The sequence below is a fragment of the Myxocyprinus asiaticus genome, chromosome 7 (genome assembly GCF_019703515.2).
Source record: "Myxocyprinus asiaticus isolate MX2 ecotype Aquarium Trade chromosome 7, UBuf_Myxa_2, whole genome shotgun sequence".
Taxonomy (NCBI): domain Eukaryota; kingdom Metazoa; phylum Chordata; class Actinopteri; order Cypriniformes; family Catostomidae; genus Myxocyprinus; species Myxocyprinus asiaticus.
This window is the reverse complement of record NC_059350.1, coordinates 3311728-3444012: the sequence shown is the minus strand read 5'-3', so window position 1 is coordinate 3444012 and position 132285 is coordinate 3311728. Positions and strand designations below refer to the sequence as shown.

At 39.5% G+C, this 132285-nt stretch overlaps 8 protein-coding genes across 22 annotated transcripts; 5 read left to right on the top strand and 3 right to left on the bottom strand.

Moving 5' to 3' along the window:
* Positions 1 to 1141: 1141 nt before the first annotated feature.
* LOC127444025 (rho-related GTP-binding protein RhoU-like) lies at positions 1142 to 4659 on the bottom strand. Of its 2 annotated transcripts, XM_051703154.1 has the most exons (4): positions 4283 to 4659; positions 3735 to 3793; positions 2388 to 2417; positions 1142 to 2029 (listed from the first exon to the last, which is right to left on the bottom strand). In XM_051703154.1, the coding sequence occupies exons 1-4, from the start codon at positions 4512 to 4514 to the stop codon at positions 1559 to 1561; spliced, it is 792 nt and encodes a 263-aa protein (XP_051559114.1). In that variant the 5' UTR covers positions 4515 to 4659; the 3' UTR covers positions 1142 to 1558. The 2 variants fall into 2 exon arrangements, with proteins under 2 accessions (XP_051559114.1, XP_051559115.1); XM_051703155.1 differs by lacking the exon at positions 2388 to 2417.
* A 19671-nt stretch (positions 4660 to 24330) lies between these two features.
* LOC127444020 (delta-like protein A) lies at positions 24331 to 31350 on the top strand. Its single transcript, XM_051703150.1, has 11 exons — positions 24331 to 24712; positions 24803 to 25105; positions 25212 to 25272; positions 25390 to 25647; positions 27692 to 27752; positions 27921 to 28051; positions 28307 to 28476; positions 28880 to 29096; positions 29190 to 30018; positions 30141 to 30318; positions 30447 to 31350. Exons 1-11 carry the CDS (start codon positions 24659 to 24661, stop codon positions 30450 to 30452), a joined length of 2268 nt encoding a protein of 755 aa, XP_051559110.1. The 5' UTR covers positions 24331 to 24658; the 3' UTR covers positions 30453 to 31350.
* Positions 31351 to 33985: 2635 nt separating this feature from the next.
* LOC127443602 (filaggrin-like) lies at positions 33986 to 85063 on the top strand. Of its 4 annotated transcripts, none has more exons than XM_051702276.1 (14): positions 33986 to 34169; positions 35066 to 35257; positions 37793 to 39185; positions 41034 to 41199; positions 44734 to 44790; positions 45007 to 45075; positions 46792 to 46881; positions 46967 to 47085; positions 47352 to 47805; positions 49556 to 49784; positions 51272 to 51353; positions 53104 to 53248; positions 54621 to 54707; positions 54789 to 55067. In XM_051702276.1, exons 2-14 carry the CDS (start codon positions 35167 to 35169, stop codon positions 54945 to 54947), a joined length of 3141 nt encoding a protein of 1046 aa, XP_051558236.1. In that variant the 5' UTR covers positions 33986 to 34169; positions 35066 to 35166; the 3' UTR covers positions 54948 to 55067. The 4 variants fall into 4 exon arrangements, 3 of the variants coding, with proteins under 3 accessions (XP_051558236.1, XP_051558235.1, XP_051558237.1); XM_051702275.1 differs by having other exon boundaries at positions 47322 to 47805; XM_051702277.1 differs by lacking the exon at positions 45007 to 45075 and having other exon boundaries at positions 47322 to 47805.
* Positions 55222 to 58361, bottom strand: LOC127443607 (essential MCU regulator, mitochondrial-like). 2 transcript variants are annotated; one of them, XM_051702292.1, is made up of 3 exons: positions 58157 to 58361; positions 57582 to 57723; positions 55222 to 55455 (listed from the first exon to the last, which is right to left on the bottom strand). In XM_051702292.1, exons 1-2 carry the CDS (start codon positions 58316 to 58318, stop codon positions 57586 to 57588), a joined length of 300 nt encoding a protein of 99 aa, XP_051558252.1. In that variant the 5' UTR covers positions 58319 to 58361; the 3' UTR covers positions 55222 to 55455; positions 57582 to 57585. The 2 variants fall into 2 exon arrangements, with proteins under 2 accessions (XP_051558252.1, XP_051558251.1); XM_051702291.1 differs by having other exon boundaries at positions 55222 to 55458; positions 58157 to 58360.
* On the top strand, positions 59666 to 71834 carry LOC127443605 (DDB1- and CUL4-associated factor 15-like). Its single transcript, XM_051702283.1, has 13 exons — positions 59666 to 59795; positions 60437 to 60534; positions 61725 to 61863; positions 62094 to 62200; positions 62283 to 62428; positions 62947 to 63105; positions 66591 to 67178; positions 68161 to 68252; positions 68346 to 68468; positions 68630 to 68712; positions 68960 to 69064; positions 69172 to 69287; positions 71686 to 71834. The coding sequence occupies exons 1-13, from the start codon at positions 59700 to 59702 to the stop codon at positions 71739 to 71741; spliced, it is 1908 nt and encodes a 635-aa protein (XP_051558243.1). The 5' UTR covers positions 59666 to 59699; the 3' UTR covers positions 71742 to 71834.
* Positions 71870 to 98687, bottom strand: LOC127443604 (MHC class II regulatory factor RFX1-like). 4 transcript variants are annotated; one of them, XM_051702279.1, is made up of 18 exons: positions 97716 to 98687; positions 94706 to 95067; positions 90559 to 90662; positions 90255 to 90332; positions 87988 to 88055; positions 87531 to 87882; positions 86452 to 86633; positions 84519 to 84638; positions 83988 to 84091; positions 83713 to 83831; positions 83516 to 83625; positions 83219 to 83370; positions 80743 to 80840; positions 80501 to 80650; positions 80162 to 80370; positions 79928 to 80081; positions 77838 to 77883; positions 71870 to 77718 (listed from the first exon to the last, which is right to left on the bottom strand). In XM_051702279.1, the coding sequence occupies exons 2-18, from the start codon at positions 95043 to 95045 to the stop codon at positions 77573 to 77575; spliced, it is 2532 nt and encodes an 843-aa protein (XP_051558239.1). In that variant the 5' UTR covers positions 95046 to 95067; positions 97716 to 98687; the 3' UTR covers positions 71870 to 77572. The 4 variants fall into 4 exon arrangements, with proteins under 4 accessions (XP_051558239.1, XP_051558240.1, XP_051558241.1 ...); XM_051702280.1 differs by having other exon boundaries at positions 90255 to 90329; XM_051702281.1 differs by lacking the exons at positions 94706 to 95067; positions 97716 to 98687 and adding an exon at positions 92232 to 92317.
* LOC127443606 (relaxin-3-like) lies at positions 92254 to 104111 on the top strand. 7 transcript variants are annotated; one of them, XM_051702289.1, is made up of 4 exons: positions 92254 to 92396; positions 92517 to 92588; positions 101851 to 102030; positions 103482 to 104111. In XM_051702289.1, exons 3-4 carry the CDS (start codon positions 101859 to 101861, stop codon positions 103775 to 103777), a joined length of 468 nt encoding a protein of 155 aa, XP_051558249.1. In that variant the 5' UTR covers positions 92254 to 92396; positions 92517 to 92588; positions 101851 to 101858; the 3' UTR covers positions 103778 to 104111. The 7 variants fall into 7 exon arrangements, with proteins under 7 accessions (XP_051558249.1, XP_051558244.1, XP_051558250.1 ...); XM_051702287.1 differs by lacking the exons at positions 92254 to 92396; positions 92517 to 92588 and adding exons at positions 98757 to 99109; positions 99148 to 99235 and having other exon boundaries at positions 99328 to 102030; XM_051702284.1 differs by lacking the exon at positions 92517 to 92588 and having other exon boundaries at positions 92307 to 92396.
* Positions 104112 to 105639: 1528 nt separating this feature from the next.
* LOC127443603 (transportin-2) lies at positions 105640 to 126637 on the top strand. Its single transcript, XM_051702278.1, has 25 exons — positions 105640 to 105823; positions 109997 to 110098; positions 113328 to 113403; positions 113498 to 113647; positions 113929 to 114035; positions 114325 to 114458; positions 115103 to 115184; positions 115379 to 115501; positions 115613 to 115731; positions 115845 to 115905; positions 117956 to 118127; positions 118274 to 118426; positions 118547 to 118772; positions 120607 to 120778; positions 120972 to 121058; positions 121140 to 121247; positions 121325 to 121483; positions 123194 to 123281; positions 123383 to 123481; positions 125424 to 125519; positions 125679 to 125754; positions 125894 to 125993; positions 126085 to 126159; positions 126246 to 126392; positions 126507 to 126637. The coding sequence occupies exons 2-24, from the start codon at positions 110000 to 110002 to the stop codon at positions 126351 to 126353; spliced, it is 2670 nt and encodes an 889-aa protein (XP_051558238.1). The 5' UTR covers positions 105640 to 105823; positions 109997 to 109999; the 3' UTR covers positions 126354 to 126392; positions 126507 to 126637.
* Positions 126638 to 132285: the final 5648 nt, after the last annotated feature.

Here is a 132285-nt window from a genome sequence, read left to right as displayed (position 1 = left end):
AGTAAATGATGAGAGAATTTTAATTTTTGGGTGAACTATTCCTTTAAAACAGTGACATTGAAAATAAGTAATGCAGTAGAGAATGAGATGTTTCGTCAATATCATCAGAACTTGGGTTTGCATTTAGAACAGATTACATGTTCAGGAAAAGAGCTTCCGGCATTGATTTCTACTGTTGTCGGAGATGAGGTGCTTTTGGGTTTACCTGTCTTTCAAGATGTAACATGTCTCAACAGTGACCTCTTGAGCTCTGCAACTACTCTTGCTTTGCAGCATCCAGCACTATATGAAATGGAAACGTTGACACAAGGACACATGAGCCTTAGAATATACCATATTGGGAATGGAAGTATGTTAAAAAAAATGAGTTAATTTGACCACTTTTACTTCATTAAAGGTATTTGTAAAAAATATACAAACTATTGACTTCAATGTGCCATACTGACAATATTGCCCTCATGCAATGTTATTGTACTGATGTTATTCCTGTATGATTTCTACAGCAGGTGAAGACTGAGGTCAAGAGATCCTGCGAAGGGAACACCAGTCACCATCTGCCTGCCTAATTCCCACAGGTGGCTTCTGTCTCATCCCATTAGAAGATCTGTTCAGATGCTCTAAAGTCACAGCCAGTTTAGTCAAATTACTGGTACCACATCAGTAGTTAATGCCTGGATTTGCTCTTTCAATAGTACAGGTGATCTTTCAACAAGCAAAAACATCTAATTTAAGAGTGTTTCTACCTGTGAGAGTCAGACATTTGTGAGTGTAATTGCTGGCATTAAAAATTGCTATTTCATTTGGCTGTTCCACTCAAAACCTGAAGTGGTTGTGCCATTGTGGAGGTAATTGTTATTCTGTAATGGTAGTAATTATGTCCGCTGCGAAGACCACTCATCAACCAGCTTGCCAAGGGGAAAACGCTGATTTAAATTAATCAAATCTGATTAAAGACTTCAGGGACCTGTGATAGGGCAGTCTGTGTGACGTTCATTTTTTGCATGTTCTGTGTCACACACAATGCTATTTGATAAACTTTCATTTTATGAATGTGTCAGAGAGCAGACTTCTTATTATAAAATGCGTTTATGAGTACAAAAACCGTTTTCAAGTAAAGATGTAAACAAAGCATTAGGCTGTACAGAACTATGAGCAGGTGTGACGCAGACGACAGATCCCCATTCTTTAGTCTTGATCTTCAATCTGTTCACAGGATCAGCTAATCCACGACTGTGAATGCAGGGTACTGTGCCAAACTGACACAAACACTCCTGCGTCATCCAATATTACTATAACACATAACAGGTGAGGCAAAACAAGGTCACCTTGAGATCTGATCTACAGTCCCAAACTGAGTGACAAATAAATAGATATACTATAATAATAATAACATACTGTATAATTTTATATACGGCTCAGGGCCGGATCTAGGGGGGGTACTGGGGTGGGCTTTGCCCCCCAAATTATCCCTATGCCCCTCAAGCGCAAGTAAAGCAACTTAACTTGTATTGAACCTGGAATATTCCTTTAAACCTTGTAGAGTCACTCTCAGTGAAGTTCAAAACTCTGACACTACACAGCTCAGTTTTCTCCACCACGTTTCAGAGAGCTGTTTGATTTTATCCGGAGTTTTTTCTCTCAGCGTCAGTCTCCTCAGCCACGCCCCCTCCTCTACATGCTGCATGCTCGCCAGGATGGCGGCATCAAACACTTCCTTCAGGTTCTTCTGCGTCAGAGCCGAGCATTCAGCACACGTCACGACACCGATGCTCCTCGCGTACAGACGGGCTTCCTCTCTGCTCACCGGTTTCTCCTGGCTGTCTGCGAGTCGGATCAGGACCTGGACGTCCTCAAGCAGGTCACACTGGGTGCCCACGAGGATGATGGGAACGCCTGGACAGAGACGGTGGACCTCCGGAGCCCAGCGTTCCATCAAGCTCCTGAGAGAAGATGGTACGACCACGCTATAGCAGAGCAGGAAGACGTCAGCGTCACGGTAACAGAGTGGACGAAGGCAGTCAAATTCGTCCTGTGAACAGGAAACCAGAAGGCATTACAAACATCATACTGGCAGGTTTAAAAAACAAGATTAATAGCAGATTAGTCACTTTTGCTGATGATGTCAATTCAGTTGCTTAAGCATCATTTTCCTCAACACCCAAAGTTGCCGGTGGTTTGCTATACAAGATATGTCACTAAATATGCAACAAAGCAGTAATATTTCATCAGTGAGATGTGTAAATCAGATTACATTCAGTGTGCTGAACACATCACAGATTCAGTCTAGTTGACACTTACACAGAACTCTACAGTACTGAGTCCTAAGAGAATACAAGGAACTGATTCTAACACAAGGTGGCACTCATCCGTCATATCATGTTGCTTACATTGAGAGAATGGTCCACTGCCCCCCATCTCTGCCATTCAAAGCACAGTGAAAGAGTTCATCCATCCATTATGAGATCAATGTGAACCCATTTATGTATACATTTATTTTAAAATCTGGTTTGATCATCTAAGTTACAATAATGAGCAAACACAAACTGTTTTAACTAATATCACACAAATTATTGTGTTATACTTGTACATACTGAATACATCATTCAAACACTCACAGTGTAGGTTGGGAAAATTATGTGAACCCCTAGGCTAATGACATCCACAAAAGCTATCTATAATTAGAGTCAGGAGTTGGCAAACCTGGCATCCAATTAATGAAACGAGATTGGAGGTGTGGGTTAGAGCTACTTTGACTTATAAAAAGCACTCAAATATTTTGAGTTTGCTATTCACAAGAAGCATCTGCTGACGTGAATCATGCCTCACAAAAAAAAAAGAGATCTCAGAAGACCTACGATCAAGAATTGTTGCTTTGCATAAAGCTGGAAAGAGTTACAAAGTTATCTCGAAGAGGTTAGATATTCATCTGTCCACAGTTAGACAGACTGTCTATAAATGGAGATGATTTAGTACTATGAGTACTCTCACTAGAAGTGGCCGTCCAGCCAAGATGACTCAAAGGGCACACCGCAGAATGCTCAATGAGGTAAAAAAAGAACCCTAGAGTGACAGATAAAGACTTGAAGGAATCATACCTCTGTTCATGAGTCTACTATACGGACAACATTAAACTGGCATGGTGTCAATGGTAGGTTACCACGAAAAATGTATTACCAAGTTTATCAAGATATCCTGCAGGATATTGTCAGGGTGGCTGTGCAGCAGCTGAAGCTCAGTAGAAGTTACATCAAAGTAAATCCACCTTTTGGAGTGTCCCAGTCAGACCCCAGACATTAACCCAATAGAGATGCTGTGGAAAGACCTCAAGAGAGACACCAGACATCCTAAGAATATGGCTGAACTGAAACAGTTCTGTAAGGAAGAACGGTCCAAAATTCCTTCTGAACGTTGTGCAGGTCTAATCCGCAGCTACAGGAAATGCTCACTTGAGGTTTTTGCTGCCAAAGGAGGATCGAACAGTTATATCCAAGGGTTCACTTACTTTTTCCACAGCACTGTGAATGTTTAATGGGATGTGATCAATAAAGACAAGAAAGATTATACTTGTTTGTGTGTTGGTAGCTTAAGCACATTGTGTTTGTCTAAACTTGTGACTGATGAAGGTGAGATCAGATTTTATGACAAATTAATGCAGAAAACCAGCTAATTCCAAAGGGTTCACATACTTTTTCTTACCATTGTATAGACAGACAGACAGACAGATTCTCACCCACCTGTCCTGCCATGTCACACAACTGAAGTTGAACTGGTTTCCCATCCACCACAACCCTGGCTGTGAGAGAAATGTTAATTGATCAATTAATTCATCATTATTATTCATAAACACCACATGAGGCCCATACTACTAAACTCTGGCCAGGTTTAGTCTAAAGTCTGTCTATGATCCTGAGCACTTCAACTTTGTATAATAAAATTAATATTTTAATAAAAAGTCAATATTAATCGTAATATTTATTTAAAATGGATTTTATTTAATAAAATTGTAGTGTTTTTTATGATTATAAAATATTCTTATTTTTTTTATTTATTTATAATTATTCATTTTAAAATGTAATTAATTTTAATATATTTTTATTTTAATAAATTTACCATTTTAATATTAAATGTTTGTATTCATTATTTAATAAATGTGAATGAGCACTGTTTTTTTATCATTGGCAGGTGACATCACTAAAAGTCTCTATATGGATCTAGAAGTTCAGTGAATAAAATCATAAAACCGATCAGGTCACTATGGCAATGGCTAGTTTTATGAGTGTACCTGTGAAGTTGTCAAAGGCGGTAGGGATGTGTTCTGCCGGGTATCCGTTAGTGGTGTAGCTGACGATCAAACTTGTCTTGCCCACCGCTCTATCACCGACCAGCACGCATTTGACTTTGCGCTCAGGTGCGGCGGCGCGTGCCGGTGAGTCCCGGTGAAGAGTCGCGCGCGGTGGCACCGGAGGCGCACCTTCGTTTTCATTTACTGGATCAACCTCATCCTGCGACGGCATTGCGTTTTCCCGTAAGTAGATGCACTTTAGCGGTGCAAAACAGTCCGTCGCCACAGTCAAGACATTATCTGATAGGATTTGTTAAATAAATGACTTTATTTGCCATCCCTGCATCATTGATCGCTCGGAATCCCTCGCGCACCTGCTGCGCTCTTGCGCTCTCAAGTCAAGTTGGCGCGCGCTCGCGTCCTGTTGATTGACACAGGCGCATCTGCTGCTGTAAGCTGATTAAAACACGACACATGCGTTCAGAGTTGCGTTTCAAACGACCCGGTGAAATCTAGAGGAAAGCTGAGAAAAGCTGGAGAGAAGTGTAGAGAAAGTTGTTATTTCTCTCTGTTAGATGTCCATTTGTTTTGGGTTTGATTAGCAATAAAAAGGGTTTTAATATTAAAATGATGTATCATGGTAGTACAGTGGTAAGTACCTTGAAGTAACCTGTTAATACTATGGAACATGAATAATATGATAATCATTCAGTACCTTAGTAGCCTATTTATTAATGTACCATGGTATACTTTTCTTCAGCCAAAATAACATTTAAATCATATATATTTCAAAATGAAAGGTATTTAAAGGCATATTCCAGGTTCAATACAAGTTAAGCTGAATCGACAGCATTTGTGGCATAATGTTGATTACCACAAAAATTGTCGCTCCTTTTCTTTAACCCTCCTATGCTATCCAGTCATTTTTGACCGAAATAAATTTTCCTCATTTAATAAAAATGGTTTCCTTCATACAGTACAATATTTGATGACTTTTCCTCCATTTGCCATCTGAACATACAAAAAATAAAATAAATAAATAAATAATTTGGCTTGATAAGTCTAAGTGGTCGTAAAAAACAAAACAAAAAAAAAAACACCTTTTTATTCACGGTCAAAATTGACCGACCACTGAAAATGAATGGGAAAGACCAAAAAACAGCAATTTTCTTTCATCTGTCAAATACAAGCAATAAATCAGCCACAATGCAGAAACAAAAACAAACAGAAATTACAGGGTGAGACTCTAAAACATCCTCGGTGCAAAACATACACAACATTTACTTAACATTATTATGCATTCACTTACATTTTTATGTTTGAAATAAATTATTGGTAGAACAATGCCTATTCTGTGTCTTCCCTTTGTAACACCATGGTCAGGTTTGATTGCAAGCTTAATGACATTAACAGCAAAAACTGACACTTCAAATCAATTTAAAAATGCTAAACTTTGACAAATAATAGTTTGATAATGTCTAAATATATATTCCAAATGCATATATTGTGATATAATATAAAATTTGGTAATAACAAGCTATCATTCTATACAGTAGGTGGCTACAGCTATCCACTGACTGTTACTGGCATGACATGGTTTTCAAGTCGTTATTTATATTTGTTCACCAGATGGCAGCAATCTGCCTAACCCCTGTCACATTCTCATTTTGGTGCCTTTTTTCAGTACCATACGGGGGTTTAAAAAAAAGCAAAAATCAAGGTTACATTGAGGCACTTACAATCAAGGGTGTAGATTTGGCTTGAACCTTTGGATGGTGCAGCATGAAGCATTTACATGTTTCCATTGATCATGGTATAAATATTGGACTTGTACTTGTACTTGTACTTGCTTGTTTTGATTATGGGGGGTGGGGGGTTGGGGGGGGAATCTATGCCCCTGCTTACAATGGAAGTGAATGGGGCCAATTTTTCAAGGATTTAAATGCAGAAATATGAAGCTTATAATTTTATAAAAGCACTTAAATTAATTTTGTGTATTATTTGAGCTGTAAAGTTGTTTAAAAACACTTTTTTAAGAAAAAGGCTTTGAGGTATGTAGATAAAGTCACCAAACTGGCAAACCTGACAGTGAGTGATCGCTGCATGCTCAGATGTGCCGTATTGAGACCGATGATAAAGTGCAAAAATATCTCTTGAATAAAATAAGAGATTAAATGCTAAATGATGAGAATGCTCAAGGATGTCGTGAGGGAATGATGATGTGTGATAGGCCGTTGCTATGGGTGACCGTGGCCTGACACTGGTGCTGAAGGAACTTATGGTGCTGTTGTTGTTCTAGAAACTGTACTTTTCCAAGGAAACCTGTTGGGCTGATGTTTTATAATGTGTCTGAATGCTACTTTTGAGGATGTTAATACAATGTAAATACCATGGCATACAATGTGATAATTAAGTATATATAAAAGAAGCATAGTTTTATCGTCTGATACCATCAATATACCACCGTTATAGCTCTTCTTTGTACTGTCAGCCAAAACCAAATTTGACATTGTTAAACTTTTATGTTTTGACTTCACATGTATAGCAACCTCATCTTCTCTCTCTCTAAATGAATCTGTAGCTATGAGCTGGCGCCATCTGTCCACCCGTGCGCTCATGCAGCCACCAGAAGGCTTCAACATGTGCTGATGTAAATGGAGAGCTCAACTTTCCCAGGACAGAACTGACCCTGACACACATACACACACACACACACACACACATGCTCACACACGCGTATATCACTCCATCAAAGGCACCTCACACCCCTGAAGCGGCGCGCGCGCGCGCACACACACACACACACACACACACACACACACACACAAGTAACAAGTCCATCAAACACCCGTCAGATCATGTCCAGATAAACATTGCTACTGAACACTCACACACACATTTCTGAGGCTTTTATCTCTCGCGCCTTGTCCGCCGCGTTGCCTTTGTGAGTATACTCTTTTGACCGCGAGCGAATATTAAAGTGTTTGACGCATGCCCACTACAACTTCTTTGTGATACTCTTTTAGTAGTCAACAGCAGGCGCATGCGTCAGTGACGCACACAGCCGAGGAGCGCGAGCAGTCAAGCCACGCGGCTGTGCTTATGATGCAATTTGCGTCACACATACAGTGCGCGGAGCGATCCGCAACGCAGACACCCGAAGTATACTTTAGCCTTTACAATGGAAGTCAATGGGGCCAATCCGTAAACTTTAAACAATCACTGTATCAGAAGTACATTATAGCAACAAGACGTAAACAATGAGTGTGTTAACATGATTTTAGTGTGATAAAAACGCTTACTAACCTTATTTGTGTAAAGTTATTGCCAGTTTTACAACTTCGTTGCCATGACGATGTAATGTCAGCATGCCCTAAAACCCTAAAAAGACTGATTTCAACACATTTACAGCTCAAATAATACACGAGTTTTAACAATATCATTAATGTAAGTGCTTTTATAAAATTATCCCCTACTCTATAAATAAACCCTCCCAAAATTGGCCTCCATTCACTTCCATTGTAAATGTCTCACTGAAAACTCAATTTGTACTTTTTTTTTTTTTTTGAGGTGCTGTTGAATGAACTGAACTTGAACCTGGAATATTGCTGTAATTGTCATGAAAATAATGTCACAATGCAAAAATATCTTAATAGCCATAAAAATATGCTTTAAAACAAACGTTTTTTTCTTTTGATTTTCCTGTTAAACCTGGACATGTTTTCTTGAGATTCACCCATTACGACTTTTGCATTGTGACTTTATTTTCATGACAGTTTAACAAATTCTCACCCGAAATTTGTATTACTGTTATGCAAAAAAAAGAAATATCACTGTATATATTACTGTATTACTCATTACTGTAATGTGAAGTTATATATGATCATTTTTAATATATGAACAATGATATATTATTTAAATTTTTAAGTATTTATACATCATGGTAGTTTTTGTTGTACTGCCTTTAATTTAAACTGATTTAATAATAAAAATCATTTGAATTTCAATATTTTTTTGTACTGTAATACATTTTGCATTACGGTAATGAGAATAAAAAAAATTCTCGCATTACAGTAATGAGAACTTGGGAAATTGTGCTTAATTGCCATGCAAATAATGCCGTAATGTGAATAAAATATGAATTTTCTTATATTACGCGATTATTAATATTCTTATTCCTAATATTGTTATATATATTGATTTTTGGGGAAATTTCTTGACTGTAATACAGTAAGATTAAGAGATTTAATTTGTATTGTATTTATTTCTGCAGTACAGTAATATATTTATATATATATATATATATTAAATAATAATAATTATTGTTTGTATTATTATTATTTTGGGGTGAAATTTGGAAGTCAAGTAATTTTTATTTGTAGAGCGCTTTTCACAGCACATTGTCTCAACGCAGCTTTAACAGAAAATGTTGCTGTAATGTCTTAAAGTCCTCATTGTGCGGTTTAAATGAATAACGCAATTAAAGATCATGCTTTAAATATTATTATCTTAACACCCACAGTGAGCAAGTCAAAGGCGACTGTGGGAACACAAAACTCCATAAAATGTGTTTTCATGAGATTCACCCATGTGTCTGAATGTGAGGTGTGTGTACAAGCTCGACCACAAGTGTTGACGCAGATGTGTCTCTAAACACACAATGCTTTCAGTGGTCTCCCTCAGGACCTGGAGCGTGTGTGTGTGTGTGTGTGTAGTGGGGGAGGACTCTATCTTAATAGTCTCAGTGTGAAATAGGGGCCGGATCATCTGATGGGTAAAAATGATTTGAAGGGGAAGGGTCTCCATGGCAAACAGGACTCTAACTGGGGAGGGACGGTCTGAGAAAGCGAGTCCCAAAAGAAAGAAAGAGGGTCGTTGGGGGTGGGGGGGTTGTATAGTGGATGCAGAGGGGCGCCAGGGCATGACGATGTCACACACTTTTTTTGTGCCCCAGTCAATAGGCGTGTGCCATGATGTGTGTGTGTGTGTGTGTGTGTGTGTGTGTGTCTGAAAGCACAGCCCTGCTGTCCAGCTTTAGTTCAGAGCATGGGAACCAACTGAACACACTTTTAATGAGTGCTGCTTTTTATTATTTTATTCACACATGTACACACACACACACACACACACACACACACACATTCATAATGACCTCTATGCTGCCTTGATAACACACCAACAGGCATCATTAGATTCGTCCACACAATGGCATTATCACACAGATCTGCTTCACATGTGTGTGTGTATGCACATAAGTGTGTGTGTGTGTGGATAGAGAACGGGATGCTGAGGTGGTCAGATTAATACACATGCAACATGTTCTTTTTTCGTTATTGAAGCTATTTTTATTTAAAGGACTATTTTGGGTTCAATACAAGTTAAGCTCAATCGTCAGCATTTGTGGCAGAATGTTCAGTGAGGTTACAGTGAGACACTTACAATGGAAGTCAATGGGGCCCATTTTTGGAGGGTTTAAAGGCAGAAATGTGAAGCTTATCATTTTATAAAAAACACTTGCATTGATTTTATCACACTAAAATCATGTTAACAAGCATATTGTTTGTCTTGTGGCTATACTTTTGTTATAGTGATTGTTTAACGTTTACAGATTGGCCCGTTCACTTCCATTGTAAGTGCCTCACTGGAACCCATATTTTTGCTATTTTCGAAGAAAATGAGGGACACGTCGAAAACAAATTTTTGTGGTAATCAATGTTATGCCACAAATTATGTCATTTATACTTCGGTTGTGCTGGACACGACACATATGCATCGTATACTTCGGTTTTCCTTGTAATGCTACTTCTTGCACACAAATGTCATCATTAGCACAGTACATGCAGCCTCGTTTGTTTTACTCATGCACACAGTCCACGTCTTTAAGCATCGTTGGCGCATGCACATGCCGTTGACTGTACCATTCATAGTGTGCAAGCGTCGAACGTGTATGTATGGGCTCGCAGTCAGATCTAGAGCACTCGACCGTGTGCGAGACGTAATGGCACGCAGAAAAGGTATAAACTAGCCCTAAGTATTCAGCTTTGGGTCGTTACTCATCCCATGCTATTTTTGCACCGGACATGATAGATACCACATGATTTTTGCTAGTATGCAATCACCTACAACAAGGGTTCTCAACAGGTGCGTTCAAAGGATGCCAGGGGGCACTGAGAGCAAATTTGTAGAGAGGGGGGCATTATGTTACAAATGGGGGTGTTTATCAGTCATCATAGTCAAATCTATCATCATGTTCCTCTTTGCATTAAAATGTTTATCTAGACTTGGAGTATATCAGTTGGTTCTCAATTATACGGGTTGGTGCGCATTAGTACCACGGTTCATCGGATTTTGAAGTCTAGTGACGCATCTGAAGTATCTTGTTTAGCAGTGTCAAATACACAGGGCTTAAAATGCACCTGTATGACTCTGTAAGTGGATATGGCTCAATGGACAGAGCAGCGCGAGCGCAAAGCAGGTGCGTTTTTACTCACAGACCGGTCTCGAGCTCTTAAACGCGCACCTCTGATCAATGCAGCGCTGCAAGAACAAGTGAGAAGTGAATCGCCAAAAACAAAAGAAGAAGAATGTGAAAGTGAAAGTGCAGATTTATAGTAAAAAAGGACTTAAATATTTATTTGTTTCTCACCAATGAATAGTCCTGGCAGAACAACTCCTCACCAAACAGTTCAAAGAAAGACAAAGGGCTCTGTTTTCCTGTGAAACCAGAGTCAAGGTTTGGTCTCACATTCATAACGTGTAAGCCTGCTGAATTTATTAACAAAACTTTAAAATTATGCAATGCATCAAAGTTGCATTGAGCAAATTCAGCAAAATAACACAAATATTGAGTTTTGTGTTTTATGTCTCCCCTGGGGTAAGGGAATGAAGTAGGGGGGCGTTCATCAAAAAAAAGGTTGAGGACCACTGACCTACAACAACCTAGCAATGCCCTCACAACCACCAAGAACTCCCTGGAAATGGCATAGCAACGCCGCAGGAAGCACTTATAACACCCTAGAACTGTGGCGGCGACATTTGCACCGGCAAACACCAATCACATCTTCTTCGGAAAATGTACAAAACATAGTTTTATTGTTTATCAAGCTTTTAAAATGATACTATTCTGGCGTGTTTCCATGCACAATCTTACACCGGTAATACTTGAGCCGTCAACGTGTTAGATCATGTAAACGCCTTCAAAGTTTTTCCTTTATCGGATATGGTCATAAAAACCGTTCGGCATATGTAGATTTTTGCACATTACCCCGATTTCACATCGCATTTAACACTTTTACATGTACATGTAAAACATTTTACTGATTCGTACGAGATGGCGAAAGAGCACAACTTTTAGAACAACCAATCATACACACTTACCTCATCTCCTCCTCCTCATCTCGTCCTATTCTTCTTTTTTTTTTCTCCCCTTTTCTCCCCAATTTGGAATGCCCAATTCCCAATGCGCTCTAAGTCCTCGTGGTGGCGTAGTGACTCGCCTCAATCCGGGTGGCGGAGGACGAATCTCAGTTGCCTCCGCATCTGAGACCCTCAACCCGCACATCTTATCATGTGGCTTGTTGAGCGTGTTACCGTGGAGACGTAGCATGTGTGGAGGCTTCACGCTATTCTCTGCGACATCCATGCACAGCTCACCACACGCCCCACCGAGAGCGAGAACCACATTTTAGCGACCACGAGGAGGTTACCCCGTGTGACTCAACCCTTCCTAGCAACTGGGCCAATTTGGTTGCTTAGGAGACCCGGCTGGAGTCATTCAGCACGCCCTGGATTTGAACTCGTGACTCCAGGTGTGATAGACAGTGTCAATACTCGCTGATCTACCCAGGCCCCCCATCTCGTCCTATTCTTAAGAATTTAAGAATGCTTATCCATTGTGTGCAAGTAGTGTGCACATGAATGTTTATGTTTTGACATTAAAAGCAGAGAATAACTTTATGATTTCAAATCTCATGTAAATGTGGTTTTCTTGTGTTTTTAATAAGCTCATTTCTGGGGGCGCCTGGGTAACTCAACGAGTTCGAATCCAGGGTGTGCTGAGTGAATCCAGGTAGAGGGTAGAGTCACATGGGGTAACCTCCTCGTTGTCGTGATTATTGGTTCTCTCTCTCAATGGGGCGTGTGGTAAGTTGTGCGTGGATCGTGGAGAGTAGCATGAGTCTCCACATGCTGTGAGTCTCCGCGGTGTCATGCACAACGAGTCACGTGATAAGATGCACGGATTGATGGTCTCAGAAGCGGAGGACAAGTCTCAGTTGCCTCCGCTTCTCCACCCGGATTGAGGTGAGTAACCGCGCCACCACGAGGACCTACTAAGTAGTGAGAATTGGGCATTCCAAACTGGGGAGAAAAGGGGATTAAAAAATTTATTAAAAAAATAAGCTCACTTTTGGAATTTATCAGCGTATTTTTGTGCATGTAAATGCACTAATTTTTGTATCATATTTTGTTTATATCAGTGACTGCACAGATTGTCTAAGCCAATCTACCCGTGTCAAAACTAAGTTCTTAAATCAGTTATCTTTTTCCAAAACAATTAAACTTTAAAAATGCTTTACAACAATAACATTTTTCAACTTGTTTAAAATAATAATAATAATAATAATAATTTTAACAAAAAAGTGTTTAATTTGCTATATCATTTTACAGCAAAATCAAAATTTGTTTCAACAATAATTTTAAACAAATTGATTAAAAAAGGCTCAATGAAAACTGCTTAAAGCACCTTACACCATCCTTGCTATTATTTGTGCATCACAAAAGCATAAAAGTCCCTAAACGCCTCCCTCACGCATTAAGAAAGTCTTTATTCTCTATAAAATTAAATGACACATTCGCTATGGCGTTTCTCTTATTATCTCATAAATTCTACTGGAGTGTAAAGTGTGTGCGGATAGGTCACTTAAGAGCCACGGCCTCTAATGCGTACTGGACTTTGTCTTCATTAAAGTTTCGAGAAACCAACCAGTTCTGCTGCTGTGCTGAATAGGCTGACAGTAAAATAGTGTGTGTATGTGTGTGTGTGTGGAGATGACCACTCCACGGCAGCTGTCTGTCCAGCTTGCAGGGGCATCGGCACACAAAAGCCCCTCTCCCTTGGGGCAAGGCACACGGGGCAGGGGTCTAAGACCTCTACAGAGAGAGCACAAGAGCGACAGAATGCAGGAAAGCCAGAGAAAAACTGTGCAATAGTGGAGGAAGAGAGGGCTGATGGCTGAGAATGAAAGAAAGCTCCCCCCCACCTTCACGACCCCTGTTTGTCCCAGCGAGACCGCAGTGTAAGAGAGAGAATTCCAGAAGAACAGACAACAGGTGCACAGTGGAGGAAAAATGGGGAAAAAAGGGAAGAACAAGAGAGAAACAAAGAGAGAGAATGAAGGTTACAGCACAACAGGAAGAACAAATTACTTTGTGTAAATAACATAACATAATGTAAACCAAATAATGCTAGAACTTTTCTCAGAACTATTTTTTTCATCAACTGGTGTCGCAGTGAATTTTAGTGGATGTATGAAGTCAGTTTCCCCTTAAGTTCACACAGGTGTCCTAGCAGAGTAACCACAGGTGGAGTTCAGCACATTAAAGGAATGTTCCAGTCGTTCATGTGCAACTTCCGTGTAGGAAACTCATATTTACGATAATTCCGATAGCACGGTAAGGCAGCATTATAGCCAAAATATTCTTTGCTAAAAGGTGAAGTGTCAGCTTTATTTGGGTTCTCTAATTAATTAAAGGGATAGTTCACCCCAGAAATGAAATTTCTCATATCATTTACTCACCCTCATGCCATCCCAGATGTGTATGACTTTCTTTCTTCAGCTGAACGCAAATTAAGATTTTTAGAAGAATATTTCAGTTCTGTAGGTCCATACAATACAAGTGAATGGTGACCAGAACTTTGAAGCTCCAAAAAGCACATAAAGGCAGCATAAAAGTAATTCGTACAACTAAAGTGGTTTAATCCATGTCTTCAGAGGTGATATGATAGGTGTGGTTGAGAAACAGATCAATATTTAAGCCCTTTTTTACTATAAATTCTCCACCCTGCCCAGCAGGTGACGATATGCACGAAGAATGCGAATCAGCAAAAACAAAAGAAGAAGAATGTGAAAGTGAAAGTGGAGATTTATAGTAAAAAAGGACTTAAATATTTATTTGTTTCTCACCAATGAATCGTCCTGGCCGAACAACTCCTCACCAAACAATTCAAAGAAAGACAGAGGGCTGTGTTTTCCTGTGAAACCAGAGTCAACAGGTATTGAGTTGTTCACTTAGAAAGTGAATATAAACATGAGCATCATGTGCGTGTCTATGGCCCTGATCTAGAATCGAATCTGATGGTGAGCTGTGATGGATGACATGTCAGAGGAGGGTAATAGAACACTGACTCTGGATCAGCGCTTGAATGGAAAAACAACTCTTTTGTGACAAAGCTCTTCCCACGAGCATCGTCTTACCCCGGACACACTTAACACCTGCCGTCAGCTTTTGTCTTAATAGCTGTTCTTAGTTGTTCTGTTTTTCCTGCCTTTGTTTAGGGGAGGTCACTTTTAGAGGGTGTGACTCCGACATTCGACACTTGATTTTGTTTCAGAAGTGTGTTTAGCGGCGTGTTGGAGAGTGTGATTACTGTACCAGAGACTTGCATAACCTACGATCACTCCCTGTTTGGTGTATTTAGGCCCTGTCACACCCCATCCCATGTGTTCCTTCTAATGTGGCATTTGAGCTTTGGCTTTCCCAAACACTAACAGTCAAAAGTTTGGACACACTTGACTGAATTGGATCCACTTTTGTATTAGGTCTCTTTAACTACTATGTACTTAAGCATTTGATACAATGTACTTATTACGTACATACTGTACATGTTGCTGCATTGTACTTACATTTAAAGTACCTGCATTTAATAACATCTGTATTTACATTGTTAACCTAACTCTAACCCCTAAACCCCAAAACAACCCATACCTCAACCTCAGTAGCAGCAAATATAAATCTTGTGAGAATTTTGCAGAACAGAAAGTAGTTGTATAGTAAGTACATTGTATTGTATGTATTTAAACATAAGTACATAGTAGTGAAAGACACCTAGTATGGGGCCTGGGTATCTCAGCGAGTACTGATGATGACTACCACTCCTGGAGTTCACTAGTTTGAATCCAGGGTGTGCTGAGTGACTCAAGCCAGGTCTCCTAAGCAACCAAATTGGCCCAGTTGCTAGGGAGGGTAGAGTCACATGGGGTAACCTCTTTAGTGGTTTTCGCTCTCAATGGGGCGCGTGGTAAGTTGTATATGGATCGCGGAGAGTAGCATGAGCCTCCACATGCTGTGAGTCTCCGCGGTGTCATGCACAACAAGTCACGTGATAAGATGCACGGATTGATGGTCTCAGAAGCGGAGGCAACTTGGACTTGTCCTCCACCACTCGGATTGAGGTGAGTAACCGCGCCACCACGAGGACCTACTAAGTAGTGGGAATTGGGCAATTTGGGAGAAAAAAATTAAAAATAAAAACATTATATATATATACATATACAAAAAAAGACACCTAATATAAAGTGGGACCACGGAATATTGAAATCAATAATTGATCTAAAGGCTTGAAATTGGTTTTGTAGAGAAATATAAAGTGTGGCTACATTTGAATTTCTATACAAAACCAACATTTTATTTATTTCTTTATTTACTCAAATGGATTAGTCTGTGTTGGGTAGTCTCCAGCATCAGTGTTGTCTAAGATACTAATTAATACTCTTAAATTGTAATCAGATTACTGACTTTACAGATTAAATCGTTGAAAAGTAATCACATTACTGATTACTTTTAAGTTACTTTCTAAAACACTTTTCACAGAAAAGATTATGTTTTTCTGCTCAACATATTCAAAAAAATGTATTGACTTGTTAGGGGGCACACGGCCTTCAGCTGTCACAAAATACAAACAGACTACATATGTAATTCATGTTTTACATTTATTCTACACACACACATATATGGAGCGAGAGCCTTTAAATCATTGTAGAAATATGTAAAACCCGAGTGGATTAATTTAATTGAGCATCACCTACTGTAAACTAATTACAAGAATTTAAAATGTTATATGCTACACTAGTTGTTGTGCTAAAAATAATTAGATTACAGTAATGAATTACTTCATACTTAGATTACACCCAACACTGTCCAGCATACATGAGAACTTTATTTCAGTATCTCAGGATGCACCTCATGTAATCCAAACAGTTTTGTTCTCTATGTAATTCCCAGACTAAACACAATTTCTACCTGTGTTGACAGCGTAGTTTGGAAATGAGCAATCATATTACGACAGATTGTTTGGGCCTGTCTGTAAGATAATGTTCATGACAAAGACTGCTAGAGAGCGTGTGTGCTCAGGGAGTGTGTGAGAGGGGGTGATGGAAGTATGGAGCAGGGGATATAGTTACTGCAAATCCCCCCCCCCCCATTTTGCCCCCTTTGTGGGCCCTTCTGAGGAGGATTGAGGAGGTTAAAAGGGAAGAGAGAGAGAGAAGAAAAGGAAGATGGGGGGATGTGTGGGCCCTAAACACAGGTGCCTACATCTGTTCATCCTCAGGGCAGATGCTGCCACAGAGAAAGAGAGAGAACAAACTTTTACGGGATTCATTTTCAAAACAAAAGCCTAAAACATTTCAACAAGTACACTAGCAGTGAAAAACTTTGGACACACCTACCTATTGTTCATTATTACTCTTTCCACATTGTAGAATAACAGTAAAGTCATTGAAACTATGAAAAACAAATGGAAATATAGAGTGAAATATGTAGTGAACAAATTGTTAAATATTAAAAAATATATACTGTATATATTTTAGCTACTTCAAAGCAGCCACCCTTTGGTTCCAGCTCTTCTGTCAAGCAAGTTCATGAGGTGCGTCCCATATCTGCTGGACACTCTTTCGCTGCTTTTCCTTCACTTCACTTAAAAAAGTAATTAAAATTAAAATTTCGTGAAGCAATTTTATTTACATTTGTATAGTTACTAAACTAATTTAAAGCATTGGAAGCAACCCAGTCTTATATAATATAAACGTTACTATAACAACATTTTTGCAAATTGACTTTTTACGTCCCCGTTCTATGTTTCGTCACAGATTCCTGGTGAAATGAACACTAGAGGCGCTACAACAACTGTGCGTTTTATTCACTTTCACACAAATCACGAGTACAATGGCTGATTATGTCTTTATTAACACTTTTTTTTCGCACTTTTACTCACACACTGCTATGTTACGATTTTGAAACACTTTTATTATAATGCATCATTTGAAAAAAGCTAATGACGTCGGAATAAGTGTGTAAATGTAGGTGGGTTTGTAATACAAGGGTAAAAGTGTATTAAATGATGCGTTAATGTGAAAGTGTTTCGATATCATAACATAGCAGTGTGTGAGTAACAGTGCGAAAAATAATTGTTTATAAACAAGTCAGTGTAGAGATATTTTTTAGTCGTGCAAACCAATAATTTTCATAATAAGTTTTAGGTTAGGGAGGTATGCTTTACTCATTAAAACCTCCATCTAACAATCACCTTAAAAGGCTCGTCAGATCAGACACCATTTCACTTGATTTTGGCGCCCCCCACTGGACATTTCACTAGGAAACTGCAGCGAAACGTTTAATAACTCACGTAATTTCGTTTAGTGAACAGTTTGCCACGGTCACATAATGTTCGTGAGATCAGGCTAGTTTAAAGGCATATTCTGCATTCAAGTTAAGCTCAACCGACAGCATTTTTAATGCTAATCAATATTGATTACCAAAAATCGTAGAAAACACGCACCTCCAAAAAAAATTATCGGGTGCACGACTAAAAAATATATCTATGAAAATACACAAAACAAAGTCAAAGTCGGCACATTTTTTCTCCCAAACCAATTTAATGAGCTCACCAAGAGACAAAGATGTGACTTTTTAAGCTACTCTTCATCGGAGCAACCTATCCCTCCTTTATTTAAAAAAAAAAAAAAAAAGCAAAAATCGAGGTTACGAGGCACCTACAATTGAAGTGAATGGGGCCAATTTTTGGAGGGTTTAAAGGCAAAAATGTGAAGCGTATATGCATGATTTCTTCTGTTAAAACCCGTGTATTATCTGACCTGTAAAGTTGTTTAAATCAACGTTTTTGCAGGATTACAGGGTTTTCGGTGTTACGTCATCAACGAAGTTGTAAACTTGAATGAAACTTTAGACAGAAAAGGTTAGTAAGTGATTTTATCAGACTAAAATCACATTAACATGCATTTTGTTTACATTTTGGTACTAAACCTTTTCAAGTGCATATTTTGCCATTTACCGATTAGACCCCATTGACTTCCATTGTAAGTGCCTCACTGGAACCCAGATTTTTGCTTCTTTTATTTTTTTAAGAAAAGATGAGTCGAAATGATATGTATGTATGTATTTTTTTTTTTTTTTTTTTTGTGCTTATCAACATTATAAATGCTGTCAGTTGAGATTTACTTGTATTGAACCCGGAATATTCCTTGAAGAATAAGCCATAAAAATGTTTAAAAGACAACATTACAAAACAACACTTGGTGACTGGACGGGTTAAGGAGAAATTATTTAGAAATCAAAAGTGCATGTATGATGCAATCTTCACTGTGGTGTCCAGAAATGTCTATGACTTGTCAAATCAATATGTCGAGACAGATGCAGAAAGATCGATGTGTTGTGTTGGCTGGACGCGCGCATCAGTCCCTCGAGCCCGCGCAAGCAGATGCGTTTTGATACGCGCAGGCACGCGACAAGCGTCAGCTCCCAATCACGAGAGAAACAAACGTCCACGCCTGTGTGCTGACGCTCGCACACACCCACAAACAGACGCACGCCACGCACACACGGGCGCAAATAATGATTGTATCCCCTCGGGAGCCCCCCGAGAGAAGCTCAATGAAGCCACAAACACCATGTCCATGGCAACGGTGCATGAAAATGAGCTCGTGGTCAGAGGCGCCGGGTCGCGCGCGTGGACAGCTGGTCAGAGTAATATCAGATCTGAAACAATGCGCGAACCACAGGTGACTTTAACAACACACGCGTACGAGAGAGGCACTTACAGTGTTTCATCACAACCACAACACAAATAAAGCTTATATCATTGACAGATACGGTTGTACGAGGTGAAGCATTTTCTGCAAAAAAAAAATAATAATATATAAATAAAATGACTCAATGACTTTAAAAATGCCATGTGGTGTATCCAACAAGTTAAAGGTATTAAAATACTTTTGTTGCACCTCGAATACATTTAGGTATGCTTCAAAATAAAAAATTTTTTTTTTTACAAATATCATTAATTTTCGATCAATTTTCTCAGGGTTACAACCACATGAACTGAAATAAATGTGCCTTTTCGTAAAAGCGCGAAATATTTAATGATACGACAAAATGATTTTTTGTTTTGTTTCACTGCTTTTTATTTATTTATTTATTTTATTTATTTTTTTGCTTCTTTTTTTTTTTTTTTAGAAATAATAATAAAAGATTATTCTGCACATGGAAACATTTCTTTTTTTTTTTTTTTTTTTTTTTAAGAATTCCAGCTTTTAATAAGATGCTGCTTTTTTAAAAATTATTTAATTTATTTTATTTTTCACTATCTCCGGACGTTTATGCCACATGAAAAACTTTAAGCCCCAGAAAAAAAAATATTAAAATGACTTTGAACTCAGTAACTGAATGCATGTTCATCATGGAAGAATTATATTCAAGCAATTGTTTTGTGTGTATAGCATTTGTAATATATTTTTAATAGCTGAATTGATCAGTTGAATTGGACAAAACCCCTTGACCACTATAAAGTTGGCTTATTCGTATGATATCGTGCGACTTCAACTACAGCCAATGACGTTGCTAGACATCGTTTTCATCTAGTACTTGACAATTACTTGCTTCTGTAACACACAACAGCTTCCTATCATGTTTACACACTCTACTGATCGGTTAGGTTTAGATAAGGGGTTTGGGTAAGTTTATTACTATTAATAAGCATGTCCTTGGCACCTCGCACGTGTAACTCACGCTTACTTCCACATTAAGGGGCGGTCACACTACACGTCGCGCTCCATTCACTCCCATTCTAACGCATCTGAACAAAGGAGACTGGAAACGCAAGCTCACGCGAAGAAATTTTGCACAAGGCTGCAAACCAAAGTCCAAGCTTGGTGAACTCTGAACCTTGAATTCGTACGACTAGAGGACGCGTGACCAATAGGAGGGTGAAACGTCACATGCTGGCCTCTTGGCTCAATACAAAGAAGCTGCGTGTTTTATTATATCAGGAACGCGAGTAGAAAATATGTTTTAACAGTTTTAATGTAAGATTATTTGTTTTTTGTGATGTATTATTTACCAACACCAGAAGTCCTCCCGCGTGACATCATATCCTGGTCCGTTGCATTGTACGAAAAAAAATGTGCGTGCTCAAAGCCTAGTGTGACCGGCCCTTTACACATCCAGGCATTTGCATGTGATGAAATCGTACGCATTCATATGAACGAGTAGGAATTTTCATGAGATCGGGTTGAAATATGCGACTACAATTTTCATTCAAAGTTGAGATGAGCTTCTCCAATCTAATGGCAAAATTTAGCAAGACATGCTGTTTTTCCAAATAAAGTAAAATCTATAAATGCATTGAAATACTGTAGACGGCAACATCATTTCACGTTTTATAATGTTGTTCTTGCGTTATTCTACCAAAAACATTTTGTCGGAAATAGCTAAAATAGTTGATAATTATCAATGTTTTTCCATCAAATTCTGCAAAAATATTGTATGTTTCTCTTCATTTTCCTCATCGAAATGACCAGGTAACTATAGCAACCGGAGGTGTTTTCCCCCTGCGTGAAACCACGCCCCCAATATATGACGTCTGTTTGACTGTATCCGGCCACAGTGAAGGATTCTGCAACCTCTCGCCAATCGATAGGTCGCAAACAACATTATAGCCCCTAATTGTGATCCCCACACCACTTCATATGATCGATCCCGTGTGATGCGAGTTAGGCTTAGGTTCCCACGGCCGCCCATGTGCTGTCTAACTCCGCTGGGACTGCAACACTTCTGGCTTCGCCTGCGCCATCTGGCCCCGGCTGGCCCATACCGTTACAGGTTCTTTAACATGCTTCTAGTTCAATTTAGACGCAGGGCAGTGAGCACACACACGGGTAGGGGAGGGTGGAAAGAGAGGCGTTTAGTCAGTGGCAGATGGCGTTTAAGGGTCTGGTCGCGTCTGAAGGCGTACCGTACCCCCTTCAGTGACTGTCCCCCGAGGGGCTTCACAATCAATGAAAATGAAAGCGCAAAGAAAAGGAAGAACAAGAGGAGAGTGAGTCCTACTGACGTGATACCAGTGGAGTTTGAGTTACTACAGGCTTCAATTAAGCCAGCACTAACACTTTAACTGTTACTCCCTTTACTGTCATCTGATTCCGAAGAGGAGTATCTCTAACAAGCAAATAACTTGTTCAAGAAGAGATTTTTGCCTTTCCCTAGGCTAAAACAAAACAAGGATCTCAGTCAGTTAATAGCAATGAAATGAAAGCAAACTGTGCATGTAATGTAAAAATGGGAGCTCATTCAGAGAGTAGGAATTCCAACTTCAGTCTTCCAATTTGTGGTGTTTTCAGGCCATGCCCATTGATGCCCCCCAGCCCCCCTCCCCCGGTCGGCTTCACTCCCACGCTTAGAAAAGTTTTGAATACAGTTTTTTCACTCCATGATGTCACAAAATTTGGCTCATTTAAAAGTTTCTGGTGGATTAGATTGGGAATACAGAAAGAGCTCAAAGCATATCTTAACACAGTGATGTAATTTGTCTCTCTTGTGTTTGGTTACTATGGACCTCAGGCGAAAGCTTTTGTGCTAAAGAAAATCACACTTAAATGAATGACCAAATTAAGACCCCCCTCCCATTAGACACATCCAATCAGTTTTAACCCTTGTGCGTCAATTTAAAAAAGTTACTCAGAGGTCCTTAGAGGACAAAAATGTCCATGTCAAAAAACTGCCATAAAAATATTATATATTAATATTATTTTCAACTTTCAATGAGTTAATTGTTTTAACCAACATCAGTCCTGATCATAACTACCAAATATTCATTTATTTTCAGGATTTTAACCCTTTAAATGCCAGTTTGTTTACATAATGCCATTGTTGTTTTTTTATGGAAAAAAAAAAACAACAAAAAATGAATTACTTTCCATATACAAAATGCTAAGGGGAAATTATTATTATTATTATTATTATTATTTTTATTATTATCACAGTCTGGCATATGTCAGTGATTAGCAACAACCTTGCTTTTGATACATTATTATTTTTTGTGCAGTGTCAGATTTAAAAAAAAATAAATACTCACACTCAGGACCTTAGAGGGCAAAAATGTCCGCGTCAAAAAACTGCCATAAAAATATTATATATTAATATTATTTTCCACTTTCACTGACTTAGATTTTTTAACCAACATCAGTCCTGATCATAACTACCAAATATTCATTTATTTTCAGGATTTTAACCCTTTAAATGCCAGTTTGTTTATATAATGCCACTGTTGGTTTTTTTTTACACACACACACAAATTTTTCAATACACACATACAAAACACACTCTGACATCCATACCAACACACTCACACAATTTTAGCTGCATCATTTATTCAATTGTCCTGCAGTGCTCTATAATACAGCAAACAGAAAATAGGGGAAAAGCTTATATTTGCTCCATAGGCTAAACATGAGAAAAATGGCGCCATCTGGTGGAAAATATTAAAAATGTAAATTTTAAAGCCAGAGCTCCGGAATGAAAGCACAATATCATATAATTCATGATTTTATGCTTTAATGGCACTGGGATCAAATATTGCCGTTTTAATGGGTTTCAATGGGGACATTTTTGTCCTGAAGGTCCTGTGTGTAACTATTTTGTGTACACAGTGTATTATAGATGTATTATAGAAACTGAGGTTGAAATATCAAAATTCCCCCAAAAATACACATCATACAAACTTGTCACACACCCTTTTTTCATACTCGACTTTAATGTAAGACAGTCGGGCATCATTGTGGTTCAAAAGACGAGGTAAAACAAACACATATTTGTTTGAATGGAGTCCTGAGAATAGGACGATAAGGAGGCGATTTGCTTGTTTTTGTGGGGCTCCTCGGATCGGACGATTATATGAGAGCGGTAGCGCGCGCGCGCGGCCGGTGGGTGCTCGTGCACCTCGCCACATTGTGGAGACAGCAGGTGCTGCCTGAATTACCATACAGCTGAGCGCGCGGAGAGCAAACTTATTCCGCCAGCACACAATAGCGGAGCAACACGCGCACGCGCACTCCTTCACAGCAGAACTGCACGCGTTTAATACACACACGGCGGAAAAGGGAAAAGCAAGTGGAGAATTTGGCCTCCATGCAAACTGTATTCTTCCACAGTGTTGGCACGAGGAATGTTTTTAGATACAATCCAGGAGACTCCCTGAAGCAGGAAACGCAAATGGAAGCAGAAAGAAAACATTTGTTGAAAACTGAGATTTCATTCCTTAATCATTTTGTAGTTTCTACATTTCTACATGAAGCCAACTTTGGAGACGAAAACACAAAAACACATCAAACAGAGCAGAGAGAGACAATAAAACAACACTATTTTAAACTGTACGTCAACAACAAGTACATTTGGGTATTTTTGCCGATTTCATTGATCAAATGTAATGCAAATTATAATCCCAAATTCCAGCCATTCAAAAACTTGCCCAAAAGTTGTAAATTATAGTCGCGTTTTTACGCACACGCGCAGCAGTTCTGATGTGTTTTGGAGAGGCGGGTTGGTTGCACTGTAAAGCGTGGGACAGATTGGGGGTAGTAGTTCATTAGCATATTATTACCCCGGCATGTGGCACCCCATATAAAACTGGCGGCAGGCGGCCTCGCTCCAGATACAAACGCACAGTGCCCGTGGGAGAAGGACGTGAGGAGGGATGTTGGAACAAATCCTGGTTTAGGAACAGACCAACAGGGAACTATAAAAGCACACAAGCATCTTCCTACCACGCTTTGCTGAGACGTCCTGTGAACTTCCAAGCGACCTTTGAGGATTATTACACTGAAACGGAATTCAACAAAGTTTTGGGAGTTTTGGGAACACATTTGGGAATTCTCGTGTACTTACTGGACATGAAAGGGAACAACGTTCAGTCTCAATGAATCAGTCGGCTAAAAGAAGGGGCTTCTAAAAGAAGGGATCCTTTGTGAGGAGCAGCCAAGTTGCTCAAAGACTTTCAGAAACCTATTTATTTATTATTATTTATTCGTCATGGGACGCCACTTGCTGTTGCTCTTCTCCATCCTGTACATGTTACTCTGCCAGGTAAGGATTTCCACATGCATCCTCATTGAAACCTGTTGAAGTATGCTATAAAATATTCCTTATTTAATATTCCTACCTTGGTTCCTCTAGGCGTCCTGCTCAGGCGTCTTTGAGCTCAAGTTGCAGGAGTTTTTGAACAAGAAGGGTGTTCAAGGCAACAAGAACTGCTGTAAAGGAGGACTGACCCCCTCCCCGTATCAGCAGTGCGAGTGCAAGACTTTTTTCCGCATCTGCTTAAAACATTATCAGCCCAACGCATCTCCGGAGCCACCTTGCACCTACGGAGGTACCGTTACCCCCGTGTTGGGATCCAACTCTTTCCAAGTGCCAGATACATTACCGGACGGCTCTTTCAACAATCCCATCAGGATGAACTTCGGTTTCACGTGGCCGGTGAGTATCTTTAGTGTTGATGCAAACAGATATGGAGTCAGTTCAGAAGTGTTGGATTCATAGTATAGTCATTGTCTGATGGATGGAACTGTTTTTGGTTTTGTAGGGGACTTTTTCTCTTATCATTGAAGCGGTGCATGCTGATTCCAAAGAGGATTTGACAACAGGTGGGTGGTCCAATAATTAAAAGAAGATCGCAAGGCTATACTATGGGCTACTTTATTAACATAAACTAATATTGTTGAATTGCATTGCTGAAACTTTGGGATCTTTATTCTATTCAGAAAACCCAGAGCGCATCATCAGCACCATGACCACTCAGCGTCATTTGACGGTGGGCGAGGACTGGTCTCAGGACCTGCACAGTGTGGGCCGGACAGAGCTCAAGTACTCGTACCGCTTTGTGTGCGACGAGCACTACTATGGCGAGGGATGCTCCGTGTTTTGCCGCCCGAGAGATGACGCGTTCGGTCATTTCACATGTGGAGAACGCGGAGAAATTATTTGCGACGCCGGATGGAAGGGCCAGTACTGCACGGAAGGTAAGTAAAATATAGTATATTCATAAATAAATCTCGTAAACATCGTCGAAAACATTTAATCACGTTATTTTATTTTATTTTATCTTATCGTAATTTTATTTTGTTTATTTGTTTAAAAAATGCTGCCGATATTTTTTTGTGCAGTTTATTTAGTGTATAGAAAAAAGCGTACGCAAAGTTAGAAATATTAATAAATAAATGTAGTGAACACTGTCTATAAAATTCCATCACGTTATTTTATCTTATCGTAATTTTATTTTGTTTATTTGTTTAAAAATACAGCCGATATTTGTGCAGATTATTTAGAGTGTATAGAAATAAGCGAAAGCTATATTAATAAACAAATATCGTAAACACTGTCTATAAAATTCCATCACATTATTTTATCTTATCGTAATTTTATGTTTATTTGTTTTTAAAAAATGCTGCCGATATTTTGCACATTTTATTTAGTGTATAGAAAAAAGTGAAAGCAATATTAATAAACAAACATCGTGGAGGGCCTGGGTAGCTCAGCGAGTATTGATGCTAACTACCACCCCTGGAGTTGCGAGTTCGAATCCAGGGTGTGCTGAGTGACTCCAGCCAGGTCTCCTAAGCAACCAAATTGACTCGGTTGCTAGGGAGGGTAGAGTCACATGGGGTAACCTCCTCGTGGTCACGATTAGTGGTTCTTGCTCTCAATGGGGTGTGTGGTAAGTTGTGTGTGGATTGCGGAGAGTAGCATGAGCCTCCACATGCTGTGAGTCTCCGCGGTGTCATGCACAACGAGTCACGTGATAAGATGTGCGGATTGAGGGTCTCAGAAGCGGCGGCAACTGAGACTTGGCCTCCCCCACCCAGATTGAGGTGAGTAACCGCGCCACCACGAGGACCTACTAAGTAGTGGGAATTGGGCATTCCAAATTGGGGAGAAAAGGGGATAAAATAAAATAATAATAAAAAAAAAAATATCGTAAACATCGTCTATAAAATTCCATCACATTATTTTATCTTATCGTAACTTTGTTATTTATTTGTTTATAAAATATTTTTGCAGTTTATATAGTGTATAGAAAAAAGCAAAAGAAATATTAATAAACAAATATCGTAAACATCACCTATACAATTCCATCACATTATTTTATCTTATCGTCATTTTGTTTATTTCTTTTTTTTAAATAGCCGATATTTTGTGCAGTTTATTTAAAGTGTATAGAAAAAGGCGGAAGCAAGAAATATTGATACATAAATATCGTAAACATCGTCTATAAAATTCCATCACATTATTATTTTATCTTATCGTAATTTTAAAGTAGGGATATTTATTTGTTTAAAAAAAAAAATACAGACGATATTTTGTGCAGTTATTTAGAGTGTATAGAAAAAGGCAGAAGAAAAAGTAAGAAAAAACAAAGTTAACGGTTACGAGCAACTTGTAACTAATACCCCCGCCCTCCCACACTTGCACTGCCCCATTCAGCCCACTCTCACAACACACCACTTGATTTATTCCAGTCGGGAGGAGGAAAGTTTTTAGGAATAATCTCACGCGTGCCATAAATTTACATGCTCGTGTCCGATTGGTTACTCCTGGAGTGGGGCGGGTGCCGATTGGCTGGCAGAGGGGAGGTATTGTTTGAAGTGGGCAGCTACCAGGAGTACACAGACAATGGAGCAGCTGTCGCCCGCTGGCCGCGCATACACCAGCTGTCCACTCTTATCTTCCCTACCCGGAGACATTGAGAGCAGAGGGGAGGGAAAAAAGTTTTACCCACAGTGAAGAAAGGGAGGAAAGAAGGGTCCCCTTGTTTGTGAGCACCCTATTGTCGTCATGTGTTAAGCAGAAATTCTTCAGTGGTGATGAGGAGATTTTAGTATTTTTTTCTAGTTTAACCGAAAGCTAATAGGTTTAAGTGACCCCCCCCTCATTTGAAACAAAATAAGTTAGTTAGGATTTAGGGAATAGGTTTCCACTAGATGTAAAAATTAGACAAAGAGCATATGGTTAAGGGGTGAACTATAGCGCCACGGTCCTAATGTACATGTTTTGTCCCTCTTTCAGCAATATGCCTCCCAGGATGTGATGAGGAGCACGGCTTCTGCGAGAAACCTGGAGAGTGCAAGTATGTGCCAGAACCACTTTTTGGGATTGCTTACATACAGTTGGCTCTACATTTAACATCGAAAATATTACACACATCACTTTAAAGTGCATTAAACATGAGCTGAGCAGTTCAACCCACATTCAAAACAGTTTTCTAATGAGATTATTTGTTTGGATGCTCTATCAGGTGCAGAGTCGGGTTTAAAGGCCGCTACTGTGATGAGTGCATACGTTACCCAGGATGCCTTCATGGAACCTGCCAGCAACCATGGCAATGCAACTGCCAGGAAGGCTGGGGTGGCCTCTTCTGCAACCAAGGTAAGAAAAAGAGAGATAGAGTAAACAAAAGATCAAAGAAAACCATTTATGTTGCCTTGAGAGACGGACAGAAGGATGTTTGGTGCAAAAGAGAGATAGAAGAAACAGATATGGAAAGACTATAAAAGAAGACAAAGATACAAATAGAGCACAGATAGAGCGCAACAGCTGTCCAGCTGCGGTCCAGCCATGTGTTGCTGCTTTCGTTTGGATTAATCCACATGTGCTGAACATATGGAGCCTCTTTCTTCCCAGATCTAAATTACTGTACCCATCATAAGCCCTGCCTGAATGGAGCCACTTGTAGTAACACTGGTCAGGGCAGCTACACCTGTTCCTGTCGTCCGGGCTTTACGGGAGCCAGCTGTGAGATTGAAGTCAACGAATGCACAGGGAACCCCTGCCGCAACGGAGGAAGCTGCACTGTAAGTTTTTCTATGAAGTGTAAATACTTACCAACAGGTCCTATATAGAAAGTAAAATCAGTGTTACACCATGTCTACACCGGACGCAAGTGAATGTTTTAATAAGATGACGTGCATGGAGAATCAGCTGTGAGCTGTAGCGCCAATGTGGTGTCTGTAAACTCGCATCCAGTGTAGACGGCATCATTGATTACAATGGGAGCACTTTGCTTTTGATGCATCGCATTTTGCCGCTCTCGTCCGGTGTAGACAGGTTGCTACACATACAGGTATTACAAGTATTTACAGTAGTTCTAATGATCTAAAACGAACTGTTTTTACAACACATTAGTCAGGGTAAAAACGATTCCACTATTCCTCACTGCATCTGTTTTTAAACTTCCTGTTCCTTTGATTTTCACAGGACATGGAGAACACTTATAGTTGTGCCTGTCCACCTGGTTTCTATGGCAATAACTGTGAGCTCAGTGCCATGACTTGTGCAGATGGGCCTTGCTTTAATGGTGGACGCTGCGCCGACAACCCAGACGGCGGTTACTTCTGCCAGTGTCCCACAGGATATGCAGGGTTCAATTGCGAGAAGAAGATCGACCACTGCACCTCCGGTCCATGCTCAAACGGTATGTTCCACTTTCCGCTTCAAGTACCAGAGAACTCTTTGCAATCCAATACGTTTCCAAATCCTCATTATCATTTTATCTTCAATCCAATAGGTGCACGCTGCGTAGACCTGGTGAACTCCTACCTATGCCAGTGTCCAGAAGGGTTCACGGGTATGAACTGCGACCGGGCTGGGGACGAGTGTTCGCTTTACCCCTGCCAAAATGGCGGAACTTGTCAGGAAGGGGCCAATGGTTACATCTGTAATTGCCCACCTGGGTATGCCGGACAGAACTGCAGTTCAACTGTAAGCCGCTGCCAGCACAACCCCTGCCACAATGGCGCCACCTGCCACGAGCGGAACAACCGCTATGTATGTGCTTGCGTTCCGGGATATGGAGGACGCAACTGCCAGTTCTTGCTTCCAGACAGAGTTTCCCAGATAGCCGGTGATGTTCCTTGGACTGCGGTGGGATCAGGAGTTTTGCTGGTGCTTTTGTTGGTAGTCGCATGTGCCGTGATGGTGGTTTGCGTTCGCTCAAAGGTTCAGCAGCGTCGACGGGATAGGGAGGAGGAAGTCGCTAATGGGGAAAATGAAACCATCAACAACCTCACAAACAACTGTCACCGTGACAAAGATCTGACTGTGAGTGTTGTAAGCTCTGCACCAGTCAAGAACATCAACAAGAAGATTGACTTTCATTGCGACCACGATGACCTGAGTCTGACAACCGAAAAGAGGAGCTATAAGACACGACATGGACCTGCAGACCATAACCTGGTACAGGAAGTGAAGTACGAAGTGAAACATGAGGTGAAACTAGAGTATCCTGGGAAGGAGATGGCAGCGAAGGAGTTGTCTGATAGCTGCGAGGATGTAAAGTGCCAATCTCTGCAAGACCCTTGCGAGTTTGAAGACAAGCGCAGGAAACGTCTGAAAAGGTAAAAGTCTTGTCACAGTATTCTTGTTTATTTTAACTATTTACTCTATCCTGTCAAATTTATCCAGAATACCATCAAACAAGAATGACAATTACTTACTACAGTCTCTCCTCCCTTTACAGTGATGCATCAGAAAAGTCCAAGTATTCAGAGTCGAAGTATTCCGAATCAAAGTATTCCGATTCACTGTATTCCGAGTCAGCATGTGCATCAGCATCCACGTCGGCTTGTGTCGACACCAAATACAAATCCGTCATGGTGATGTCGGAGGAAAAAGATGAATGTGTAATTGCAACTGAGGTGAGTTAACTGTCTATAATTTTTGAATTCATGCATCATTAAGACATACGTTAAAACCTTGAGATCGACAGCCTTTTTAGGCCTTTTTGTACAACTTATTTGAAGTCTTTTCCTCTTCCACTACTCAGGTGTAATGGGCCTGCAGGAAGCCGATGCTCATTGTGTCCTACGGGAGGCATTTTGAACTCCCTAAGAAAATGCTGCTGCTCGAACCTTAGGTGGAAACGTCCCACCTCGTGACTACTGCTGCTGAGAAACTAAGACTGATTAACTGATATTCAGGATGAGCTGGTTCTCTGTACTGAAAAAGGCGCAGGCAGTGGTGGCCTGTAGGCTTGAAAACTTGTGGAAATGATGGCTGGAGTGTCATTAAAATTTAAAACGTAGATGTAAAATTTACCCGTTAAGCCATGTTAAAGGTGTTGGACAACGTGTGTCCATTTTTAATGTTTTTTTTAATGTGGGTTCGTCACATGGAAATGGCATTAGGAAAATATAACAGAAATAGGAGGGAATTCAAGAAAAGTATCGCCGTGTTTTGCCATGTGATGTCCAGTACTGTGTCAGCATAGTGGCAACGTTTTAGCAATATTTTGGCAACATTTGCTGTTTTTTCGCCAATAATTCCGGGGCCCCACAGGCTTTTACTGTGCCCAGAGACTGCACCAAACATTAAGGATGTTGAAGTCGTTTAAAAGAAATGTATCGCAACATTTTTGCCATCGACTGTCTCAGCGATGCCGTGGCAAAGTTGTGACAACATTTTAGCAATATTTTGGCAACATTTGCTGGCCCCACAAGTCAGTGTACAAGGGACTACGGTGGATGTTCAGCCATACTGGCCTGACTTACACTGGGTTAAATGTCACATGATGTCATATCCTGTCACATGACCAGTGGAAACTGTATGTATAAGTGCTCAAAAAAATCTCAAAGTCTTCCGAGCCTCCGTTTTTTTTTTTTTTTTTTGCGCATTATGGTTTAGAATATGTATGTAATTTGTTTTTGGACGTTAAAAAAAAATACGTTTGTGTTGATGATGAATAATATCCTTGTTTGTATGTTTTTGTTCCTTTTTTTGTAACAAGAGTTGTATGATTTAAGTTAACTTATTTTTATTTAAGTTGTATGTTGTATTTCTAAATATTTGAAATGTTTTTAAGACTATTTAAGTGTGAGTTTTTCCTAAGTTCTTCCTGTTACTTGCAAAGGCACTTCGGGTTGCTGGGATGTTTTGAGAAAATGTTATTTAAAGAAGGAATTTTAAAAAATGTTATTAATGCTGTTGTTTTCATTAACAGGTTTTTGTTTGATTTTCTCTTCTGAATGAAGTTTTAGCTTAAATTATTTTTCCAAATAAACACTATGAACTATTGAAAATGTCATTGATTCATTCATACCACTGCAACGTCTTCGTACACATTCATATTTTAACACTGAAATAATCTCATAATTTCAGCCTTTTATTGCTAAAGGGAGAAAACATACAAAAAACAGGTTGTAAAAACAAGTGCAAAACTTAACTTAACTGCTAAATACACTGTAAGCCTCTTTTAACACTCTTTTGTGGTGATCCCCAGTTCTAGCGAGGTCTGTTCTAGGTGCTGGATTTATGACTTTTATGTGTGGCGCTCTGGACTGGAGATGGTTCTTTAGAAATCGGGGAGTAGATTGGGATGTGGGTTCTTTATAGGGATGAGAACGAAGCTAATCATTAACATCTGCTCTGGCCTCTTGGTCACCCCATACTGGGCTATTCATCGCTTTAGCCCACATTCAGCCAGCCGCGGGCACATCACTCAAGAGAAGGCCTTTGAGAAACGCTGTCAGATAGCTGCAGGATGTTTACAAGTTTTCCAACAGGACTAGGGAGAGAAATTTAAAGAGTTGGGAAGAGCTCAAACACACTCCGACAAGTTGGCTGACTTCCTAGCTGGATAAAAAAACAAACAAATGTGATTTGCCGGGAAAACCTTTCTTGATTTTGCACATTACCAACAGATTTAAATCTCGCATGAAAAACAAAACGGAACATAAATTTCAAAATGTTGCTCCCTTTTTTGAAAAAAGAGAGAACAGAATGTCTTTTGTTGAGTTTTTATGGCTAAACATTAAGCTAGAGAAGAAGTTCAGAGCAGTTCTGGCCGAGGTCTCTTACTACACTCATCAATGGGGCTCTGGGGAACAGGCAGAGTCACACAATGTAGCAGTGGACAATAGCCCATACAAAAGGGCACCATTTGGGAGAGGCAGTGTGTGCCTATGAATGGAGGAAAGGGAGGGGGCAAAGAACGACAGATGTTGTCTGTCCTCCTGAGTCAAAGCGTCCTGCAGGCAGAAAACACCAGCTAGACCCCACATGGGCCATGAAGGAGAGACACAATGGGCACTCTTCATCTTACGGCTCTTGGACTTCTCTGATATTTCACATTTAAAAGTAACTTTAAACTACTTCACATAACCCTGCAAACAGCACTTCACTTAAAGGAATATTCCGGGTTCAATATAAGTTAAGCTTAATAGACAGCATTTGTGGACTAATATTGATTACGACAAATATGTATTTTGTCTCGTCCCTCCTTTTCTTTAAAAAAAAGCAAAACTCAAGATTACAGCGAGACACTTACAATGGAAGTCAATGGGGCCAATCTGTAATCGTAAGAATACTCACGGTTTCAAAAGTATAGACACAAGATGTAAACAATATGTGTGTTAACATGATTTTTAGTGTGATAAAAACGCTTACTAACCGTTTCTGTGTAAAGTTATTGCCAGTTTTACAACTTCGTTGCCATGACGATGTAATGTCAACAACCCTAAAACCTTAAAATGACAATTTAAACAACTTTGCGCTCAAATAATGCATGAGTTTTAACAGAAGAATTAATGTAAATGCTTTTATAAAATGATAAGCTTCACATTTCTGCCTTTAAACCCTCCAAAAATTGGCCCCATTGACTTCCATTGTAAGTGTCTCACTGTAACCTCCATTTTTGATCTTTTAAAGAAAAGGAGGGGCGAGTCGAAATATTTTTTGTGGTAATCTGGGATGGCATGAGGGTGAGTAAATGATGAGAGAATTTCCATTTTTGGGTGAACTATCCCTTTAAAAAGTTTAAAAATCTACTTACATTTAAATTATTTGGAGTATATGTGGGTGAATCCCTTTACATTGAAAACACATAATGTAAGTACTTTATATATATATATATATGCATGACTGCTTTAGTAACAAGTTCTCTGCCAAGAACAGCCACCCAAGATCAAACTGGGTAAGTGTTCTGTACTTCAATTAGCACTAGTGCTCGAGTTGGCGTTGATGTGACTTCATGGAAAACAAAGAAGGGAATAAGAGGTTTGCTCTGTGATCCCGTTGCATTTTAATGAGCTGATCATGTAGAGTCCTCAGGGAACAGACTGTAACACTATATTCCGGTACAACATGGACACTAAAATACAAAACAGGAGAGTAGTCATATTGACAAGTCCTCAATCACTTCCAACCGAGCTGTGAGAGCTTGGATCACTTCCACTGATGGTCTTTTCATGCTGCGCAACTGGCAGGCAGAGTAGGAATGATGGAAAACTGAGCATATGGAAACAGTTGCCCAAGAACAAGAGGCCGGTACAGGTAGAACTGGAAATGAACGAAGAACACAGATAAGAGTAAGAGAACAAGCGAACTTGGAACAGGAGAACAAGGAAGAGAAGTTGGGTGCAATGGGGACAGTCCAGGTGTGATGAAATAGTCATGAGGAGAGGCAGAGTCTAGCTTGAGTTACACCCCGCCGGTCGTAAAGTAATGAACGGGAGATCTAGAGGAGGAACAGCACAGAGATGGACAGAGGAAGGTAAGATACAAGACGCTGGCAAGAGAAATAGCAGAGTCTTGGGAAAGCTAAGAAGGTTTGTGGCATGCATTATTTTTTGGTGTGCATAAAAAAGGATTTTAATTTCATGTGGCTCATGCTTTATCATGCGTCACATTCTGACTTGCTGGTTACTTATTTTGTACACTAAAGAAAGCATGCCTTAATAACCTACTTTTAAGGTAAGTCTATACATGGCTCATACTGTACAATCTCTAAAGATGTTCGTAGTTCTTTTGTGTTAACTTTGTGTAAATTGTGTTGCTTCAAAGTGTACGATCACTTGATAAGTTGTGCTTGAGTTCTGGGATAGGATCTAACCTTAAAGCCTTGAAGAACTTGTTTCACCTACGAGCTACATTAAAATATCCTGTTTCTAGGATAGATCCTGCTAAGATTGCACTTATCGCTGTATTTAGGAGTTCCACGTCTGTACCTTCACCTCAGGGGTGTAAATTATTCAAGGACGCTTGGATTCAGTCACATTCTGCCAATCAGGGAAATTAAGGTGATGTGTCCTGAACAAGCAGTCATTGTGATGTCAGTTTGTTCCTAATTACATCGTCCCTTAACATGGTCATGTGCTTTAAACTGATGAATGAATGGTCAAATAATTGTTTGAAGGTCTGTCAGAGTGACCAGACAGTTTGTCCTGCAATCTTAGTAAGTCTTCCCTTGCTTTCTGTTTAGGTTGACATGGTTTTTTTAGACATTTGATTGACATTTGCTCACCATCCAAATCCAAACCCGTATGACTTTCTTTCTTCAGTGGCACACAAAAGAAGATATTAGGCAATATGTTCGTCTTAATCATCATTCACTTTCATTGGAAAGTGAACAGGAGACTTGTTCTAAGATCTCGTGCTCTTTTTTTACAGCAACAGCTCTTATAAAAAGTGTGACCACTGAAAGTGGAACTAATCTAAAGGAACAGTCTCATTATTGAAGTAAAAACAGTTGTCCGGACCAAATCTTAAGAATGACTCGACTAGAATCTGCTCTCCAGCGGTCAGAAAGCCGCTCTGTGACAGAAATACAGAGCAGAAGAGGAAGTGTCAGCCAACACACAGGTGAGACTTAAAACTACAGTAATGTGCAAATGCGTGGGTTTCACTTTTTGGAGTCTTTGCAGTCAATCATTGATCAATTTTCACCTTCCCAAATTTATGAGACATAATTGTTTTAAAATGGTATTTTATGAATAAATCTATGTGTAATCATTTAGATTTGATTACATCAGATGACAATCAGGCCTGGCTCCAGCTCTAAGATGTAAGGTGGGCCATAGGACCCGCTGGGTGGGTCAAACAGTTGGAGGGGTGGGTGTAGGTGTAGTTCTCAAGGTGGGCCAAGTTCATGATTGGGTGGCCCAGGCCCACCTGTGGAGCCGGGCCTGATGACAATTATCTATATCCGTATTGTTTTGCCCGTGTTGGCCTTTTCAATAAATAAAATGTAATCATTTAAAATTCTGATTATGAATTTTTGTGCATTCACTTAAAACAATATTTCAGTCTGTTTTTAAGATTTAAGCATTTCAACTGTATGACAAATTTCCATCAAATTAAATTGAGTAATTTTCAGATAGTCTACATTATTATAAATTGAGCAGAAGCGTTTAAATAAATATTCCGTGTTCAAAAAAGGCTGAGCTGAATTGACAGCGTAAGTAGCATAAAGTTGATTACCACAGAAAATATTTTCGACTTGTCCCTTGTTTATTTAACCCTTTAAGCTCGACCGGTGGGCATGTGAGAAAAAATATATAAAAATATTAAAAACTATAGTCTTGACCAACACAAAATTGGTATTTTCAATATAGGCATTATGACCACAACTGAACAAGTGCTTTGAAATTTGCAGACAAATCAGAAGTGTTCCGTTTTGATCATTTATTAAAAAATTTTGCACTGTGCATTTTATTGTAATTGGTAAAAACATCAGACTCATCAGATAGCCATGTGTCATATGTTGTTGGAAAGCTCTCAAAGAGTAGAATACGACCAGCCTATTTGTTACAAAAATATAGCGAGCAATCAGGGTTGGGAGTGTTACTTTTGAAATGTATTCCACTACAGATTACAGAACACATGCTGTAAAATGTAATTTGTAACTTATTCCGTTAGATTACTCAAGGTCAGTAACGTATTCTAAATACTTTGGATTACTTCTTCAGCACTGGTAGATTTTTTCACTTGTTTTGACTATAAAAACTCTGTCAGTACAGTAAGACAAAATACACGTTAAAAATACATTCTCTGAAAAAACTAAATATCTTATGCAGTGTTGTTTCTAAAACAAGATAAATCAAATTGATCTTGTTTTAAGGATTTTTAGATATTTTTACAGGAAAACAATACAAAAATTATTATCAACAATATGATTTTTGCCCTAATATCAAATGTCTTACTAGAAAAAATAAATTATGATCTAACGTGAATTTTCTTGATAAAAAAATATGATTGTGCCTGGTAAAATGTGAATGTAAAATTACTATAAATAGCATTTTAGCTTAGAGTAAAGCTGACAATTTACACAAGGTTTATTTCTATTTCTTCTGCTCCAAACTTACTTCAAACTTACTTCTCTGTCTGCTCGTATGAATGTAACACATCATAAGAAAGTGTTTCACCGCTGTTCAAATGCACTTTGGATCGCATCATTTATGTATTTATATGTATAAATGTTTTCCATCTGAAAGGACTAAATATTAAATGAAACAAATGACAATAAAATGCAAAGTAATCTCTTCAGTAATCAAAATACTTTTTGAATGTAACTGTATTCTAATTACCAATGATTTAAATTGTAACTGTAGTGGAATACAGTTACTTATATTTTGTATTTTAAAAACATAATCCCATTACATGTATTTCGTTACTCCCCAGCCCTGCAAGTAATAGCTAAGTATATGTCTTCAGCATACATAGATAGTCCTCCATATTTGGGCAGAGAGTCATGGGATCAATCACTGTAATTACATATGACCACCAGGAGATGGCACCAAGAACATGACACATCTCAATGATTACTCAAATGGCACAGAATGAAACTCATTCTGTGAAATCTCATTACTAAAATAATGTCTCTATGCTATGCAAACCTTTAGTCATTGTTGTATTTGCATGTGTAATTAGTTCTTATGTACAATTATTATGTTTTATTTGTTTGGAGAGGCTTTTGGTCACTTGGAGACATTTTTGTAAAATAGGATAAATTATTTTTGTAATGCTATAACTTTTTATTGCTTTGTCATATCAACACAAAATTTTACTCAGTCACAGGTGACATGATTAGGAGTTTTTTGGAGCCAATTTATTTATACCCTGAGGTATGTAATGTCAAATCAGTAAAATAAGAAAAAAAGTAAATTTTTGGATCAAGTTTTATTTTTATTTTTATTTTATTTTTTGGTTTTTCAGGTTTTTGGTTTAGTTAAAGATTACTCAATACAGTCTGATAAAAATTGGTCATACAATTGAATAGCGAATATCTTAAAAATAGACGCAGTCTGTGAATTAAAATATTTTTCTCAGCCCTCCATTATTTGAATTGAGTGGTGTGTTAAAAAATGCTTTTAAATTATCTGTGTCTTCCACAAACAGAAACTAAAAGAGAAGTGGAACAAAATGGCGGTCGTGCTATTTTTAAGAGAGCCAGTCGCTTCCTCTCAAGAGACAGGGAAGTGGAAGGCGGCAGTCCAGCCTCTCCTGTGCGGCACTACGAAAGAGGCCACCCCCTTCCAGCCAACCACAGTCCAGAACGCAAAGCCACCATCCCCTTCCGAAACCGTGACCTGGGCCTACCGTCCATCAGGAGGCGCTCTGACAATCTTAGCGATGAGGCGATAAGTGGTCTCTCTCCCCAACGATACATGCCCTATTCAAATTTCAGACGTGGCGACAGCCAATCTCGTGCAAGCCCTCGCTCTGGGAGTCCAAGATCTATGAACGTCTCACCACATAGGCGAGCAGAATCTCGAAGTTCATCCCATCACCAAGGTTCTACCACGCATGGTCACCGAACATCTCACACTTCCTCCAAACATGCCTCTGGGAAATGTACACCATCGCGAAGACGAGATTCTGTCGTCTCGCGCACCGCCTCTCCCTTGAGAAGCTCTGGGACGAACAAATATGCTGATTTGTTTAGCCCCTCCCACAAAAGAAGCCCCTCCCAGAGTTCTTACGGGCATAGTTTAGATTCCGAAAAGCTGTATAGGAATCTCAAATCGATTGCCAGTTCGGCTGAGTCAGATGCTTCAGACGACAGGCATTGCTGGTCGAAACAGTTGAATTCTGACATGGAAATAGATGGCAATTATAATGAACGAAATCATAGTAGTCATAACAGTGGACGAAACAGTAGAAAAAGTGGCCACAATACTGGCTGCAAAAGTCGTGATTACTCCCCGACTGGAGGCTACTATGACGACAACCATGTCTCGCATAAAACAAGTCACGTCAGTCGGAATAGTGGTCGAAACAGTCGCAACAGTAGAAATGCTGGTTGTAGCACTGGCTATAACAGCACTGGTGTCTCGACCCCTTATCGAGATTATAATAACCATGGTCACAGCACTCCTAGAAACCATTTGAATCATAAATCTGACCGAGATGGTGCATTATCAGACGCCTCACCCAAACAGTCCAGATCTGATTCCCATCAATCTCAAAGCTCCACCCACTACCCTCTAAGCCCCATCTCTCAAAAACAATTAGATCCCAGCGATTTCGCCAAATCCCAAGCTTTAGATGCTGAGATGAACAAGCCAGTCACTGATAGGAGCGGAAGCAGCATCAGGCGGGGCTTGGAGGCAATAATTCTGTCAGAGAACCCCAGATCCGAGAGCCAACCAGCAGTGCCAGAGATGACCATAGAGGACTATGTGATAATAGCGGATATTCCCCGCTCTAAACTGTATCCTGAAGAAGAAGAAACAATTGTAGTGAGAAGGAGACCGCAGAGCCAAAGCCCACGCCGAGACAATCAGCACAGGTCAGAAGAAAGCACCCAAAATTATTTTATTTAAAAATATTATGTGAGTCAAATGAGTTTTATTCATTGCATGTTTAAATAACTTCAAACTGTTTCATCAAAGCCAGCTAGTGATAGCATAAAGACACTGAATTACATAACTCTGGATGTTAAAATATAGTGATACCCTTTAATGACTCAATCAGACTGATTCATAAATCTTTGGTAGATCACCCAACTGTAAGGGATGGGTTAAAGAGCCCATGTTATGCTTACTTACAGGTTCATCATTTTATTTTGGGTGTGTACTAGAATAAGTTTACATGCTTTAATGTTCAAAAAACACATAATTTTTGTCATATTGTACATTGCTGCAGCACCTCTTTTCACCCTCTCTCTGAAATGCTCTGTCGTAGCTCCTGTCTCTTTAAAGCCCCCCTTTCCGAAAAGCCCAGTCTGCTCTGATTGGTCAGCTGGCCCAGTCTGTTGTGATTGGTCAGCTGGCCCAGTCTGTTGTGATTGGTCAACTGCTTAGAGCATGTGTCGGAAATGTAACGCCTCTTACCATAACCGAAGTAGCCTTTAGATGGGCATTATGCAAATGTGTTATAGTGACGTAGCTAAGTCATGGAAGTAATAGCTGGACTGCCCAATTCCCACTACTTAGTAGGTCCTTGTGGTGGCGTGGTTACTCACCTCAATCCGGGTGGCAGAGGACAAAGTTGCCTCCGCTTTTGAGACTGTCAATCCCCACATCTTATCACGTGGCTCACTTTGCATGACACCGCGGAGACTCACGGCATGTGGAGGCTCATGCTACTCTCCACGATCCACGCACAACTTACCACGTGCCCCATTGAGAGCGAGAGCCACTAATCGTGACCACGAGGAGGTTACCCCATGTGACTCTACCCACCCTTGCAACCGGGCCAATTTGGTTGCTTAGGAAACCTGGCTGGAGTCACTCAGCACACCCTGGATTCTAACTTGCGACTCCAGGGGTGATAGTCAGCGTCAATACTCACTGATCTACCCAGGCACCTTAATAATAGGGCCTCTTTAAGGCTCGGGTATATTTCGTTTTCCTGCGTGCAGTTCCATCTTGCACAAGGTCGAGCACTCAAAAGTATACAATTTTGACTGCGAGCACATACAGACAGTACAGTCAACGGCAGGCGCCGTTTGCTAAGGACTGTCCACGTGTCTAGAAAAACTGGGCTGCACATGACACAGTCCGCCATATTGTCCTGATGATGAAATTTGCATCATGCATACTGTGTGCGAGACGTTTTGGCACATTGAATCCGAAGTACTTTGGCCATAAGGGATGACTTTGTTCAGGAGTAAAACTGATATGGGAACATTGTTGGCAAAATGGGAATAATTAGCCTCGTCAATGTTGTTGCACCCTTCTGACAAAAAAGGGGCCGTTCAGACTTAACGCATTATTGGGCTAAAAAAGCTAGACGGACCCTAAAAAACTCTTCGCCATTTGTTCTGAAATGGTTTGGCTTCAGGACACAAATTTCACGTTGGATATCAAGTGGCAACCCAACATAGAAGCAAAACTGTCCTTAAAAAGTAAAATTCTGACATTTTTAAGAACAGATCTAAAACCCATTTTTGGGTTATGACCCACCAGTTGTGAACTGATGCTCTACGGTCATTACTGGCACCTTACTTTATTTTTTATCACTATTATTATTTATTTTTCTTTCTTGTTCTTGCCACTGCTTTCATTGTGTTTATTAATGCATTGGCAATATTGTATCTAAAACAATCATGCCACTTAAGAACTTTGAAATTGAGAGCGAAAGAGAGTCTGACAGTACCATGTCAGTACAATGCATTTCCTTTTTGTGGTTAAAGCTACAGGGATGTGAAATATGGTTGTGAGCTTGAGGTTTCAGAGGAGCGAGGCAGAGGAAGAGAAAGAGAGCGAGGAAGAGACCGCCGAGAGAAAGAACGCAGACGTCCAGACAAAGAGATGGGAGGACAATCAAAAACCAACAGCACTGCATCGGGACAATCACAGGTGCCCAAGTTTACAAAGTTTGTCACGCTTCTTCCTCTTCACGTTGTCACCAATGTTTAGTTATTTCCTAGCAAGTAGTTACTGTATTACTACTCTAAAATTGTAATCAGATTACTAAGTTTACTGATTACTTCATTGAAAAAAGTAATCATATTACTAATTACTTTTAAGTTACTTTCTAAAATACTTTTCACAGAAAAGTTTTTGTTTTTCCACTCAATAAATTGAAAATAAGTTCTATTTTCCTCCTTTTTCATTGATTTGTTAGGGGGTGCATGCCCATCAGCTGTCCCAGAGATGCAAACAGAGTTACATATTAACGTAATTCTTTTTTAAAAATCTATTCTACATATATAGTATATTATTTTAGAGGTATGTGTATGGGTAGTCTGATTACAATAATTTGAAATGTAATGCATTACAATGCCTTTTTGTACTATTAGGGTCGTGTCTAGAAGGTAACCTCCCGGTTACCTAAAGTCTCGCAAGAGCCGCATCCGACGTCTACACACTGTTTATTTGGAGTCCTACAAAAACCCTACACTTAAATCTAACTCTAACCATAATGGGATAGTTCACCCAAAAATGAAAATTCTCTCATCATTTACTCACCCTCATGCCATCCCAGATGTGTATGACTTTCTTTCTCCTACTGAATACAAATGAAGATTTCTAGAAGAATATTTCAGCTCTGTTGGTCCATACAATGCAAGTGAATGGTGACCAAAATTTTGAAGCTCCAAAAAGCACATAAAGGCAGCATAAAAATAATCTATAAAACTCCAGTGGTTTAATCCATGTCTTCAGAAGTGATATGATAGCTGTGGGTGAGAAACAGATCAATATTTAAGCCCTTTTTTACTATAAATCTCCACTTTTACTTTCACATTCTTCTTCTTTTGTTTTTGCCGATTCACATACTTTGTGCATATCACCACCTACTGGGCAGGGAGGAGAGTTTATAGTAAAAAAGGACTTAAATAGAGCTGTTCAGCCATGACGTCAATTTGTAGGCGAACCCGGAAGTCTAATTCTCAATGGGTTCCCTCTGGATTTTCCTATGGGATTTTATAATGGGGTTTTTGGACATACACTATATTGCCAAAAGTATTCGCTCACCTGCCTTTAGACGCATATGAACTTAAGTGACATCACATTCTTAATCCATAGGGTTTAATATGACGTTGGCCCACCCTTTGCAGCTATAACAGCTTCAACTATTCTGGGAAGGCTTTCCACAAGGTTTAGGAGTGTGTTTATGGGAATTTTTGACCATTCTTCCAGAAGCACATTTGTGAGGTCAGACACTGATGTTGGACGAGAAGGCCTGGCTCACAGTCTTTGCTCAAATTCATCCCAAAGGTGCTCTATCGGGTTGAGGTCAGGACTCTGTGCAGGCCAGTCAAGTTCTTCCACACCAAACTCGCTCATCCATGTCTTTATGGACCTTGCTTTGTGCACTAGTGCGCAGTCATGTTGGAACAGGAAGGGGCCATCCCCAAACTGTTCCCACAAAGTTGGGAGCATGGAATTGTCCAAAATCTCTTGGTATGCTGAAGCATTCAGAGTTCCTTTCACTGGAACTAAGGGGCCAATCCCAGCTCCTGAAAAACAACCCCACACCATAATACCCCCTCCACCAAACTTCACAGTTGGCACAATGCAGTCAGACAAGTACCGTTCTCCTGGCAACCGCCAAACCCAGACTCGTCCATCAGATTGCCAGATGGAGAAGCATGATTCGTCACTCCAGAGAACACGTCACCACTGCTCTAGAGTCCAGTGGCGGCGTGCTTTACACCACTGCATCCGACGCTTTGCATTGCACTTGGTGATGTATGGCTTGGATGCAGCTGCTCGGCCATGGAAACCCATTCCATGAAGCTCTCTACGCACTGTTCTTGAGCTAATCTGAAGGCCACATGAACTTTGGAGGTCTGTAGCGATTGACTCTGCAGAAAGTTGGCGACCTCTGCGCACTATGCGCCTCAGCATCCGCTGACCCCGCTCTGTCATTTTACGTGGCCTACCACTTCATGGCTGAGTTGCTGTCATTCCCAATCACTTCCACTTTGTTATAATACCACTGACAGTTGACTGTGGAATATTTAGTAGTGAGGAAATTTCACGACTGGACTTGTTGCACAGGTGGCATCCTATCACAGTACCACGCTGGAATTCACTGAGCTCCTGAGAGCGGCCCATTCTTTCACAAATGTTTGTAGAAGCAGTCTGCATGCCTAGGTGCTTCATTTTATACACCTGTGGCCATGGAAGTGATTGGAACACCTGAATTCAATTATTTGGATGGGTGAGCGAATACTTTTGGCAATATAGTGTATGAGTAAAATAAGGTCTGTGGTAAACATTACTTGACGATACATGGACGTTTTGTTCTACAACATAAATAACACACAGTCATACCTCAAACATGAATTTTGAAGCCGCTGTGCATTTAAAAAAAAAGTACATCATTCAATACGGCTTCAAAATTCCCATTTGAGGTATGACTGTGTGTAATTTATGTTGTAGAACAAAAGGTCCATGTATCGTCAAAGAATGTAACTATAGATGTAACAAGGAACTATACATTCTCCTCCCTACCCAGTAGGCGGTGATATGCACAAAGAATGTGAATCGCCAAAAACAAAAGAAGAAGAATGTGAAAGTAAAAGTGGAGATTTATAGAAAAAAGGGCTTAAATATTGTTCTGTTTCTCACCCACACCTATCATATCACTTTAGAAGACATGGATTAATCCACTGGAGTTGTATGGATTACTTTTATGCTGCCTTTATGTGCTTTTTTGACCTTCAGAGTTCTGGCACCCATTCACTTGCATTGTGAGGACCTACAGAGCTGAAATATTCTTCTAAAAATCTTAATTTGTGTTCTGCAGAAGAAAGAAAGTCATACACATCTGGGATGGCATGAGGATGAGTAAATGATGAGAGAATTTTAATTTTTGGGTGAACTATTCCTTTAACCCGACCACTTAGTTACAGTGAATGAGACTCTCACAAGACTTAGGCAGCAGGGGTGTTGCATAAATACACAGACCACTCATATACTTTAGCAACCTCATAGAAAACCACCCTAGCATTGTGGCAGTGACTTTTGCATGGGCAATCAAATCTATTGCATTTATTACCATTGTATAGAGATTATGTTAATGAGAATTTGCTGAACTAGCATCTCTCCCCACATTTTCTCAGAGGTCCAGTAACCTCCATGAAAAGAGTAGGACTATAGATGGAGGACTCAAAGGTCCAGCACAGCCTACTAAACTTACCATTACTCATTAAACACTTACCACAGGTTTACCACCGCTGAGGTATCTGGTTTCTTGTTCAGGGGCAGGTGTCTACATCTTCTGAACAGACGAAAACGCACTTTTGAGCTTGTAGATAGAAAGTACATTCTGTATAGCGCTAGATATGTATGTTTTAGTGTATTTATGAGAGGATTTTATTCTGCTTCGTGTTGCTTGCTCATTTACTGAATTTTAATGCAACTGATTCGGTTTCATTACAGCTTGACTCTCTGAACTATAAAAAGGGATGGATGGATATGCTGGATGAAGATGAAGAGGTAAGGAGTTTCAATTAGTATTATTATTATACATGCATATATTATGCTCAACTTTAAATGGAGCGCTAGAATAAAGTATCTTTCTTGTAATTGTGATATAGACAAAAAGTTCATATAAAGCAGGTTAATAAAAAGTTTTTATTTGCTTGTATCTATTGCATTTTTTGTTAAAGTGTAATAGATAACTATAATATGCTTTATGTTCCTCAATACTAGTGGAGGAAGTATTGGTTTGTGATCACTGACTCAGGATTGAGATACTATAGAGACTCAGAGGCTGAAGAGGTGAGCTTAAAGGGATAGGTGAAGTCCCGATGAGGCATGACTTTCTTATGCGGAACCAGATTTATAGTGAATAAGGGCCTAAATTGTGGTTTGTTTCTCACCCCAAATGGTCCTATTGCTTCCGAAGACATGGATTAAACCACTTGAGTGTTTATGTCCTTTTTGGAGCCCATTGACTTGCATTGTAAGGACAAAAACACATCACACATCCTTCAGAATATCTCCGTTTGTGTTCCGCATAAGAAAGAAAGTCATACGAGTTTTAGATGGCATGAAGGGTGAGTAAATGATGAGAAAATTATCATTTTTGAGTGAACTAACCCTTTAACATGACAATAATCAACATACACACATGATTAAATTATTAGGATATTTCATATGTCATTACTTTGCTACTTCTTTATAAATTTCATATAATACATTGAAAAAATTATTTTGTGGTGAAGTAAATTTAATAATTAATTAAGTCACTGTTTGCAAATTTATTTACATTATTTTTATTGTTAATATTGTTGTTACATATACTAACTTCTTGTTTTGTGAAGTCTGAAGTTCATTTTCTACTCAATATTAACTGTTAATGATAAAAAATACAAATAAAAGATCTGTTGATTGTTCCGTCATCGTAAAAATTTATTAATCCTTGTGCGACCTTCGGGACATTTTTGTCTTTCTCATTTTTGTTTTTTCGATTATTTTGGCTGTGTTAATGCCAACGGCATACATTTTGGCAAAGGTGTGTATTTTGGGGGGAATTTTGATATTTCAACCTCATTTCCTATAATACATCTGTGTACACAAAATAGTTACACTCAGGACCTTCAGGACAAAAATGTCCCCATTGAAACCCATTAAAACTGCAATATTTGATCCCAGTGCCATTAAAGCATAAAATCATGAATTATATGATATTATGCTTTCATTCCAGAGCCCTGATTCAAAATTTACATTTTTAATATTTTCCACCAGATGGCACCATTTTTCTCATGTTTAGTCTATGGAGCAAATACAAGCTTTTCCCCTATTTTCTGTTTGCTGTATTATAGAGCACTGCAGGCCAATTGAATAAATGATGCAGATAAAATTGTGTGAGTTTGTTGCTATGGATGTCAGAGTGTGATTTGCATGTGTGTATTGAGAAATGTGTGTGTGTGTGTGTGTGTGTGTGTGTGTGTGTGTGTGTGTGTGTGTGTGTGTGTGTGTGTGTGTGTGTAAATAACAACAGTTGCATTATATAAACAAACTGGCATTTAAAGGGGTAAAATCCTGAAAATTAATGAATATTTGGTAGTTATGATCAGGACTGATGTTGGTCAAAAAAATCTAAGTCATTGAAAGTGGAAAATAATATTAATATATAACATTATTATGGCGGTTTTTTGACGAGGACATTTTTGTCCTTTTTGACGCACAAGGATTAAAATAATATGCACATCAGATTTGTAAGTAAAAGTTACTGTTTAACTGAAATGTTTAAGTTTAATGAACTCACTCACTTTAATCAATATTATGTCATGAAGCAGATTTTACTTAATTTTATACAATTAAAATGAACTTGCATAAACTTGAATAATGAACTAACAATTAAGTGAATCTTACTAGTCTTTGCAGTGTATATAATGGTGTATATAAAGAATTAATAATTCTATTGTATGGTTATATGGAAGATAAAAGCCCCATAATCAATGGAAAAATATCTTTTTTGTGCCTCGATAGAGGGATGAGGCAGATGGTGAGATTTATTTATATCACTGTCTGAGAGTGGAGGAATTTGATGCTGACAAGAACTATGGACTTCAATTGCATGTAAGAGGAAGCCAAATAAAAACATACAGTAGAAGAATGCTTGTACTGTGGTCATATGCCTGAAATTGATCTGTTGTGTTTACAGATGCGTGATGGACTGGTCACTCTGTCCACGATGACCTCCAGAATCAGGAGGAACTGGATCGACATCCTCAGAAGAAGAATTTCCTTCAGGGATTCAGCTGAAAGCATCCAGTATGATAGGTACTTGATTAAAAATGTATAAACGGCAATACATTATATAACTAAAAAACATACAAATGATCCTAGTTTTAGGGGCTAGTTTTTAGTTTTTGAAAACTGAACATTTGCACAAATACTTTCAGCTTTCAAAATGAATGATTCTCAATATTATAATTGATTTCTATGAAATGGTTTTTGGCTTTTAAACTGAAATAACTGTAGCAGATGTTTGACTCGGGTTCCTCTTTTCTTGCAAGTAGGAAGTTGGTATGTCCTTCTGTTCTCAGACACCCTGACAACAGTGACACCAGTGATAGAGAGAACTCGAATGCACCATCTCGAACCTCTCCATCACCCCCACATCAGCATGACCCGGAGTCAGATATCACCGGCCCATATCACGATGAACCTGACATGATGTCATCGCCGTTAACCAATCGAAGGGAGGCAGGTGAGGGCCGTGACAAGGAACACGAGAGACGTCTGGAGGACCGGACTAAGTGGTTCCAAGATGGAGTTTCAGACAGGGAGGGTGAGGACCCCTGGGATAAGGTGGATTTAAAGAAAGGTGCCTTGACTTCTATTGCTCTGACCCAGCTGGAGGTTCCTGACGCTCCAACAGGGCCAGACATTGAAAGGAAGTGGGCGGATTTTGAGCAATTTACATTTGGAGAGCTGAGGTCGCTGTCACTGGTTGGTTCCCAGACTCCACGAGCGACAAATGAGCTGCTTCAGCAAGAGGTGACTAGTGTTGTACTGTACTGTGGTCAATGTACAATGTTGAATCTTTTCATGCTATCCCGTGTCCTCTCTTGCTTCTCATCCTCCGCTCTTTGTTCTGATGTTGTGTTCACTCTTAAAAATAAAAGTTCCAAAAAATGTTGATGATGTCATTGAAGAACATGTTTAAAACTTTTATTATGTCATTGGAAAGTCTTTTAAATTAAGACTCAATCTTAAGAATTAAGATTAAATTAATCCATACAATGCGAGTGAATGGTGACCAGAACTTTGAAGCTCTAAAGCATATAAAGGCAGCATAAAATTAATCCATACGACTCCAGTGGTTTAATCCATGTCTTCAGAAGTAATATGATAGCTGTGGGGGAGAAACAGATCAATATTTAAGTCCTTTTTTTACGACAATTCCGATAGCACGTGAAGCCAGCATAACAGTCAAAATGTTCTTTGCTAAAATGTGAAGTGTCAGCTTTATTTGGGTTCTCTAATTAATTAAAGCGACAGAAATAAAATTTCTCGTATCATTACTCACCCTCATGCTGTCCCAGATGTGTATGACTTTCTTTCTTCAGCTGAATGCAAATGAAGATTTTTAGAGGAATATTTCCGCTCTGTAGGTCCATACAATGCAAGTGAATGGTGACCAGAACTTTGAAGCTCCAAAAAGCACATAAAGGCAGCATAAAAGTAATCCATAAGACTCCAGTGGTTTAATCCATGTCTTCTAAAGTGATATGATAGGTGTGGGTGAGAAACAGATCAATATTTAAGTCCTTTTTTACTAGAAATTCTCCTCCCTGCGCAGTAGGTGGTGATATGCACGAAGAATGTGAATCACCAAAAACAAAAGAAGAAAAATGTGAAAGTGAAAGTGGAGATTTATATTAAAAAGGACTTAAATATTGATTTAGTTTGGGTCCTGTTGTTAATTCCGTTCCCTGTTTTGTCATTTAAAGAATTAGTTGAGAGAGAATTTCTTTGACATGTAAGATAAATGGACATTATTTTGGAATATTCCCAAATCAGAATTGACTCAAATCGTATCGTATCGTAGTCTAATCGAGGACTTGTAAATCGTAATTGAATCAATCGAGAAATCTGAATCAATACCCAGCCAATTATAATTTTAAACATTTTAATTTTCCTATGATGTAATTGGAGAACCCTTTAAATTTCATAGTACATCATAGGATAATAAAAATATTTTAAAAATGGATCCCCTTTTCTCCCAGTTTGGAATACCCAATTCCCACTACTTACTAGGTCCTCGTGGTGGTGCAGTTACTCACCTCAATCCGGGTGGCGGAGGACAAGTCTCAGTTGCCTCCGCTTCTGAGACCGTCAATCCGTGCATCTTATCACGTGGCTCGATGTGCATGACACCGCGGAGACTCACAGCATGTGGAGGCTCATGCTACTCTCCGCAATCCACGCACAACTTAAAAAAGGCCAAATAGCTGCCCCACCTCCTGATGAACATATCCATGTTGCCTAACCTTCTATATGACAACTCTTCCCAAGCTGCCACCCTGCCCATTGTAAAACGGTTCTTGATAAGAAGAGCCTTTGTTAAAACTAAAGCGCTCACTGAAGAACCTTTATTTTTAAAAGTGCACATTCGATAACAAATGTAATTAAAACACAAATGTCATCCTAGAAACATCATTATCTGTGATTCCTGACATCTCTATGGTGCCTTATACCTTAAAGTCTTAAAAACCACATCATGTCCCGTGTTTGTGTTGGTCAGGTTCTGTTTTTGAGGCAGCAGATCGAGGCTCTTCGTCAGGGTCGTGTAGCGGCCGGTGTCGTGGGTCTGTGTGGTCCTGATGCACCCTGCACTCTCAGACTAGAGCAGATGGAGCGAGAGCACAGAGAGAGACTGCAGGAGATCCACAATGAGCACGAGAGAGAAGGCAGAGAGATGGAGAGGGACAAACAGAGATTGCTGCAGGAGGAGGCACAGAATACTGTTCAAGGTCAATATGAGACACAGAACATCACTGAGTGACGTGAGGGTGACTCTCACAAAAACAAGTCTAGGGGCGGCTTCCAATCGAAAGTGATCCTCCCTATGCCCTACTCACTACAACAGACAGATCTCTTGATGTGGGCACTCTGAAGGGAGCATGGCATTACAGTTTAACCCTTGTGCATCAATAAAAAAAAAGTTACTCAGAGGTGCTTAGAGGACAAAAATGTCCACGTCAAAAAACTGCCATAAAAATATTATATATTAACATTATTTTCCACTTTCACTGACTTAGATTTCTTAGCCAACATCAGTCCTGATCATAACTACCAAATATTCATTCATTTTCAGGATTTTAACCCTTTAAATACCAGATTGTTTATATAATGCCGCTGTTGTTTTTACACACACACACACACACACTTCTCAATACACACATACAAAACATACTGACATCCATACCAACACACACACACAATTTCAGCTGCATCATTTATTCAATTGGCCTGCAGTGCTCTATAATACAGCAAACAGAAAATAGGGGAAAAGCTTGTATTTGCTCCATAGGCTAAACATGAGAAAAATGGCGCCATCTGGTGGAAAATATTACAAATGTACATTTTAAAGCTAGGCTAAAGAATGAAAGCACAATATCACAGAATTCATGATTTTATGCTTTAATGACACTGGGATCAAATATTGCAGTTTTAATGGGTTTCAATGGGGACATTTTTGTTCTGAAGGTCCCGTGTGTAACTATTTTGTGTACACAGTGTATTATAGATGTATTATAGGAACTGAGGTTGACATATCAAAATTCCCCCAAAAATACACACCTTTGTCAAAATGTATGCCACTGGCATTAACACAGCCAAAATGATAGAAAAAACTAAAATGAAAAAGACAAAAATGTCCCGAAGGTCGCACAAGGGTTAAATGTAGCCTTCTCTAAAAGTCTTGTAAAAAAAAAAAGTAACTTTTTTACTTTTGTTTGGAACGACCCTTCAAGTGTCGCTCCCTTCCCGAAGTGCCCTTCGAAATGCTGTTTGGAAAACGGTCAAAGTCAAAAGAAAGAAATAAGAAATTGTGGCCTATTTGTGAGAGCCTGTTATTCATTTATTTTTTGTGAGACATTATTATTATGACAATTATGCTAATGCTATGTTAATTACCGTAATGTGTCCAAATGCTTTACTTTTGGTTGTTTTCATTATTCTCAATGGTGTTTCTCAATAGATTCTCATTACTTAAGATTTTCTATACTTCAATAAAAATATATATAATTTGTTATTTCTTTCTTATGAGCCAGACATGTTCTTGACAGGTTTCGTAGATTAATATACAGTTGACATAAGAGATGCTGAAACTAACATGTCATGATTTAATCTTTTGTTAGTGGTGATTTTGATCATGTATGATCCGTTGAGAATTTGCGGCTTGACCTCTCTTCATACCTCTCTTTTCTGTTCATCTTCCCTCTTTTTTTTTTTTTAGCTACGGAGGCTCTGAGGAAAGCTCATCAGGAGGAGATGGAGAGACTGAAGGGACCAACAGACCCCTCCATCAGACAACAACTGTACGATCACATTTATACAACATTTTTACAGATCACTCAATTTTTCATTTTTCAATGCAGCGGCACTGCAACACCACATCTCTAGAAGGGATCCCTCTCTCATCAACTTCTCTCACATGGTCATTCTCTTAAGATGCTTTCGCCTGTGCTTTTTTGCTTGCATCTCAGCATATTAATTTCAATAATATCAATAAAATAACATTATTATTACTATTATCATTATCATAGAGTGACTATTTGCACTGAAATATTCTGATGGAAACAAAGAAATTAAAGACAAACTGCAGTTTGAGTGTCTCTGCAATGGCTTAGTGTGATAAGATGGTATAAATGTGCTTTTTCTATGCGGATGACCTGGGTTCTAATCCTCCTTTTGACCCAGTTTTCCCCATCCTGTTTCCTGTCTCCACTCTTAATATTTTACTTTAATACTACTTATAATAAATAAATAAAATGAATATAAAGGTTGATTTCCTCGCAGTGATAGGGTGTCTGTGGGACTATAAATAAACACACTGCTTTTGAATCTTTTGAATCTACAGTCCGAAACATACAGTGCGAACAGTGTCATCCGATTCCCGAATCAATGACTCTTATGAATCGGTTCTTGTGAATCATTATCTTTTGGTATCATTATATCAGTTACCGAACTAATAGTTCTTATGAGTCGGATCTTTTGAATCTACAGACCCAAAATATACAGCGCTACCAGTGTAATCCGATTCACGAATGAATGACGCTTATGAGTCGGTTCTTTTGAATCTACAGACCCAAAATATACAGCACGACTAGTGTAGTCTGATTCCCGAATGAATGACTCTTATGAGTCGTTTCTTTTGAATCATTATCTTTTGGTATCATTATATCAGTTACTGAACAAATAGTTCTTATGAGTCAGTTCTTTTGAATCTACAGTCCGAAACATACAGAATGACCAGTGTAATCCGATTCCCGAATGAATGACTCTTATGAGTCGGTTCTTTTGAATCATTATCTTTTGGTATCATATCAGTTACTGAACTAATAGTTCTCATGAGTCAGATCTTTTGAATCTACAGACCCAAAATATACAGCATGACCAGTGTAGTCTGATTCCCGAATGAATGACGCTTATGAGTCGGTTCTTTTGAATCTACAGTCCGAAACATACAGCTCGACCAGTGTAAACCGATTCCCGAATGAATGACTCTTATGAGTCATTTCTTTTGAATCATTATCTTTTGGTATCATTATATCAGTTACTGAACTAATAGTTCTCATGAGTCGGTTCTTTTGAATCTACAGACCCAAAATATACAGCACGACTAGTGTAGTCTGATTCCCGAATGAATGACTCTTATGAGTCGGTTCTTTTGAATCATTATCTTTTGGTATCATTATATCAGTTTCCATGATGGTTTACTCGTCAACTCTAATTTTATGTAGCATGTGTGAAACATCTGAAAATGTGTTGTGTGCCAGGAAATGCCACCGTGACTGAAAATGTTTTCTCATGGGAATGTTGAATGTGTTCAATGAATCGCTAAGGCCTGTTCAGTATTGATCATCTGTCCCGCCACCTTCTCTAAGTACCAAGAAAAGTGGCAGATGCTTGATTGACAGTTTGTTATTGACAAGAATTCCACTGAGGAAATCAATTGATGACTTGATAATGAATTAATAAGATCATTCAATTAGTCAACCAATCAATCATCAATCCATTTGCAGTTATTCAGTCAATCAATGCAGTCTTTGTGTTTGTTTGTGTCAGGCGCAAGTGTGAGTTAGATGGTCTGTCTGAGTGTTACTCACAACAGTGTGTGGAGCTCAACTGCATCCAGAACAGCACTGAAGAGAGAGATGGAATGATCCAACATAAGGAGAGAGAGATGGAGCAGCTCCGCAGAGAGAACCAGGTACTCTGAGAAGGGCTGATGATCCCATGAAATTCCTATGCTGGTCTAGGCTGGTTTATTTCTAGCAGACTCAGCAGAGAGCATTCTGTTTCATTGGATCACTTTCCTTCTGCAAGTCAGAATGATTGCCATTATTTCAAATGCTGCAGAATGTGTGTTCACACTGTCAGTGTGAATGAGATAGCAAGCCTTCGTGTGTGGTTTTTGTTTGGATGTGTCAGAATCTTTTTCCCTCTTCCTGTTCATGTCCCTGCCATGTAAAGATCACTCAAGTATATGCGGATATACACTATGTGATGCATTTCAGGACAGTATGCATTATGCAACACAAATAGTATGCTATTGTGGTCACATGACTTCAATGGAATGTCGATTTTTGCTTTTTTTTTTAAAGAAAAGGAGAAACGAGTCTAAATACATTTTTTTGGTAATCAACATCATGCCACAAATGCTTTCGACTGAGCTTAAAGGAATAGTTCAACCAAAAATGAAAATTCTCTCATCGTTTACTCACCCTCATGCCATCCCAGATGTGTATGACTTTCTTCTTCTGCAGAACACAAATGAAGATTTTTAGAAGAATATTTCAGCTCTGTAGGTCAATACAATGCAAGTGAACCCACACCTATCATATCACTTCTGAAGACATGGATTTAACCACTAGAGTCGTATAGATTACTTTTATGCTGCTTTTATGTGCTTTTTGGAGCTCCAAAGCTCTGGTCACCATTCACTTGCATTGTATGGACCTACAGAGCTGAAATATTCTTCTAAAAATCTTCATTTGTGTTCAGTAGGAGAAAAAAAAAAGTACTAGAAAATGATGAAAGAATCTTCATTTTTGGGTGAACTATCCCTTTAACTTGCACTGAACCCAGAAAACTCCTTTAAGTGACCCTAAAGAGCAGTGACATCTTCAGGGGGCGGGGCATCTGATGGTAATGATCAGTGGTTCTGTGGTTAAGCACTGCCACATACTGGTGATAGACGGAAAACTCACAATATAAGTTCTCCAGTAAATTTTCAGGTCATTATTTTACGATATTTTATTTTACATTTAATCTGTTCAATTTGGTTTCATTCGTCTTGCTCAACTTACAGTAATATATTGATTTTTTCCATTTATGTGGGTGGTTTGTAAATAATTAATGGTGACACCAGCGTGTGCATGTTTTTGTGTTGGGAAGTTGACAAATAACATGGACTTTTTTCAGCATCAATTTTTTAGGTTAAAATGTTTATGAATGTATATATTGTAAGTGCTATAACTGAACACCATTTCACCATTTTCACACTTGCAGTGTGACAAATTGATTTTTAAAAGTGCCAAAAATATTCCATGTAGTCTCTAATTAAATGAGCCCATCTGCAGATGTTATTGCGAGTAAAGGAGAGCGAGGTGGAATATCTACACAAGGAAATCAGCTGTCTCAGGAAAGAGGTTCAAACCCTTACTAAGGTACACATTCTGTGGGTTAGGGATATATTGATTGTTTATAACAATAATATAGATATTACCAGGTGTTCTCTGTCTCTGTAGGAGAATGAGGCATTGAGCAAGCGCTATAAGGAGGTGTATGTGGAGCTGAGTGACTTGAAGGACCGTCATGAGAGAGAAATTAATTCTCTGAAACAACACCTCAAACTCACCAATCCTGCTCTGGACGAGGAGCGTCAAAGCAACAGCACCGACCAATGAGAACACAATAATGGAGTTCACTTGTCTACCATGAATATGCCCCTCACTATGGTTTTCGTTTACGCATTTGTTAGAAACCACAATGGTATTGAATTTAAGGACTGGAATATTTAAGTTAATAGAATAAAAACACTTTCCTGTGTTGGAGTGGTGTTTGTGGGCTGTATTTTATACATTATAATAATTGTTTGATAGTGTATGAATCTGAATGTAATGTAATTCTAAGACACACTTTTTAACACACATGTAACACAACACAAACTTTACCATCAACTAACATTCAGACACTTTATTAAATAGACGAGAGGCTAGTGATGTGAAGGTAGCCTCAAATGATATTCCCTCTGACAACATTTCAAAAGTTAAAAAATAAACTCAAGCTTTGGCTCCTGGATAAGAGTTAGTGTAATGCAGAAATATAAACACAAGTGCATGTTGGCGGTCTTCATTATTGCATAAATGTACTTGTCATCTGCAGCAGTCCTGCAGCACCCCGAAGATCTTCAGACTGCTGGAGTGAAACATCAACATGAGCGTTACCACACCACATACACACAGTCATAATAAGGTTGCCATTTCAATTATTTTTCCAGTCGTTTGTGATTACTGGATAATGTTGTTTTTTTTAAGTTATTTATTTTTAAATAGTTTTACAGAGACTGCATTTATAAATATATGGGATATTTAGTAAATAAATGTACTGTAATAAGATGCTTTTCTCTGCAAACATAGAATGCTTCTTCAGTGTCAGTGTGTGGTTCCCCATTGGTTATTCTGATATATATATATATATATATATATATATATATATATATATATAAAACTAGGGATGCACCAATATGAAAATTTTTGTCTAATACCGATTTTAACAAAAAACTATAAGCCAATAGTGATATTTTTCCACTTATCTTATTATGTCATCAGATCACTGTTTATGTTTAAAAATTAAAAGTTTCGTCCGATACCGATTTTAACAAAAAACTATAAGCCAATAACGATACCGATATTTTTCCACTTATCTTATTTTGTCATCAGATCACTGTTTTACTTCGGAATGTTTACAAATTAAAAGTTTCGTCCGATACCGATTTTAACAGAAAACTATAAGCCAATAACAATACCGATATTTTGCCACTTATCTAATTTTGTCATCAGATCACTGTTTATGTCTAAAAATGAACATTTTAGCCAATATCGATTTTAAAAATATATATATATATATAAGCCGATAACAATACCGATATTTTTCCACTTATCTTATTTTGTCATCAGATCACTGTTTATGTTTAAAAATGACAAGTTTTGGCTGATACCGATTTTAACAAAAAACTATAAGCCGATAACGATACCGATATTTTTCCACTTATCTTATTTTGTCATCAGATCACTGTTTTACTTTGGAATGTTTAAAAATGAAGTTTTGTCCGATACCGATTTTAACAAAAAAAACCTATAAGCTGATAACGATACAGATATTTTTCCACTTATCTTATTTTGTCATCAGATCACTGTTTTACTTTGGAATGTTTAAAAATGAAGTTTTGTCCGATACCGATTTGAACAAAAAAAACCTATAAGCCGATAACGATACAGATATTTTGCCACTTATCTTATTTTGTCATCAGATCACTGTTTATCTCTAAAAATGAACATTTTAGCCAATATCGATTTTAACAACAAAAAAAAACTATAAGCCGATAACGATACCGATATTTTGCCACATCTTATTTTGTAATCAGATCGCTGTTTATGTCTAAAAATGAAATATCGATTTTAACAAAAAACTATAAGCCGATAATGATACTGATATTTTTCCACTTATCTCACTTTATCATCAGATCACTGTTTTACTTCGGAATGTTTAAAAATGAAAATGAGGTACAAAAGCTTTTTTATTGTTCTAACAATTTATGATTTCCACTGAACATTGGATCTGTTGAACACGACAGGCCAAATTTTTTAAAGAGAGCGACAGTGAAAGTTACATACAAGATAAAAAGATACAAAAAATGACTAAATATGATAACATGATGATTGACATGAAATTTTTATTTTATTCTTCTAAAATATGTTGCACCTCTGTTTTTGCAGTTTTAAAGCACATCCTTTTAATGTTTAGCAATCGCGCAAGGCATATTGCAATTTCAATCTTAATTCAATCAATCATGCAGCATTAATTGATATCATTACGATATCGCAGATGTCAAAGTCTGCTGGTTTCAAAGCGTTTTTGGATGGTTTTACTCATCAAGTGGCCTGTAGATAAGTGCCGTTTCCACAAATGTAACATATGATGGATTTTCCACATTAACATGAGAACGATAAAGAATTAAAATTAAATATGACATATTGTTCTTAGGACTGCCAACCCTTCTACATACTGTGGCTCTTATTATTTCTGGATTGTGCATTTGAATTCACAGAGTTTTTACAAAGTTTGTTACTAATTAATTATAAATAAACCATCGGTTTTCATGTCTGCGTTTCATTGCAGATATGTCGATGGTTTTAATTTGGTCAATAATTGGCCGGTAAATATCGGCAGCTGATACATCGGTGCATCCCCATATATAACCATAAACTAATGTTACCAGAACGTTCTGGGATTGAAAGTTGGGTGGGTTCCTCATGTACCTTCTCAGTCATCATCATCGTCATCATCTGGGACGAAAATCTCGTGTTCCTCTAGCAGAGCAGCGAAATACTTGCTGATCCAAGTCCCGACATAAAGGAACGGCACCACCACCACAGTCATGCGGATCAGTCCGAACGGAACCTTATAAAAAAATCATACACCATGTAGTTGTTTTATTATTATTATTATTATTATTATTATTATTTATTTATTGTTGTTGTTTTCCAGAAACGTACGGCTGTCTGTCAATTGTCATTTGAGATAATGCAGATTGCGCCATGAATAATTGATTGTTAGTTTCTCAATAAAAAAAGAAAACACAGTCGTTAAACTGTCAATTTTTTCGTTGAATAATTAATAATATAAACAACCGTACACGAAATGCTTCCTTATTTTATATATAAAAAAATAACAAATACAATTTTTTAAAAAAAGTGTGTAGATCCAAGAATATGATTGGCCTTCGGTCATGTCAGTCAAGCTTTTCTTCATTTTCATTGGCTCGCAAGAACCACGGTTAATGCGTCCCTAAAGGGGCAGCACCCAGCGTCAATGTTTAGAAATATAAACGCACCTTGTCCGGTTTGGGAAGAATGGCCCCCGATGTGGATGACACGGCGGTTCGGCTGAGAGTCGTCCCTGTCGCATTCACAGACTTTGGTCCAGCGTTGCGACCCAATGTAGCTGTATTTCTAATGTAAACAGCCCGAGAGAGACGACCCACCAACGACGCCATGATTCCTGTCGGTCGGTTTTAAACCCCGCCCTTTTTGGATTTATAATTAGGGAGGAGGAGCAAACATGCGCTGCTCCACCCATGCGTTCACTGAACTCGGCACAAGTGAGTTGAATGCAGATTTGAATTATAATAGTTATTACATTGCAATCAGCTTTAGTATTATTGAATATCTAATAATATTGATAATATATGAATTACAATAGTCATGTCAATGAAGCCTCATAAAATTCTTAACATGGGTTTGGGACGCTACATGTGTACGTTCGGATGTATACGCTTAAAAGCATACAATCTTACAATATTACCAATTAAAATTCAATTTGGAAAAAAGGAAGAGATAAGTCTGACAAAAACACTCATGTCTCAGCTATTTCAGGGGAGACTCGCCCTTTCAGACCTTATAAAGTAGGTTTAAGGTTAAACGACACACGGTTTATGATAAAGCCAGTTTTGGGTAAGTTACTCTAAAAAAGTAATTAATTACTAACTACTAACTACATCTTCTACAGTGTAATTAGATTACTGTACCAATTACTCTGTCTGAAAAGTAATTAATTACTTATTAATAATTACTTTCTAAAAGCCGTATCAACCTCGACCAGATGAAAAATACAAGGATAGACATGAAACTGTTCTTTTAATTCTTTCAAATAAATCACATAAAATCACATAAATTATTCATGAACTGGCCAAAGAATTTAAAGGGTCAGTGTTAAATTAGAAAACATACATTTTAAGATAAGACATTCAGTTTCGATTTTATATTCACTATTGTTTTATATAGAATTGTTCTAGAGTCTATAGTCTATTTAACACAATTACATCAGAAGTAACTGTAATTAAATGATGGAAAAATTAAGAGTAATCCCTTACTTTACTTTTTTCACTGAAAAAGTAATTTAATTACAGTAATTAATTACTTAGTAATGCATTACACCCAACACTGGATAAAGCCCTGTAGCCGTGACAGTATTACAAAAAAACAACACAATAATAAAGAAAACTATATTCTAAATCAGTTAAACTTTTCATTCACTTTAGTATAACATAAATTCAGGACTTGACACTTTCCTTTAAGTGATCAGCTGACTGATATGAAACTACTTACAATATTTTTTGTTTTGTTTAAAAAATAATTAAAAAAATAAAATAAAAATAAAATAAAATAAAATAACATAATTGTTTGATTGGATAAATAATATTCAGCGCTCCATGGGGACGTCCAATGAAACGCGTAAAAACGGGCATAACACCCACCCACATTATTGATTGACAGCTATTTTATCCAATCAATGCACTCGATAGGGGTCACTGAACCAATCGATTAGCTGAGTGGGCGGGACTGAGGGCAAATCGAAGGAGTCGGCAAAAGTCCAATATGGCGCCCAGCTCAAAATCTGAGAAAGATGACAACAAACAAAAACAACAGAGAAAACACAAAGATCACCTTATCAAACTTCTCACGCGTGGACGGGTAGGGAGAAAGAGAGAACGTGAACCAAACAGTCGTTTTCGTTGCGTGAAATGTTACTTCCTCAATGCGTAATGTAGATAATAATGAGTGTGTTATTAGCATGTTTAGCTGTAGCCTCATTAAACGCTATGTGTCCCTTAGAGTTTATCTAAATATAAATGTCTAGGTATTCATCAGCTGCGAGGCTGTTTCTGATTGTCTTCATGATGTGCTATCTCATGTCTGGTCCATGACATTCAACAGTGATACATTGTGGCCTTGTTATTTAATAAACAGTACACTGTAAGATAGAGAAAGAGAGCTTTCAGTGATAACTCTTATAGATCTAGCTACTGAGACTTATGAATGAATGTTTTACACTTATTCTATACTGTATAAGAAGTGAATGAATCCTGTACATGCCCTCTCTGTTCCTGCTGTACACGTATAGCACAGTACAAGATTTGATTTACTAGATGTGAAGCAAGTATTTGACACATCCAAATAAATGTTCTAATGCACAAGCACCTGCAGCAATTGTCTACCTGCTGTGATTGACAAACCAGCTTTGTATCACTGTTAATATGACTGAGATTTCCCTTAACATATTTGCTTCCATTGCTTTAGTCTTTAACTATATTAAAATGTTTTCTCTCTGTCAGCTGAATGGACAGCTCTCTCAGCGGTTCTTCCGGAAACTTCCTCCTCGTGTGTGTGTCCCTCTGAAAACCATCGTCAGTGAGGAGTTCCTCAGAGCAGGGTGAGAAGATGTGGTCTGTCCCCTCCATTGTCACCATACACATTCACATTGTCACATGGAGAATCAGTATTACAATTTCTTGGCTAGTTTAATCAAAATAATTGGTGTTTTTTTTTTTGTTTTTTTTACAAATCTTTTGTCAAAATGTAAAACTCACTTTCATAAGACACTGAGACATACTCCATGTTCAGAATAGCATAAATAATACAGCTACAAAATAAGTTATTTTGTATACACACACACACACATATATATATATATATATATATATATATATATATATATATATTCTCAAGGATCATCTGCTGACATGGACCATCTAGTTAAACGAGACTGGAGGTGTGGGTTAAAACTACTTTGACTTATAAAAAGCACTCAAACATTTTGAGTTTGCCATTCACAAGAAGCATCTGCTGACATGGACCATACCTCACAAAAAAGAGATCTCAGAAGACCTACGATCAAGAACTGTTGCTTTGCATAAAGCTGGAAAGGGTTACAAAGTTATCTCGAAGAGGTTAGATATTCATCTGTCCACAGTCAGACAAACTGTCTATAAATGGAAATGATTTAGTACTATGGGTACTCTCTCTAGAAGTGGCCGTCCAGCCAAGATGACTCAAAGGGCACACCGCAGAATGCTCAGTGAGGTAAAAAAGAACCCTAGAGTGACAGATCAAGACTTGAAGGAATCATTGGAACTGGTTAACATCTCTGTTCATGAGTCTACTATACGGAAAACATTAAACAGGCATGATGTCCAAGCAGGACATCACGAAGGAAGCCGCTGCTTTTCAATAAAAACATTGCTGCGAGCCTGAAGTTTGCTGATGGTTTTAAATTGGCTGATAAACATCGGTGGCTGATACATGTATGCATCCCTAAAACAATTGTAAAATAAATGGTGATGGTACCAGTGTACCTGAACTAAGCTAGTTAGTAAAACAAAGATGGACTCTGTTGTAACATGTGGCATACAACTGTTGTTTATCTATTGTTTCATACTGCATTCTTTTTCAACTCATTATTGCCTTTGTCATTTAGGTAACACCTGATTGTAAAAATGTGTACTTAAGCTGCAGTAAATAGTGCATACTATCTTTCTGGTGTCATTTATGTAGAATTCCAGCATGTGGAGTGTAATTGAAACTTCCTTCAGTCAATGTTTAAAGGTTTCTCTGCTGTCACAGGCACATCTTCCTGGGCTTCACTAAGTGTGGTCGTTATGTGCTGTCTTACACAAGTGACTGTGGAGAAGATGACGATTTCTCCTTCTACACGTATCACCTGTACTGGTGGGAGTTTAACCTGCACAGCCGCCTCAAACAGGTACCAGTCAAACACTGAGTGTCAGAGCAGTGCTAAACCTCACACATTACACATCTGTGACTTCTCTCGTTATGTTTGATTTCTTGAATACATTTCTGCATGGAACAATCAGCCACTGGGAAGTTTAACTTTACACTCTTTAGACTTAGTTTTAAACAGCAAGAGCCTCCTTAGGGGCCTTTATGTAAGAGGAGGAAACAGGTGATCATTATGTGTGTCTCTTTGTGCAGGTGCATCATGTGCGATTGTTTGCAGGTGAGGATATTTACAGTGATCTCTATTTGACTGTGTGTGAGTGGCACAATGATCATTCCAAGCTGGTCGTCTTTGGCTTTAAGTAAGAGTCTCTCTCCCTCCTCTACATTGTATTTTTTTAAGTGTCCACATATCTAAACATGAGCTCTGTTTTTGTGTTTCAGCACGCGTAGCTCCAGTTCAGCCCTGATGAACATGATGATGAGCGACGAGAACAACAGGGACATTTACATTACCATCACCTCAATGCCTCCAGCACAACCCTGCAAACAGTGCTGCCCCACCTCCTCTGTATCTACCATACGCACAGGTATACACACAATATTGTCACACATTAAAGACAAATTTTAAGTTCTGTCATCATTTACTCATCCTGATCCTCATGTTGTTCCAAACTCAAAAGGAGATATTTTGAAGAATGTTCATACTGCTTTTTTCCATTCAGTGAACGCATATTGTGACCATGGACTGTGAAGCTCCAAAAAGCACCATGAAAGTATCATAAAGCAGTCCACATAACTTGTGCACTATATTCCAAGTCTTCTGAAGCCATAGGATAGCTTTTTGTGAGGAACAGACTTGTGTTAATTTCACATAAGACCTAAAAAGAATCGTGTGTGTCCCATCACTGATATCAAACCTGGTGCAATGCTTTTTATCATGCCATATTTGAAAAGGGGAAGATTTTCAGTCAAAGGAAATAAAGTCATATGGGTTTGGAGCAACTTGAGGGTGAGTGAAATGATGACAGAATTTTCCTTTCTGGGTGAACTGTCGCTTTAAATCATTTATGGTCTCTACACTCTCTTTCTGGTCATGTGTGTGTAGGAGGGGAGTGTCTGCAGCACGGTTATGTTCTGAATGCTCGCTATCAGGTGGTTTATCCGTTCCCAACGTTCCAGCCCGCACTGCAGCTGAAGAAAGACCAGGTGATTCTACTGAACACCAGCTACTCTCTGGTGGCCTGTGCCATCTCACTCTGTCCAGGTACAACACCGTTTCTTTCTCTGTGTCCTTGTGTGTGGTTTGCTCTTTTCAGAATAGCATATTACCATACTACTTTTTATATTTTTGCTGTGTTTATATATGAGTAGTGTGGTATTCCAAACTTAGCACTTGCCTTTGTGAATTTTGACCAGCATCGGAGAGTCTCTAACTAATAGAGGTGTCACTACTAACTTAAAGGGACAGTTCACCCAAAAATAAAAATTCTCTCATTTACTCACCCTCATGCCATCCCAGATGTGTATGACTTTCTTTCTTCTGCTGAACACAAACGAAGATTTTTAGAAAAATATTTCAGCTCTGTTGGTCCATTTAATGCTGAAGCTCCAAAAAGCACATAAAGGCAGCATAAAAGTGATCCATAAGACTCAAGTGGTTTAATCCATGTCTTCATAAGCGATATGATGTGGGTGAGAAACAGATCAATATTTAAGTCCTATTTTACTATAAATCTCTTCTGTTTTTTAATGATTTGCATTCTTCGTGCATATTGCCACCTACTGGGCAGGGAGGAGAAAGAGATAAAAAAGTGAGGAATAAAGGATAAATAAATCCTATTTGGACAACAGCCCAGTAAGTGGCTATATGCACAAAGAATGCGAATCGAAGGAAAAAAAACAAAAACAGAAGAAGACCTCGTGAACAATGGAGATCTATAGTAAAAAAAGGACCCACACCTATCATATAACTTCTGAAGACATGGATTAAACCACTGGAGTCGTATGGATTACTTTTATGTTGCATTTATGTACTTTTTGGAGCTTCAAAGTTCTGGCCACCATTCACTTGCATTGTATGGACCTACAGAGCTGAAATATTCTTCTAAAAATCTTCATTTGTGTTCAGCAGAAGAAAGTCAACCACATCTAGGATGGCATGAGGGTGAGTAAATGATGACAGAATTTTAATTTTTGGGTGAAATATCCCTTTACATTTTCAGTAGAGTGAGAGTAGTTTTTAAAATAGCATAGTTTTTTCAGTAACAAGCTATTTTTTGCCAACAATGGAGTTAATTTTTTTTCTCAGTCACATTTTATTGTTAACAAAGCGAGCTAAGGCAATAATCAAACACGCTCTCCCAGAATGCCCTCTGGTTGGAAGTAGTGTTAAAGCTGAAGTATGTCATTTCTGCCACACTAGTGCCACCGAACGGAATGGCAAAAATAAACAATGTTTTCAAAATAGCTTTCAGAATACGCCCCTCATCTGCCTTTGTTCAAACAGTCAGATAGTCCCGCCCCTAACTCACGGGATTGCTAGAGTAACGATGTTGGGGCAGGTCTAAGCGGGTTGCTCAAAACACAGGAATTTTTATAGCGCCACAGAAACATAGTGTTTACAGTTTTTTTGTTTGTTTTTTTTTTTATCCCCTTTTCTCCCAATTCGGAATGCCCAATTCCCACTACTTAGTAAGTCCTCGTGGTGTATTCACCTCAATCCGAGTGGTGGAGGACAAGTCTCAGTTGCCTCCGCTTCTGAGACCGTCAATCCGCGCATCTTATCATGTGACTCGTTGTGCATGACACCGCGGAGACTCACAGCATGTGGAGGCTCATGCTACTCTCCACGATCCATGTACAAATTACCACGTGCCCCATTGAGAGCGAGAACCACTAATCGTGACCACGAGGAGGTTAAAAGCAGTCCATGTGACTCTACCCTCCCTAGCAACCGGGCCAATTTGGTTGCTCAGGAGACCTGGCCGGAGTCATTCAGCACACCTTGGATTCGAACTCGTGACTCCAGGGGTGATAGTCAGCATCAATACTCGCTGAGTTACCCAGACCCCCGTGTTTACAGTTTCGGAGAAAATTAATCTATGAATGGCTTACTTATAGTTGTCTCTGCATATTATTAAGCTGGGATAGAAGAAAGTATTTTAAAAAAAAATCATTTTAGCCGTTTGGTTTGTTTGGATGATTCATTTCAAAGAAATTGTTCAAAAAGGAATCACTGATTCATTTGTCAATAATGAAAAACTTAAAAGTGTTCTCAGTTCATGTGATTCTTTTTCATTTTTTCCTCTGTTTATCACTGTTTTTGATTCAGTTATGTAAATTAGGATGTTTAATTTGTAAAATGTATTGTATATTTACTTATTAAATATGATGATTATGTAGTGAAATAAATGGTTACAAATATATGAATTAGCTTCAGTTTTATTAGTTAGGTTTTGTAGTAAATAACTTTTTTTTAAAAGACACCTTAAAGGTGATTTACCTGCTCTAAATATGAATAGCTTGTATTTGAGTAAATTAATTATAATGTATTTGTATATTAATAAATAATACAATTTATATATATTATACATTAAGTGTGAAATAAATTAGGGCTGTGAATCAATTTAAAATGTTTTAACTAATTAAAGGGATTTACTCACCCTCATGCCATCCCAGATGTGTATGACTTGCTTTATTCTGCAAAACACTTTTGAAGATTCGTAGAAAAAGATCCAGGCTCAGCAGGTCCTTAGAATGGGAGTGGATGGTGATTAGATATTTGTAGGTCCAAAAAGCACTGATAGTCAGCATAAAAGTAATCCATCCTATCTCCAGCGTCAATTCTGATGTCTCTAAAATGATATATTCTGGAGTGAAGAGTGTTTATAAAACACGCAGCAGTGTTCAGTGTATTGAATCATTAACAAGACGATCAATTGGTCATGAATGAACGAATCAAACTCACTCAGAATGCAGACCGTTTCTGACACGCTTTTCCACGCATCAACGTTTTATTAAATCCATGCATGTGGTTAAAGACAAGTAAAAATCCTTCACGAAGCTGAAACTTCTCCATCTTGCCTGCACTCGTCTCCAGTCTGCCAGGAGACAGATGACGTGAGCTCCGCTGTCATCACTCTCATTGGCAGTCGCTCGTGAATGTCGCTCATCATTTGCGTAAAGTTGAAATTTTCTCAACTTGTCTTGTCACTCTCCACGGCGTTCTCTGTCGCCAACGGCCGCAACAGCTCGTGTCGCCGGAAGTCACTGTGCTATCATTGAAAATGAATGGGATGGTGTCGCTGTCTCGCGTGATGTCATGGGCAGTGTGACCGAGGCTTGAGCGTTTCAGGTGATGCTGCATTATAGCGTTTTCATAGTATTATATTTGCAGCAAATTATTGAGGCATAATGCGTTTTTATGCCATGTTGTTCATAAAAGTTGTCAGTTGAGGGCGCTATTTTGCTACTGGTTTTTTCGTTTCTGCTCTCAATAAAGCTCATTTTGGTATTTTTGGAGTTTGGGTTTTGGAAAGAGGGGGCGTGGCTAATCCCAACGGCTCAGTCTTGTGGAAGTAGAATACCTCAGATCGCTTACAGCACCTTTAATTGCATACGTTTAAAAAAAATAATAATTTAATTGTTAAATTTCCCAGCCCTAATTTAAATTACTTAATTAAAATTTAGTTTTCTTCTAGCAAACTAGTTTCAAAGTAGCTTCCTCACACTCTCTCTCTTTCTCTGCAGGAAATGGGCAACAGGACGGTCAGAATAATCAGATTCTGTACAGAAAGAGAGAAGTCCCTTCTTCTTCCTCCTGTTCTTCTACTCCTGCTGGACCTACCTCTCCATCTTCATCCTCATCGTCATCAGCCTCGTCTCAGGGGTCACCTGACTTCAGGCATATAAAGCCTCATGTCTCTTCGTACTCTCCCGGCCAATCACAGGCCGCTGTGCGAGCCAGAGAGTTTGCGGCTGATATTTTCCGCCGAGCTCAGGCCGGAGCAAGAGATGGAGACGCTTATGGACAAAAGAGAGATCATGACAGGTGCAAAGTCAAAGAGAAAGAAGAGGAAGACCGAGATGTGGAGGTCCCCGGACCCTCTACCTCCTCTTCAGGACAGAAACAAAGTTTAGCTCCGCCTACAGAGGCGAAGGAAAGCGCAACGTGTAAAGCAGTCATGTCTCCGGGGTCCACGTCCTCTGTGTCCTCTCAGTCTCCTAATGCTCATGAGTCTTCAACATCATCTTCCTCTCCATCCGAGCCAGCTTATGTCAACTACACCACTCTGAGATACAGACTACAGCAGCCCGGAGCGTCAGAACAGACAAATGGTACTACAGCAGACCAGTGGTATTATTGTCAAGGAAAACCTAATAAAAAAATTGTGTTAACATAACTGCAAATAACATAAAATAACTCCAAAATTAAAGAAATAGTTCACCCAAAAAATGAAAATTCTCTCATCAGTTACTTGATGTTAGGGTCTTCGAAAAATCTTCACAAACGAATATTTGTTCGGAGAATGTTTCAGCTTTGTAGGTCCATACAATGCAAATGAATCAAAACTTTGAAGCTCAAAAAGCACATAAAGGCAGCATAAAAGTAATCCATACGACTCCTGTGGTTTAATCCATGTCTAAAACAGATGCACGAGTAGCTGTAATAACCTGCCGGGCATTATTGCCTGCCGCACCTCCACCAGTGCCTTCAGCCCAGCTGCGGGGTCATCAGCCGGGAGCCACCTATCTTCAGTGTTTCGCCCCATTAATCCCGGAACATCTCCTGGTGGTGGGGCAGCGGTCAGTGACGTCTCCCTGCCACCCCCCGCAGCTGGACACCAGATCCCCTCCAATGCCTCTCATCCTTGTCTTCCCATCCAGTCATCCTTCCTTCATAATTACTTGCAGCCAGGGTTCTATATGTCATAATACCTCGACACGACCATACGCGCCAGCTCGTTGGCCAGCTGGCATTGAAGATGCGTACTCAGTGCCCCGCTGGCACTGTATCTCTCACTAACTCGGTGCCACCGGTTCCATATGGCATACTACCTGGCAAAGCCCCCACCACATATCACCCAGGTTCCCTGTTCCTCAGTGATATGATAGGTGTGAGTGAGTCCTTTTTTACAATAAATCTCCACTTTCAACCAGTCCTCCTAACCACTCTTCTCTCCTAAGAGTTCTTTCGTTTTTGGCAATTCACATTCTTCGTGCATATCACCACCTACTTATTTGTAGTGCGACCTCTGATCTGAACGCACATTCCCTACCATGTGACTGGACTTTAATAGAAAATCTCTCTTTTCTGTAGGAGAGGAAGATGATAAAGTTCAGCTTCCGTTCACTGTGACCGATCTAAAGGGGCGAAATTTACAGCTGGTGACCGGACAATACAGTGGTCAGGTGTGTGTTTATATGCATGTTAAATACAATGCTACCACACAAACACACTGTCAGTGTTTAATGAGCTAATAAACATTCTCTTTGTTGTCTCAGTGTGTGTGTGTCGAGCAGCTGACGCTGGATTTTGAGTATCTGATTAATGAGGTCATCAGGAATGATGCTGATTGGGGCTCTCAGTTCTGCTCCTTCAGTGATTATGATGTCGTCATCCTCGAGGTGTGTGGAAGAGTTATTATTTGTTCATAGAAAAACTGCTCTAGTTTGTGTGCTGTGTTGGAAAATCTTTTTTATTTTTGCCGCTAGGAATTGGAAAGTAAATGTGATTCGGGTAATATTATTTGGGGTAATGCATGTGTTCTTTGTTTCTATGACAACAGGTTTGTCCAGAGACTAACATAGTGGTGATAAACATTGGACTTTTACTGCTGGCCTTCTCTAACTGTGAGGATGAACACTGCAGGTACACATACATACATTTACTTCGCTATCGAAAGGACATCCCATAGACATGTATTGAAAGTCAGCATATCATGACACAGATGTATACATTTGATGGCCACTTTTGGATCCAAAGGTTTATATCATATCATATTAGTCAGTGAGTTTTTATCTATATCGAAAAAAAATATTTAATGAACATGATTTGATGAATGCCGATATTTTATTATGATATACGATAAGGGGTATTATCGTCTATCTCTTTCCAGACCCAAGTCCTATCACTCCAGTTTGCAGGTCAGTTGGGATTTAAACACAGGAGCGTGTCGCACAGTTGGTGTGGGTGACCTCACCGAGGTCAAAGGTCAAACAAGGTAACGGCCCGAGAATACACTGCTCATGAGCCTTGACCAGCACTTGCTGTTTGTCTGTTTCTCTTATTCTCTTTACGATTGTTTCTCATGTGTTTGTTGTGTCTCAGTGGAAGTGTGTGGAGCTCTTACAGGAAGTCATGTGTGAACACTGTCATGAGGTGGCTCGTCCCAGAGAGCAGCTCACGCTACATCAATCGCATGACCAATGAAGCTTTGCACAAAGGTGTGTACTACACTCAAACCTCCCATTGACTTTCTTAAATGAAGCTAATTTAGTTGTCATACCCATAAGTCTGTGATACACTTCTAGCGAAGTCGAAGAAATGAGTTTGACGTCATTTAGAATAAAAACAAAGATGTTTTTGAGTTTGTTTTGGTGGTTTGAAACAGCTTGCCAGCGCAACCTCTCAAGAAGATTTTTTCTAAGAGCATATTGTGTGATTTGTTTTTTTTTTTGTTTTTTTTATAATTGTTTTTAATTAGTTCACAAAAGGTACCAAATTTAGTGCCCATTCACTATGTTGTTTGATATTCTGCTTCGTTCATGTGCAGTTTTTCTCCAAAAGCCCCTCATACATCCATCCAAAGTTAAATATGCCTCTAATCAGGGGCCTGGGTAGCTCAGTGGTAAAATACGCTGGCTACCACCCCTGGAGTTCGCTAGTTCGAATCCCAGGGTGTGCTTAGTGACTCCAGCCAGGTCTCCTAAGCAACGAAATTGGCCCAGTTGCTAGGGAGGGTAGAGTCACATGGGGTAACCTCCTCGTGGTCGCTATAATGTGGTTTGTTCTCGGTGGGGCGCATGGTGAATTGAGCGTGGTTGTCGCGGTGGATGGCGTGAAGCCTCCACACACGCTATGTCTCCGTGGCAACACGCTCAACAAGCCACGTGATAAGATGCGCGGGTTGACTGTCTCAGACGCAGAGGCAACTGGGATTCGTCCTCCGCCACCCGGACTGAGGCGAATCACTACGCCACCACGAGGACTTGGAGCGCATTGGGAATTGGGCATTCCAAATTGGGAGAAAAAGGGGAAAAATACCCCCCCAAAAAAAAATATGCCTCTAATCATCATTTCTTTGCCTGTATTCTGCTCATATATGCCTTTCTGACACCGTTATACACTCATCTTTGCAGTAGTATCAGTTTCATCATAAAATACAATAACAGAGGGTTACCACATTTAGCGCATTAGCGCCATTAATGCAGAATGTAAACATTACAAATTACACAAAATCTACTGCATATACACTGATGAGGTTGGTCCTTCACGTGCCACCAAGACAGCGCAGACCCGCCGAGGCATGTACTCTACAAGACCCCTGAAGGTGTCCTGTGGTATTTGGCACCAAGACATTAGCAGCAGATCCTTCAAGTCCTGTAAGTTGCGAGATGGAGCCGCCGTGGATCAGACTTGTTGGTTCAACACATCCCACAGATGCTCAATTGGATTGAGACACCCTGAACTCTTCATCATGTTCCTCAAACCATTCCCGAACAATGTGTGCAGTGTGGCAGGGCACATTATCCCGCTGAAAGAGGCTACTGCCATCAGGGAATACCATTGTCATGAAGGGGTGAACCTGGTCTGCAACGGTGTTTAGGTAAGTAGTACGTGTCAAATTGATGTCCACTTGAATGGCCGGACCCAGGGATTACCAGCAGAACATTGCTCAGAGCATCACACTCCCTCCACCGGCCTGTCATCTTCCCACAGTGCATCCTGGTGCCATCACTTCCCCAGGTAAACAGTGTACACATACATGGCCGTCCATGCGATGTAAAAGAAAACAGGACTCATCAGACCAGGCGACCTTCTTCCACAGCTCCAAGATCCAGTTCCGACGCTCGCGTGCCCATTGTAGGCGCTTTCAACGGTGGACAGGGGTCATCATAGGCACTCTGATGGCTACGCAGCTCCATACGCAGTAGGGTGTGATGCACTGTGTGTTGTGACACATTCCTCCCATAACCATCATTAAAATTTTCTGTAACTTGTGCCACAGTAGACCTTCTATCAGTTCGGACCAGACAGATAGACTTTGTTGCCCTTGTGCAATGATGAGCCTTGGGCGCCCAACACCCTGTCGCCAGTTTGTTGTTTGTCCCCCCTCGGACCACTGTCAGTAGGTACTCACCCCTGCTGACCGGGAGTACCACACAAGCCTTGCCATTTCAGAGATGTTCTGACACAGTCATCTGGCCATAACAATTTGGCCCTTGTAAAAGTCGCTCAGGTCTTTACTCCTGCCCATTTCTCCTGCATTCAACATGTTGACTATGAGAACTGATTGTTCGCTTACCATCTAATCTACCCAGACCTTGACATGTGGCCTTGTTAGGAGATGTTCAACGTTATTGCAGCAGTGCATAAAATCAGGCAGATACAGGTCAGGAGCTTCAGCTAATGTTCACATCAACCATCAGACGCTCCTGATCTATATCTGCCTGATGTTATACATTGCACTACTGCAACACGATTGGCTGATTAGATAATCACATGAATAAGTAGGTGTAAAGGTGTACCTAATAAAGTGGTCAGTTAGTGTATATGTGTATGTGTGTATGTATCTGTATATATATATATATTGCTAAGTTTGTGTTTTTCTGGTCATTGCAGGTTCATCTCTTCAGGTGTTAGCTGACAATGACAGAGGCACGTGGATTGTTCTTTAAGAGAGACGTCACACACACACACTAACTGCCCCATCAATGCTGCTGTGCTCTGGGACACACAGTGTCAGGACTAAAGATATGATCAAACAGCCTCATAGACTTTTACAGTCAAAATGCACCTCTCAGTGTTTGTCATGTTTTTTTTTTTTTTTTTACATCCATCAGTGTGATTGTGGGAACATTCACTTCTTCAGAATATTTCAGGGACTTAATGTGATCCGACAAACTATCACTTTCATCAACAGCCACATAAAGACATGTTTGCATGGTGCTCAGACCACCTTAAATGCCTGTAACAGCGCTGGATACTCTGGGATCATCTTGTTCTGTTGACCTTTAATGTATTTCATTTTATTTTGCAGAATTTAGACATGTCAGCAATCTCCATCCAAATGTAAAATGCTGCAAAACTGGCATCTTATATACTAAAACTTCTTGTTCCCTTGAATATCCGTCTCTTGTTAAAACTGCAAGCACATAAAGAAGCTACACGTTAGGTTAATGAAATGAAGTTCCAGTTCATATTGTGTTCCTGTTTGAAAATGCTCCAAAGTAAGTCATTGATCATTTCAAAGTCAAAAGTGGATGTTTTAATTCTTTATGTGGCCAGAAAGCCTGAAAATATGCTTCTCAACTGCAGAGAAAGAACCTTATCTTAAAGGAAAACCTATGTTGGTTTGGGTGTTATGTTTGTTGCAGGACACAGTTGTTTACATTGTTTAGGACCTGTATAGAAGACTGTGTCATCAGCCAATCAGAAGCTGTAGCTCCTCCCCCTTTTTAAAAATACTGGTCGTGGCCTCAGCTGGACTGGATGAGAATATTATTTTTACTCAACATTGATTTACTTTATTTTTGATCAAATTAAATAATTCTTGCATACTTGAATGTCTATGACTTTTTTCATTGCATAAAAGCGAGCAAATGTAATGTGTATATAAGAATGATTTCCATATGCTGGGCTAAAAAGACAAATGTCTTGTAAAGGATTACAAATAACCAGACTCTCCACAGTTCTCCACATGCCCCGCCCCCTGCATTTTTGTTTATTAAATATTTATGCTAATTTGATTATTCTTTCAGCTACCAATAAGAATGCAGTACTGTCTCTTGCATTTAACACATTTTATTATGTTGAAATATGCAGAAAATACAGGGACTTTTCTCTACACAAGTGCGTAAATGCAGACGCGTCTTGTTACTCGCTCGATTTTGTGTGTAGTTGTGTTACAAAATGTGTCAGACCGCGCAATTCATAAGACAACGCAAAACTTGATGCATTGCAGTATCGACTTTGCCACAAGGGGCGCTAGAGAGGACATTAGTGTGAACTTTCTGCTTCTATGGTGAGTTTACTCTTTCAGGTGAACTGCAGAGCAAATATTGCTGAGCAAATGAAGTCAATATATTTATAGCAAATTACCTGAATAATAGTAAACCCAGTTTAATGGTACAGACTTTTGAAGGTAACTCTATTGCCCCTTGAGTACTGAGGTACTGTATGTCACAGCCACAGTAATTGGCGATGCGTTGGCCAAGCTCTCGCATGTTCTAATGTGTACTTGCGTAAAGGTTTGGGATGGCCTACTATAGGACCGTAGCTGGGTATTCTGGGGCGCCTGACTGTATATTGCTTTGGGCCTCTTTCCTACTAAAAAATACACAGTTTAGAATTTGTTGTGGGCCCCTAGAATCATTACCACCTTTCACCCCCTAGCTACGTCCCTGCCTACTACTATGCTATTCTTACCATTTCTACCATAGACATGGCGGAAGTAGCAAGAGTAGTATGGTTAAAATGCCATTCCAAACTTTTTCAGCCCAGAATGCTTCTGGGCTGTGTCTAGAAGGTAACCATAGGAATACCAAAGTCTCGCGAGACTCACATTTGCAATACTAAGGTTAGGGCTAGATTTAGGGCCAAAGTATCCTACGGTTGTCCATGTTGCTTTTTGCTCTGTGCACAGTACGCTTGACGCAAATTTCATCATCAGCACAGTCCACACATGGCCCAGATGTTCTCAACACGCGGACAGTCCTCATCCATGTCCATTGTTGGTGCATTCATATTCGCTCGCGGTCAGGAGAGTATACTTTGATAGGCAACGCGGTTGACTGGGCACGATCCGATCTGGAACACACAAATACAAACTATACCCAGGCCTTTAGGGTAAGAGTTAGGGATGCTGACTAACACCCCTAGAGTCACGAGTTCGAATCCAGGGTGTGCTGAGTGACTCCAGCCAGGTCTCCTAAGCAACCAAATTAGCCCGATTGCTAGGGAGGGTAAAGTCACATGGGGTAACCTCCTCGTGGTCGCTATAATGTGGTTCTCGCTCTCGGTGGGGCACATGGTGAGTTGTGCATGGATGCCGCGAGAATAGCGTGGGCCTCCACACGCGCTATGTCAACTCAACAAGCCGCGTGATAAGATGCGTGGATTGATGGTCTCAGAAGCGGAGGCAAATGAGATTCGTCCCCCACCACCCGGATTGAGGTGAGTCACTACGCCACCACGAGGACTTAGTGCGCATTGGAAATTGGGCATTCCAAATTGGGGAGAAAAAAAAGGGGTACGGTTTCTGTGGGACTTCAAAGAAAAATAAACAGTGCGTGAACGTCACATGCGACTCTCGTGAGACTTTCGGCATCTGGATGGTTATCTTCTAGACATGACTATGTTTCTACTTCGGTTTTCCGCATACCAGTAGGTAGGTTTTTTAAGTCTCGTGCATCATCACAGTATACGCGGACTGTCCGCATGCAGCCAAATTTTCTAGAAGTGGACTGTCCTTGTTTTTGCATGTTGTCTGCACATGCACCTGCCATTGACTGTACTAAAGAGTGTCATAAAGTAGTGCGTATTCGTCAAACGAGTCCGTATGGGCTCGCGGTCAAAAGAGTATCCACAGTTTTCCTGAGCAACCACTGAGTGGTGCCATGATGATTCAAATAGTTTTCTGTTACTGGTCTCGAGGTGCAATGTAAAACTAATCGAAACGAGCAATGCAGAGGGAGAACAACAACCATTTAAGTGTTATTTTGAGTAAAAATAAATTTCATGCTCAGCCTGTGTTTTTTGCTGTCATAACTCGAAGTAGTTAATGATATCAATGTAACTAACCTCGGACCATTGCTTCATGACATCTACACACTCATGTGAGGCACTGTCAAAAAAAAACAAAAAAGGGCATCTCGACTTTTTGAAGTTTCGGCACTACAGAGCGACATGTTTTTTCTTGTGATGATTTTTACAAGTGTTATCACATTACCTGCTAAGAATATAGGCTGATGCGGGTGAAAACACTGTAGACCGGAAATTGAAAACAGGCGAATTGTGGAACACTTCCGCATTCAGGAAAATGTTGGATACTTCGAAAGTCTCGACCAAGCAAGTAGGTACAGCTGCAGGCCGAAGACCTCCAAAAGGGGGGCAGAATCTCCATAAGAGAGCGGGGTTACTCCAGAAGGGGGTGTCACTTCCACTCACTGTTAAGGTTAGGGAAAGGATTAGGTAAGGGGCTTCCTATATCTTTAATGGTGGTTTGGAGCTCCCACCACTTTTTGGAGCACTGCCTGCAGCTATATCCTTCTCCGACCATGCGTGAGATGGAATGGCACGCAGGAAAATTAAAAAAATGTACACTAGCCTTTCAAGTAGGTATAACTGCAGGCTGGAGACCTCCAAATGGGGGCTGAATCTCCAAAAGGGGGCGGGAGTTACTCCAGAAGGGGGCGGGATGAGGAGGAGGGCATGGCCGGGCCAAGAGGATTCACGCCCAGTGCTGAGTTGCCCAATCAGTGGAAGAGAGATAAAAGGAGGAGCTGGGGACGCGAGAGAGAGAGAGAGAGATGCACGCAGCAGTGTTTTGTGTGCGCAATTTTGTTATATTTCAGTTCAGTGTTTTATGTTGAATTAAAGTCTTTTTGATTGTTAATCTGGTTCCTGCTTCCTCCTTTCCTGATGAATGAGAGGCTTGTCTGCCACAGGCACTGTTAAGGTTAGGGAAAGGGTTAGGTAAGGGGCACCCTCTATCTTTAATGGCGGTTTGGAGCTCACGCCACTTTTTGGAGCTTTACCTGCAGCTATATATCCTCCTCTAGCCTTTCCTGTCTGGGCCTGGTTACAAAAGAGAGCTGAACATCAGGATTCTCTTAAATATCTATTTTTAAAGGGACACTGAACTTTGACTTTCAGTAGCAGGTACAATAACATTGATTTTTACATCAGTTTCTGCTACAGCAACACTTTAAATAAGGCCATTATGGTTTGAACAGTACAAGATCATAAAACTATACTGTACATCTTTGAAGCATAATCATATGCTGTATTCCTATCAAATTCACAGTCACAACGAAAGACAGAGCATTGGCATTAAGCTCTTGTAATACAATTCAAGACATTCTGACAGATTATTTTTAAGCAATATAAACCTGTGCTAAATATATGCATTCATAATCATAACTTAATGCATTTTGTTTTGCCACATCTGTGCCATTTAATCTGCTACAGTAAATTTGACTCTATAACCAACAGAACACTTACGTCAAAACACACTAGTTGCTGATTTGCTATCAACACTGCCATAATTAGATAAAGAATATGTATTAGCTGTTCTGAAGCATCCCATCTGCAAATCTCCCTGTACTCTGTGTTAATGCATGTAAATGTGAGTTGTGTTGTTCAGTGTGTGGCTTATCAATGCCTCATTTGCCCACAGAGACTCACAGGATGTAGAATGAATGATTTCTCTGATATGACACAAAGCACTGCGACTGAGATGAGTTCAGTGAAATGAATGAAAGGTATCATTAACCCCCAAATTCTGTCATTTACTCAGATCTCATTCACTCTTCTACATATTCAAATTTGCAGAGTTGCAAATGGTCACGTGACATGCGAGAACCAATGGTATTCAACATCATCGACGTCAAACTTGGTGCAACACATCTTAATGCGGCATGTTTGTATGTACACGACTCGTACAAAGCCATCGTATGTCTTCGGAAGACTTAGAATATAGCGCATGGACTTTATTTGTGCTTTTTTTGTCGTTTTCTGTCATTGTGGAACACAGCAGCATAATGATTCTTCAGAATACGACATGACGGTGAGTAAATGATGACAGAATTTTCATTTTTGGGTGAACTTTTCCTTTAAAAGACAATGTGATTTCAGAAAAAGAAACAAATAACGCTTCTACATGATTTATTGATACGTTTACGGATCTCTTGATATAGTAATTCTTTGAAAGGCACATTCGATCTACAGAGTCGAATTCAGAGTCAGCTGTTTAAAGCACAACAATCGTATATAATCATATCATTATTAATGTTACAAAAAAGATAAGGGCGTGTGGCATTACTGCTGTGAAAGGCTAAATCTTTTCCTACAGTCTTTACATCAACATTTAAGGGGAATGACCACACTCATGAATATTAATGAGCAACAGACCTACGTAAGGTATGATAGGCTTTGGCAAAAGATAGTTTTCATGGCAGCATGATTATCAGACTACAGAGTCAAAACACATGGCGAACATGGCAGCTTTGATTGACAATGGGAAGGCAATGCAAATGTGTGTGTACTGTGTACATTCGAGGCATCTCATGTTATTCAAACATAGATCTGGTGTATCTGACTTCAGAAACTCAAATTATTCTGTTAATGCACTGAAATTCCAAGTGTCAAAGATGATCGTTTAGAACAAATATTAATTTTCAAGCTAAAGACTGATGATAAAGGTGTGAATGTACATGAGCTTGATCAAATGAAGGACTGAAAGGAGAGATGATGAGACTTAAACATGAATAATGTGTGTGTGTGTGTGTTAGTTTTGTGCACTGTTGTTGAACAGGTCAGTTCTGGCGAGTTTTGCTGGCGGCTCCAGAGACTCCTCCCCCAACACAACGGAGTCGACAGGAATGGACATTTCCTGATCTTCGTCAGTCTCATCATCTTCCTCCTCTTCCTCATCTGCACACATTCAAAAGCCAGCGTAAGAGAACAATAATTAATAACAAATGACACCTGAAGAGAAACATACTCTACTGTTTATTATATGAAAATGACAAAATGCTTGTCAGTGTAAATACCTTTATCAGGGTCCATTGACCTCTGACCTCGGTTCAGACTGGCAAACTGAAACAAACACAGAGTTAAAATCACTGTAAGATCATTTAGATCCAGTTTTCTTGAACACTTTACAATAAGGTTGTATACATTAGCATTACTTAATACAATTGATTGACATGAGCTAACAATGAACAATAATATAGTTATAAATGAGCATTAACTAAGTATTAATAAAAGCTGTAAAACAAATGTTGTGACAATGTTGATTACCACAAAAATCGTTTCTAAAAAGAGAAAGAAAAAGAAAAACCGCCACTTACAATGGCAAGAAAAGTATGTGAACCCTTTGGAATTAGCTGGTTTTCTGCATGAATTGGTCATAAAATGTGATCTTCATCAAAGTTGCAAGTTTAGACAAACACAATGTGCTTAAGCGAACAACACATAAACAATTATAATCTTTCATGTCTTTATTGAACACATCCCATTAAACATTCACAGTGCTGTGGAAAAAGTAAGTGAACCCTAGGCTAATGACGTCAACAAAAGTGAATAAGAGTCAGGAATTGGCAAACCTAGCATCCATTCAATTAAACGAGATTGGAGGTGTGGGTTAGAGCTACTTTGACTTATAAAAAGCACTCAAACATTTTGAGTTTGCTATTCACAAGAAGCATCTGATGACGTGGACCAAAAAAAAAAAAAAGATCTCAGAAGACCTACCTGTATGATCAAGAATTGTTGCTTTGCATAAAGCTGGAAAGGGTTACAAAGTTATCTCGTAGAGCTTAGATATTCATCTGTCACTAGTTAGACAGACTGTCTATAAATGGAGATGATTTAGTACTATGGGTACTCTCACTAGAAGTGGCCGTCCAGCCAAGATGACTCAAAGGACACACCGCAGAATGCTCAATGAGGTAAAAAAGTACCCTAGAGTGACAGATAAAGACTTGAAGGAATCATTGTAACTGGTTAATATCTCTGTTCATGAGTCTACTATACGGAAAACATTAAACAGGCATGATGTCCATGGCAGAACATCACGAAGGAAGCCGCTGCTTTCCAAAAAAAACATTGCTGCGCTCCTGAAGTTTGCCAAAGACCAACTTGGCACTCCACAATGCTACTGGGAAAATGTTTTGTAGACTGATGAAACTAAGGTTGAATTGTTTGGAAAGAACACGCAGCACTACGTATAATATCATCCCAACGGTGATTTTGATTTGGGGCTGCTTTGCTGCTTTGGGTCCTGGACCGCTTGCCATCATCGAGGGAAAAATGTACTTTCAAGTTTATCTTAACCCAATATATATGCTGTGGAATGACCTCAAGAGAGCCGTTCACACCAGACATCCTAAGAACATGGCTGAGCTGAAGCAGTTCTGTAAGGAAGAATGGTCCAAAATTCCTTCTGAAAATGGTGCAGGTCTAATCTGAAGCTACCGGAAACACTCGCTTGAATACTGGTGCCAAAGCAGGATCGCCCAGTTACTATACCAAGGGTTCGCTTACTTTTTCCACAGCACTGTGAATGTTTAATGGGATGTGTTCAATAAAGACATGAAAGATTATAATTGTTTGTGTGTTGGTAGCTTAAGCACATTGTGTTTGTCTATACTTGCAACTTTGATGAAGATCACATTTTATGACCAATTAATGCAGAAAACCAGCTAACTCTAAAGGGTTCACATACTTTTTCTTGCCACTGTACAATGGAAGTGAATGGGGCCAGTGCATAAACGTTAAAATAACTATTGTTTCAAAAGTATAGGCACAAGACGTAAACATTATATGTATAAACATGATTTTAGTGTGAAAAATCGCTGTGTAAAGTTATATCTGGCTCCATTCACTTCGACTGTAAGTGTCTCACCATAACTGCAATTTTTGCTTTTTTGTAAATATAAGAGAGTCGAAATGATTTTTTGTGGTAATCAACATTATGCCACAAATGCTTTTTATTGAGCTTAACTTGTAGTGAACCCGGAACATTCCTTTAATAACACCTAATGCATTAACTAGTATTAAAAAACTCAACCTAATTGTAATGTGACATTTCTAACTATTTAAATGAACTAAGTAATCAGATTTTTGTTAGTTTGTGTACCTCTCCCATGACAGCGATGGGCATCTCTCCTTTGGCCTGTGCCACTCTGTGCTCAATCAGGTAATACATGTATTCATCATACAGCAATCTGATCAGATGAAACGAGCCGAAACTGGCCGCACTGCGCAGAGTCAGGTCTCTGATCACCATAGAACTATAGACAAACACATGATTAGAGCTGAAATGTTTTGTTACATAAACATAAAATGTAACATTTCTCTTTCTCATTCTCACCTGTAGAAGCTCCATTTGAGCAGGAAGAGTTTGGCAGCTTTGGGGAAGGCCGGGCTGCCGGTGTAGGGCTTCAGGACCTGTGACACAACACCTTCCAGCCATGCGGCCCATTGCTCCAGAGAGTTCTGCTGCTGTAAAGTGAGTTTAAAGTCCTGCTCCAACCGTTGCACCAAACCATCCTCACAACCACACACCCATGATGCTTGCTCCTGAATATACACACACACAGACAACAGATTTAGAAATGTGTTGTTTTTTTTTTCCAATTTGGAGCTTGGCAGTCTGGATCAGCATCCATTTCTGTTGAAAAATAAGTATGTTAAATAATACTTGTGTTACCTGTACATTAGTGAAGTCGACGCGATTGAGGTCGCTGAGCATCTGTGTGATCTGAGCTGTGTTCTGCAGGACAGCACGAGCCGCCTGAGCCAGATGATTGAGAGATGTGTAACGCCGTAGAGTCTGAGCAAACGCTCCTGCACATACAACCTAAACATACACAAGACACAATGTTAACATGGGCACAAAAAGAATGATCACATATTTACATTTCAGAAGCAATGTGAGTGTGTGTGTCTCACCTTGATGCGCACCATCTCTTCTGGGATGTTGATCATGGCATTGGTGAGCCAGTTCTCCAGACTCTTAGCAAAGTTACGGATGGCTTGAGTTAAGGCACCTACAGGAGGAGAGAAAGTGCCAATAAGGAAGCCAGTTTCAGTGTTATAGAATTATACCACATTCTACAGAATTGGGCAGAGTTGAATAACTGTAGAGGTCTATGAAGCTGTATAGTATAGAGTAGAATTGTGAAGAGCTGTATTGTGTAGAGCTAAATTATTTTGAGTAACTCATGGAGGATGTTTATAGACAGGTGTATAGAGTTGTGTAGAGCTTTACAGAAATAGTGTCGTTTATGTAGAATTGTGTAAATCATTGAGGATGGAGTTTATAAAGAAGTGTGTAGAGATGTACAGTTTATATAGTGATGTGTGTAGCTGTAGAGTTTATATACAGTTGGAAAGACCTTGTGTAGAGTTACACATAACACAGTTTACACATCTGTTACACAACACAATATACACCTAATAATATACAATATACACAAAATAAGAAGACTGTATACAAAAAAATAATAATAGTAATAATATACAATATACAACTAAAGCTGTATAGTTTATAGAGTTGTGTAGAGTTTCTGTAGAGCTTTACAAAGTTTATATAGAGTAATGTAGAGTTTATGTAGAGCTGTGTAAATCATTGTGGATGGAGTTTATAAAGAGGAGTGCACAGCAGTACACTTTATATTGAGTTGTGTAGATCTGTACAGAGTTTATAGAGTTGTGTAGAGCTGTACAGAGTTTATAGAGTTGTTTAGAGCTTTACAGAGTTTATAAAGAGTAGTGTAGAGTTTATGTAGAGCTTTGAAAATCATTGTGGATGGAGTTTATAAAGAGAAGTGCACAGCTGTACACTTTATATTACGTTGTGTAGACCTGTACAGAGTTTATAGAGTTGTGTAGAGCTGTACAGAGTTTATAGAGTTGTTTAGAGTTTATGTAGAATTGTGCACAGCTTTACAGAGTATATATAGAGTAGTGAAGAGTTTATGTATGGTTGTGGAAAGCATTGTGGATAGGAGTTTATAAAGAAGTGAGTAGAGTTGTACAGTTTGTTTAGAATTGTGTAGAACTTTACAGAGTTTATATAGAGTAGTGTAGAGTTTAAGTGGAGTTGAGTAAATCATTGTGGGTAGAATTTATAAAGCGGTGTGTGGAGTTGTGTCAAACTGTACAGTTTATATAGATATGTGTAGAGTTTCTGTAGAGCTTTACAAAATGTATATAGAGTAGTGTAGAGTTTATGTAGAGCTGTATAAATCATTGTGGATGGAGTTTATAAAGAGGAGAGCACAGCTGTACACTTTATATTAAGTTGTGTAGAGCTGTACAGAGTTTATAGAGTTGTTTAGAGTTTATGTAGAATTGTGAACAGCTTTACAGAGTATATATATAGAGTAGTGAAGAGTTTATGTATGGTTGTGGAAATCATTGTGGATAGGAGTTTATAAAGAGGTGTGTAGAGTTGTACAGTTTATGTAATATGTGGAGAGTTTGTGCAGAGCTGTGCTGAGTTTATATAAAGTTGTGTAGAGTTTGTATAGAGTTGTGCAGAGCTATACAGTAAATACTGAGTTGTGTAAAGATTCACAGTGTATGTAGTTGTGTAGAGTTTGAGTAGAATTGTGTAGAGCTTTACAGAGTTTATATAGAGTAGTGTTTAAGTGGAGTTGTGTAAGTCATTGTGGGAAGAATTTATAAAGAGGTGTGTAGAGTTGTGTCAAACTGTACAGTTTATATAGATATGTGTAGAGTTGCGAAGAGCTGTGCAGAGTTTATATAGAGGTTTGTAGAGCAAGTGTTTAATTATATAGAGCTGTACAGAGTTTATATAGAGTAGTGTAGAGTTTAAGTGGAGTTGTGTAAAACATTGTTGATGGAGTTTATAAAGAGTTTTGTAGAATTGTGCAGTTTATATAGAAATGTGTAGTGTTTGTGTAGAGTCGTACAGAGTTTATATAGAGTAGTGAAAAGTTAATGTAGAGTTGTGTATATCATTGTAGATAGGAGTTTATAAAAAAAGAGTTGTGAAGATTTGTACAAATTAGTCTATATGGATATGTGTAGAGCTGTACAGAGTTTATATAAAGTTGTGTAGAGTTGTGCAGAGCTATACAGTAAATATTGAGTTGTGTAAAGATGTACAGAGTTATATAGTCGTGTAGAGCTGTGCAGTTTATATATTTGCGTAGGAGTAGTGTAGAGTTTAAGTGGAGTTGTGTAAATTATTGTGGGTGGAGTTTATATAGAAATGTGTAGAGTTGTGTAGAACTATACAGTTCATAGATATGTGTATAGTTGTGAAGAGCTATGCAGAGTTAATATAGAGGTTTGTAGAGCTATAGCGTTTAGTTTGTGTAGAGTTGTTTAGAGCTGAATAAAAAGTTTATATTGAGTTATGTAGAGCTGTATAGTTGTGTAGAGTTGTGTGACTCACTGGGTATAGGTCTCAGGACATCAGGAATGAGCATCTCCAGTAGGTTTTGATACAGTGCGTTGTCACATTCACGGGTCCAGCTCAGAACCGGCTCATACTTACACAGCAGAACCAGAAATGACTTTGGCAAACGCTTCTCTGATTCATCATGACTGCACATATACACACACACAGAATGACGGCGATTTTAAATCAGTGAGGCTTGACAGCTCTAACATAACACGTTTTTCTGTATTTGCTGATTGTGCAGGTGTTTGTTTTATGTTTGTATTTTATGTGAATGTAAGCAACACTCACAGGTCGAGTGTATCCGTGTCGCTGGTTTGTCCTTCACTGAACCTCCAGAAACTCTTCCACAGTGTCTCCACAAGAGGAAACTGCAGGTTTACCATCACATCTAGAATTGCCTACACACACATTTACAACATACAAATTAAAGTACACATTTCACCTCCACTGTAGCACCTCACACACACAGACACACATGCACTCACCTCACAGTGTTCTCTATAGAGCAGCTGATAGGTGTGTATATGTTGTGGGAGGAGTCCGTCTGGTAGAGAGTTACCCTCAATCTTCAGCTCAGAGAACTCCGGCAGACTGCGAGACGCATCTGAGACACACATTCAAACACAGATCAGTTTTTACCTCTCATTTCTTAATCAATATGATTGTAAGTCATCCTCTCCTCTGCATTTGCATTGGCACCTGCAATATATTAAACTGTATGTCACTTCATCTTGTACTGAAAAACTTGTGTTTGTCTCACCCAAAAACTGCTGATACTGGTGAACCTGGGCACTGATGTCTGACAGCCCGGCCCCGAGGGCCATCCCATTGGTCAATCCTTCCACCTTCTGCACCGGCTTTATCCTATCAAGAGACAGGGACTGTCAGGACGAAGCTCACAAAAATAAGTCATATTTCACCGCAAAGCCGAGAAAAAGAAAATATATTTTCCATAAAGAAAAAAAAGCCTTTTTTTGGACCATTAAGAATTGTTGCATTGTGGCATGACAATGAAGCACATATTACTTTACATTATTCTCAGTGGTGATTCTCATTACATTCCCATTTGTGTTATAGTCATTTGTATGCATTACAGTAAACAGAAATGGTAAACTCCTTATTTTTTCCAAATTACAGTATTCCATATGCAAAACATAATTTCCTATTTGTTTCTACTGATTTTGGGGTGAAATACTGTATCACCCGGTACATGTTCATGACAGGTTTCATGAGATTCAATCAAAGTAACACCATCAAATGATTGTAAAAACACACACACACACACACACACCTGTGTTTCTGTGAGTAGGGTTGTTGTCTCATGGCCAGGTGTTGCTGATCTTCCACCAGTCTGTGTAGAGGTGAGCTATTCTTGATTCGAAGGCCATAGTAATGGTACTTAGAGTTCCCTCTGAAACACACACACACACACAGACAGGTGTTTTAATATCAGCCCCCTCTACCATACACACCTAAACATGCACACACTCTTGATAGAGATAAAGATCAAGCCATAAACACACTATCAGTGTGTGGGCGTCACAAGCTTTTTTAGAGTTTAGCAAGTTGTATTACATAAACCTAGATTATTATTATTTTTTTAAAGAAACAAAACTCACTGCAAAGCAGTGTACAGCTGTCAACAGGACTGAGAAACTAAATTCAACTTTTTCAATGAAATATTACCAAAATTGGAATTATATATATATATATATCCCTTTTCTCACAGTTTGGAATGCCCAATTCCCACTACTTAGTAGATCCTCGTGGTGGCGCGGTTACTCACCTCAATCCGGGTGGCGGAGGACAAGTCTCAGTTGCCTCCGCTTCTGAGACCGTCAATCCGTGCATCTTATCACGCGGCTCGCTGTGCATGACACCGCGGAGACTCACAGCATGTGGAGGCTCATGCTACTCTCCACGATCCACGCACAACTTACCACACGCCCCACTGAAAGCGAGAACCACTAATCGCCACCACGAGGAGGTTACCCCATGTGACTCTACCCTCCGTAGCAACTGGACCAATTTGGTTGCTTAGGAGACCTGACTGGAGTCACTCAGCACGCCCTGGATTCGAACTCGCGACTCCAGGTGTGGTAGTCAGCGTCAATACTCGCTGAGCTACCCAGGCCCCAAAATTATATTTGAATTTTAAAGACATTATTTCAGGTGGTAAGAGAGCAAGACATAGTGAAAACACAACCGCCAAAGACCTCCACCTACGAAAGCATCCGTCTATAAGCATGTGCTAGGAGGACGTCTTTGACCGCTGCGTCATGTCTCGCTGTTTTTTCAGCATCCCGTGCAGAAACGATGAATGTTTTTTAGACGCTTTGTCATTTTACAAGTAAATTCAACATTTAAAACGTGTCTAGAGATACCCACGTTCTGTTTTATTCATAGCACCGCATCTATTTTAGCCCAAAAATCATCATTAGTCATCATTAGTGTTTGGGACACATCCAAAATTCAAATGCTCATTTTACATCCCCAATTCCGAAAAAGTTGGGACAGTATGAAAAATGCTAATAAAAACAAAAAGGAGTGATATTCACCCTTTGCTAAATTGAAAACACTACAACTACACATTATATGATGTTTTACCATGTGAATTTAATTGTTTATTGTCAAAAACAAGTAAAACAAAAAGCCAGTTCTGAAGTAGTAATCTAAAGTATTTAGATTACGTTACTAACGACCAGCTATCTAACAGAGTACGTTACAATGACATTTTACAGCATGTGTTCTGTAATCTGTAGTGGAATACATTTTAAAAGTAACCCTCCCAACCCTGATCATTTATACTATTATTTCAGGAGCTCAGGATTTCAGGACAGTTTTCTCATGTTGTTTAATCTTACATATTATACATATTAATCTTGAATACATGTTCAAAATACACTTCGAAATTGTTACTATTTGGTTAAAGTTTGGTGTGTTACAATGTGACACATTTTTTTGTCATTCTGCACATTAACGTCAACTAAAATGAGGTGCTATTTTAGTAAAACTGACTAAAATTGATGAATAGGACATGATGAAATATTGACTAAATTAAAGGACATTTTCGTCAAGACTTAAATTAAAAACTGTGTGGGGAAAACTACCCAGCCAAAAAAAGAAACCAAATGACTGATGAAATGTTACACGTCACTTGTTGTGGCAGGGTTAGGTGTTGTGCATGTTGCATCATATGTGATCAGAACACAGAGTGATTGTACCTGGTGCCGAGACGTCTGGTCCTGAGCCCCATGAACACGGAGCGGATGAGTTTGCCGAAGGAGGCGGCATTCACGGGCTCAAGCTTGGTCTGCTGGCAGTGCAGCAGGTAATGACAGTAGAGAGTACAGCGAGGAAGACTAACACCTTCAGCTGTCTCATAGTTATCCATCAACCACTGCACCTGTGACACACAGACAGGATTGCTGTGGTGTTCTGAATGGTTACTTGCTGGTCTAAATCAAAAGAGCCCACCCCCAAGTCTCTATGATATTCAGATCTGTAGATATGACTCGGGTCCCTTCTTCAATGCAAGTCTATGGGAAATTTCTGCCATTTTATCATTCACCAGTTGAAAACCGTAAGTCTGATGATTTACAAAAGTAATAGCACACCTCTCTCCTCAACAAGCGACATGATTGGAGGTTTCTTGCATGTCTGTAGCACAAACTAGAGGTAGACCGATATATCGGTTTTACCGATTAATCGGTGCCAATAGTTGCTTTTTGGAACTATCGGTTATCTGCAAAAATCAATGCCGATAGTTTTTTTATTTCTTCATGTTTCACTATGGCCAGCGCTTGAGCATTTTCAATTCATTGAGTGTTTTGGGCATGTTTATAGTTAAAAGTCTCACATTATGCACCATATCTTCATTTTTTTGTTACTCTTGCGATTTTGGTTGAACAATAAATTGCATCTTGGATTTTATTCATTTTGGATTCATTATTGTAGGCTCCATGTCTGTGCTGTCACAGTAACAAAACACTAAGAATTAAAAAAATGTATATCTATAAATCGATTTTAAAAACTATCGGCCGATTAATCAGTTATCTGCCTTTTTCCATCACCTTAGTTATCGGCAAAATCCACTATCGGTCGATCTCTAGCACAAACTGTGCAGGATGAATTACGCACTTCAGTTTAATACTTATAGTGAGGGATTTGTTCAGATACAATACGAAAAGAGACCTGTGGAGGAGGGTGGAATCGAACTTGGGTTTGGACTAAGCAACCAAACAAATTGTGAAAACACTGTAAGGAACAGGCCGATTGAGATTGGCAAAATGAATATACTTACAGTCGCAGGTGAGGCCCGTGTGTTGGGTGCGAAATTCTGGTTCCCTCCACTGACTCCTGCAAGCATAAACCCACCCTGAATAACATAACTCCCCACCCCTCCAGCACTGACTCCACCTCCTGCCCCACCCACACCCGACAAGGACCCGCCTGCTGCCACCGTTATCCCTGAAGTGCCCTCAGAGAACATAGAGGCCACTCCTTTGCCCGCCCCTGACATCACAGACACAGTCTGAGTGGTGGCGGGGGACGTGACCTGTGATACGGAAGTGGGTGAGGTCTCATAGTAAGTGACAGAGGGTGTGGTCTGAGGGTAGAGGGAGGAGTCTGTGTACGGGTAACTACTGGAACGACTGAAACAGATTGAAATAAAGCAGGAGAAATTTACAGAAATGTAAATGTGTTCTGAAATAAATAAGAGCTAAATAGACAGTATGAAGATGTGTGTGTGTGCTCACATTGTAGTATTGTTGTAGTTGGCATCACTCTCCACGAACTGACTGGAGTACACATGTTGCACAGGGAGCTACAACACACAAAAATCAGATTTGTGACATTAAAGGCTGGATCAACATGACTTTTAAATCTCTCTTGTTTCCATGTGGCCAATGTCACAGTTTAATTCAGTCAGAGATGGTGAATCTCACAAAGTATGTCCTAATAATATCAACATTTTAATAGTTAAACTTTGGAGACGATTTGAACACAAATATTTAAAGTTCAGATCGACCGATGACTGGTTTGACTTATCTACCAATATTTAAAGAATAGCTAAAATAAACTGTGTAATATCTCTGTAATAAGATGCATAATTTTTACTAGCTTACCAGACAGAGAAATGTGTTGAAAAAAGACAAAGAAGTGGAGCACTGGTTTAGGATGTCCGTGAAGGTATTTTGCTGCTGACGCATTGGTATTACTTTATACATAATATTCATTGGCTAATGCTTTTATTGTAGTAGTCTAATAATTTTTTTGGTTACCATTGCACAAAAAGGCATAAATAAAACAATTAAATATTGGTTCTGCATATCGGTTTTTAGACATGTAAACTAAAAAAAATAACATTAAAAAAAATCGGTATCGGTTGTAAAAAATGTCCAATTTAAAGCATTTTTGTAAAGTTTTATGTATATGTACATCAGTATAATTCTCATTACTGATATGTTCTCGATGAAGAACAAAGACAAATTGACATCAGCAATTTCACATTAGACAATAAAATGTCATTTTCTAAATAATTTAAATACTTTAAAGTTTGAGAACATTTTTGTTTTTAATTTTTCTAAATCACCTGTAAAAAAAAAAACTATAAAGTTTTAATTTACTGTTCTTTTCCACTCAAAACAGTAATAAGTTTCCTATTACTGTAATCGAATTGTGTTCTGTTTGAAACAGCAGATACATACTAGAGGTCGACTGATATATCAGTTTTACTGATTAATCAGTGCCGATATTTTTTTTGGGGGGGGGGGGTTCCTCCCCTTTTCTCCCCAATTTGGAATGCCCAATTCCCAATGCGCTCTAAGTCCTCGTGGTGGCGTAATGACTCGCCTCAATCCGGGTGGTGGAGGATGAATCTCAGTTGCCTCCGCGTCTGAAACCGTGAATCTGCACATCTTATCACGTGGCTTGTTGAGCGCGTTACCACGGAGACATAGCGCGTGTGGAGGCTCACGCTATTCTCCGCGGCATCCACGCACAACTCACCACACGCCCCACCGAGAGCGAAAACCACATTATAGCGACCACGAGGAAGTTACCCAATGTGACTCTACCCATCCCTAGCAACCGGGCCAATTTGGTTGCTTAGGAAGCCTGACTGGAGTCACTCAGCACGCCCTGGATTCGAACTCACGACTCCAGGTGTGGTAGTCAGCGTCTTTACTCGCTGAGCTACACAGGCCCCCAATAGTTGCATTTTTTAACTATTGGTTATCGAAAAAAAAAATGCTGATAGTTTCAGATAGATCTTTTTTTTGTTTGTTTAATTCCTCTGTGGCCGGGCTGGAGGGTTCTACAATATAATAGCGCCCTCTAGAGGTTAAATAAAAACAATCACTAACTCCTCGTGGAGATTGTTGTGTCACGTGACTAGGCTAGGCAGAGACACTTCAGAAGGTGATTTGAAGCATTGACAGAGAAAAGACAAGGTATGTATACACTCACCGACCACTTTATTAGGAACACCTGTAAACCTGCTTATTCATGTGATTATCTAATTAGCCAATCGTGTGGCTGCAGTGCATAAAGTCATGCAGATATGGGTCAGGAGCTTCAGTTAATGTTCACATCAAATATCAGAATGGGGAAAAAATGTGATCTCAGTGATTTCAACCGCGGCATGATTGTTGGTGCCAGATGGGCTGGTTTGAGTATTTCTGTAACTGCTGATCTCCTGGGATTTTCACACACAACATTTACAACATTTAGAATTTACTCCAAATGGTGCCAAAAACAAAAAATATTCAGTGAGCGGCAGTTCTGTGGATGGAAACCACTGAACTTTGATGAGAGAGGTCAGAGAATGGCCAGACTGGTTCGAGCTGACAGAAAGGCTACGGTAACTCAGATAACCACTCTGTACAATTGTAGTGAGCAGAATAGCATCTCAGATTAATTAATCAGCTATCTGCCTGTTTTACCACCTTAGTTATCGGCATCAGCAAAACCCACTATCGGTCAACCTCTAATACGTACAGTGTTAAAGTGTGCATGTTTGTACCTCAGGTGTGATGTGTAGATTGCTGACCCCCAGTTGTCCACTCTGACTCTTGTTTGTGGCCTGCACCACTGACCTCTGCTGGACACAAATCCAGCAGCTTTACTAACTCATCTAATGGTTTGAGATGTTCCCCAAAAAGGGTCCATAATATCTAAATGTTACAGTATATGTAATAAAGCCAAAGGTTGTATGTTAGGGTTTGGGTTAGACTACGGTAATTATAATTAACATAAATATCTGAGAATAATAGATGTGAATGGAAGTTTCCACAAGGATTCACAAGCTTGAGTGTGTGTGTTGTTACCTGTGCTGTCTGCACCTGTTGCACTACCTGTGTGGGCACACCTGTCTGTCCAGTGGGAGGAGAATTAGAGTCTGACACTGAGTCATTTGAGTGAAGAGAGCCCTCTACAGACAGACAAAGAGACAGAATAATATAAACATTATCTCTCCTATGGTATTTGGTCATATTTGACCGAAATACATATTCCGCATTTAATAAAAATGGTTTCCTTTATCTGAGCAGAACAAGACTTGGTGACTTTTCCTCCATTTGCCATCTGAACACACACACACACACACACACACACACACACACAAAAGGGCTTGATTTGATAAGTCTAAGTGGTCGTAAAAAAAAGTGACACCTTTGGTATTCATGGTCAAAACTGACCGACCATTGAAAATGAATGGGAAAGACCAAAATATCTGTCAAATATAATCAATAAATCAGCCACAATGCAGAAAAAACAGACAGAAATTACAGGGTGAGACTCTAAAACATCCTCATCCACCCTTATTCTGTGTTTTCCCTTTGTAACACCATGGTCAGGTTTGATTGCCAGCATAATGACATTAACTGCAAAAACTGACACTTCAAATCAATTTTAAAATGCTAAACTTTGACAAATAATAGTTTGATAATGTCTAAATATATATTCCAAATGCATATATTGTGATATAATATAAAATGAGGTAATAACAAGCCATCAGTCTACACAGTAGGGGGCTACAGCTATCCACTGACTGTTACTGGCATGACATGGTTATCAAGTCATGTTATTTATATTTGTTCACCAGAAGGCTGAAATCTGCCTCCAATTTATGTCACATTCTCAAATTTTCTTTATGTTTCAACTTATAGAAGTGTAGGTTCTTAATTTGTTTTTGTTTATTATTAATTTGCTTATTTGTATATGCAAATTAATGTAAATAAGATCAAAATAGCGTAAAATCCCAAAAGAAATACATAATTATCTTGTTCTTACTTCAGGGAAGGATAAATGGTATCATTACCATCATCAAAAAAAAAAAGGGGTTACACATCTAAACCTTCCGGTCAAAAATGACCACGAATACCAAAGGGAGGTGCCCTTTTTCAGTACCATAGGAGGGTTAAATTACACTAACATCCTCGAATTCTTAATAAAGAGAGAAACAGAACTCAATCAAATATCGACTACCACAGAGAATAATTTTATCTCATCCCTCAGTTTGTACATCCAAGTAAAATTGCTTTTACATTAATGCACTTACAATGGAGGTCTATGGGGCAAGTGTACTGGAGGTCATAAAAGCATAAATGTGCAGCTCATATTTTGGCTCAAGCACTTGTATTAATTTTTCCACACAAAAAAAAAACAGTGAGACTACTGTTCAAGGTGGAAAAACAAAATAAAATGCAACAAAAACCACTATACCTAATATCCTTCACTTCTTACAAGAGAGAGGAACATCTATGTCTATGTGTGAAAGAGAGAGATAATAAGAGGAAGAGACGCTGAAGAAAGACAAAAACAGTATGAGAAGGAAACACATTACGAAACGACTTTGAGAAGAGAGGAAATAATGAAGGACACTACAGGATAAAAAACTACAGGATAAAAAAACTCAAATAAACACAGCAACAACTGACAAGAGCTGATTTTGACAGCTGCTATGTAAACCTCTTTCCCTTCAAATGAACATCATACTTACGATAAACCACATCCAGACTGTAGAGACAGCTACTGTAGAACATGCTCTGAACACGCACATGAGAGACAGAGAGATGGACAGAGCGATTGTTCTTTATATTACACTGATAGTGAACGGCCTTGAACAACTAATCTCAACAGATGGGGCAAGAAATCTCTGCTTCAGGTAAACACATGTATCAGGTAGAGAGAGAGATAGAAAGAGGACATGCACAGGTCACTTCTTCTGTGATTGTATTTCTACATGTGTTTAATCATTTTTGCTGTTGTCTTGCTCTTATTTCAGATGGAAGATTAATACAAATGTTCTTCTGCTTTCTGCTACTGAAAATGCGTAACTAGATTTTCTGAAGGAAATGTGAGTGGAGCTTCTGCAAAACTTACTACCACAAAGCTAGCGTATTGCTATGCGGTTGCTAGGGTGTTTTGGGTGGTTGCTAGGGCGTTGCTATACTGTTTCTAGGGTGTTCTGGGTTGTTGCTAGGGCGTTGCTTTGCTGTTCCTATAGCTCAACTGGTAGAGCATGGCGCTAGCAACGCCAAGATCATGGGTTTGATTCCCAGGGAACACATAAACTGATATAATGTATACCTTGAATGCACTGTAAGTTGCTTTGGATAAAAGCGTCTGCCAAATGCATAAATGTAAATGTTGCTAGGGTGTTCATGGTGGTTGCTTGGGTGTAGCTAATGTGTTCTGAGTTGTTGTTAGCATTTTGGTATGTGATTCCCTAGGTGGGTGGTTGCTAGTCACTGCTATGCGGTTGCTAGGATATTTTGGGTGGTTGCTAGGGCATTGTAGGTGGTTGCAAGGGTTTTCTGGGTGATAACTATTGTGTTGCTATGTGATTGCTAGGGCTTTGCTATGCAGTTGCTAAAGTGTTCTGGGTGGTTGCTTGGGCACTGCTATGCAGTTCATAGGTGCTGCGTCCAAAACCGCGTACGGTCACAGTATGTACTGTATGATGAAGGACGCACTTATCTGCTGGCAAAACAGTATGTTCTTTTAGGTATGCATGCGAGTAGTATGAATAGATTTCTGATATACTTTCTGACATTGGCATCGTCTCGTGACCCGAATATATGACGTAATAACAACAACCGTGAAAACTATCTGCTTTGGTTTTGTTAAACAAGCACCATTCAAGCACAAGGAACAATTATCTTGGTGTATATATAGCACTTACAGTTGAGAAGAGCGTCCGCCTCACAATTCACCACCGTTGTTTAAATCCAGTGTTTTGAACGTGACGTCACCTCAGCTCCCGTGAGATTATGGGATCGATAAGTTGATCTGCATTTCAAATTCTCGCTGGAAATAGTAGGTTATCCGGGTATTTCTCGCTTACTGCTTCATGAATACTGTGGATTCAGACATACTACTCCATTGGCATACTGTTTTTGGCATACTATATAGTAAAGAAGTATGGATATTCGGACACTGCGTCATAGGGTGTTCTGGGTGGTTGCTATGCAATTGCTAGTGTGTTCTAGGGGGTTGCTAGGGCGTTGCTATGCAGTTGCTAGGATGTTCTGGGTTATTGCTAAGGTGTTGCTATGTGGTTGCTAGGGTGTTCAGGATTATTGCTTGGGGTGCTGCTAAGCGGTTGCTTGGGGGTTGGCAGGGCATTGATCTGTGGTTTCTAGGATGTAAAGAGTGGTTGCTAGGGTGTTGCCATGTAGTTCCTAGGGTGTTCTGATTTGTTGTTAGCATGTTGTTATGTGGTTGCTAAAGTAACAAGGCACGTGATTTGAGGTAACATTTATGAAAAAACCCTAATCCTAAATATGAATAATAGTAATAGTGGTGCAATTTAAAATAAAATAAAAAAAGAAAAGAAAATACAAGCACAAGTGACAAACAAATAAGCCAGAATAATAACCATAGAAAACTGAAATACTTGAGTTTGCTTCTCAACATTCATTGTCTTCTCTGTGGCGCTCCTGAAGAGACATTTTCATAAACGTATAAACTACAAAAATGTAATATTGCTGCTACATTAGAAGTCGACACACACATACACACACTTCTCCTGGACACTGAGTGGGCATTGCTGTCATAACAGCTGCCAATTAGAGCGTTAGAATACTCAGTCATCAAAAAAAACATGTGTACCAGTGTGTGTTCAACAAAAAGTACAGGCAGTAACGGTGTGTTGGATGGGAGTATACATTGCTTCTGTTATTTCTAGGTCCTTCTATTCATGGAGAGACCTAGAAAGTGTCAGGTGTCTGGTAGATCACATTTCACACACACACACACACACACCCATAGCATATAAAATGCTGGTCTGCTTACACAATGGTTGCAGGTTCAATCCCAAGAAGGAATGACTTAAGTATTGTAGAGTTACATATATCTCAACCCTGCTCCCTTAACAGAAAGTGTGTACATGTACACTACAGAACAACAGTGGGGGCAAACTTGACTGAATTAATGTGGAAAATAGTACAAATAAAGAATGAGTAGTCTCACCAGAAACTGTCACCACTATAAACTGTGAGGTGCTCTGGCTGTTTCCTGGCTGGGAGGCGGAGCTTTGTATCTCTCCGGCGATATACTGTGCTGCTGTTGCGGCTCCCTGAGGAGGCGTGGCCAAAACAGACTTCTTCTGACTTACAGAGGGCGTGGCATGTGGTCTTGCGATGGGGCCTGACTGTGAAGGTGCGGACCCTGGCGAGCTTTGTAAGTCGGGAAGAAACTGGGGTGTTGTGGTGGAAGGGGCTTTTTGCTGTGTTGATGATGTTGTTGTAATGCTACCCCCTTGTGTTTGGGAGGGCTGAAGCTCCTCAGCAGCGTAGCCTGAAGTTGCCATGACGACAACAGCCAAACTCCCTCTGTAATTGTGCAAGAGATAAAAGCAAAAGGAGTTACAAAACGGATAGTTCTGGATTGGACAAACTGCATTCGAAGCCGCTGTAGTATGCAGATAAACACAAGCCTGTGCTAACATGTGAAGTTGCTTGAGTTTATTGCTGCCAAAGGAGGATCGACCAGTTTTTAAATCCAAGGGTTCACTTACTTTTTCTTGCCACTGTACACGTAATACATGGAACATATTTTACTAAACCTGATGTACACTTTTGCTTTTTTAACATTGGAGATTGTGATCAGGAAATGCTGCAAATTGGATTCGAACTTGTATTGCAGCACGGCTCAATGTGTCGCAACTTCCGCATTTTAAACTACGGCGCTTAAGTGACACCGAATTTCACATTACACTAACATGCAATAATGACAATATTATCATTATTGACAATATGGGACTTAAGTTAAATATATCAAAACTTTCTCTCCTTCTTATTTAAGCACATAAAACACACTCTTGTGTGGTTATGAGCTGGCTAAACTTGTTAAACAATTGTGTGACCTTCGGGACATTTTTGTCTTTTTCATTTTAGTTTTTTCTATCATTTCAGCTGTGTTAATGCCAGTGGCATAAATTTTGACAAAGGTGTGTATTTTTGGGGGAATTTTGATATGTCAACTTCAGTTCCTATAATACATCTATAATACACTTTTACACTCAGGACCTTCAGGACAAAAATGTCCCCACTGAAACCCATTAAAACGGCAATATTTGATCCCAGTGCCATTAAAGCATAAAATCATGAATTTTATGATATTATGCTTTCATTCTGGAGCCCTGGCTTCAAAATGTACATTTTTAATATTTTCCACCAGATGGCGCCATTTTCCTCATGTTTAGCCTATGGAGCAAATACAAGCTTTTCCCCTATTTTCTGTTTGCTGTATTATAGAGCACTGCAGGCCAATTGAATAAATGATGCAGATAAAATTGTGTGTGTGTGTGTTGGTATGGATGTCAGAGTGTGTTTTGTATGTGTGTGTGTGTGTGTGTGTGTGTGTGTGTGTGTGTAAAAAACAACAGTGGCATTATCAAATCAAATCAAATCACTTTATTGTCACACAGCCATATACACAAGTGCAATGGTGTGTGAAATTCTTGGGTGCAGTTCCGATCAACATAGCAGTCGTGACAGTGATGAGACATATACCAATTTATAATAACATCAAATTAACACAGCACAATTTAAACAAACTGGCATTTAAAGGGTTAAAATCCTATATTTGGTAGTTATGATCAGGACTGATGTTGGTTAAAAAAATCTAAGTCAGTGAAAGTGGAAAGTAATATTAATAAATAATATTTTTATGGCAGTTTTTTGACATGGACATTTTAGTCCTCCAAGGTCCTGAATGTTTTTTTTTTGTTGTTGTTGTTTGTTATTTTTTATCTGACACTGTACAAAAAAATGTAATGCATCAAAATCAATGTTGTTGCTAATCATTGACATATCCCAGACTGTAATCATCCCCCCAAAAAAATCCCCTTAGCATTTTGTATATAGAAAATAATTCATTTTTTGTGTTTTGTTTTGTTTTTGTTTTTTCATAAAAAACAACAGTGGCATTATGTAAACAAACTGGCATTTAAAGGGTTAAAATCCTGAAAATGAATGAATATTTGGTAGTTATGATCAGGACTGATGTTGGTTTTAATAAATTAACTCATTGAAAGTGGAAAATAATATTAATATATAATATTATTATGGCAGTTTTTTGATGCAGACATTTTTGTCCTCCAAGGACCTCTGAGTAACTTTTTTCAACTGACGCACAAGGGTTAACAATTTTTTCTTCAAATTAAAGGGAAGGGGCGGCCCATACATGCCCTGTCTTGTGATGACAGTAAGTGCCAGTTCTTCACAGTGAATCTTAAATTGAAGCCATCCTGTGTTAAACAGTCTAAAAACATGTCATTTTATTACATGTATTGCAATAATAAAAAATTAGGTCTGAAGGTCTACACATGAATTTTAAAATCTTACATATTCTTTTAACTTTTTAAAAAGAAAAAGACAATTGAGGAAGTGTCATATAAGCATAGTTCAGTTTTGAAATGTGTGTAATCTCTCGTTTTAACTGGATATAGGCATATGTCAATCACGCCCCTTTAACTCTCACGCCACGCCCCGTCCACTCCCTCCACACGCAGGAGCTGATCTGGCAAACATATGGCTGTTCGACGACTCGCTCCACAAACTTTGTAGCCCTTCGAAAATACAACTCTAGAGAGTTTAATCCACCAAATGCCTAAATATTGAAGTCTCTCCTGTTAAATAAACTCCAGAGAAACAGACCACGACCATAATGAGACTCATTTTCCTGTAAAAAGTCAGGATTTGACATTTGATCTCTTCCATTTTAGCTATCAAGTCAGTTAAACGCTGTTCTGACGTCATGGTCACGATAAACAAACAAACCACAAAAGTGCAACACTCTCACGTTACAACACCCGCCATTTTGCAGCGCTCGAGCAGATTTGACATCGTCATAACAACCGCGAGCGCGTGCGAGCTGTAGCGCGTGAGAATTGAGGAAATCAAGACATCAACACACTTCAGCACTTGTTACAAAAAAATCAACATCATGGTGCGTAAAATAAAGTTGTTGTTTTCACCTTTCGCTTCTTGTTGAATGCTGTTTGTTTGGCGCGCAGTTTTAGTTTCTTAAGGCTTTCAAATTGTTGTTGTTGATTCTCGTTGCTGGGTTCTTGTCGCCACGACTACCGTGACTATGGCGCCTCGTTCTCACCGGGGCAACTGTTGCTACCGACCCGTTTTAGCACCGCCTTCCTGCTTAGCGGTGATTGGCTACATGTCGCCAGGGGAAACGGTCTTGTCTGTTTATTATTGGATGAGGTGTGTGTCTACAACAGTAATTCGTTCACGGTTGCTGTCAGTCGAAGTACAGCATTACGCAATGGTACACGCCCCCTTTCTGCTCAATGATTGGACAATGTTTCTGTCAGTCAAACGTCACAAATAAAACACATTTCACTTCAGCACAGTCACGCTGACAAAGAGAGTTTTGAAGAGATTAGGGGATAAAATAGAAAAAAGAAATCTAAGAAACTTTTCAGTGGCAAAAGAAGATAAAGACAAATGGAGCAGCAATGTACATCACATACATATGTAAATAACGTCTATAGATGGAAGGATGGATGGATAAACAGACAGATAGACAGATAGATAGATAGATAGACAGACAGACAGACAGATAGAGATGGACGGACGGACAGACGGACAGATAAATAGATAGATGATAGAAAAGAGTGATAGATAGATAGACAGACAGACAGAGACAGATAGATAGAGATGGACGGACGGACAGATAAATAGATAGATGATAGAAAAGAGTGACAGACAGATAGATAGATAGACACACAGACAGACAGATATATAGATAGAGATGGACGGACGGACAGACAGACAGATAGATGATAGAAAAGAGTGAGAGACAGATAGATAGATTGATAAAAAAGAGTGACAGATAGATAGATAGACACAGACAGAGATAGAAAAGAAAGAGTCAAAGACAGATAGATGATAGAAAAGAGTGATAGATAGATAGATGAATGATAGACAGATAGATAGATAGATAGATAGATAGATAGATAGATGATAGAGGTACAGTAGATGACAGATAGGTAGATAGATGGATAGATAGATAGATAGATGATAGAGGTACAATAGATAGATAGACAGACAGACAGATAGATAGATAGATAGAGAGATAGACAGAGATGGACGGACGGACAGACAGACAGATAGATGATAGAAAAGAGTGAGAGACAGATAGATAGATAGATGGATAGATAGATAGATGATAGAGGTACAATAGATAGATAGATAGATAGACAGATAGACAGACAGATAGATAGATAGATAAATGATAGAGGTACAGTAGATGATAGATAGATAGATAGATGGATGGATAGATGATAGAGGTACAATAGATAGATAGATAGATGAATGATAGATAGATAGATAGATAGATGGATAGATGATAGAGGTACAATAGATAGATAGATAGATAGATAGATGATAGAGGTACAATAGATAGATAGATAGATAGATAGAGGTACAGTAGATGACAGATAGATAGATAGATAGATAGATAGATAGATAGATGATAGAGGTACAATAGATAGATAGATAGATAGATAGAGGTACAGTAGATGACAGATAGATAGATAGATAGATAGATAGATAGATAGATAGATGATAGAGGTACAATAGATAGATAGATAGATAGATAGAATAGAAAGTGTCAGACATATATTTTTCATCTTCTTTTAAACATAAATCTTTATAAAGGTAACATTTTATTTCTAATTTTCTAACAGTTTTTTTTTTTTTTTTTTTTTTGTGCAAGGATGCACTGTGACATCATTAGTATATTATTAACCATAATGTTCATTAAGGTCAGACATGCAAGCAATTAGTCCATATGGTGAAGTCTCATCCATGTGCTATTATCTCTGAATGCCAAATGACTGAATCATATTCACCAGACTTTCTTATCGCACGACTATATGAATAAGACCACACAGGCTTCTGGTGATATGATTATAGGCCAGTTTCACCCATTAAAATGGGATTCTATATAACTTCACACACACACATACAGACACAACAATCAGTTAATTTCTCGCTTACACATCCTCGTCTTATCAATGTTTGAAATGTCACCGGGGCACCTCCTGTCGTGAGAGGTCAGTTAATCCAGGCTGCACTCTGTTTGCTTTTCTCCCCTGCAGTGCCACAGACTGTAACTCTTAGTTGTGTATTAAGAAAAAGTATGTGAACCCTTTGGAAATACCTGCATTTTTGTATATATTTGTTTTAAAATCTGGTTTGATCTTCATCTAAGTTACAATAATGAACAAACACAATCTGTTTTAACTAATAACACTCAAATTATTGTATTATTCTTTTACATACTGAATACATCATTCAAACAAAGTTCAGTAAAAAGTTATCTCGAAGAGATTAGATATTCATCTGTCCACAGTTAGACAAACTGTCTATAAATGGAGATGATTTAGTACTATGGGTACTCTCACTAGAAGTGGCCGTCCAGCCAAGATGACTCAAAGGACACACCGCAGAATGCTCAATGAGGTAAAAAAGAACCCTAGAGTGACAGATAAAGACTTGAAGGAATCACTGGAACTGGTTAACATCTCTGTTCATGAGTCTACTATACAGAAAACATTAAACAGATATGGTGTCCATGGCAGGACAACACGAAGGAAGCCGCTGCTTTCCAATAAAAACCAAGCTGCCAAGCAAAGCCATTGCTTCAGCTAATTACAAAGGGTTCACATACTTTTTCTTGCCACTGTATGTATGTGTTACCATGAACTTTTGGATGTTGATAAGAGGTTAGACACTAAACTGACTGAGGTCAGTATATCGGTTGATTTACTGTCATCTATTGTCCAGATGAAATGCAATGTTTAGAAGAACTACAGTGCACTAAACACTAAAGAAAGGCACTTCTATGGAATTACCGTGTTGTTGTTGTTTTTGTACCATGGTAATATCCTTTTTTTTTTTTTTTAGACTTGTTCCATCTTAAGATATGCCACTAGATTCCATCTATTCTACTTATTTTGCACTTTTAACCTACCATTGTGTGTGAAAGTGTGTGAGAGTGTGTGAGTGTGTGTGTGTGTGAGTGTGTGTGTGAGTGTGTGTGAAAGTGTGTGTGTGTGTGTGTGTGTATGTGTGTGTGTGTGTGTATGTGTGAGTGTGTGTGTGTGTGAGTGTGTGTGTGTGTGTGTGTGTGTGTGTGTGAGTGTGTGTGTGTGTGTGTGTGTGTGTGTGTGAGTGTGTGTGTGTGTGAGTGTGTGTGTGAGTGTGTGTGAAAGTGTGTGTGTGTGTGTGTGTATGTGTGTGTGTGTGTGTATGTGTGAGTGTGTGAGAGTGTGTGTGAGTGTGTGTGTGTGAAAGTGTGTGTGTGTGTGAGTGTGTGTGTGTGTGTGTGTGTGTGTGTGTGTGTGTGTGAAAGTGTTTGTGTGTGTGTGAGAGTGTGTGAGTGTGAGTGTGTGTGAGTGTGTGTGTGTGTGTGTGTGTGAGTGTGTGTGTGTGTGAAAGTGTGTGTGTGTGAGTGTGTGTGTGTGTGAGTGTGTGTGTGAGTGTGTGTGAAAGTGTGTGTGTGTGTGTGTGTGTGTGTATGTGTGTGTGTGTGTGTATGTGTGAGTGTGTGAGAGTGTGTGTGAGTGTGTGTGTGTGAAAGTGTGTGTGTGTGTGAGTGTGTGTGTGTGTGTGTGTGTGTGTGTGTGTGTGAAAGTGTTTGTGTGTGTGTGAGAGTGTGTGAGTGTGAGTGTGTGTGAGTGTGTGTGTGTGTGTGTGTGAGTGTGTGTGAGTTGCAAATTTACCATTCATTCCCTCATACTGTGCGATTAGACTGTGTGTAAGGCAACAGAAAGGTCAGGTGTGATGAGATTAGGTTGCTGCATTTGACATCACCTCCACAGAAGTGCACAGGTTATTTACAGAAGTGTTGGGCCGAGTCTTTGTCTTCCTAAAGGTCTCTGCCCCAATATCACAGTCTATCTGAATGACACGCAAACAGCTTAGGTCAGAGAGAGGGTCTCTAGCCCCTATAAAAGATACACCGGGCCAGCAGAGAAGATGTGTGACCACCTTCCAATCCAAGAGAGAAAACAAGAAGATTTTGCACTACACCTTCATCACCTGTTCTCATTCTTTGGTTTCTGGGCAAACTTACATCCCACTCTTTAGTTGTCATCATGTATAAAGCTGCATTTCTCACTCTCACCCTGCTGCTGGCGCTCGTGGGCAGCGCCCAGGCTACAGAGGGTCACCCCATCTACGGAGTGAAGCTGTGCGGCAGAGAATTCATTCGAGCGGTCATCTTCACCTGTGGAGGCTCTCGCTGGAGGAGATCTCTGGATGTGTCAGGTGAAAAATGTTTAAAACTATGCAAAACGTGCATTCAGACTGTTTTTTTAGAGTGTTGCAATTTGGTTGCTATCTGGGTGGTTGCTAGGGTGTTCTGGTTGGTCACTAAGTGGTTGTTAAATGCAGGGGTGTAGCAGTCATTTTAAAAGTGGGGGGGACAGCTGTCAGTAGGTGGCTCGCACAGACCCAACACTTACAGTGCAGTATTAATATATTACAGTAAATATTAATATACAAGTATTACAATAATATATAAGTATTATATACTTGTGGTATTTGTAGTATTTTAAAGATTCAAATATTGCAAATTAAGTGCAAAATGTAGCAAAATTAGCTGCAAAAATAAAGTGCTTGTTGTGGAGCACTTGCTATTGAAAGACTGAGTACAAGCTGGTCCTTGAATAAATAATTTAATAAATTACAATAATGCCAATTGTGTATGTGCACAGTTTTATTTCTTACTATGTGCTTGTGCACTGTGGGATTTAAATGTATCCAAGTGGCTCGAATGTTTTGACTACGTTCACCAAAATTCGTTCAGATCCATTTAATAATTAATTCAGTGACCATTTCTGGTGATGCCACCTGATGATGTCTTGTGTGCAATGAGTTAGTCACTGAATCAATGATCAAAAGAACATTTTAATCCTTTAAAATTTGACTGTTACAAAGAGACTTTAGCAGAGGTGTTATGCATAAATTGTAATCTGATCACTTTGAAAAATATTAGCACACCTCTCCTTAACAAGCCACACAATTTAAGATATCATTCATGTCCGTAGAACAAACCAGTGTGGGACGAGTTCCACACAAAACATTAATGACGTTTTTATTTTTCGACGGGAATAAAAACGAGGCTCTGATACAGTCGGCAGCGCGTCATACACTGGCTTCGGTCAAAGTGAATCCCTGTTATCAGTTACTCATGCATTCCTATGAGGGAAAGGAGGAATAGGAGAAATCCTATTTTTAAAAAAACAAAATTTATTTAATTTTTTGCTATTTTAATAATGAAAAACATGAAGAAAAGGTGTTAAGTAGTTTTTTTGTACTTTAAACAAAGCCAAAAAATTCTGAATTGACCATCTTTCCCCCAAGAGTGGGCGGGGCCTACAGAATCTTTGATGAGTCCATCATGAGTTCATCATGAGTTCATGAGTGATCGTCCCACTGACAAATCATTGTAAAAATATAATCTTTACAAAGAATTTGCAGTGGACAACTCCAGAAAACACGAGTTTTCATCCCCATCAAAAATTAAACATGACGCTACTATGAATAAGGTCTATACTTCGGATTAGGTGTTTGTTTAAACCCCTAACCCTATACTGTATATACAGACACTATATATACAGTATACAATGCCATTGTAATAGAGACATGTAAGCCAGTTGACTTGCAGGCACAATATCTCCTAACTTGCTTTACTGTTTATTTTTGTCCCTGATCAGGTGACCTGTCCAGTGATTTGCTCTCTGCTCATGATGATGAAGCCTCTGACAGCTGGAGCACCAACCCCATCACTGCACTCTCATACAGACCCCGTCCTCAGTCAGAGGCCCCCGGCTGGGCAAGAGAGGGCCAGGAGGGCCCCGTGTTCAGCCGCCCCGCCCGCTCACTCATCTCAGAGGAAGTGCTGGAGGCCTTGCGCACATCAGACAGGAAGGGGCGGGACGTGGTGGTTGGTCTGTCCAACGCCTGCTGTAAATGGGGTTGCAGTAAAAGTGAGATCAGCTCGTTATGTTAAAGGACTATTTGTTCAAATATCTACATCCTTCCTTCTACCTCTTTTTCAACCTTCTCATAAGTGAAGAATGAAGGTGTAGAGGTCATAAGGGTGTGGATGGTTGTTCTTAGTATGAAATATTGAAAATATACTTGTTAAAACTGATTGCCTTGTGTCAAATATGAAGGAATAGCAGAATTTTGCCAAAGTGAAGTGCCTGTCTGTGTTTCTGTCAGTCACTATGTTCAAAATAATCTCACCATGTCTACCCTTGTGATGTTCTTGTGTGGTCACTGATGTAGTAACAGCAATCTGGAATAAATTTTGTTTGCGATAGACTTCAGCGTAATGTTGTTTCTATGATGATTTTAATGTAAAGGTGGTAGAATGCAAACTTTAAAAGTAAATATGCCATTTTGAACTCTTTTGAACTTTCAGACATTATTTATCAGTTGTCTTAACCCGTATTACACTTCACCTAAAAACTCAAACACATTTTACCTATAAGTTAAATAATATTTTAAAAAAATACCATGGTATGACAATGTTTTTTCAGAACTAGTACCATGGTAGTATCATGGAATTGTTTGGAATAGCATACTAATATACTACTCTTACTATTTCCAAGCTTTGTAATATGTATACTGTGCATAGTATGCACATTTTCAGTACGCAAGAATTACCGATTACCTACTACATTTACCAAAATGTGCAGTACACAAAAGGACACAACACAGAATACAGTATCTCACAATGCAAGACACTTTTGCAACGTTGCAACTTCAACGTTTTATTTCAGAGTGACATATGAATCAGATAAATGGACGCCACTTGCTGAATTACTTTCAGTCTGCTGCTGAACACAAATTAAGATTTTAAGAAGAATATTTCAGCTCTGGAGGTCCATACAATGCAAGTGAATGGTGATCAGACATTTGAAGCTCCATAAAGCACATAAAGGCAGCATAAAAGTAATCCATACGACTCCAGTGGTTTAATCCATGTCTTCTAAAGCGATATGATGGGTGGGGGTGAGAAACAGATCAATTTCGAAGTCCTTTTTTACTATAAATTCTCATCCCTGCCCAGTAGGTGGCGATATGCAAGAAGAATGTGAATCGCCAAAAACAAAAGAAGATGAAAGTGGACATTTATAGTAAAAAAAAAGAACTTAAATATTGATCTGTTTCTCACCCACACTTATCATATCACTTCTGAAGACATGGATTAAACCACTGGAGTCGTATGGATTACTTTTGTGCTGCTTTTATGTGCTTTATGGAGCTTCAAAGGTCTGATCACCATTCACATGCATTGTATGGACCTACAGAACTGAGCTATTCTTCTGAAAATCTTCATTTGTGTTCAGCAGAAGAAAGAAAGTCATGAATCTGGGATGGCATGAGGGTGAGTGAACGATGAGAGAATTTTCACTTTTGGGTGAAATATCACTTTAAATATGCAATGTAGTGCAGTGTAGCACAATACTGTTTTGCTATTTTTTGAGGTACCATGGATTCCCATGTAAATATTATTATATATAAATTTATGAATAAGGTTAAGTAACATGGCACTGTTTTAACATCTGATGCCAACATTATAAGCATGTTGAGGGAGGCTAATGACCACATATAATAACACACTATTTAAGTTGGCATTAGTTTCCAACTAATGTTTATATCATGAATTACAGCTATCAAAGTTCATTTAAATTCCACACAAACCCGCATTCACCAAATATATATCATAATTAATCATTATAAATCAATATATTTAGTAGTTTTACTCTAATAAAAATCTAACGGTGATTAGTCTCAGAAGCGTGCTCCATATATGTTATGCTAATGGCGTATGACGTCACCGCCTCGCTACGGAAGCCGTGCAGATTCTCAGCCCGCGATTAACGCGTCCGCCATGCATCAGGCGTCGCCGGCGAGAGACGAAAAATAACAGCACACCCCGCGATCTAAACCCGCAGAAATCCCGCACAACCCGACGGCGAGCGACCCGTTCCCGCGTTCTGACGGCAGAGAGAGCGTCCGAGGAGAGTGATCGCGCGGATTGACGGTGAGAGCGTTTGGCGGGTTAGCACAGCGGCTAACGGCTACATCACCATCTGTGTGCGTGTTTATACAGCGTCGTTATAGACAACAACAACAAAAACAACACACACACATATGATGGGTTAAATGCAGTATTTGTCATGTTTGGTCGGTTAACATGTCCGGTGTGAGATTTGGGAATTGGGTTAAACCGGGCCGCGTAAACACACACGGCCTACATACACACACCTATACACATCCTTACATATACACACACTCCTATACACATCCTTGCATATATATATATGTATATATATATATACATATATATATATGTATATATATACACACACACTCCTGTACACATCCTTGCATATATATATATATATATATACATATACACACACTCCTATACACATCCTTACATATACACACACTCCTATACACATCCTTACATATACACACACTCCTATACACATCCTTACATATACACACACTCCTATACACATCCTTACATATACACACACTCCTATACACATCCTTACATACACACACACACACACCCCTATACACATCCTTACATATACACACACACCCCTATACACATCCTTACATATACACACACACCCCCCATACACATCCTTACATATACATACACCCTATATACATCCTTACATATACACACCCCCACCCACCCCTATACACATCCTTACATATACACACACCCTATATACATCCTTACATATACACACCCCCACCCACCCCTATATACATCCTTACATATATATACACACACACACACACACACACCCACCCACCCATATACACATCCTTACACACACACCCACCCCTATACACATCCTTACAAATACACACACACCTATACACATCCTTACACACACAGTCACGCACCTATACACATCCTTGCATATACACACTGTCACGCACCTATACACATCCTTGCATATACACACTGTCACGCACATACACATCCTTGCATATACACACTGTCACGCACCTATACACATCCTTGCATATACACACTGTCACGCACCTATACACATCCTTGCATATACACACTGTCACGCACCTATACACATCCTTACATATACACACTGTCACGCACCTATACACATCCTTACATATACACACACACCTATACACATCCTTACACACACACAGTCACGCACCTATACACATCCTTGCATATACACACTGTCACGCACCTATACACATCCTTGCATATACACACTGTCACGCACCTATACACATCCTTGCATATACACACTGTCACGCGCCTATACACATCCTTACACACACACAGTCACACACCTATACACATCCTTGCATATACACACTGTCACGCACCTATACACATCCTTGCATATACACACTGTCACGCACCTATCCACATCCTTACATATACACACGCACCTATACACATCCTTACATATACACATCCTTACATATACACACGCATCTATACACATCCTTACATATACACACACTCACGTGCCTACACACATCCTTATATACACACACACACACGCACCTACACACGTCTTTACATATACACACGCGCACCTATACACATCCTTACATATACACACACACCCCTATACACATCCTTACATATACACACACCCCTATACACATCCTTACATATACACACACCCTATACACATCCTTACATATATACACCCACACCCCTATATACATCCTTACATATACACACACACACACACACCCACCCACCCCTATACACATCCTTACATATACACACACACCTATACACATCCTTACATATACACACACACACAGTCACTCACCTATACACATCCTTGCATATACACACTGTCACGCACCTATACACATCCTTACGTATACACACGCACCTATACACATCCTTACGTATACACACGCACCTATACACATCCTTACGTATACACACGCACCTATACACATCCTTACGTATACACACGCACCTATACACATCCTTACGTATACACACGCACCTATACACATCCTTATATACACACACACACGCACCTATACACATCCTTACATATACACACGCGCACCTATACACGTCCTTACATATACACACGCGCACCTATACATGTCCTTACACTCACGCACCTATACACGTCCTTACATATACACATACACACTCATGCACCTATACACATCCTTACATATACACATACACACTCACGCACCTATACACATCCTTACACACTCACGCACCTATACACATCCTTACACACTCACGCACCTATACACATCCTTACATATATACACACACACCTATACACATCCTTACATATACATACACACACACACACACACACCTATACACATCCTTACATATACACATACACACTCGTGCACCTATACACATCCTTACATATACACATACACACTCACGCACCTATACACATCCTTACACACTCACACACCTATACACATCCTTACACACTCACACACCTATACACATCCTTACATATATACACACACACCTATACACATCCTTACATATACATACACACACACACACCTATACACATCCTTACATATACATACACACACACACACACACCTATACACATCCTTACATATACATACACACACACACACACCTATACACATCCTTACATATACATACACACACACACACACCTATACACATCCTTACATATACATACACACACACACACCTATACACATCCTTACATAAACATATACACACACACACACCTATACACATCCTTACATATACATACACACACACACACACCTATACACATCCTTACATATACATACACACACACCTATACACATCCTTACATAAACATATACACACACACACACCTATACACATCCTTACATATACACACACACCGTACACGTCCTTACATATTCACACACACCGTACACGTCCTTACATATATACACACACCGTACACGTCCTTACATATACACACACGCCTATACACATCCTTACATATACACACACTCACGCACTTATACACGTCCTCACAACACATACTATGTTGGTACATACACTGTTCTTTGATCTTCGAGTGTTTGTGTGTGTTGTGTCTTGCTGCTTGTTTCTGGTATAGTAGAGGTCGGCAACCTTTTTAACATGAGTGCCATTTTTTTATTTTCCTGGTCAATGGCTGTGCCAAGTCCACTTGTGAAAATGTTTCTATTTTGCATTTTTCTATTTTTTTTTTTTTCATTACAAATTATATCAGCATAACAGTTTGAGTGAAATTTTTTTGCAAAACCCAATGATTGATATAATCACGATCCTGCATGTAAATTTTCACAGAGCATCTTAAGTGCTTTAATGAAAGAAAACCTGTCTTTTTGTACAAAATGAGTTAACACAGTTAATGTCACAAATTTGCTTATTTGATTACTGATCACGTAATTGTGTGGAACTTAAATATTTGTTATATAATGTCATTGTAATCACTAGCATGCAAGTAACAGCAAGAGAGGAGCAGACTGTATTATTTATATAAATTCTGCACCTGCATTCCAGTCTGCATCTTGATGTAATCCTCATGATCACGCAGTGTGTTTTCATCAGATGAATGGGAGACTAAACACTATTAAAGTGTGACGAGACTCGCACTTGCAAGCCGATCCACTATTTAGCCCTTTTCAGTGAATCGCACCTCCCAACATCCTTATTAAATCACGTGTTGTTCTAAAAACAAAAAGAAACAAATGAAACACTGAATGTAGGCTGTCATCCGTGCAGCCTGATCGAAGCAAAGCAGGCGCGTTTACTCGTGCGATTAACTGAAAGTGAAGCGCTGCCGGCTCGTGATGTGTGAATGGCTTGCACGCGCTGCACTAGTCTGTTGAGTATACTGCAGTCTCGTCACATTTTAACTTTTTAGCCTCCCATTCAGCTCATGAAAACACGCTGTGTGATCATGAGGAAGGATTACATCAAGATGCAGACTGGAATGTAGGTGCAGAATTTATATAAATAAAATAGTCTACTACTCTCTCGCCATTGCTGGCATGCCAGTGATTACCCCTCTGCGTGCCAATGTTGGCACGCGTGCCATAGGTTGCCGACCCCTGTGATAGAGTATTTGTGTAGCGCACTCATTCATCCGTTCCTATCTGTTGTGTTGTGTGTGTGTGTTTGTCTATTTGTGTGTGTGTGTTGCAGAGAATGGAGTGGCAGCCAGATGAGCAGGGCTTACAGCAGGTGCTGCAGCTACTGAAGGACTCGCAGTCACCAGATACGGCCACACAACGAGCAGTTCAAGAGGTATGCTTGTATCACTAGAATCAGATCTTAATGTGTGTGGATGTCTTTAATCCAGGTTATCACAGAATGCCACGTGAAATTGAGCGTTCCAACAGGACAAACAATGAAATATCGTCAACATGATACTAGTCCAACCCTGTCTCAGGTTACTTGATGGAACAAGATGGCAAAATCATAAGTTATCGTGCTCGTACAAAAATGTATGACTTTTATTCCCATAGAAAAAAAATAAGGGAATCAAGGAACGTTTTTACTTTATTAACCTAATAAAGTGTTGAACAAGAGGCTAGCTAAAATGTTATGCTTGTATAAATGTGAACTTTTGTTTGATTGGCTGCTCTCAAAGGGAATAAAAGTCATACCTTTTCGTAATAGCCAAGATGTGCGATATCTTATGGTTTCGCAATCTCGTATGAATTATTGCGAGTTGTCGTGAGACTATAGCCCTATTCGAAAGGGATTAGTTTTCTAAACGACGTTTGAGTTACAATTATTATCACCCGACGTCTGATATTTAATGTACTGATTCGAAAGATCTCCGTGTTTATTACAGAGGTTGGAGTGTTTGTTTTCTAGATGTGGCCATTACAGAACGTTGAATGCATATGTGATAAAAGGTGATTAACGTATCTTTTAAACTTTATCAGTTTAAATGTAAAATTACTTTATCATTTAAAAAATGTATTTTAAATAATTTGTTGATTTAATTGTAATTATACATTATAAATTGTTTATAGAAGTGTCTGATTATAATAAACCCAATGAAATAATAAATATAATTATTACGTAACTGAGTGGAGAAATTAAGGTATCTTACCAGAACTGCCAATTTTCAATATCGACTAGTCGTTCAGTTATTTGAATGACTAGTCTGTGTTGAGGGTAATATTGTATAATTAGACTCTGTTATGGTCACGGGACCCCGATCAGATGCGTTTCAGATCCGAGTAGTCGACCCCACTAACAACTAGTCCGTTGTTGGACGATTAGTTGGCCACCGTATCATATCACTAATCTAGAGCACTGTGAATATAACGCTTGAAAACATATTATTTTAGCTTCGTTTTGGCCTTCTGTCACTGATATTATAGGTGGGGAAAAATATTGATATGTTAAAATATCGTGATATTTTTCCTCGTGATATTGTATCGATATTTGCAAGTTTCCCAAGAGCACAGTGGCCTCCATAATTCTTAAATGGAAGAAGTTTGGAACAACCTGGACTCTTCATAGAGCTGGCCGCCCGGCCAAACTGAGCAACCGTGGGAGAAAGGCCTTGGTAAGAGAGGTGACCAAGAACCCGATGGTCATTCTGGTTGAGCTCCAGAGATCATATGTGGAGATGGGAGAAACTTGCAGAAGGACAACCATCTCTGCAACACTCCACCGATCTGGGCTTTATGGCAGAGTGGCCAGACGGATGCCCCTCCTCAGTGCAAGACTCACACAAAAAAGCACCTAAAGGACTCTCAGACTTTGAGAAGCAAGATTCTCTGGTCTGATGAAATGAAAATTCAACTGTTTGGCCTCAATTCCAAGCATCATGTCTGGAGGAAACCAGGCACCGCTCATCACCTGCGCAATACCATCCCAATGGTGAATCATGGGTTCCAGTGATGTTGTGTATATAGAGAAGAGAAGTGGCCCAAGCACTGAACCCTGAGGTACCCCAGTAAGTAGCTGATGTGGCTTGGACACCTCACCTCTCCAGGCTACCTTGAAGGACCTACCTGAGAGATAGGAATTGAACCAGTCAAGCACAGTTCCTGTGATGCCCAGTGAAGAGAGTGTGGAGAGTAAGATCTGATGGTTGACCGTGTCAAAGGCTACAGGAAGGTCCAACAGAATCAGGACAGATGATCTGGATTTTGCTTTCACCTGTGTCAGCGACTCAGTGACAGAGAGCAGGGCAGTCTCGGTGGAGTCCACTTTTGAAGCCTGACTGATTGTCATCCAGCAGCTTCTTCTGTGAGAGATAGGCAGAGATTTGATTGAAAACTGCTCTATGAATGTCCTTGAGTGGCCCAGCCAGAGCCCAGACTTGAACCCAATCGAACATCTCTGGAGAGACCTGAAAATGGCTGTCCACCGACGGTCCCCATCCAACCTGACAGAGCTTGAGAGGATCTGCAGAGAAGACTTGAGGCTGTAATCGCTGCCAAAGGTGCTTCAACTAAGAGTTAAGGGTCTGAATACTTATGTCAGTGTGATTTCAATTTTTTCTTTTTAATAAATTTGCAAAGATACCAAAAATCTGGTTTTTGCTTTGTTATTATTTGGTATGGAGTGTAGATTGATGTGAAAAAATAAAAATAAAAATGTAAAGCACTTTATCAAAAGGCTGCAACATAAAATGTGAAAAAAAATGAAGGGGTCTGAATACACTGTACATTTGAAAATGCTATCTTCGTGTTGTAGTGTCAATAGGGAAAATGGAGATATTCGAGAAAGATGTTTTTTTTTTTTTTTCGTGATGCAGTCATGTGATCCATTAAACCCAAAACAATCAAGATGGCGGCCCATGTTGTGGCGGCGTTGTTGTGCCTGCTATCCATTTTGATTGCGTTGTTAAAGATAAATGTAACTTTTTACAACATTCACATTGCATTGCTTCAAAGGCGATGGTAAATTTACTCGGAAATTGCAGTCTAGAGGCGGAACACAAGGACTCAAGGAATTGAGTTTCGGACGTACATGGAAATGATGCAGGGCCACGCTGCTTACGTTTTTTTTCCATCATCAGCAGTAAGCATTTCAGAAATTTAAGTGTGGATGAGCAACTTTTGGAAAACATTGAAAACGTCAGTGTGGATGGAGCGTTTCGAAAACTAAAATGCCCTTTTTAAATGTATCTGGATTAATGTGGACGTAGCCTTAAATGCAGCAATATAACAATATGTAGTAATACGTGCTAATACATTTACCTACATATGTTTTTCCACTAAACATGTTGTAAAATGCCATGCAGGGATTTCTGAGCATTTTTCACAAATGAATTTAAATTCCTCTATCAACATTTTTCAATTTTGAAAATATTGTAAACACACAATGTAATGGCAAACCCTTCTCGAACGAATGCAAATAAGTAGTCAGTTTTTCTTTTTTTTTTTTTTTTTTTTTTTTATCCTGATGTTTATAATGGATGGAAAGCTCACTGGCCCCAGATCAGAGCTGTTTTCTGTTTCTGTGATTAGTTTTTCTTATATTGTTTCCTAAATGCTTTCTTTAGAAACTGGAGCAGCTGAATCAGTATCCTGACTTCAACAACTATCTCATCTTCGTCCTCACTAGCCTCAAATCTGAAGGTCTGTGTTTTCCCATCATACATCACTCTAAAAACCCGTAGATTCTCCTGAGCGTCAAAGACCTGATGGAAAACATCTCTCTGTCTGTCCTCAGATGAGCCGACTCGTTCTCTGAGCGGCCTGATTCTCAAGAACAATGTGAAGGCCCACTATCAGAACTTTCCTCCTGCTGTGGCTGACTTCATCAAGAGAGAGTGTCTCAACAACATCGGAGACCCTTCCCCTCTCATCCGTGCCACCATAGGTCAGTCTCAACCCAGGTTGAGTGGGTAAACGTGGGATGGGTTCTTAGAGATCACAGAATCCCATTCTAAACATCACTGTTATGATGTATTTACTAAATGTGTGTTGTAAAATGAGGATGAAATGGTGTATATTTGTCTGACAGTCAGCAACCGTGTGCCATTGTGATTTTAGATTTGTACATTAGTTAATTGATATTTGTTAGAAGAATGTGTTTTGTTGTATATGGTGACAGTCATACAGAGCTGTGTAAGTGTTGACTGATTGCGTGTTGGTCTGCAGGTATTCTCATCACTACTATCGCCTCTAAAGGAGAACTGCAGACATGGCCAGAGCTTCTGCCTCAACTCTGCAACCTGCTTAATTCAGAAGATTACAACACCTGCGAGGTAACATGCACAACGCTTAAAATATCAATGTATATTTTTACACAAAATTGGATAAAAATGGAAAATTACAGGATGCAATTTTGAGATGAATGGATGCCCTTGCTGATGTAACTATGGAACGTAGTAACGGCTGTAACAACTTTTATCAATGCATACTGATTCACAAACTACTTTTAAATGAGACCGTTATTCGTAAAATTATTTACTTTTGCAGTTGGCAGTATGTTAGTATTCCACACCTCTCTGATTTTGTTTGGTCCTGATTTGCTCTGATGAACTGTCTGTATAGGGCTCTTTTGGTGCGCTGCAAAAGATCTGTGAGGACTCATCCGAGTTGTTGGACAGTGATGCTCTGAATCGACCCCTCAACATCATGATCCCTAAATTCCTGCAGTTCTTCAAACACTGCAGCCCCAAGATCAGGTACACTCAAACAATTCTCGCTCTGAATATTGTGTTTTTTGTATTTTGGGTCCCACGGTCATGGAAAACCATAAAATATCAGAGAGTTTTTACATTTCCCTTTCTAGGCCGTGAAAAGTTATTTTTAGCAACATAATATATAAACAGTTGTTTTTGTTTAACATCATTTTCTTTTTTTTTTTTTTATCCCTTTTTCTCCCCAATTTTGAATGCCCAATTCCCACTACTTAGTAGATCCTCGTGGTGGCGGAGGACAAGTTTCAGTTGCCTCCGCTTCTGAGACCGTCAATCCGTGCATCTTATCATGTGACTCGTTGTGCATGACACCGCGGAGACTCACAGCATGTGGAGGCTCATGCTACTCTCCGCGATCCACGCACAACTTACCACATGCCCCATTGAAAGCGAGAACCACTAATCGTGACCACGAGGAGGTTACCCCATGTGACTCTACCCTCCCTAGCAACCGGGACAATTTGGTTGCTTAGGAGACCTGGCCAGAGTCACTCAGCACGCACTGGATTCGAACTCACGACTCCAGGGGTGATAGTCAGCGTCAGTACACGCTGAGTTACCCAGGCCCCCCTTAACATTTTCTTTCTATAAAAAAAAGTTAAACTTAAAAGTAACTTCTCTCTCTGTAGGTCTCATGCTATAGCGTGTGTAAATCAGTTTATCATCGGCAGAGCTCAGGCTCTCATGGACAACATCGACACATTCATTGAGGTGAGTTTACCTCCATTAAACAAGAACAGGACATTAGAACTTAACAATTATTATTGTGTGTGTATCAGTAAAAGCATGATATCAAACTCTTGTTAATATTGATAAGTTCAACTAATTGCTACTTTGCTTTTGATTTCCTGCATTATTAATTCTGCTGATACAGTTTGTTTCATGGTCCTGTGTGTTTTTCTCAGTCTCTGTTTGCTCTGGCGGGTGATGAAGATTGTGAGGTGAGGAAGAATGTGTGCAGAGCTCTGGTCATGCTGCTGGAAGTGCGAATCGACCGTCTCATACCACACATGCACAGCATCATACAGGTACACACATCACACCTGTCAGTCCCTCTGAGATTCGAGTTAAAAGGATCCTTGCATTCCCTCTGAAGGTTTCTGATAGGTGGTTTATATCTCATTTGTCTCTCTGTGCAGTATATGCTGCAGCGCACACAGGATGCAGATGAGAATGTGGCTCTGGAGGCGTGTGAGTTCTGGCTGACTCTAGCGGAGCAGCCCATCTGTAAAGAGGCTCTGTCAGGACACCTGGTTCAGTGAGTACTAATTTTCTGTAGTGTTTGAGAGAGTGACTAAAATTCTGATGGTCTGAATGGCATGTGGATTAATATGGAGTAACGTAGTCTTTGTTAAATGTGTTTCTTCACAGACTCATCCCCATCCTGGTGAATGGAATGAAGTATTCTGAGATTGACATCATCTTACTGAAGGTTAGATACATTTTTCCTTTAAGAACACTCTTTGGCTAAAACTGATTCAGTGAGTGAGCTAACTTGATAATTGCTATAGCTGATTCCGTGAGAGAGTTAATTTGGTAATCACTATAACTGATCCAGTGAGCGAGCTGATTCAGTATTCACCAGAACTGATCCAGTGAGCGAGCTGATTCAGTATTCACCAGAACTGATCCAGTGAGCGAGCTGATTCAGTATTCGCCAGAACTGATCCAGTGAGCGAGCTGATTCAGTATTCGCCAGAACTGATCCAGTGAGCGAGCTGATTCAGTATTCGCCAGAACTGATCCAGTGAGCGAGCTGATTCAGTATTCGCCAGAACTGATCCAGGGAGCGAGCTGATTCAGTATTCGCCAGAACTGATCCAGGGAGCGAGCTGATTCAGTATTCGCCAGAACTGATCCAGGGAGCGAGCTGATTCAGTATTCGCCAGAACTGATCCAGGGAGCGAGCTGATTCAGTATTCGCCAGAACTGATCCAGGGAGCGAGCTGATTCAGTATTCGCCAGAACTGATCCAGGGAGCGAGCTGATTCAGTATTCGCCAGAACTGATCCAGGGAGCGAGCTGATTCAGTATTCGCCAGAACTGATCCAGGGAGCGAGCTGATTCAGTATTCGCCAGAACTGATCCAGTGAGCGAGCTGATTCAGTATTCGCCAGAACTGATCCAGTGAGCGAGCTGATTCAGTATTCGCCAGAACTGATCCAGGGAGCGAGCTGATTCAGTATTCGCCAGAACTGATCCAGGGAGCGAGCTGATTCAGTATTCGCCAGAACTGATCCAGGGAGCGAGCTGATTCAGTATTCGCCAGAACTGATCCAGGGAGCGAGCTGATTCAGTATTCGCCAGAACTGATCCAGGGAGCGAGCTGATTCAGTATTCGCCAGAACTGATCCAGGGAGCGAGCTGATTCAGTATTCGCCAGAACTGATCCAGTGAGCGAGCTGATTCAGTATTCGCCAGAACTGATCCAGTGAGCGAGCTGATTCAGTATTCGCCAGAACTGATCCAGTGAGCGAGCTGATTCAGTATTCGCCAGAACTGATCCAGTGAGCGAGCTGATTCAGTATTCGCCAGAACTGATCCAGTGAGCGAGCTGATTCAGTATTCGCCAGAACTGATCCAGTGAGCGAGCTGATTCAGTATTCGCCAGAACTGATCCAGTGAGCGAGCTGATTCAGTATTCGCCAGAACTGATCCAGTGAGCGAGCTGATTCAGTATTCGCCAGAACTGATCCAGTGAGCGAGCTGATTCAGTATTCGCCAGAACTGATCCAGGGAGCGAGCTGATTCAGTATTCGCCAGAACTGATCCAGGGAGCGAGCTGATTCAGTATTCGCCAGAACTGATTCAGGGAGCGAGCTGATTCAGTATTCGCCAGAACTGATCCAGGGAGCGAGCTGATTCAGTATTCGCCAGAACTGATCCAGGGAGCGAGCTGATTCAGTATTCGCCAGAACTGATCCAGGGAGCGAGCTGATTCAGTATTCGCCAGAACTGATCCAGGGAGCGAGCTGATTCAGTATTCGCCAGAACTGATCCAGGGAGCGAGCTGATTCAGTATTCGCCAGAACTGATCCAGGGAGCGAGCTGATTCAGTATTCGCCAGAACTGATCCAGGGAGCGAGCTGATTCGATAATCACTATTACTGTTTCAGTGAGCAAATAATTTGGAATTTGTTATAACAGATTCAGTGAGTTAGTTAATTTGGTAATAAAAATAACAGTTTCAGTGAGTGAGTTCAGTGAGTGAGTTGATTCGGTAATCGCTATAACTGATTCGTTGAGCCAGTTAATTCAGTAATTTCCAAAACTGATGCAGCAATTGAGTTAACTTGGTAGTTGCAATAACTGATTCAGTGAGTGAGTGAGTTGTCTGACTAATTCAGAATACGTGTTTGGTAAAGATTATTGAATCTCTTTGTCTGTTTCATTAAAAAGAACCAGCAATTAATTTATGAATCGGACATAATTAGCTGAACAACACTCTCTCTCTCTCTCTCTCTCTCTCTCTCTCTCTCCAGGGTGATGTGGAGGAGGATGACACAGTTCCAGACAGCGAGCAGGATATCAAGCCTCGCTTCCACAAGTCTCGTACTGTTACTCTGCAGCACGAGGGAGGAGAGGGGGAGGAGGGAGAGGACATTGATGAAGATGAGGATGATGACGATGACACACTGTCTGACTGGAACCTACGTGAGTAAACTTGCCAATCAGAACTCAGGGATCCATAATGGAAAGTGCTTTTTATTGTTTCTACTGTTTCTATCATACATTATTGTTTTTTGTCTTTTTGTCAGACAGATGGTGTAAATTAACTGCTTTTTTTCATGCGTTTATAGGTAAATGTTCTGCAGCGGCACTGGACGTTCTGGCTAACGTATTTCGAGACGACCTGTTGCCGCACCTGCTGCCTCTACTGAAGGGTCTGCTGTTCCACCCTGATTGGGTCATTAAAGAGTCTGGAATACTGGTGTTGGGAGCCATTGCAGAGGGTTTGTACCTCATACACACATTTACCTAGAGATCTAAATAAGGACATACCTATAAGGTTGATTACAATATACTTATTTTTGTATTATACTAAAAATTTGAACACATTGTCCCTCTGTCAGGCTGTATGCAGGGTATGGTTCCCTATCTGCCCGAACTGATCCCACACCTCATCCAGTGTCTGTGTGATAAGAAGGCTCTGGTTCGCTCTATCGCTTGCTGGACACTCAGCCGTTATGCACACTGGGTAGTGAGCCAACCCCCAGATGCGCACCTCAAACCACTCATGACAGAACTGCTCAAACGCATCCTGGATGGCAACAAGAGGGTCCAGGAGGCTGCCTGCAGGTGTGTGTAATATTTGATATACAGTGGCAAGAAAAAGTATGTGAACCTTTTGGAATTACCTGCAATTATGTATAAATTTGTCTTAAATCTGGTTTGATTTTCATTTAAGTTGCAATAATGGACAAACACAACCTGTTAACTAATAACAAACAAATTATTGTATTGTTCGTGAACATACACTACTGGTCAAAAGTTTTGAAACACTTACTCATTCTTTATTATAATTGTTTTTCACATTTTAGAATAATAGTAAAGTCATCAAAACTATGGAATAACATAAATGGAACTATGGGAATTATGTTGTGACTAAACAAAATCCAAAATAAATCAAAACTGTGTTATATTTTAGCATCTTCAAAGTAGTCACCCTTTGCCGGTAGTGTATTTGAATGCAACATTCAAACATTCACAAGTTAAGTAGGAAAGAGTATGTGAACCCCTAGGCAAACCTAGCATCCAATTAATGAAACGAGATTGGAGGTGTGGGTTAGAGCTACTTTGACTTATAAAAAGCACTCAAACATTGAGTTTGCTTTTCACTAGGCGCATCTGCTGACGTGGACAATGCCTCGCAAAAAAGAGATCTCAGAAGATCTACGATCAAGAATTGTTGCTTTGCATAAAGCTGGAAAGGGTTACAAAGTTATCTCGAAGAGATTAGATATTCATCTGTCCACAGTTAGACAGACTGTCTATAAATGGAGATGATTTAGTACTATAGGTACTCTCCCTAGAAGTGGCCGTCCAGCCAAGATGACTCAAAGGGCACACTGCAGAATGCTCAATGAGGTAAAAAAGAACCCTAGAGTGACAGATAAAGACTTGAAGGAATCACTGGAACTGGTTAACATCTCTGTTCATGAGTCTACTATACAGAAAACATTAAACAGGTATGGTGTCCATGGCAGGACACCACGAAGGAAGCCGCTGATTTCCAACAAAAACATTGCTGCGCTCCTGAAGTTTGCCAAAGACTAACTTGACATTCCACAATGCTACTGGTAAAATATTTTGTGGACTGATGAATCTAAGGTTGAATTGTTTGGGAAGAACACGCAGCACTACATATGGTGTAAAAAGGGCATCACATACCAACATGAAAACATCATCCCAACGGTGAAGTACGGTGGAGGGAGCATCATGATTTGGGGCTGCTTTGCTGCTTCAGGGCCTGGACCGCTTGCCATCATCGAGGTAAAAATTATCAAGTTTATGAAGATATCCTACAGGATAAGTCAGGGTTGTTGTGCACCAGCTGAAGTTGGGTGATGCAGCAGGACAATAACCCAACACATCGAAGTAAATCCACTTCAGAATGGCTTAAAAAAAAAAAGAAAATCCACCTTTTGGAGTGTCCCAGTCAGACCCCAGACATTATCCCAATAGAGATGCTGTGGAAAGACCTCAAGAGAGCCGTTCACACCAGACATCCTAAGAATATGGCTGAGCTGAAGCAGTTCTGTAAGGAAGAACGGTCCAAAATTCCTTCTGAACGTTGTGCAGGTCTAATCCGCAGCTACAGGAAACGCTCACTTGTTTATTGCTGCCAAAGGAGGATTGACCCGTTATTAAATTCAAGGGTTCACTTACTTTTTCCACAGCACTGTGAATGTTTAATGGGATGTGTTCATTAAAGACTATAATTGTTTGTGTGTTGTTAGCTTTAGCACATTGTGTTTGTCTATATTTGGGACTGATGAAGTTGAGATCACATTTTATCCCCAATTAATGCAGAAAACCAGCTAATTCCAAAGGGTTCACATACTTTTTCTTGCCACTGTATTGATATTTAAAGCTAAATAATTTTAGAGTGATAAAGTGTTATCTTTCTCAGTGCGTTTGCCACTCTGGAGGAGGAGGCTTGTACAGAGCTGGTTCCATATCTGAGCTTTATATTGGACACACTGGTGTTTGCGTTTGGGAAATATCAGCACAAGAATCTGCTCATCCTCTACGATGCCATCGGCACCCTGGCAGATTCAGTGGGACATCATCTAAACCAACCGGTAACGTCCAGTGATTCATTTGATGGTTGATTTATTTTCAATTTTAAAGAGCCACGACATTTATAAACATTAGGTTTTGGGATCCCTAATGTAAAGTGGGTTTTGGGGATTTCTCTAGTTTAGAAGGAACCAGCCAGGCCAATATGTCGGACTGCTGCTAGATCTTGGTGGCCTGATCTTTTGTTGTGTACAGGAATACATCCAGAAACTGATGCCGCCTCTGATCCAGAAATGGAATGAACTGAAGGATGAAGATAAAGACCTGTTTCCCCTGCTGGAGGTGAGACACGACAGACATTTACAGCAGTGTTAATGAATCATGGATAAGTGACCCTCATTCATTCTGTTTGTTTGTGTGTAGTGTTTGTCATCTGTGGCTACAGCGTTACAGAGCGGTTTCCTTCCGTACTGTGAGCCTGTCTATCAGCGCTGTGTTACTCTGGTGCAGAAAACACTCGCACAAGCCATGGTAAGAACACAGTCACTCGTAAGTGTCCATTTATATCAGTGGCCTACACAATCATTCACCTGCCTCTCTGTGTGTAGATGTACAGTCAGCAGCCAGATCAGTACGAGGCTCCTGATAAAGACTTTATGATCGTCGCTTTGGATCTGCTCAGCGGATTGGCTGAGGGTCTCGGTGGGCATGTGGACCAGCTGGTTGCCCGTAGCAACATCATGACACTTCTGTTCCAGTGTATGCAGGTACATTGTGTCTGTGTGTTTAAAAATGTGCTTGGTCTCACAGGCTACATACACATCTCTTTTACACCATACTGATTTTGTTTATTTTATTTTGCTGTAAAGATTTAATTTGTTGTATTCCACTGTAAAATAAGCAAGATGACTGATGTGAAAATTTGTTTGTAAGAGTGTAACCCTTTAAGCTTTGATTGGCCTGTATAGAATTTTTTTTTTTTTTATCAAAATATTAATAACTGCAGTTTTAACCAACACAAAATAGGTATCGTTTTAAAGCTTAGTATCATACTTTACAATACATGTAGGCATTATGACCAAAGCTGAACAAGGTTAGAAATTTGCAAATTGTTCCATTTTAATATTTATTAATTTTGTACTGTACATATTATTGTAATTGGTAAAACATCAAACTAATCAAATAGCCAGGGGTCATGTTGTTGAAAAGCTCTCAAAGAGTAGAATACAACCACCCTATTTGTCTTACTTGCAGACAAAATTATAGCAAGTAATAGCCAAGTATATTTCTTTGACATGTTGCATGTAAACAGGTGTTGCTGATATGCAGCGTTTTTACGTATAACTTCACGAAATATAAGTAGAACATAAAATATCACATACCATTACTTAGAGGAGGGGGTTCCCTTTACAACAAGCCCACACACAGCGTAATCGGATGCATAGATCATTCGATAATCCACATGAAGCACAATGTGCACACAGCACATAATGTGCTATCTGGCTAAAAACATGTTAGCTTTCCTGGATCAGATGACTTTGGAAATGATGTAGTACGTTGTCCAGCGTCATGGAACACTAAACCAATCGTATTAGGATTTAGATCACTCCAACCAGAGGTGGAAGTCATCCAAATATGGGCAGAGAGGATCGTTCACTCTAATTACATATGGTCACCAGCAGATGGCGCCAGGTACATGACACAGACTCAATGATGACTCAAATGGCACAGAATGGAACTGAATGAGATCTCGTTACTCATGCTTGCATGTTGGAGAGAGAGCATACCTTTAGACGTTGTTGTATTTGCATGTGTAATTAGTTATTATGTACAATTATTATGTTTTATTTGTTTGGAGAAGTTTTTGGACACTGGGATAAATTATTTTTGTAATGCTATGACTTTTGATTGCTTTGTCGTATCGACACAATTTTAGTCAGTTACAGGTGACATGATTGTGAACAAAACAAAAGTAGTTTTTTGGAGCCGACTTATTTACACCCTATATAATGTCAAAAAAGGAAAATAAGAAGTTTTTTTTGTGATTTGTTTTTCAGCAGTTTCTTAGACCGAATGTCTCGTAATTTATCATAATCTGTATCATTAAAAAAATTTGAAAAGTTCTCTATTTTCTTTTTTTGTAGAGTTATAAGCACTAATTTTTGGTCATGCCACTGAAACAGGAAATCTTTAAAAACACCTTCATAAAGGTGGGAATCCTTAAAGACCTCACAATTTGATTTGATTTTGATTCAAGGAGTCACGGTTCGCTTTTCAGCAACGGCATAGTGGTTCAGATCTTTAGCAAGTGGCTCATTGCCAAATTCTTTGTATAGATTTTTATACAAAGAATCTATAGAATAGATCTATAGATATATCTGACCCACCTACAGAAACCGAATTAGCAGGTATAATAACCAAGAATCGAAGAACCCTTCACCCCTGGCATTTAAATTCACTCACTCTATTGTTTATAGGACACCATGCCAGAGGTGCGACAGAGCTCATTTGCTCTGCTAGGCGATCTGACCAAGGCCTGTTTTCCACACGTCAAACCCTGTATCGGTAAGATGACACAAGCGTATTTAACATGCATGAGCTCTGATATGCCCTTCTGTATGTATATGGAGTCAAATGTAGTAACTGTGTGTTTTGTGTGTGTTTAGCTGAGTTCATGCCAATCCTGGGGACAAATCTGAACCCTGAGTTCATCTCTGTTTGTAATAACGCCACATGGGCCATCGGAGAGATCTGCATGCAGATGGGTGAGCTTTATCTCGCTCATTACATACACTGATACATGACTGATTCATTTCTTTGCCCATTCATTAATATTAGTGTTGGATAATCTTCCTGATGAAATGACATAGATTGTAAATTTTATTAGATATAGGACTGGGTAAAAATATTGATTAGGGATGCACTGATCCAATAGTGATGTTTTTTTCCAGATTGGGTATCAGCCTGATGAGCCCGATCCAAATCCGATACTGTGTGTTAGTCATGGTCATTACTGTCAAGCTCCAAAAATGACATTAAAGAACCATAAAAGCACCATTAAAGCAGTCTATGTGACTCGTACATTTTACTTAAAGTCTCTTGAAGACATATAATAGCTTTGTGAATCTTAAAAGACTGCATTTAATAAACAAATAGTCTGCATGCGCAGCATGCTTCTGTAAATGCTCTGTTGTGTCCACACACACACACACACAGCATGCACTGGCTTATGACGCGCTGCTGTTTTTAGCTCTCAGAGAGACAATATTTGAGCACTCCACACGAACTACATCCTAGATGTAGATGCTCTGTAGTTCAGTTCGCTTATAACATGCATTGATATCAGAACTGGAGGATTCATTTATCAGATTTGAAACTACTGTGAACTAGCCCACACATAGACATTTTAAGGTCACCATTTGGAGTGTTCTGTCAAAATAAAAGCCCCCAGGGTTTTAAAGTTGAGAAGTTACGACTGAACGACTTTGGTTTGATTCGATCTGTGTAATGCGTCTAAAGATGAGATCAACGCAATCCATTTATCATTGAATAATGTCTCTTTTAATACCCTTTCTGTTCTTTACAGTCAGTTGTTGATGTAAAAAAAAAAAAAAAAAAAAACATTTAATTATAATGACGCATAGCACGTGTGCTCTAAAAATAACGTGCGTGTGCTTGTATGTGCTCAGTGGCTGATGCCAGTAGTCTTAAAGAGACAGTACCGATTTAGCACATGTTCTACCTATCTGTGTAAATACTTGGAAATAGTACAAATTATGCAAGTAAAACTAAACATTAACAAAGAAATATGCAATATAATATTATTGATGGAATACACTGAATTTGACATTTTTTCAAAAGCTAATATGTGACCAATATGATGGAAAAACAAATGAAAATATAATTTGTAAAATTAATATTTTAGAATTGGACCTTAAAGGGTTTCTTAGAAGGTTAGATGGTCCCTTTGTAATTAACAGCATTAGCTGAGAGAGAATGTCTTTCATATTTAAGCAAAATGAACATTATAACAGAAATATACCCATTTGAATCGATATCGATTTGGAATCTAATCGAGAGGTTATGAATCGGAATCGAACCGGGACATCTGTGTCAATACTCAGCCCTAGTAAGATACATTTTTAACAACATCAGTGCTTATTTCTAGGGCTGCCCCTGACCAAAGATGATCCTAGTCAACTAGAAGTTGTTAGTTTAAGCCATTATTCGACTAGTTGTCGCACGTTTATGATATTAATTTCTTTAATATATATATATATTGGGGGGCATTAGAAAATGGTTTGAGTTCCAGGGCAGAGAAACAATGTCATAAGTAATATTGCTAACACTGTTCTACATTACAGAGAAATACTAAACCGAAATAATGAGCCTTTAAAATATACATTTTACAAGCGCACGCACGAAGCGAGCCGCAGCGACGCCGGCAAAAGCGGGAATGATTCTGAATGTGTCGGAAAAACCAGCAAGGAGACTGTCTGAACATTTTGTTCATTTATAGAGAGAAATGCACATTAGGGTTGTGTTGACAGACGATGATCTCGGGGATCAAAACCGACAAATCAAAACTTGGTTGACCAAGACTCTTCTCATCGACTAATGTTTAGGGGGCAGCCCTGCTTATTTCATGTTGGTGGTAACGTGAGCTCACTCCAGATTAAATTGATCTGACTGTATGTTGTGTTGTAGGTGTGGAGATGCAGCCTTATGTGGCTCTGGTTCTTCCTCATTTGGTGGAGATCATTAACAGACCCAATACTCCCAAAACCCTGTTGGAGAACACCGGTACCACCTCTCACTTCACACTCAAACATAAAGCTGATCATTACCATTAATTTATAGCTTTATTCAAACATAAAGGCCTTAATATATATAATATTTTCTATATTAATATACTGTATATTTTTAGGATTGTTGTCTAACTCCTCCCCCTTCTATTTATAGCCATAACGATTGGTCGCCTGGGTTACGTCTGTCCACAGGAAGTGGCTCCCATGTTGCAACAATTCATCAGACCTTGGTGAGTCACCATGAAACTTTCTGCTGATTTTCAAACCATTTTCTAGTTTCAATTGATAAGAATAACACCAATGTGTGCGTACACAAGGGTATGTTGCTTAAATATTATAGTAATCATATTTTTGATCGTCTTTTTGCAGGTGCACATCGTTACGGAACATCAGAGATAACGAAGAAAAGGACTCCGCCTTCAGAGGCATCTGCGTGATGATTGGTGTCAATCCTGGGGGTGTGGTCCAGGTGAATTCTGATGTCTTGCTATCACAGTGATGCACTGATCTTAGATGTTCATTTGTAAATACTTTTGTTGCATCTGTCTCTCCCTCTCCAGGATTTCATCTTCTTCTGTGATGCGGTGGCCTCCTGGGTCAACCCTAAAGATGACCTGAGGGACATGTTCTACAAGGTTAGACAAACACATTCATGGAGCTGCATGGTTACGATGGTTACACGGGTGAAATGTTTAAAAGTTCATGTTGTGTCTTTGTGTAGATCCTGCATGGTTTTAAGGACCAGGTTGGCGAGGAGAACTGGCAGCAGTTCTCGGAGCAGTTTCCTCCCATACTGAAGGAACGCCTCTCTGCATGCTATGGCGTGTAGCCCCGCCCCCTCTGCTTCACACACAGCACACGCTGTCAGGTTAGTGAAAATGTATGGACATGAATAGGATCTTAAAGCTGAAGTGTGTCATTTCTGCGACCATAATGATGTCAAAATGTGTCACTTTTTCTTGTCTTTTCTCTCTTTCTCTAGGTTGAATCTTTAGGAGGGGGGAACTCATCCATCTGTGTATTGCACTGCCCTGATCGTGGGGGAGAGGGACGCGATTGGCCGCTCCGCCTGACGGACAGACCCCACGCCCTTTGTGTGTCCATGAGGGTGGGTGGGTGGGTGGGAGGGGGGAGGGGACTCCTCTAGTTAACTGCAGAATGCACCCAATCACAGGGAATAAACCTAAATACGTAGAGAAGAGCGATAGAGTAACCGAGGGAGAAAGTAAACAAAGTGAGCGGGAGGGAGGTCGTAGGTTTAAACGGGAGGGAGGTATAGACTGATATATCTGGTAATAATCGTTAAAAGATTAAAATTAGGGAGGAAGGCTAGGCAGCAACTATTATACAACATTTTTTAAATCTCACGTTAATCCCAGGCATAAGAATCAAACGCATTCACACGCAGACTGACAATAGAGACACTTGCACATGAAGTTGCAATAACTACGAGTGACCTGCGGAGGCAGCACTGTCGTAGCAATAGCATAATCAGACTTTAACACTGAGACTATCTAGGAAAGATTAGCGTCGTTTTTCTTTTTTAGTAATTACTATCGAGGAAAAGAGAACATTCTCAGCTTCAAAAAAGATGGTAAATGCTGTCTTGGATGATTTTTGTTGTTTTTTTGGATCGTTTGTTTGTAAGGGAGCATCTATGAATTCACAGTTTTCATCATCAGCTTCGTCGTCGTCGTTCTGTCCGATTGTCGTCATGAGTCGCTACTTGTCTTATCGTTTATTTTCAGCATTTCTTCTCACTTGGCGTAGTCGGCTTGTAGTTTTCTCCTGGGCTTGGTCAGTGTTTGCTGTCGAAACTCATCGTAGTTTACAGATTTTGAATCTCACCATACTTCAGTCGTTCAATCTTGTTGTGGTTTCCAAGAGATTCGATATCGCCATGAAGGAGCTGGAACGTAAACTCCACAGTGTAACGATCATGATTTGCGTTGTGTGTGTGTTTGGTTGTATGTGTGATTTGTGTAGCTATGTTGGGAGCTTTTAAGTGTTTTTTTTTTTTTTTTCCTGTGTTATTGCCATGATTATTTTATTTTCTTCATATTTCGTATGTGTATTCTGCGTTAATAGGTTGTTAATTGTTTTAAGGTACCTTACACTTGACTTATGGACCCCTATTGACCTGTAAACTGTGACCAACGATGTGTGCGTGCTTGTGAGTGTGAGTGAGTGTACGAATGCATTTGTACCGATATATATTGATGCCATATTGATATTTGGTATTTAGTGATTAAATCGGCTTATCCAACAAACTACAACTATATCAAATATAGTTTTACAACTATAAGGTTAAGTTCTGTTTTTAGTTTTTTTTGCTGCTACTGATATATTATAATATTTTAATGTTTTTTTTTTTTGGTAAATAGAACCAAATTTACAACTTGATCTGTTTGAGCAAAATGCATAATTTAAATTGGATTATCACTTGTTATGCACTTTTGTTTTTGCTATTTTTTTATTTTTTATTCTTTTTTTTGTAAGGACTTTGCTGGTAAATTTACTGATAAAACTGTTGGATTCATCATGCATCTTGTTTTTTTCTTGTGACTATCTGTTGGTTGGAATATTCGAATAAGACAACTGAAAAGAAGGAAAGACAGGAAGTTGGCAGTTGAAGGGGACGAAGAAGCGGAGAATGATTATTGCGTGTGGAAACCTGCACTGAGACTCTGAAAGACAAAACAATCACACCTTTCTCTCTTTACCTTGCCAGGAAAAATAAAACGATTTTTTACCAAGCTGACGATGAGTGTCTTTTGTCTTTTTGTGTATACTTGTGTTTGATTGAAATAGAAAAGATCAACTTTGATGTTGCATGCTTGGTTGTTTTAAAATGTAATGCATGATTCCTTATTGCAAGTATATTCCAAATAAATAAAATGTTCATAATCTTTTAGCAAAATGTAGTGTCTTGCGCTGCCTTTGAAACTCTTTTTTTTTTTTTTTTCCTAGACATGGCGAATGTTGGCCAATTCTCAAGTGTTGGGGATTAACGATGTTACTAACTTAAAAATTTTCAGTCGCTCCGCTATTTTCACAGTAGTGTAGCTTTTCCTGTAACGAGCTCCGTTTTCCAGTGAGTAGCTCTGTAGCATCATAAAATGCTACATGTCCCAGAGAGTATTTTTATTTTACTGAATGCTTGTAATATACAGTCATATAGCAAATAATAAAGCAATATATATGAGATTCAATAGGAACTTTAACTCATTTCAATTAATTTCATGGGACAAAAGCCTATGAAAAATGCATAGAATGACAACCAACCATTCTCTGAAGCCAATTCAAAGTTTGGTACTAGCCCCAGAAAAAGTGCCAAGCAGTTTATAATCATTGTTTTCTCTTAACCTATTCAGTCCATTCCTCTGAATACATTTAAATATGAGAGAGTCAATGGAAGCAGCTGTTTTGGAGTCAACATACAAGGATAGGTCAGGATAAACCATTCTTGAAACTCCTTCAGCCTTAAAGAGCATAGCCATCCCTGTATGGTGAGGTCCCACACTGAGTTATTGAAATAATCTATTCCAGACAAGGTCTCAGTCTTTTAGTGTAAAGAGGAGTTAATAACTTATAATCAAATTTTAATAGTGTGATTGGATGCCAGTTTTTCAGTGTAAAGACTATCTTTGGTTTGGGAAAGAAAGTGATTAGTTCTGGTTTCATAGTTTCTAATAATTGGCAGGTTCTTAAGCAATCTTCAAAGACAGAAAAAATAAAATCTCTTAGATCCTTCCAAAAAAAAGTCCTGTAAAACTCAAAAGGGAATCCATCAGGATCAGGACCTTTGTTCAAATGAGTTTTGGATAAGATATGATGTAATTCTTTTAAGGATAAAGGAGATATTTTGGGTGTAAAGGAATAAACTGAGCCTAGCCAGTACCTGGATGGGAGAACTCCTGGGGAAAACTTATGTTGCTGCTGGAAGAGGTATTGGGGAGGCCGGTAGGGGTGCTCACCCTGCGGTCTGTGTGGGTCCTAATGCCCCACTATAGTGATGGGGACACTATACTGTAAAAAGGCACTGTCCTTCGGATGAGACATTAAACCAAGGTCCTGACTTTCTGTAGTCCTTAAAAATCCCAGGGCACTTCTTGTAAAAGAGTAGGGGTGTAACCCTTGGTGTCTTGGCCAAATTCCCCCATTGGCCCTTCTCAGTCATGGCCTCCTAATAATCCCCATCCATAAATTGGCTCTGTATCTTTACTCTCCCCTCCACCAATAGCTGGTGTGTGGTGAGCATACTGGCGCACTATGGCTGCCGTCGCATCATCTAGTTGGATGCTGCACACTGGTGGAGGTTGAGGAGAGTCCCCTGTTCCCTGTGTAAAGCGCTTTGAGTGTAGTGTCCGAAAAAGCGCTATATAAATGCAACATTCATTCATTATCATTATCATAGAGTGATTATTTGCACTAGGTGTAAATACCTGCCACATATTGCGGCTATTTGCACCGAAATAGTCTAATGGAAACAAAGAAATTAAAGACAGTGTCTCTGCAATGGCTTAGCGTGATAAGATGGTGTAAATGTACTTTTTCTATGCGGATGACCTGGGTTCTAATCCTCCTTTTGACCCAGTTTTCCCCATTGGTGCGATTGCTAGGGTGGGTAGAGTCATGTTGGGTTAACCTCCTCGTGGTCACTATAATGTGGTTTGCTCTCGATGGGATGTGTGGTGTGTTGTGCGTGGATGCCGCGCAGAATAGCGAGAATAGCGTGAGCCTCCACATGCGCTAGGTCTCAGCGGTAAAGTGCTCAACAAGCCATGTGATAAAATGTATGGATTGATGGTCTCAGATGTGGAGGCAACTGAGATTTGTCCTCTGCCACCCGGATTGAGGTGAGTCACTACACCACCATGAGGACCTAGAGTGAATTGGGCATTCTAAATTGGGAAGAGAAAAAAGGACTTGCAGCGTGAAGCATTTACCCGTGTTTCCATTGATCATGGTATAAATAATGGGGAGGTTGTACTTGCTTGTTTTGATTATTGAGGGGGTTACCTCCTCCCCCATCCCCCCTGGAATCTACACCCCTGCCTATTGGGTTGTTTCCTCTGCCTTCTACATCCCCATGTCAACAGTTCACAGGGTTGTGCACAAGGTCAGCAGAGCTGTCCTTGGTCTCCTGAAAAATATTGACTTTTTCCACATTTTATTATGTTACAGCCTTATTCCAAAATGGATTAAATTCATTATTTTCCTCAAAATTCTACAAACAATACCCCATAATGACAACGTGAAAGAAGTTTGTGTGAAATCTTTGCAAATTTATTAAAAATAAAAAATGAAAAAAATCACATGTACATAAGTATTCACAGCCTTTGCCATGACACTCAAAATTGAGCTCAGGTGCATCCTGTTTCCACTGATCATCCTTGAGATGTTTCTACAACTTGATTGGAGTCCACCTGTGGTAAATTCAGTTGATTGGACATGATTTGGAAAGGCACACACCTGTCTATATAAGGTCCCACAGTTAACAGTGCATGTCAGAGCACAAACCAAGCCATGAAGTCCAAGGAATTGTCTGTAGACCTCCGAGACAGGATTGTATCGAGGTACTGATCTGGAGAAGGGTACAGAAAAATGTCTGCAGCATTGAAGGTCCCAATGAGCACAGTGGCCTCAATCATCCGTAAATGGAAGAAGTTTGGAACCACCAGGACTCTTCCTACAGCTGGCTGCCCGGCCAAACTGAGTGATCGGGGGAGAAGGGCCTTAGTCAGGGAGGTGACCAAGAACCCGATGGTCACTCTGACAGAGCTCCAGCATTTCTCTGTGGAGAGAGGAGAAACTTCCAGAAGAACAACCATCTCTGCAGCACTCCACCAATCAGGCCTGTATGGTAGAGTGGCCAGACGGAAGCCACTCCTCAGTAAAAGGCACATGACAGCCCACCTGGAGTTTGCCAAAAGGCACCTGAAGGACTCCTCAGACCATGAGAAACAAAGATTGAACTCTTTGGCCTGAATGGCAAGCGTCATGTCTGGAGGAAACCAGGCACCGCTCATCACCTGGCCAATACCATCCCTACAGTGAAGCATGGTGGTGGCAGCACCATGCTGTGGGGATGTTTTTCAGCGGCAGGAACTGGGAGACTAGTCAGGATCGAGGGAAAGATGAATGCAGCAATGTACAGAGACATCCTTGATGAAAACCTGCTCCAGAGCGCTCTGGACCTCAGACTGGGGCGAAGGTTCATCTTCCAACAGGACAACGACCCTAAACACACAGCCAAGATGACAAAGTGGCTACAGGACAACTCTGTGAATGTCCTTGAGTGGCCCAGCCAGAGCCCAGACTTGAACCCGATTGAACATCTCTGGAGAGATCTGAAAATGGCTGCACCGACGCTCCCCATCCAACCTGATGGAGCTTGAGAGGTCCTGCAAAGAAGAATGGGAGAAACTGCCCAAAAATAGGTGTGCCAAGCTTGTAGCATCATACTCAAGACTTGAGGCTGTAATTGGTGCCAAAGGTGCTTCAACAAAGTATTGAGCAAAGGCTGTGAATACTTATGTACATGTGATTTTTTTTTTTTATTTTTTTATTTTTTTTTTTTATGGGTATTGTTTGTAGAATTGAGGAAAATAATGAATTTAATCAACTTTGGAATAAGGCTGTAACATAACAAAATGTGGAAAAAGTGAAGCGCTGTGAATACTTTCCGGATGCACTGTATCTCGCAATACTTACTGTATTTCAGTAATATCTATCAATCACTTCTGATTGCAGAATTA

Bases quoted from the DNA above. Each gene is read 5' to 3' on its own strand.
- LOC127444025 (XM_051703154.1), bottom strand. From the start codon at position 4,514: ATGCCGTCGCAGGATGAGGTTGATCCAGTAAATGAAAACGAAGGTGCG. The intron at 2,418-3,734 runs GTGGGTGAGAAT...TTTGAATGGCAG, and splicing joins TGTGTGACATGGCAGGACAG to AGATGGGGGGCAGTGGACCA. The intron at 2,030-2,387 runs GTAAGCAACATG...TCCTGTTCACAG, and splicing joins CAGTGGACCATTCTCTCAAT to GACGAATTTGACTGCCTTCG.
- LOC127444020 (XM_051703150.1), top strand. From the start codon at position 24,659: ATGGGACGCCACTTGCTGTTGCTCTTCTCCATCCTGTACATGTTACTC. The intron at 28,052-28,306 runs GTAAGAAAAAGA...CTTTCTTCCCAG, and splicing joins TGGCCTCTTCTGCAACCAAG to ATCTAAATTACTGTACCCAT. The intron at 28,477-28,879 runs GTAAGTTTTTCT...TGATTTTCACAG, and splicing joins GCAACGGAGGAAGCTGCACT to GACATGGAGAACACTTATAG.
- LOC127443602 (XM_051702275.1), top strand. From the start codon at position 35,167: ATGACTCGACTAGAATCTGCTCTCCAGCGGTCAGAAAGCCGCTCTGTG. The intron at 44,791-45,006 runs GTAAGGAGTTTC...CCTCAATACTAG, and splicing joins TGCTGGATGAAGATGAAGAG to TGGAGGAAGTATTGGTTTGT. The intron at 46,882-46,966 runs GTAAGAGGAAGC...TTGTGTTTACAG, and splicing joins ACTATGGACTTCAATTGCAT to ATGCGTGATGGACTGGTCAC.
- LOC127443607 (XM_051702292.1), bottom strand. From the start codon at position 58,318: ATGGCGTCGTTGGTGGGTCGTCTCTCTCGGGCTGTTTACATTAGAAAT. The intron at 57,724-58,156 runs GTGCGTTTATAT...TTTTTTTATAAG, and splicing joins TTCTTCCCAAACCGGACAAG to GTTCCGTTCGGACTGATCCG.
- LOC127443605 (XM_051702283.1), top strand. From the start codon at position 59,700: ATGGCGCCCAGCTCAAAATCTGAGAAAGATGACAACAAACAAAAACAA. The intron at 68,469-68,629 runs GTGTGTGGAAGA...CTATGACAACAG, and splicing joins ATGATGTCGTCATCCTCGAG to GTTTGTCCAGAGACTAACAT. The intron at 68,713-68,959 runs GTACACATACAT...ATCTCTTTCCAG, and splicing joins TGTGAGGATGAACACTGCAG to ACCCAAGTCCTATCACTCCA.
- LOC127443606 (XM_051702284.1), top strand. From the start codon at position 92,372: ATGGGGCAAGAAATCTCTGCTTCAG. The intron at 92,397-101,850 runs GTAAACACATGT...CCCACTCTTTAG, and splicing joins GCAAGAAATCTCTGCTTCAG to TTGTCATCATGTATAAAGCT. The intron at 102,031-103,481 runs GTGAAAAATGTT...GTCCCTGATCAG, and splicing joins GAGATCTCTGGATGTGTCAG to GTGACCTGTCCAGTGATTTG.
- LOC127443604 (XM_051702279.1), bottom strand. From the start codon at position 95,045: ATGGCAACTTCAGGCTACGCTGCTGAGGAGCTTCAGCCCTCCCAAACA. The intron at 84,639-86,451 runs GTACAATCACTC...TGTGTGTTTCAG, and splicing joins ACCAGACGTCTCGGCACCAG to AGGGAACTCTAAGTACCATT. The intron at 80,841-83,218 runs GTGAGTCACACA...CTCCTCCTGTAG, and splicing joins TGTCCTGAGACCTATACCCA to GTGCCTTAACTCAAGCCATC.
- LOC127443603 (XM_051702278.1), top strand. From the start codon at position 110,000: ATGGAGTGGCAGCCAGATGAGCAGGGCTTACAGCAGGTGCTGCAGCTA. The intron at 115,732-115,844 runs GTGAGTACTAAT...GTTTCTTCACAG, and splicing joins CTGTCAGGACACCTGGTTCA to ACTCATCCCCATCCTGGTGA. The intron at 125,755-125,893 runs GTGAGTCACCAT...GTCTTTTTGCAG, and splicing joins CAACAATTCATCAGACCTTG to GTGCACATCGTTACGGAACA.